At 38.0% G+C, this 138541-nt stretch overlaps 1 protein-coding gene across 4 annotated transcripts; it reads right to left on the reverse strand.

Annotated features, from left to right (window-relative positions):
* Nucleotides 1-28990: 28990 nt before the first annotated feature.
* Nucleotides 28991-103538, reverse strand: Tmem260 (transmembrane protein 260). 4 transcript variants are annotated; one of them, XR_002213715.2, is made up of 17 exons: nt 103247-103538; nt 98220-98251; nt 97360-97511; nt 71651-71828; nt 70010-70123; nt 66288-66467; nt 64108-64148; nt 61339-61422; nt 59584-59698; nt 58214-58383; nt 56149-56320; nt 52133-52281; nt 41058-41234; nt 39353-39406; nt 37633-37723; nt 33077-33446; nt 28991-30666 (listed from the first exon to the last, which is right to left on the reverse strand). XR_002213715.2 is itself a non-coding variant. In XM_020185958.2 (16 exons), exons 1-16 carry the CDS (start codon nt 103404-103406, stop codon nt 33192-33194), a joined length of 2124 nt encoding a protein of 707 aa, XP_020041547.1. In that variant the 5' UTR covers nt 103407-103538; the 3' UTR covers nt 28991-33191. The 4 variants fall into 4 exon arrangements, 2 of the variants coding, with proteins under 2 accessions (XP_020041547.1, XP_020041548.1); XR_012446160.1 differs by having other exon boundaries at nt 32662-33446; XM_020185958.2 differs by having other exon boundaries at nt 28991-33446.
* Between the last annotated feature and the right edge of the window lie 35003 nt (nt 103539-138541).

Here is a 138541-nt window from a genome sequence, read left to right on the forward strand (position 1 = left end):
GGTCTGACAAGTATTTAAGAAGTCTGAGAAGCCTTCATCCTTAACATAATTTCTGAGCCAATGCCACATTGCAAAGCAAGGCCACTACATATGTTTGAAACCTAAGACACATTTCCCCAGAAGGTGCGGCCAGTTTCTATAAAGATTGGTCACAATGAATAGCCTTCTCATTGCTCCACCAAACTTGGGTTTCATTGGAATTGAGTTACACCATTGCTGCTTTGAACATACAATACTCCTCAGCTGGAAACTCAGACACCACCACTGTGGCTGTAACTCTGCACTATAACAGAGTAACTGTCAGAACCACTAGGCATCAATTCCGACTCCTCTTTCCTTATTAGTGTTGGAAAATACCTTAGATGTATTTAGAACTAAATGCCCAAGTGTTTTATCCCAGAAAGTCAAACATAGTTTGGAATTTTCTAAGCAACCTGGAACCCCACACATTCAAGAGTGGTTTATGTTTTGCATGTACAAACCTATAGTTATAAAGACACACATATAAAATTACCAAACCAGAAGAGGTTAAAACAGAAAAAATTATGCACAGAAACAAACAAAAACAGAATTCCAAATCTCCAAAATCAGATGTATTGTTAATTAGAGCTATAATTTCTTGCATGCATACTGTGTGCCAGGCCCTGTACAAGATACAATTAACTAATTTAATCCTTATGACAGCATGAAGAAGTAGGTGTTAGTTTCTTCATTTTATAACCAGGGTAACTTGATCAAATAACTTGGTCCAAGATCACACAGTTTGAAGGGGAAGAGCCGAGCTCCAGAATCAGGTCTGACCCCAAAGTCCAGACTGGATAGTGAGTTGGAAAAAATGGTATTTATAAGCAAGAATAAAGATGACCCCCAGCTGAGCGTGGTGATATAGCCTGTAATCTCAGCACTTGGGAATCTGAGGATCATGAGTTAAGGCCAGCCTGGGTTACACAGTGAGACCCTATACCCACCATTCTCCTCCTCAAAAACAGAAGAACAAATGGTCCCCATGAAAACCAACACCTTCTCTCCGAAAGGATAAAAGCTGAGATGTTTCTAATAATTTATTTAACTGCTTGGTACTGTGGCCTTATAAGCAGAGATCTTACTTTCTCCTTCATTGACTACTGTCCTGTAAAGCCAGGCCACCCAAAACCACAGCCAGTTATTCTTACACTTTGAATTAGGCAGTTTTGGAGACTGAGGGAGGGATGGGTGCAGACAGCCATAATACATCTTTCCATAAATATTCCTTTCTGGGCTGTGGACCGTTGTTGGTTATCCAGACTGAGGAGGACATAGCAATGCCCCTGAGCCAGGAGGAGAGAGATTTTCCTTCTTTTTGTCTCTTAAAGATATTTGCATCCCATGGTGCTGAAAAGAGATGGATCTGGGTAGATCAATGAATGTGACCGTCCTCTCTGCTTAGGTAAAGCATGATTGATTTGCCTCCTTTTCTTACGGAGACTTCATCTTTCATACACATGGATGCCCACTGAACCCTCTGAGGCCACTTGTCAAATAAAACAAGGCACTTGAAAACAACAGAATGAACAACCTCCCTCACTTTAAAATTTTAATCGAGTTTTTCATTTTGCCATTGCTCTTGGTGGATGTCTTAGCATTGTAAATGTATACCTTTTCTCCATTATGTCCTCTTACCTGCACATGGTAGTTTTCACCTCCTCCTTGTGGAGTGCAATCAATATTATGCTGTTCTCTGTCATTTGGATGTTACTTTGTACAAACAACAGTTTTTGGTTTTTTAAAAAATAACATCAGGAGCTCTGCTGTCTACACAAATCAACAACAATGAGAAACAAGAAGTGGATTACTATCCAAATCCTTTTTGTTCTAAATTGTAATCAACTATATTGGATGTGCGGGTTGTCCATTTAAAAAATTTAATAATGGGTTTTGGTCCTCTTGGTTCTATAAAAAGGGCATTTATAAATATTAATATGAAATAGCAGGGAAAGAACAATACATAACAATAATGAGAATCACAAAATCCCATCACATTTGACACTGTCATGTCACCAGCTTAAGGATTAGCAGGTTAACCTTAGAGTTAAAAATATTGCTTTATGATTAAAAAAACTCAAAATAAAAAAAAAGCTCTGTGTTGCATTATATATCCCTTTTGGCTTCCTTAGTTTTCTTCATGTTAGGGGATCACTGCTTCAATTAACATTTTCGGGGAGAACAGGCTTAAAGCAAGGTGGTAAGTTGACTTATCTGCATTGTCTCTTGCCCAAATCGCTCTGAGCTTGGCTTTTGTCTGACTCTAACCCCTGACACTGCTTGAGTCAAAGGCCTGGCACTAATACCCCCATTTAAGCTGAGTTTTTTTTTTTTTTATCCATCCGAAGCTCCATTTTGAATGATAAAGTTACCCAAGGTGTCAGTTTTCACCAGTATTTCTAAATACATCTAGTAAAAATGCAGCAATTTCATAGCAAATCCAACTATTGAGATCTAATCACTGCTTAAGCTGTGGCTTTATTCAAATCTGGATCACCAATATGGCTTAAGATGTAAATGAAGTGCAGAGAGAAATAAAGCAAGAAAAATCTCCGATGGCCTTTCTCTGCTATTTGATGCCCAAGCCCTTATCAGTCAATTAATGCAGCTGAACTTCAGTGGCAGCCTCGCTGTAACAGCACCAATAGCTGCTGTCCTACTCCAGCCCCCGCCAAACAAAACACACTTTCAGTAGCCTTAATATGAAATGGAAAAAAAGGTCAAAATAGACAGGCTTTGCCAAATAAATCCTGAAGATCCATTCTAATTTCCACCCAAGGATCTTTTAAGTCGTCCTGGATGCTCTTTATGATACGTTGATCCACACTTACTTTCATTAAAACTTTGTGACTTGGTACTTTTCAACCTGATAGCTTCACTAAACTCGTTCTCAAAGTGTTCACTAAGCCGCTATGCATAAAACTACTTTGCTGTCATGGTGGCTTCTAATATCACCTAGACGCAGGCGGCGGCGATGCTGGAAATGAACCTGATCTACATGCATTCCATCTGAGCTTGGGAGTTACTTTGCTTTTACTTTGACTGGATGTCTTATGGGGAAGAGGTGCTGTCCTCTGCAGCCCCCACCCTAAGCCCTCCTGAAACCAAATGCTGAATTATCTACTGCTCTCTATTTGTTCTGGAAGCAATCTACACAGAACAGGACTTTATCTGCTAAGGTTTCCAACTGGGATTAACAGATGCTAAAACATTTGGGGAGGAGGAAGGGGCCCAAAGAAGAGAAAAGAATTAAAATGAAGGTCTCTTCCAACAATAGGATGACAAATACAGAGCCGATTCAGAGTAAGCCTTAAAGCAAGAGGTTTCTCAGAGGGGTGCAGGAAGAACCTTGCTTTATTGATATGAATTTTAAAATGGTAAAAGGAAAATAAGAAACCACTGTGGGCTCTTGGCTAGCCTGAAAATTGCTTCCGAGCTGGCTGGGTCTCTCTGGGTGATTAGTGCCATCCTGAGATCTGACAGAAGCCTTTATTTCTTTATCAATTGCTGTGGTCAGTATATATTGCTGCAGTCAACAGAACTATTGGCAAAGAGTTTCAAAAGAGGTAGAGATCATTTTTCTAGGGGAAAAGGGGATTAAATACAAAATAAATAATCAACAAAGCAGAATAACAGATTCCTAAACCCAGCTGAATTTCAGTTGTCATGTGTTCAATTAACATCATGTCCCCAAAAGTTCTACCTAACACAACAGGTGGACAGCCATGCCTGGTGCTCTCTTGCTGGGGTGCAGAGAAGGAAATAAATCCTCACTGTAGCTAACCCCATGAACTTCATCTCCAGGTGTGGAAAAAACAGCCTAAGATTTGACACCAGGCCTGCATTCACATTTATAGACTCTCTCAGGTCCTGTAATCAAATCAACATGACTGGAAACCTGACTGTCTGCAGCTAACAATGTGACCTTCAGTAACCTCTTGAGTCTTAGTCTTTCATTTGTAAGATGGAGAGTAATGATGCCTTCTGCTAGAGTAGATTACATGATTGACAGGAGCACCTAACCTGGTACCTGGCACACGTTTGGTGCTTAATGCGTGACAGTTAATAGTATATTTACTGCTGTTGTACTATGACTCTGTAAGTGCTGAGAGCTAGGTTGAGCATGCCTCTGTACTGGGTCTACTGAACACAACAAAACATGACCTGAAGCTTTAGTCTCCATCTTTAGTAGTGCTGCTGAAACCTCCACTGTGACCAAACTGCCTTCCCCCTACCAATCTCTTGGGATTCAACAATACTTAACTCTACTTCTCTATCCATTCCTCACTGCATCATCAAGACGACTGTTTTAGAAAAATAGGACAATGGGGTAGGCTTGAGTCCCCAGGAAAAAGTGAAAAGACCTCTAGGGAGAACTGTCAGAATAGATAGCCCTGTGAGTACTGTCACTCACGGTGCCTTACCTTATTGACTCTTGGTTCTTTCCAAGGCATTTCCAAGATGGTAGCAAGTGCTTGGCTTCCCTACCTCAGCTAACCAACAGTTAGGGATTATGCTCAATTCTGCTTTCCTCATTGAGAATTTGGGAACTTGGTTCATAAAAATGAAGTCTTGTGATGAGAAACTGATGTGTATGAAGGCCAGAGGGGTGAAGGAGGAGTCAGTCATAGAGCACGTTGCCAGTAGTCTGGAAACTTCCAGTTTGAAGGTGTGGTTTTCCATTACCAGATCATGTACTCATCACCTTTACTCATGCATGAGGAATGGGTTAGACACCTCGTTGGTGACTGTAACAAAGGTTCTGAGAACCTAGGCTGCCGGGAGAGGCCTCCTGTAAAGGGAAGGGAGTAGAAGACCCCTGGGCAAAGGAGTCAGAATTCCCTGCCCTTGTACCTTCACAGAATCACAGTTGGATTTACTTCTCTGAACCATAATATCCACATTTTTCAAGGTGGCACTATTTAACAGGCTTAATCTCTGAAGGGTAAAATTATAGGGAGAATTTTCAGTCTCCACTTTAAACACCTTTACTTGTTTAAAAAAAAAACACATTACTTTTACAATATAAACTTTGAATGGAAAAGGAAATTAAAGGGCTAGGACTAGATTTCCTGTAACATCCAGAGGAAATGGTGGGTAAGGATTTCACAGCTGGTCACAAAAAGACAATCTGGACAGCTGAGGAAGAAGTCTTTTAACTCTTGTCACATAGGACAGGACAAGACAAGACAGAACAAGAATATTAGCCCCATAATAATCAGATGCACTTGGGCCTATTAGAGCCAGACCTCACCAAGACTTACTTCTCACAAGCTAGAAAATCATCTGACCAACCAGGCCCCCCGGCCTGAGTCTGCTGGTCCCATGGAACACTTCCTAGTACCACAAGGGGGATCCTTAGGAGAAGAGGAGCAACGGGGTGGCAGACCCAGGAATGTCTTTTGGAGACATGGCCACCATAGCTCACACTAGGTCTTGAATTGACCTTCAAGTAAGAGTTCATGGGACAATGAGATGGTTCTGTCTTCAGCAGCTTTAGTTTATAGTTGGAGACCCTGGGTCTGACATGGAGTGACTGGACTTTTCTGTCCCAAGGTAACACCCTTGGGCGACCCCACCCCTCCACTTCATGCTCGTAACCTTTCACCCAAAAGTTACCAGTCGGTGATTGTCTCTATTGAGTGACTTAACACAGATTCCTGAGCTGGATCCCAGGAAGTGCTGGTCTGGGTGGGACTCAGAAATCTGCATCTATTATGAAGCACTCCAAGTGTTTCTGATGGCACAAGGTTGATACAGTGACATCCATTGTGACACAATTCCAGGTAATTTCTTTAGGGGTTCAGCTGTCCAAACCAAAAACAAAGTCACCCATGGACAAGCCATCGAGACAGGTGAATCTAAACCTAATCCCAACCTACCAATGCCCCACTCACAGGTGGGTGATCAGTGGTGGGAACTCTGCTCAGGGTCCTGGGTGCTTTGACAATATTCAGCACCTCTTCCTTTCCTCATCCACAGTGCACAGTTCCCCTTTGGCCTCCCCTGGACCTGATGGCACTGGATGGCAAGTTAACAAACAGTTAGAACAGACCTTGGGAAGCAAAGAAAGCTCTGCAAGAAGCATTCTTGGCTTTGGAAAAATTCAGTCCAATTTGCCACCAATATCAAGGCTTGGTTTTGATTATGTTGATGATAAAGACTGTAAACAAAACAGCCTTTCTCTACTAATTAATTCCCTTCCAAGAACTCTAAAGATCTTTAATTACACAGTTTGAAAAGCAGCGGTTACCCAATCCGGCTGATCAGCCTGTGTGCTCCTCTCTCTGCCCACCCGAACGAAATATTTTCTTGTTTTCCCTGCTTCACACACCTAGGATGGGCTTGCAGTAAATCCTGTCAACTAAATGCCTGACAAAAGTGCTCTGATGTCAGGTATAAAGAATGCCACCTACAGCTTAATGTCTGAAAAAAAATTCTGAGGGTTGCAAACAAGGAAGGTTTTTGTCTTCTTAATGCCTGGTATGCAATCGAGTGGAAATGCTACTTCCATCCGTAATCTACAAATGAAATTAAAGTTGTTGAAAGACACAAGGTAAACCAGAAGCCTTTGTTTCTTTGCAGAACAGGAAAAATTTAAACCACTAAATGTTTTAGCAGATTTACTAAATTTCCAATTAAATCATGAAGTCTATTATTGCAGAGCTCAGAGTCTCTCTCTCTCTCTCTCTGTCTCTCCCTCTGTCTCTCTGTCTCTCTCTCCCTAATCCTCTGTGAAGGAACACACACCACACTGATACAAGCAAAGCAAGCCAAACCCACAAGTCCCCAGCATAAGTAGCCTCACCCTGTTTGACCTCCAAATTGGGGTGCAGGTAATGGCTTGAAGGTGAGTGAGGCCGGCTCAGCAGCAGTTTGGAGAGAGCCTTTGGGAAAACCCCAGCCATTGACCCCTCCCACCTCCCAAGCCTAGAAGGTTCCAGGGCTCCCTGCGGGACCGGGCAGGGGCCTGGAGCATCGTGGGGAGAGAGTTGGATCCACTGTACCAGAGCATCCTCTGCCAGTTGGCACACACGGCTGGCTGGAGAGGCCTGTGGCCCAGAGGCAGGGGAAAGGGCACCGGATCCTGCGCACAAAGCCGCCTTGGGGCTGGAGGCCAGGCAGGAGCGATTCTATCTTCAAACATAGATGGGGCACTCACCTCGGAACAATAGCCACTGGGCAGGGGCGATGCTGATTTCCAAGGGCTCTCCACGTTAATCCTGCCCCCAAATCCAGCCCCTAGGAGCCTGAATGGTCCTCCAAACACCCATTCAGTAGAAAATGATGGGTGATTTTTGCCCTTGTCTCCCAAGATCTCCGGTGAACACCGCTGCTCTGGCTGACATGTGTTTGTACAGATAAAGCACCAGGCTACTTTGGGGGCCCTCCCAGACTATTACAAAGAACAAGTGGTGCCAGCTCTGGCTCTGTGTGGCTTTTTAGAATTGAGCTGTTAATTTTTTTTATATGCACCTCTTTCTGAAAAGGATTTGAAGCAACTTACAATAAAGGCAAACACAATAAGGTCATTCAACTAAAATTAGAAAAGTAAAGCCATGGAAAGGAGGAAAAAGCAAGCATTGATTATGAAGAGTAATAGAGTCACTGTGAGTTAGCATCAGATCAGGCTCTGAGCTTCCTGGCAGCCAGGGCAAAAAAGGATACTCAATTAGATGGTCCATACAACCTACTAGAAAGAAGCAGGACAATTCTCCAAAAGAGGTAGGTGGGGTTCCCCATCCCCCACATTGTTTCTTTTAGGAGACTTTGTGTGGGGAACTCTGAAAACATCATGCAGTATATTCAGCAAGTCTTTTTCTATAGCAAATGCAAAGGCTCTTCTGGTGCACCCATTTCTTAGCTATTCTTCAAAAGTGAACATAAATCACAACTCAGTAATGGCAAATCTTTTTTTTTTTTTTTTCAGTAATGGGGTTTGAACACAGGGCCTTCAAGACTATCTGTCTACTTGGCTTCTCAGAAAAAGAATATCCTAACTTGTTGCCTTATATCTAGAATAGGATTTACCTATTTTCCAAACCTTCAGCTGCTTTCTCAGTTTAGGCTTTTTTACTTCTGCTTGTGCATATTTTAAAAAATTATCCTACCAGGTCTTCCCACCTCCAATTGTACCTAAATCTAGTCCATTTTCTACATTGTTAGCAGAATAATCTTTTAAAAATAAATGTATTATCTTATTCTACTTTCTAACCTCTTTGACCTGCTATCCCTTATAATCTAAAGCTAAAAATATTTCACTAACATAAAAATGAAATGTTTAAGTATACATCTAATACAATATGCTGAAAAATTATATGAGTAAAACTAAAACACTTTGATGAAAAAAGCCAGAGAAGAGCTAAGTAAATGGAGAGATATCTCATATTCATGGATAGGATGATTTGATACTAAGGTGTCAGTTCTCCCCAACTCCATTCATAGACAATACAGTCCTAATCAAAATCCCAGCAAGTTATTTTGTGAATACTAAAAAACTGATTAGAAAGTTTACATGGAAAAGCAAGAGACTCCAGAACAGCCAGCACAATATGAAGAAGAGCCAAGTCAGAGAACTGACATTACCCAAGTTCAAGACTCAACATAAAACTACCTTAATGAAAACCATGTAATACTGACAAAAGAATGGACAAACAGAGCAATGGAACAGAATGGATTCATACAAGTGCAGGTAGAGCCACCTGATCTTTGACAAGGAAGTAAAGGCAACTCAACAAAGAGCAAACTTTTCAACAAATGGTGCTGGAACAACTGGACATCCATGTCAAACCTGACCTCTTTTACAAAAGTTAACTTAAAGTGGCCATAGACTTAAATATAAAATGCAAACCCATAACACTTCTAGATGGATGATACCAGGAGAAAATCTAGGAAACCTTGGGTTGGGAGATGATACAATACCAAAAGCATGAAAGAAAAAGTTGATAAATTGAACTTTATTAAACTTAAGAGTGTCTTCTCTGCAAATAAAACAAAACAAAAACTCCTGCTTTGCAAAGATATGGTTAAAAGAACAGAAAGACAAACTGGGCATGGTGATGTACACCTGTAATCTCAGCATTCAGGAGATGAAGGCGGGAGCATGGCAACTTGGAAGTCAACCTGTGCTGCTACATAGCTACATCCTGTCTCAAAAAGCCAAAAACAGAAAACAAAAATTAAAAGATGAAAAAAGAAATGAGCTTTGTCATTTCTTCTCTGAAAAAGTTATGTACTATCTGATTCCAACTATATGACATTCTGGGAAAGGCAAAAATATAGAGACAATAAAAAAGATGAGGAGCTCCAAGGAGGTGGGAAGAGATGAAGATGTGGGCACATAGAGTATTTTTAAGGCAGTGAAACTTTTTTTTGTATGCTCTGTATTGCAGACTGGTTAAAACCCATAAAATTCTATACCATGAAGAGTGACCCTAATGTAAACTATGTACTATAGTTATAACCGTGTATCACTATTGGTTCTCTCCTCCCCCCATATCTGTAACAAACGTGCTACACTAATGCACAATGTTAAGGGGGAACCTGGCGGGGGGGGTTGGGGGTGGGCATAAGAGAGGGTGCATGTAGGAACTCTGTACTTTCCATTCAATGTTTCTGTACACCTAAAATTGCTCTAAAAAAATAAAGTCTGTTGGTTTTTTGTTTGGTTTTGTTTCATTTTGAGACAGGGCCTTGCTATATTGCTCAGGTTGGTCTTGAACTCACTATTCCCTAAGTAGCCCAGGCTAACCTTGCACACAATCCTCTGGCCTTAGCTTCCAAGTACTGAAAGTCGGGCTGGAGGAATGGCTCAAGTGGTAAAGCATCTGCTTACCAAGTACTGAAAGTCTATTAATTTAAAAAGGAAATCTTTACCAGTTCTCACCATACATCCTATGCATTTTTGAGCTTCTTGTTCTTGAACATGCTGTAATATACATGTACATGTGTGTATGTACACTATATAGACACAGATTTATATATGGATCTAATCACTGCACTTTGCTTAGGATATTGCTTACTTCTATCCATTGAAGTAAGCATTACTTACATGCCTACTATGTGCCAGACCTACTCAAATCCCTACCTTAGAGAGAAAACTCAAACACTGTTTTTAGTATTTTACTCACGTACTCAGGTTCACTGAGTCTTGCTATTCATAGCCCACAGTGTCAGAATTACCTTCATAATTATACAATCACTTCTGAAAGCTTTCTTTTGTCTTCGGATAGTGACATTGCCATTGTCAGTGGTGAAAGGATGAAGTAGAGGCTGGATTGTCAACTGCTAGGCGTACTATTAGCACTGTGGAGGCCACATAGGTGGTGTGCCCATTCTACAGAGCAGCAGTGAGGCTGAGGGAGTTCAGGAACTTGGGGAAGTTGTTCAACTAGATGGTTGGGATTCAATCTCATGGCACCGGAGGATCAGAAGTTCTACCCTCTGCTTGGTGGTTTCATCCCAGACAGCCTAGAAAGTAGCCCTGGTAGGGAGTTCATTACAGACTGGAGCCTAGTCTGCCTGAAAAGCCAAGCTGAAACCTGGCTAAGTCTGTCAATGAATAGAAAAAAATCCCTAGCCCCATGAAGAAATGGAGTCGCTGGCCCCATCCTCTTCAAAGCCTCAATGTGGCTGAGGAGAGTTGTTGCTAACTTACACACTACTGTACCTCTGCTGGCCAGTGCTTGATGCATGCAAATGCACGCTGACTGACTGCTAAGCACAGATAAAATAATGGTCTCTGTGGTTATCAAGTGTCCTCTTTTAAGGAACTTCTACCTGTGGTTTCTTTGGTGTGCATATCAGCCTGAAAGACTACAGAGCACAGGATTCACAATTCTCCTCTGATGAAAAGAAGGAGTCAGGATCAGTGGCCAAGTCTTTTCATGCCCAGACCAAAGTACTGTCCTGGTGTCTCAGAGATGTCCACTGGAGCAAAGACTCAGTGATTAGAGAAGGTGAAAAGAAGGAGGCTGGAGGCTGACATCTAGTGAGTACTCACTATCGTATTAGCCAATTTAATGCTCTTGTGGGGTAGAAATTATTATTTCCATTTTAGAGACAAGGACAGGCTCACCAAAGTTGTCACTTGCTTTGTGTCACAAAGTTAATAGGTGTGAGAGCATGGATTCAAATCCAATTTCACGGGACTCCAAAACTGAAGAGTGTTCTTTCTATATGCTATGGTACCTCCCAGTTTTCTGGATTAGAAAACTTTGGAAGAGTTCTATGAAGTAAATCTGTAATTTTTTAGAATGAAAACTGGCTCCAACCTGCTATTTAAACAATAACAGAACAATGGTGATGCTTCCAGTTCAGTGAGGTCAGTTTACAGTTGGGGACCTGATGCCACAATCAGCAAAGGGAGGGGTAGACTCACAGCACACTCCTACCCTCTCCTGGCCCATGTACAACTGTGACGCTGGACCTGTTTCTGAGTTTGTTTGTTTGGTTTTGTGGTACTGGGGATCAAATTCAGGGCATTGAGCTTGCTAAGCAAATGCTCTGCCACTTGAGCCACATTCCCAGCCCAGGACCCCTTTCTGGACACCACCTTTCAGGAGGAAGGAACGTTGATCTTTGACATCATGGTCCTATAAAGTGACAGCAATGGTAATCAGACCCTGTAAACAACATTTTTTTTTCTTTTTGATGGTACTGGAGTTTGAACTCAGGGCCTCCTGATTGCTAAGCAGGTGCTCTATCACTTGAACCACCTTATTGCTTCAGCTATTTTTCAGATAGGGTCTTGAGCTTCTGCCTGGGGTTAGCCTCAGACTCTGATCCTCCTAGCTACACCTCCTTTATAGCTGGGATTATAGGCTTGTGCCACCTCGCCTGATTTGGTTGAGAGTTTTGCTCAGACTGTTCTCCAACCATGATCTTCCTGATGTCCACCTCTTGAGTAGATGGGATTATAGGTTTGTGACACCCAATACCACACCCAGCACTATGGAAACCACATTTTTTTAAATGAAGAAATAAGTTGAGTCCAACCTGGAGAAGACTAAGGGAGATCATGGTTTGGGATAAAATATGGAAAGCACTATTTGTTGAGCAGTTGAATCATGCCATATGTTTCAGGAAGCAAAACCACGAGCAAGGTGTAAGAATGCAAACCAGTTCACAGAGAAAAGCATGCTCAAATCTAATTGCAAACCCAGGCTGGCCATGACATGGTGTCATCCCTATGCTCTGCTCATTATTGCTCTTAGGTCTTTGCTTCAGGCTCAAGCCCACTTGCCAGGTATTCTAGGCAAGAATGTCTGTACATCTTGACCCAAGTCCTCTAAAAGGCAGTACTAAAGCCAAGAGTTTATATACCAATCCTCTGTTGGGGTGGATGGTGCAATGTCAAGGAAGCAGAGCAAGGAAAAGTGGAGTGAGGCAGAGTAGCAGGGAGGTAAATATGGGAGCTCATTACTGAGCAGGTCATAGCTGTGAAACAGTTGCTGCCGATTCCTTGATCTTGAGGGCTGTCTTCAGAGAGGCAGAATGAACTATGTGTCTTAGATGAGTTTACGCAGGAGAAAGGAGAAAAATGAACTCAAGAGTTCCCTCCTGTTCTCCCATTGGCCTGAGTCTGCCCCATAGAGAGTTCACTTTCTTATACTATGCTGCAGTCTTTGTTCAGCAATGGGGATTGCCAGAGCCCTGAGGGAACAATCTAGCCTGTGGACTCCTTCATATGCTATGGTGGTGGCAGCAGCAATGACCTGGCTCCACGACTCTGGGAGTGGTCAAGCTGTTGCTTGGGCCATGCTGGCTATAAAGTGGGGCAAACATATAGGTGACACATAATCTAAGTCTGCTCTGCTCTGAATCAGAGTTTGAGCCAGAAGGGGAAATAAATTGTCTAAAAATAAGGGAAGGAAGGAAGGTGCTATGGACTGAATGTTTGTGTCTACCCCCAAAACTCATGTTAGAATTCTAACCCCCAAGCTGATGGTATTTGGAGATGGGGTCTTCAGGAAGTGATTAGCTCTTGTGTGACAAGGACTAATGGCCTTATAAAAGGGATCCTACAGAACTCCTCTTCTGCTATGTGAAGGAGAACAGCAAGATGATGGCTGTCTATGAGCCAGGAAGTGGGGCCTCACTAGAAACTGAGTCTGCAGGCATCTTGACCTTGGGCTTCAACCTTCAGAGAAATAAGTACCTGTTGTTCATAAGCCACCCAGTCTGTGGTACTCTGCTCTAGCAGCCTGAATGAACTAAGTCCATTTGGGCTAACAGGAACAACATACCTAGTCCTGGTCTGTGGTCTATTAACAGCAATGGATTGTGAGTGAGCACTTAGTATGCTAGCTGGTATTCATTCATCATTTAACCCTCTCAAGTCCTTACAGAGTAAATATTAAGGCCCCCATTTTACAGATGAAATGCTGAGGCTCAGACAAACTAGGTAGCTGGTGCAAGGCCCCCCTCAGTGATTCCCTGTTTCAGAGATCACATCCTAACCACATGCCACACATCAGCTCCTCACCCAGGTCTTGTCCAGGAGACCAGGAGCAGTGTCCACAAATTTATAAGGCTGGAGTGGACAGGCCAAACTCCACCTTCCTAACTAGGGACACGTGTACCCATCTCAAGAAAGTTATGGGTTATGCCAGCGAAATGTAAAGGCTTGCTGAATAACAGACAGTGGGGATGTTTGAAGACTCAGTGATGCCCCAAGAAACACCTCCATTTACAATAAAAGGTACACATCTCATGCTGAATGTATAGGCACAGAGCAGTGAGAAGCTTTTTGCCAATCTCCAAAGGCACAGAAATAGAACTGTCACCACCAAGCTGTACAAGTATTAGATGGAGTATTCTAAAAGGGGACTTATGGAGCTTTAGGGTGCTGGGGGGTCCTGCTTAGGCAGCAGATGAGAGGCAATGTCCAATCTAGCAAACACAGTTCCAGGGCATGAAGAGTCTGGGGATAGTGGGGTTATGTTCTGAGCCACAGGCACCCTGCATTGGCTCTGAGCTATGGAAGGGAGAGCAACAGCATATGGACAAATTACCAATGGAACAGTGTCTCATTGGTGAAGTGTCCTGCTCTTCTCTGGTGTTTATTAAATACCATCTAGAACCCACACAATGATGCTGAGATTCCCTTGGGATTGGGACTGCCATTATGGCCAGCCTACGAACACACTGAATGCTCCAAAGGGATCATGTGGATTTCTCTGCCAAGTAAATCAGACTCTTGTGGATGGTGTTTGCAAGCACTTTGGAAAGATGAAGGAAGACAAACTCCCCTGCCCCCAGCTCAAACCCTATTCAAGGTCACAATGAAGACCAAGATGAAGATCAAGCTTTAGTTAACAGGGCCTAAAAGGTTGCTCTACTCCATGGCCACCATAGGTAGAAGTGAAGAGGGCCTTGAAGATCTTAACACCATACTACCCAGCACAGGGAGGTCACTATTCAGCACTGTGGAGTAGTTAGGAGAGGAAACCCAGGGGCTACTAAGTTATTTCAAAGATCACTCTTTCAGGCTTGAGAGAGATATCCTAATAGAAGAAGCTCTTGCACTGTAGAATGTTTACAATTTGGCTGCCATTTAGAAGCTAAATATCACCAGGGGTAACTCTGAATACAAACACCAAGACAGGAGAGGCCCCAACCCATATGCTTCTCTGGCCATCACCAGAGTGTGGCACACAAGGCTCAACTCACCACTCCACGCTCTGTCCCTGGTATTGCAGCTTTCATTCCTGTTTATGAGGCACACAGCCCATTTGCAACTCCCCAAACACACTGCTTTCTTCAGTCTCTATACCTTGGCTGGAGGGGTTCTTTTCTGCTTGGAACACCTTGTCCCTCTGGCTCACTTAATCCCTGACTATCCTGCAGATCTCAGCTCCAGATCCTCTAAATCTGGGATCATGCCTTCCTGCAGACTCTTGTGGCATCCATGTTTGGTACCAGAGTAGCACTTAACAATCCACCCATCTCTAGTTCTCAAGTGGAAACTCTTCAAGGGCAGGACACAATTAGATTGCCACTAAGTGTCCAGCCCCCACATAGGGCCTCATAACTTAGGTCATTATATGTAAGTTACATGTAATTAAGTTTTTTAAAGGTAGTGTAAATTCTATTGGCATTTCATTGTAGGACTTCTGAGGTAGGGGGCTTGAGAGGTTTGGGATGAATTCATGGAATCATGAAGAAACGTTAGGGAATTGCTGAAGTGGCTAAGGAAGGAAGAGTGGAGGAGCCAGCCGAGAGGGAAGGTGAGCAGAACTGGAGTGACCCAGGAGGAGAGTGCATCTTGGGGACTGGTAAGAGTACACTGTGCTAATTGGGTTGGAGCCCTTGGATACCTGAAATGGACTTTGGGCTTTATTGTATAGGCAAGGTTAGAAAGAGGACTAATGTGATCATAGCACATTAGCAAGGAGAGTTTGTTGTCATGCAGGATCAGTCAGAGGGGGAAAGGGGAAGTTACAGAAATTGTACCATAGCCAACCTAGATGAAGTAGCAATAAGAGAAATTATAGTAATAGTGTTCTATGCTAGATGACATCATCATGTCAGTTCTTCATCTACCTTCACCCCCATACTAAAATTACACATTCCCAGTCTTGCCTTGGTCTCCTGTGGACAAAGTACTTTCCCCACCTCTTGACTTTGAGCTGATCTAAGAGATACACTTTCATCATCAAGATGTTACCATGTGAAATATCAGCAGAGGCTAATGATGCATTTGCTTTGTTGGGTGCTCTCTGCTGGCGTCTACCATTGCAAGGAGAAGGACATATCTCGCTGGTTCCAGAAAAATGATACAACCTGAACAGTGAAGCCAGGTCCAGCTATATCCCACCTAGATCAGCCCAGCTCCAGTCCTATCACAGGAGTGTTACCAAGAAGTACATCTGGGATTGTTCATCTTTCTTTGACTCTTCTGCCACAAAAGGGACCATCTTTTTAAGATGGGGTCTCACTATGTTGTCCGGGCTGTTTTCAAACTTCTGGGTTACCAGATTCAAGGCATGGACTCTGGGGGCCAGAAGATTTTTGCTCTCATTGGAGAAGGAATTCAAAGATGGACACAAAGAAGACTTAAGCATGAGCAGGCTTATCAATGTAAAGAAAAGTGAAAGCAAAGCAAAGGTACACTCTTCAGATGAGAGAATAAGAAGTTGAGATCTCAGGACCTTCAGCTATTTTTGGGGTCTGGACATATAGGTAGTCTGTCCTGGAAAATTAGGTTTATTGTATCATTAACTTTTGGAGACTGGGCTATGTATCATCAACTCCTCCCACATGTTGGGTGGGGGAGTTCTTGGCCTAGGATGGTCAGACTATGGCTGTCATTTCAAAGACCCTGCTGTGTGACAGGAGTCATTCTGTTAATGTCAGTAGGACAGGATATGATTTCTTTTTAAATCAACACCCAAGCCATCATTCTCAGTTATCAGGTTTCCTAAATCCCTGCCTAATTCCTGTATCATTCCTGCCTCAGCCTTCTGAGTAATTGAGACTACTGGTGTGAGCCACAGAGTAGTGCTCCATCCCTTGCTTCAACCTGATTTATAGTTGATTCTCTTCATTGTGTCATGTTTTCTTTACTTGCTCCTCCCATCAGCATTTAAACTGCTCTTCTGTCTCCAATCATTAAATAAAATCTCCAAAGTGATCCCCAGTCCCCTTCAGTAATCACCCTTCTCTCCTTCTCAGTCTTATTTGTTGGAGAGTCACTCGAGCCGGTTGCTAAACCTCCTATCATCACAACCTTGCTTCCACTCGTTCTTGTGCAGTCTGAAATCAGACTGCCACCACTATCATCTCAGGAAACTTCCCTCATGCCTGTGGTGTGTGTGTTTTGTTGTTGTTGTTAGGGACCAAACCCAGGGTCTTGTATATGTTAGGTATATGTTAGGCTCACATCTGTGTTCTTAAATGGTTTCCTCTTGGTCATTTTTGAAGATGGATCACTCTCTCAGCCCTCCTAAAATGCTCTTCTCCCTTGGTCTTTGGATAGCACACAGACTGCTTCCTTGCTCCATTGGAGGACACCACTTGCCCTTCCCTTCTCTTACAGGCTGATGTTTCTCAGCTCTCTCCTTGGCCCTCCTTTTCTCCTCCTCTTTGTTCCTCCCTTGGAGATCACAGCCACTACAGAGGCGTCATGTGCCACCTTCCTGTCAATGGCCTCCAACCCTCACCTTTAGCCAAAAGCTCCCTCCACATTCCAGATGGAATCTCATTCATTTACTCAACAAGCATTTTATGGAGTGTCTCCTATTTACCAGTCACTACTGTGGGTGCTGGAATATATGGCAGTGAGTAGAACTGAAATCTCTGCCTCCACTACAGTAGGGGAGATCAGACAACAAAGAAGACATATATTAATAAATGTGAATGCCACCAGAGTGCTCGTGATGAGCAGAGATGGGATATCACCTATTCACATTTGTAAACAGCTCACTCTGGCTGTCATCTTGCCAGTAGACTGGAGATAGGGTGGGAGAGTGGGACAGAAAGGCAGAACCAGATTCTCTGCTCTCCAGTTGGTTGCAACACTATTGAAATCCCCACGGGCACCTCAGACACTAACTCCAGAACTAGACCCCTTCCTTACCTTTCCTCCCAAAGACTGGCCTTTCTCTCATGCTTTATAATTCAGTCTAAAGCACCCAAATCAACTCCCTTCTCCTCACACATAAGCAGTCACAAATCCTATCCACTCCAGCTTCTAAAAATCTCATTTACTCATATTTTACTCATTTGTCAAAGTTACTGAATACACTTACCATGTATAGAAAGGTAATCAAAAAGACACAATCCTTGTCCTCTTGAAGCTTAGAATTTAGTGTCTGAAATAGATAATAAAAACTTTAGTAAAGAAGTAAATCTATGATTTCCTCCCATGGCAAGGGCTGTAAAGAAAATGAGCTGGCTTTTAGAAAGGGGAGAAAGGACCTATTGAGGAAGAGACAGGCTGAGAAGAGAGGGACCATGGGAAGAATGTGTATTAATTTTCTCAGGTTACTATACCAAGCTGCCTCAAACAGGGTGACTTAAAACAAACAAGGGAAATTTATTCTCTGGAGGCTGGAAGTCAGGAAGCACTATCTCTGCAGGGCTCTATCCTCTGCAGGCTCCAGGGAGAATCCTTCCTTGCCTCTTCCCAGTGATCATCCTTGCCATGCCTTGGTTTATAGACATGCCACCTCCATTTTCACATGGTCTTTCTCCTTCTGTGTCCATAGCTGTCTCTCGGTATCCATGGGCCACTTGTTCTAGGGTCCCCCAAGGACATCAAGACCTGTGATGCTCAAACACCTCATATAAAATGGTGTAATATTTGCATATAGCCTACAGATATCCCCCCATATACTTCAAATCATCTTTAGCTTACTTATAATTCCTCATACATAAATAGTTGTCATACTGTACTGCTTAGGGAATAATGGCTGGGAAAAAGTGTACACGTTCAGTACAGGTGCAAATTTTTTTCAATAATTTTCCACATATATGAGGTGAATCCACAGGTGCAAAATGCACATACGTGGAGTGGCAACTGTGTATCTCTGTGGGACCTCTCCTCGTATTTTATTTTCTGAGATAGGGTCTCAGGCTGGCCTTGAACGTGAGATCTTCCTGCCTCAGCCTCCCAAATGCTAGTATTATTGGCATGAACTACCACACCTGGCCTGTAATTGCTTCTTCTCTCATTTTAGGCTCTTATAAAGCTATAACTCCCTAAAGAACCACAGCTATGTTTTCCTAATACCTAACACAGAGCAAATACTTACAAATAAATCAATGACAGGATGAAACAGCTCAGTTAAGTGTCTGTGCTGAACGTCATAAGGAGCTCAAAGCTTTAGCTCTCTCTCGAAGTATAGTGGGATCGCACTTTACCCAACTGACACAAAGGGAGCCACAGTTTGAAGGGCCCTGGGGACTCCACTTCATGTTGCATGCTTTAGCTTTTAGTTGAATTCAGACTGAAGTTGCATTAGGCTGTGTGAAGTTCTCACAGGACCCTCTCTCCTATTTCTGCCCCTGGGCACCTCCTGCCCTTTTTGCAGCCTGTGGTCTCAGTTATTCCATGATAGTAAATATTTTTCTTTACAAGTGATTCCCAGCTTCTGAAAGCCTTAGAACAGTGTGTCTTGTGGTTTCTTGGGTCATTTGATTTTGAATTCTCAGTTTTTTGGTTTTTTTTTTTTTTTTAAAGCTGCTCTTTCACTGTAGCACAAACGACTTTGGTCCAGTCCTGACACCTCCTACTCTGCCTCCAGCAGCATCCAGAGGAAATGCTCACACTCATCCCCAGGTGGTCCCAGGATGGTCCCAGTCTGGTGAAGAAGCAGAAGATGCTCTCGTTTTCTCTGTTTCTTCCCCATATGAAGGCCCTCTGATCTTTCCTGAGGCACATCCCACCTGCTCCTGCATGCAGACCCAATTCCTGCAACTGGCCATGACCACTCAGCATCTTTAATCCAGCCTGTGGATGATATGAGTTTCCTTTCTCAGTTCTAGTTGTCAGAGCAGGGGAGCCCTACCAGTTTTAGAAGGCAGCAGTGAGGCACAGCATGCATGTCTGTTCTTTTTACTGGCAAGCCTGGTCAGATATTCTGTTTCTCTGTACTAGATCATTAGCTAGGCATGTGGTGATAAGCAGCAGAAGTGCCACCATTTTGTTTGTGTGGATTCTGGTGGGCCTTGGGCTTGTTCTGGTTGTGGTAGTAATTACAGTGATTTCCAGACTGTGATAACTTCCTGGGGGTTGCAGTGGTGTTGTGGGTCTGGAGTTGGGGCAGGACCAGTAGCTTCCCATTTTGTCAGGGAGCTTCCTGGCTGCAGAAGGACACAGTTCTTTTGATGGCTGGGTCCTGCAGAGCTGTGTTGAAAGCCATCCTGCAAGATTACACCTACAGCTGGTAGGTCTCTTTAGCCCTCCCAGCAATTCTGTGAGCCATTTGGTACCTTATAATAAGTCCCCTTCTGCTTCAAGTAGCTGGACTGGTTCTGTTGTTTGTAGTGAAACCATGACCTCTATGCCACGGGAATAGTTATTTGCAGTATTAAATATTGCTTCTGGCTGGAATGATTTTAAGAGAAGCAGCTCCCGAAGAAGAGACTCACAGCTTAGACTTTTTCTTGGCAACTGCAGTTTTTAAGAGCCAAAGCACGACACTTGCCATTTTGGTTGTAAGTGCAACTTTCTATGTTAGTAATAGCAACAGGATTTTGAGGGGTGGATTGAGGCAGAGCTCTGGAGGCCCTAACTTGAACTTGAACTCATCCTAAGACCTATATGATGATCCTGAAGGCAGAATTCTCCTGCCACAACCTTTTAAATGATAATTAGCTTCTCCCCATTCTCTCTTACTCTTTTTCCTTCACCACCACCACCTATTCACTCCCTCACCCCCAAACACACACGAGGGTGCATGAAAATTCATTTGTAAAGAAACCGTGTAAAATAAACAACAAACTCAAGTTTCAAAGGAGGAAATGATAAGAAGATGTGTAGCAGCACATATTCCTGGAAGAAAGGCTAATTATTTCTAGATGAAAAGCATAAAGAGCTGCACATGGTGGCACATGCTGTAATCCCAGTACTTGGGAGACTGAAGCAGGATGATGAGTGAGTTCCACACCAGCCTAGAGCGCATAGTGAATCCGTCTCAAAGAAAGAAAAAAAGGAGAGGAGGAGGGAGGGAAGAAAGAAGGAAGGAAGGAAGGAAGAAATGAAGGGAGTCAGTAACAGCTTTCTATTTATTTAAGACTGGTAATTCTTGTTTATGACATGAAGTTCAAAATAAAAAGGGTGCAGAGTGACCAGTGGGTCTCCTGGCCCAGAAGCAGGCTCTGTGGTCAGTTTCTTCTCGTGATCATTTTCCCACAGGGGATTCTCTGATGCTGATATCCTGCAGAGGCATCCAAGCTGTGGGAAAGGGCTCCAGAGGGAGAGGCATCTGTGGTGGAGATGAGGGTGGTGACAACCAGGATTCCAGGCCCACCGGCCTGCCTAGGGTCTGATCAGACAGAGTGGACAGCACAGCCTGTGGTCACCTACCAGCCACCTGATACTCAGGAAACAGCCGAATTCCTGGAAGGAGGGAGGCCTATGTCTTTTTCTTTTTCTTCTGTTAGGTTTTATTATGTTGTGTTTCTCCCAGCTTTCCCTTCAGCAGCCAATTAGAGTGCTTATGGATGAATGTTTGTTTATATCGATCATGTTGCTGTCCCTTTGGGGACAAGTGTGTTGCATCTGAGACAGGAGACTGTGTTTGTTTTTTAAACTAAGTGGAACTTCCAAACACCCTCTCCCATGTTGTGGAAAGTAGCCCTATTAGGAGTGAACTCAAGAAAACTATGTGCCAATTGTAACAGAGAGAGAGAGAGAGAGAGAGAGAGAGAGGGGTGAATAATCCTTTAGTAATTCTGAGTGTGACACAAGCTTCGCTCCCTTCTTAGCAATTCCGAGCCTTGTTCCTGATAATTTTAGGGTCTGCTATGTCTTTTGCTATGAGAATTAGCATCAGCAGCTTTCAAAATGACTTACCAGTTAACCCCTCCAGAAATCTTAAGACATTATTCTTTTCTTCTCCAAATTTTCCATTTCTAAGCCTTTTAATTCTCCTTCAAATTTCCATCTGTAAAGTTAATACAATCCAATAAGAAAATAATGTGCTCTTGAGACACTGACATGCTCAGAGCCATTTTATCCTGCCCTAAAGCCTGGAAAGTTTGAATTTTCCTTAGTATAAAAAAAGTACAAAGTAATAGAATAATTCACTGTACTGTAACAATTAAATCCAGCAATTTAACATTGCGCATTGGTAAATAGAATACTTGCAACAACTAAAAGTCTCCCGTGTATCAACAGACAAAAACAAAGTTATAAATCTAAACCTTCTATTCCCAACCACATTCCTAAATGTAAATAAGCATCCAAGCATGCTGCTACATATCTTTACAGAAGCAATTACAAACAAGCCTTATCAGTCCCTGCTAAGTCACCAGTGCACACAATGCTTATCTGCTGTGCCCTCTACTGGATAGAGTATACAAAGCAAGTCACATTATTTCCAATTAATTTTTGGCATCATCACTGTGCATCTGCTTTAGGAATGCAAGGCGTGAAATTTATAGTAGCAGGTTTAATATTCCATCCAGCCAAAAATCATTTCATACAAGGACTTACCTTTGGTGGAATATTTTGGGTTGGCTTTTTTTTTTTTTAAGTACATGGATTGCTGCTTCTCTTCATGCAACCTACTCTCCAAACTCTCAAGCTATCACCCAACTAACTTGGTATGTGGCAGGAATAATTTCATGCTGAGTAAAATGTGTTCAATTTCACATCTTGTAAGAATAATTACTTAGTACAATGCCACTTAAAGTGTATTTTTATCTGCAAATGCTAATGAAGCTACAAAAACCTGAATCATCTTTTGAAAGAATTAGGGTATTAAGGGTACTTTGCCCCCACTCCATCTTCTCCCATAGTGGCTGCCTGAAGAAGAAACCAGGACCAGAGGAATAATCTGAGTCTAGATCCTGCTGTGTTTAAATTGGGGAAAGACTGGTGGCTCTGAAGGGAATTTAATAGCACAGCCCCCCCACTGGAGCCTTTCCAGGTGCTGGATATGGAGCTTCAGGGGCCCTGGAGATACCCACTCCTTACCCAGGTCCTCTGGATGGGGGATCAGGCCAGGGTCAATGCTGGCCATCTACCCTAATGGCCAGGCTGGTGGCAGGCCTGTGACCTTTGGCCTTAAGGATCTTGTCCCTTTGATCATTGGAGCACCCAAGTAATAAAGACCACTGTCCTATTGTTTGTTCATCTTGAGTCTTAAGGCAGTCAACAAAGGATAGCACAGAGTAAGGAGGGAAAGGAAGGCTTTTGTTTAAAAACATTTAAAAAATCCCTCCCCCTTTTTTGAATAATTTTAGAATTACAGAAATGTTGCAAAAATCATTCAGAAAGTTCCTATGTACTCTTCCCTCATTTGATACTTTACATAATTATAATAATTATAATTGGAGACAATGAAACTAACATTAGTACAATACTGGTAAGTACACTGGATTTTAAGTCAGATTGCACCAATGCTTTCTATTAATAGCTCTTTTCTGTTTGAGAATCAGGTGACGGATCCCACTCTGCATTTTGGTCTCTTCAGTCTCCTTAAATCTGTAATGCTTTCTCAGTTTTTCTTTGTCTTTCACAACTGTGACATGTTTGTAGAGTGCTGGTCAAGTATTTTGTAGGCTGTCTCTCAATTTGAGTTTGAGATGTTTTCTCAAGATTGAATTGAGCGTCCATTTTTGGCAAGAATACTACAGAAGCAGAGCCCGCTTCCCAGCACAGCTAAGCAGCCCAGGGCTGATTGAAGTCAGGTCCCTCAAGGAACTTGAACGGTGGCTCTAAGGAAAGCGAGCATAAACCTGTGGGCAGATAACATGCCTCTCTTCCCTGTCACCTGTTATTGTGGTGGCAGTTGGAGAAGTGGGAATATTTCTTTGTTGTAGGGAGACAGCCCTAGTTATTTTGTTTATTTAAAAAAATCTGGTGCTGTAGAGATCAGCAGAAGGGAGGGGCTAGCCAAGGAAGGCAAAATGTTCTGGGTGTGGATGTGGGGAGGGGGGTTGGGAAGCAATGCATCAAAGTGAGTGTGGGTAAAATAACCCTCTTTTGTGGTCTCAGGCTGCCCTTTCTGGATTCAGCAGATCTCCAGATAACCCAAGAACGAGGTGCAGACATTGCAAGTGGTGGGAGACTTAAGGAGTGTCAAGGGGGTGGTGGTAAACGTTTCTCAAGGAACATTTTTAAAAATGAGAAGGCAGGCTTGATTTTCTTGTTTGGGTAATATGTAGTAGTGGCTAAAAGGACCCTTGGACATTTTTCAGACTTGCATTTCAGCTTTCTCTCTCCCTAGAAAGGAAACACTGTAGGAGACATGGCTTTGTTTTTTCCTTTTTCTTTTTTTTGTGATACAAGTGCTCTACCTCTTGAGCCACACTTCCAGTTGGTAGTCAGGGCTCTTGTCTGATTCCCCTCTGAAAACCTGGTACCCAGCCTGGCACATTGTAGGAGTTCAAGAAATGCTCACTGATTAAATGATAAAAAAAGAAGTGAAAATGGAGTATTCATTTACAAAAAAGACTCATGGTACCCCAGTCATCCCACTCAAAAATCTTTCATTCCATTCCCTGGGTTCCTGCCCTCAAGATTCCAACCTTCCTGCCTCATGCCAGTCCTCTGAGTGCCCTGAGAAACTGTGTGGGAAGAGACCATACTTGGGAAGTCCCAAGTCTAACAGACTAAATTCTAATCTTAGATGGCAAAATCTAAGATTGGGAAGAGGTGGCAGAGAGCCATGATGTTGAAGCTTCCCTCTTGCACACATGTGCATGCAGGGGCAGATTGAGATGACTCTCATTTTTTTTTATTATATTCATATGTGCATACAATGTTTGGGTCATTTCTCCTCCCTTTCCCCAGCCCCCTCCCTCTCCCCCCCTCCCCCTCGCTACCAGGCAGAAACCATTTTGCCCTTATCTCTAATTTTGTTGAAGAGAGAGTATAAGCAATAATAGGAAGGACCAAGGGTTTTTACTAGTTGAGATAAGGATAGCTATACAGGGAGTTGACTCGCATTGATTTCCTGTGCATGTGTGTTACCTTCTAAGTTAATTCTTCTTGAACTAACCTTTTCTCTAGTTCCTGGTCCCCTTCTATTGGCCTCAGTTGCTTTAAAGTATCTGCTTTAGTTTCTCTGTGTTGGCCTCTCCCTTATTGATGGTACTGATTTAAAAATTTTTACTAGGATATATTCGTTGTACAGGGGGGATTCATTGTGACAGTTCTAAAAAAGCTTATATTGTACACTGATTAAATCACTCCCACCATCTCTCCCTTTTGGACCTTCTCCATCCTACTTCAAGCAATTTCAAGAGATTTCTTTGTTCTATTTTGTATATGTAGTCCATCAACCATATCCCCTCACCTTAATCCCCTTTGTTCACCTTTCCCCCTTCCATAAGTCCTCCCCTCCACACATTTCTTTACCTGCTCAGTGCTTTTTGGTTACTCTCTTGTAATTGACAGTTACCCATATTATTTATAATTATCTTTGTAGTTTAAATGGAACTATTCAAAATTTCCATATATATATTTAGTGAAGACACTTTTAAACATATAAGGGAGAAGCAAAGAAAATAACTAGGAAGGCTTTTATATACTTTTTCAATTTTTGAGACAGAGTCTCACTATGTAGTCCAGTTGTCCTCGAATCTGCAATTCTCCAGCCTCTATTTCCTGAGTGCTGGGATTACAGGCATGTACCACCACATGCAGATACTAGGAGGCTTTTAGGATTTCTTTTACTAAGGAGTGTAAAGTAAATAAGAGCTGTTTTTGCTAATGCTAATGAAAACAGACAATGCTTAGAGCAGTTGGTACATCCCAGTACTGTATAAATATCAACCTATTTCATCTTTAGTCTCACCATGAAGCAAGCCAATCATATCTTTGTTCTACATAGAAAGAAAATGAGGCACACCGAGTTTTAAAAATCTGCTTCAAGTTAGTAAGTGGCAGAGCTAGGGGTCTAGTTCTAACCACTATACCGTATAGTGCTTTGTCCGATTCCAGAAAAGGCCTGTGCTTTCTAGAACAACCTGCCACCTAGGAATGTGCACGGAAGAGTTGGAAGGACTAGGTTTCTGCACTTCACTTTTTAAAGGGCAATATGAACACACCAGGCACACATCCTTGCATGTGCTTTTTCCTTGTGGAGGGCAGTATATGAGTTGTGTCCTCTTCCTAGGAGGTCACAGCAACTGCCCACAGGGGATAGCACTTGGCTACTGGAACTTTAAGGGATGAGATGAAGGTGATTATGAAGTATTTATTCAGACCAGGTGTACTGTAAAGAAAGAGAATCTCTATTTTACCAAAATTCCAAGCAAATCACATTTCACATGATAACGTAACATCATTATTATAGGACCTCAGAAGATTGCTTTGAAATGAGGCTATAGTTTTGTTTGATTCTTGCATAGGTTCATACTTTCACTTCATAAAAATTAGCTCAGAATATTCATGGTTCAGGTTCTTTAAATCAAGTATTTACTTGCTCATGAGGGAATGAGCAAAAGAGAAGTGCTATTCTATTAAATGCTAGCCCTGTGAAGGAGGTCATCTTTATGTGGTATGGTTTGTGTGGTTATATCAGGAGGGGTCCTGGTTTCATCAGAGGCACCAAATCCACTTGTCTCCCAAAGATGAAGGGCTAAATTACTTCCAATTTTGAAAGTTAATAAAAAACACATAGGTGATTTAAAAATCACTGAAGAATTTAGTGGGTGACAAATGCCACCAAGATATGTTGTTCATGATTTTTACTATAATTATACATTTTTACAAATCACAGGTAGGACCCAGCCAAATATGGAATCATTATCACTGATCCACAAAATTGGTTTATAATTAAGAAACCAGATACTTAGGTCTTCAAATAGGTCTTTGCCTTCTGGACCCTCAGTATTTTAAATAAAAGTGGCTGAACCAAAGAGAACAATCATGAACCCCAGTTCAGGTAGTCAGTTACTGGGAGCAAGGTCAGTCTGGGCGGGGACAGTCTGTTCTGCAAAACATAAGAAATATGACTAATTTGAACTTGGCTTAGGAGGGAAATATAAACCAGCATTTTCCAAATGGGGCTTCCAGCAGCTGATTCAGTAGAATATAATTTATGCTAATAAGTTCCTGGATTTCAAAGTGACTTTTTCTTATCACACTAAAGCCCTTTAATTTGGGTATATATTCCTTAATCCAGAATAGGCGGGGAAATTCTCAGTCAAAAGCCAGAGATACAACTGGCCTTGTCCAAAAGAAGAGGGGGAAAAAAAAAGATTACATGATGGAGGGCTGGAGGAGGGGAGAGAAAGAAGTGCAGTGTATGGCTTTCAAACAATTTCCTATGACACAGCTCTTGACTGACCATACCACTTGCTTCTAGAAAAGTTTATCATAATTTAAACATGGCATATTATTTGCAAACTTTAATGTGACATAGAATGGATGGTAGGGTGCAGCTGGTGTCACTGAACTGTGAGGGAAGCAGGAAGCATACCCCAGACAGAGCCAAGAAACTCAAGTTCTGCTTCCGGATCCACCACTGTTCAGGTGTAGGATATTAATCAACTTACTTCTTTACAATAGGCCTCAGTTCCTCCATTTATCAAACAAGACTAGCTGTGATAGTTAATGCTGAATGATCCCTTACTATTCCTTTTAGCATTAACTTTTCCTAAGCAAATGGGTTTCGGATTTATTTATTTTTTTACTGTGACTCACAATAGAAAGTATATTTTATGTTGTGATTTAAGCCAAAAGTGGTAGCACACACCTGTAATCCCAGCACCAGGGAGGCTCAGGCAGAATAGGGTCTTCAAGGCCAGCCTGGGCTACACTGTGAAAACCTATCTCAAAAAACAAAATATAAATAAAATACATTATGACCCATTCCTCACATTTATGTATTTATATGTAAATGTTAACTATACACATAAACACATGACATGTTATCAATACACACATGCATACACACACGAAATTAAACAGAAATTACCCTTATTAGCTCAGATGCATTATGGTATTTTTTATTCTATTTCATTAAGAGAAAGCAGGTAAATTCTCACTAAATTGGCTTCATGACACATGTTTGGCAATCACTCTAGCTAGATGCAATTCTGTATACTGAGGAATTGCCTCCAAATGAATGTGGGAGCATAACTTCATGGCTAACATTTTGATCCCTGAAAGAAAGAAAAGCAGCTATATAGGTATCAGTCTGCATATCGAACAAATATGCTCTAGCTTTGGCAAAGTATGACATAGTACATAAAAACAACCACTAAGCACTCTCCATAGAGGATCAAGCTTTCATGCTCTGCATAACTGAACTTTGGTTTTTCATTTGTGTATATGCAAAGCTTTTTTTTTTTTTTTGTAAACTTCTTTTTATCTGTTTTGCTTTGAACTCTTCAATTAAAGCGACCTTAGTTTTTGTTTTGTTTTGGGGCAAGGTCTCACTATGTAGCCCAGGCTGGCCTCAAAGTCATGATCCTCCTACCTCAGCCTCCCTAGTGCTGGGATTATAGATGTCAACCACCATGCCCAGCTGGAACCTTAGTTCTACTTATAAACAACCCCTTTTAAACTTTCATAGTTTTTGCTAGAGTAATTGAAATGAACATTTGATTTTGAATATTAATTTTTAAAGGCATGGTCACTGATGCAATAATTTGTAATATTTTCCTTCTACTTCTATAGTGTGCTTCTACACTATAAGAATTTAGTTTGAAAATTTTTTATCCTCTTCTCAGAATCCTCAATGTATTCACTATTGCAGTTTTGGGTTCAAGGAACAGTACACCAGGTATCATAGGTAATTCTTGTCTTACATCATATTCAAGGTTCCGAGGCAGCGGATGATTCACTTGGGGATGGGAAACTGAGTCTGATTTCCCCAGCTGAGTTTCCCTTTTTGTTTTATGTACACATACTTTTGCATAGGAGCAACAATCACAAGTATTAAGGATATGATTCAACCACGTAAGGGATATTTCATTTTGCTAAGAGAAATTTCAAATACTTCTTTAAAAGCTTACATCACCAAATAATCCCCTTTAAGATATCGCTTCTAAGTAGAAGATGATTATGGTTTGTGTTTTTAAAAAGCAGGGCACAATCCTTAATGTCTATGTGTTAGTTTATTATAACATATAGTGAATTTGTCAACATAAAGAATGTAGGGGTAGTGGAGTGTCTCAAGTGGTAAAACACCAGCTTTGCAAGTGGGAAGCCCTGAGTTCAACCCCCAAACCCACAAAAAAAAAGAATGTATTCCATTTCTATCTATTGTACTTTACTTCCTCTAATACTACTTATACCAGACATATAACAAAAGCTAAATTATTAAGAAGATGTTAGATCTTAGCTTTGGATTATTTTTATTTCTCTTTTATGACATTATAATTTAACATTACCCTCACCTAACTGCAACTACATACGAAAGTCTTGTGACTACTTGATTGCTCTGTGAAGTTGGATCATGAGGATAGGAGTACGGTTTAGTTACTAACCCTTGTGCTCTTTTTATGTCAACCATAGCAACTCAATTTTAAAAATATCATCACAATATCTGTATTACTGGAAATTAACCTTTACCCGTAACACTTTGGATTTGCAGAAAAGAGCCAGAGAATTCCACTTAGAGGTCAATAATTGCCAACTTCACATTTACAGTTTTTGAATCTACCTTTTTTTTTCTTCAATATGACATTAACTAATCATCCAGTACATAGAATTTCTGCCAAATATATGTTGCACTGTTGAAGAGCTATCAGATTTCTTTTTTTCCTGGGGGGGGGGTTGTGTTCAACATTAAGTTTACTTTCCTATATCCAGGTAAGCACACTGTACTATTCCTGGGGCTTTAAAAATATCATCCATGCTGATCCAAATCAAACAGACCTTTAGAGGGTACTGACAATGACGTCTTCATTGAGTCCGATCACTTCTAAGCTTTCGTGCCTTGTTTGCTCTGTAATGCTGTGCCAACATCTCGGCCTTTAGATGGCCCCAGAATCCTTGGAAACATCTTATTTGTTTACAAATATAAGCTTGCATTCACAACAAAATTTGAGGATAAACAAAGTGTGCTCTGTTTTCCTTACTTAATCACAGCATTTGGAGTCAGAAGAGCAGAATTTTAAATAATACCCTTATGGTGGAGCATTTACAATATATACCAGAAGCAAACAGAATAAAAGGATTTTCTATAACAGGACACTTTTTTTTAACCTTTGGAGTTAATTTCTTTCTGAATATTAAAAGCATTCACATTTTTAACTTTTGAAGGATATTGATGGGAACTATGATGAATGACCCACAATGTTTAATTTTTAAAATACAGATTTAATAATCAGCTCTTCATATCCTAATCTCATGACTTCATATTATCAACCAAGTATCTTAACAATAACCTTTATACCCAAAATGGGCTTTATTAAATATCATAAAAGTTAAACATCATGGTTTCACTACCAGAAAGCACCAAGAATATGGGCAGAAATAATATTTTACAATTTCTATTGTAAGTTTTCAAAATAGTATACTAGTATTGGATTCCCTTCTGTTTTGGCTACATTTTGAGTAAAAGAACAAAAGCATTCTTGAAAATATGTGTCCTTTTAAAAAAAAGAAAAAGGAGAAAGGAGAGGCAACATCAAGCACCATTCATGCTCCCATCTGAAGGAGAAGGGGAGAGCTGAACAGCCTCAGTGGCTCGTTAGACAACACGAGTCCACAATGCCCTTCTCCATTTGCCTCCAGTACATGCCAGCCTCAGAGCCAGGGCAGCAGGGTTCTGCAGCGTGTGGAGAGGCAGACAGTTTTGCTGGCTCCCACTTGCTCTTCAGGCCATAGTCCAGGCAGAAGTTGGCCTTGTGGGGTTCCTGTCGACCTGCCAACCCATGGCACTCCTGGGACACTGTTCGTTAGATGCTGGCCAAATCCTACATGAGAAGTCATCTCCTTCACATCCTCTTCAGTGTCAGGGTGTTAAGACTACAGGACACCCCTTCTATCAGATTTTATGGTGTTGTGCACTAGCCAATGGAAGTAAGGGGGGATAAAAAAGCAACTTGTTTAGTTTCACATAGTAGAAGGAAAGAATTCTTCAAATAGTTGGTCTGGACTGAAGCCCAACATCTCTAAATCTCAGCTCCATTTTTTTTTTCAGTTGCCAATAGGGTTTTAGACAGTTAAATAATTATGACCTATCTACTTTGGGCTACCTATCATTGCTTTCTCAGAGAGAGCGATCTGCAGCCATTGCTGTGTAAATATCAATAATCGATGTGCTATTTGCCAATAATCAATCCACAAAGCATATTCAGACATATGTAGTTCCATAATAGACACAAATTAACAAAGTAGATATTCTCAAAAAGAGGCCTTCACTAACATTCTTAAGACTATTCATAGAAAATATTACTTTCAATAAGGTTCTTCAAACACCACATGTAAAGACAGACACTCAGAAAAATATTCACACAAGTAGCTATAGATGTTCAAAGACAAATATGGTGATCTCACAAATACATAATCTTTTCTGAACCAATAAAGACAATGTGTTTTTAAAGAATGTTTGTGTCTCATTGTATTTTTTCCTGGGAAAGTGAAAATCATAATCTTGCATACTTTGAGATGGATAAACTTAGACAATTTATCAACGCTTTCTTAAATTTTCACACCACACTGAACTCCAACAGGTTTTTGTTTTAAGGTAAACCAGGTTTCTGGTTCTTCCCTGTGGAGAAGTTACTTTCAAGTCAGTGAAAGTTCTTGGCCCATGATTAAAAGTCTTTGCCAATTAGTACTCAACAACTTCAATTCATTTTTTTTTGGTTCAAGATGAGTAGGAGCCTAATAAGGCTGTGATAAAAGGGCAAAAGGCACTGAGAGCCAAAAGCGGATTAATGAGCTCCTCCATTTATTTGTCTTCCTAACAGCTGAACTGTTACAACTATTGACACTCTTCAAAAGGTTCCGCTCTGAACCCTGTCCAGGCACTGCAGGCTCCAATGGACATCTTCAAATCCAGAGAATGGAGGGGCAAGAGCTTCCCCTGTGTGATGCCAAAACCAACAAAGCCCCACGGATCAGGTAATGAAACTTCAGCTTTTCCCCCTTTGAGATTTATTTACTGGCAGCTGACAAGGGGCAAATTCAGCTCGAATTGTGCAGTCAAGGCCCTGTCAAGCTTTTAGAGGCACCCTTGTCTTGAAGCACCTTCATGACTGGCATTTCGCTCAAAAGCCCTCGGCACTGGTCCTTAACAGCTTATGACATCACAAAGGACACTCCAGACAGATGCCTACATGGCATCCTGCAGCATTTTAAAAGAGAATTAGTGGTTTTAATTATGGTCGTAGTATGAAAGGGAACCATGCAAGCTCCACAGGAGACCTTTGATCAGACCCTTTTGCTAGTACAATGCCACGGAACTGTGACTGTTCCTGGTAAGGGGCCTTTTCTTGCTGAATGACTCACCAGTGATCTTTGAATGCAGACAAGCTTCTAGCCCTCCCTCTTCATTAGTGAGCATTTCTATACAGGGGCCTATATAGTGCTTGGAGTCTAGGAGCTATACAATTGGGGGGAAAAGAATCCCTACAGATTCTGGCCTCTACTTAGGAAGTGCTGAAGGACTCTGAGTGACTTTATTCATTAAAACAGGTTGCTATTAATTAACTGTCATAATAAAATAAAGAACTATTATTTGCATTTCTTACTATGTTCTCTTTAGTAATATGTATAAAAGATGCTTGTAACAGAAATGAATTTATTGAATAACTTCCCCATCCCTCCAATACCCACCCTCTTTTTGCATGTGGGCAGCAGAAGCCTACTAATTATTGGGCCTAGGTCTCTGAGTCCAAATAGAAGTAAAACATAAATATGAAATAAGTAAATTAAAACACTTTCATTTGCTATTCATTTCTGTAACTGAAATAAGCAAACATTAAATTAGCTTTCTTTTTTTAGTGATTGCAGGACACTAAGACAAAACTCAAATCATTTTTCAAAATACCACTTACTTGGGTATGCAGTTTCAAGTGTGAGATTTTGTAACAACCAGTTACTTTAAAAAAAGGAATTCTAATATGAAGTATAATGCTTAATTCTTTAAAAAAAAATTCCACTTTTAGTAAACAGAAAATGTCTTGAGTCTGGTAGGAATATTTTAAGAATTTAAACCTTTAAAATCTATCTGAATAAGCATGGCACTTAAAAGATTCATGGTCAATATTTTAAGTATATGAAAAGAGTTCATTTTCTTCTAGAACCTAATTGAGCACAGTCATTTGGTGAAAGACTGCAGAAGCAAGAAGATTTTTTGAAAGCATCTTATGGAAATGTTAATTTGGTAACAAGTGATGAACAGAATTTTGCATGAACAATATATCTCAGTCATTAAACATGCATTAAAGCAGTAAAGCTGTGCCGTGTTACCTATATCTGGGAGATGACTTAGTTTTCTATTTTTTATACTTTCTTGGAGGAAAAACTTTTGGACTTCAGAATTTTAGAAGCAGAATGATGAGCAGGTTTTTCACATTTTGCTGTCTCAGGCATTTTTCATATTTCTCAGACTTTGTAGTTCTTTTCTTAGGTGCTTCAGAGCAACTAAAATATCAGCAAACTGTGGATCATTCCGTGCTTTCTGAGCATAAAGACGAAAATGTTTGATAGTTTCAGATAACAGAACTTCAGGGTCTGTATCTCTCTCCAGAAGACGCAGCATCCGCTCACAGGCAATGGCATAGTTCTTATGCCAATTCACTGGGTGTTCCTTTTGTAAATAGACAAGCTCCTTATAAAGCTAGAAAACAGCAAAAATGTTGGTATTCCATTGTTATCATTTTACTTTTTTTCCCAAAAAAAACAAAACAGAGAAATTAACACAAAGAAAAAAAAATCCAAGCAGCCTATAGTAAAAATGATAGTTGCTAGGCCATGCAGAAAACACAAGGATATTACTGTAATTATTACAGTAGGAGGAGGCAAATATGCTTCACCTAAAACTGCTTTGGGTTGTCATATGTTTCAGGGGGAACCCGAGACACACTGTGTTAGGACAAAATGCTCTTCTTCCAGAAAGATGTTCTGCGAAAGGGATTTAGGTCTAACTGGTGGAAAGCTATTTACTCAACAGGCAGAGAGGGTGAAACTCTAAATTTAGCTGCTGGAGGAAAAAAAAATAGCTTTCTTTAGCAGACTGCATGGAAAAATAACTTGAAGGATTTAAATTTTGTTCTACATTATTTACATGAATTTCTCTCTACATTTAACATAACAATATTAGCAATAACAAAACAATCCAAACAATTCCATCACCAAGTACACTGGGCAGAACAGACTTTAAGAGACATCCTTAAAGTGGGATATGTAAAATCTTCACAGTAGTCTATATAATTTACAACCCTGATAGTTAAAATTTTGCCCACAAGAATTCAGACTTTTGATTTTCCAATATCAGAAACAGTATTAATTGGATATAGCTGGAATTTTTGATATTGAGTTTTTCAGAGAAAATGAATTAAAATTTAACAATTAAAAAAAAAAAGCAGATGTAAATCTACAAAATGGAATACTTCTGTAGGAATGTCAGCGTTTTCTTGGGGATTGTCAAGTAGAGGTGGATTCCCAGTTTTCCAGTAGACTCTCTGAGCACAGAATAGCAATAATGCTTTCTGTGGGACAAGCGCTTTTTGAATTAGAATTGTACTCACAATGTCATTTAGTCGAAAGGGATCAAATATGTTATCTATCTCCCCAACTCCTACTCCAGAGAAGACAGATATATACTTATTTTAAAATAGCATCCTTGTCAAATTCTACAACCCATGATCTATCATTTTGATATTTAATAACTGTCAATCTTCAAGCTGCCTTTTAATGCAATTTTTTCCTCTTAGTTCCCTTCATTTTATGTAACAGGAGAGGGTTACTAGGTACTTTCATATACACCAAAGGTATTGAAGTCAGATACCTACCCTCCTAGCCTCTTAGCAAAATACTCAACTGTTTCTCTACCCTTTCTTCACAATCTCTTTTTCTCTCTCAGTTGCTTTTCTCCCCAGCTTCCTTCTGAGGAGGAATGAATGTACGGTGTAGCACGCAACCGACACCAAGTAGGTGCAGTGGAACTGATTGGGCTTTCAAAATCCTAAGGGTTTGGTGTCTAAACAGAGGCAGTATTGCAAGGAGTGCCTGTTTCCCCTACTACTCCAGAAAATCAGAGGCTCAACAGAACCTACCTATTACAGTCCCCAGGCATTGGAATAACCACACCACTCCTCTAGAGCACTCTGGATGATGAATCACTAACTTATTTTGGATGACTGATCAGCCCAACTATGTTGAAACTTTTTTTTTTTTTTTTTTTTGTGGTACTGGGGCTTGAGCTCAGAGCCTACACTTTGAGCCACTCCACCAGCTTTTTTTTGTGATGGATTTTTTAGAGAACTATGCCCAGGCTGGCTCTGAAGCAAGATCCTCCTGATCTCTGCCTCCTGAGTAGCTAGGATTTCAGGAATGAGCCACCAGTGCCCCGCCAAGTATGTTGGATCTTAAGAGCCCAGTCATTTCTCAATATGTGGAATTATGTTTTCTTCTCTGTGTATGTTACTCAACATTAGTCTTGGTGGACTACAGACCCTTAATTGGGGACATCTTCAACTTATTGAATTTATTCCTAAAGTGCTGGCTACTCCTTGATCTCATATAATCCCTGAACTTGTAACTACCTAACGATGCTCTGTATAAGCTACTGTGTGGGATAATGCAAATAATAACAAAAACATTCTTTGTAACAAGAATATTTTTAGAAACCCAATATGGGGAGTGGATCTGTTGTTGGTCCATCAAATAATTGGCCTCATTTGTTCTATCAATGGTATCACACATCTGGAGAAATATATATATGGGGATAACCATATCTACATTCACTGAAAAGAATAAAACCCACTGTCCAAAGGAACAATGAATCCACAAATAAGCTTTAGCAGTAGCCTGACAACTGACCAAGGAAGACATCATTGATACATGAAAATCAGTAAGTCTCTGACTTCTCCCACATAAATATTGCTTGTTTTTTTGTAGTATAACAGGGCATTAGAGATTACCAGGACATGATATGACCAGGATATGAAAGCTGATCTGTTAAAAGTTTAAAGCCACATTTATATGTAAGTAATTATTTTTGGCAGCACTGGAGTTTGAACTCAGGGCCTTGCATTTGCCAGGCAGGAGTTCTACCACTTCAGTCATGCCCATAGACCCCACATTTTTTTCTATCCCCACATATTTTCATGTTTTTTAAAGGAAAAAATATCAAGGCCTGAAAAGGTTAACTGACTCATAGTTGACAGTTAATGACAGAGTAGGCCTAGAATTCAGACTTTCCAACTGCCAGACAGAACTCCAGTGTGCCGCCTCCTATAATTGATGACTCCTTGCTATCCCTGAGTGGGGTGCCCTGGAAGGTCCTGCCTTTGCCCTGGTGGTTTCCTCCTTATGGACTGACCTCCCCTCCCTTTTACTTCCTTGCTCCACCATCTGTTACGCTAGATCGTTCTAATCTTTATTATTATTGCTTTTTGGCAGTATTACAGTTTGAACTCAGGGCCTCATGCTTACAAGGCAGATGTTCTACCACTTGAGCCATTCCAACAGCCCGCTCCTCCTAATTTTTCAAGATGACATCCTAGTGACACTCTCTGTGTCCCACAGCACCTCTGCATACCTCTCCAGCACCTGCAAGACTGAATTGTGACTGAGCCCTGGATCCTCAGTCTTCCTCTCTAACTTGCTACCTTTTTTGACAACAGCAACAGGGCTAAATATCTCCAACACAATAGGCAAAGTGCAGTAGCTGTGAGTGAAGGAATAAATGAGTGAACAATAAACCAATGATCAAAATTTAGGAGTCCAATTAGTCATAATTATTAGATCCTGTGCAATTTGACTTAGCACCAAACAAATGGTCTGGCTGAGTAGATTCACAACAGTCTAGAGGGAGCAGAAACAACTCAGCTTCTCATACGTACAGGTCCTGGGCTCTGTGCTCATGGACCATTGCCAGAATATTTGTCTCCTATAAGGCAAAGTCTAAGACTATATTTTCAGGTATTGGAAGAACTCAGTGCTATAAATCACAGAAAAGCAGAGCATCTCATCTTTGCTCCAATTTCCTAGTAGAGAGGACTGATTTGTGCCACAGCTTTAGTGTGGCTGTGTCTTTGAAAGGTTTAATCAGCCATGGTCTTGTCATGTCAAATGTACTCAGGGTCAGGACATTTGCACAGAGGGTAACCCTGCCAGGACTTGTGTTTTACAAAGTCATTACATTAGTTGCCTATTGCTGTAACAAATTATCACAAACATAGTGGCTCAAAACAACATATGAGTTTATTATCTTGCACTTGTGGTGGTAAGAAGTTGTGAAATCAGCAGGGTTGTGTTCATTTTAGAGGTTCTAGAGAATTGGTTTCTTTACCCTTTCCAATTCCAGAGGCCATCCTGAGATCTTTAACTCACAGCCCCTTCTTCCATCTCCAGGGATAGTGGTGAAACATCTTCAAATATCTCCCTCTGTACCTCTACTTCTGCATCACATCTTCTCTGACCCTGACCTTCCTTCCTGCCTTCCTTCTACAACACTTGTGATAGCATTGGGCCCATATGGGTAATCCAGGGTAAGCTCCCATCTCAAGAACTTTAACTTAATCACATCCACAAAGTCTCCTTTGCCATGTAAGGTAATATAATCATAGGTTCTGGGGGTTAGGACTCAGACATCTGGAGGGGGCAGTGCATTATTCTCTCGACCACAGTCATTCACTTTAGACGTTATGATACAGTTGAGCACTTTTCCATAGACTCTGCTTTACAATGCCCAAGATAAGCTTGGAACAAAAGAATAAAAACTGTTGTGCACCCTCTCTCCATCCGAAGTACTACAACCTTCCCACCAAATATCCCTCTCTATGAAAATTATCACATACATCATATGCGTGAGCGTAGAGTTGAGCTTTCACATTTGAAGGCATATCCGGAGTTTCTGCCAGGCTAAAAATGAAGAATGGCGTTTTCATCCTGGGGGTGGGAGTGGGAACCTCCATTAAAATGCTGTTGTCAACTTTACAATCAGGGCTAAATCTTCCAGACTTCCCACTAGTATGAAATGCACAAAACTCTTTATTGTACTATTTTTCATTTTCTCTTGTTCATGGAAGTTTACTCTGAACCAACAGTGTCCCCACCTCCAAGACACTGCATTCACACTTAATGCTGAATCACTAGGAAAAAGTTAACATCATTATCACTATTATATGGTGGTGTCCTTCAAATGTACATTATTGCTATGCAACAGCAGCCAGGAAGGGGAGACTTTCTGGGTTTGCCAGCATGTCCCTGAAGGTGCCCGTCATAGCAACTCATGCCATGTGTGACTAGCTCTTCAAAGGTGGCTAGACTCTTTGACCACATGAACTCATCCAAATTGTATTCAGCACACCAATTAAATCAATACCTGCCCGAATAATGGCCTATTTTCTTCTTTTATGTGATTTCTCCCCTGCTTTCCTGCATTCAATCACAATGAAGAACTGTGCAAGCATATGCACATATATGATCAGGTTTTCAAAGCAAATATTTGTCCCTATAACTAGACTGACAACTTTATGTCATTTTCTGGCTTTTAAAAAAATGACGGCATAATCTATAGTATATCAATTTTTTAAATCATTACATTGCAGCTGTTATTTATTGACAAGTCATTATAAACATCTTTAAACATATGTAAGCTCTTTAGACCATCACTTGATTGTCAGTGCACAGTCCCTGGCACAGACTGGCATCAATACATTTTTGCAGATGGAAGTATTCCATATATATGAGGCATCCTTCTCTGTATTAGTTAGGACCTTTACATTAATATTTAGGTCAAAGTCTGTTAATGTTGATTGTTTTGATTATTTAAGAATAATCAAGGGACCAAGAAAAACAGCGTCAGTATGAAATGTTCCATATGGAGCAATGTGACCTCTCTCTGAACAAGAAAGTACAGCATCTGTCATATTAATGTCAAATCTCTTCTAATATATCTCTGTCAGACTGTAAGCTCAATGAAGGTAGGGACTATATTATTTTCCTATGTGGATGTTTGAGGCCTGATAAATTATCTGGTCTCTAGTAAGTATTCATTTAGTACTTTCAAAATTAACTGGCACATTACAAAGGGAGGCAGGGTTGTAACAAAGAGTTTTAACCACTCCCACTTTGGTTTAGCTGAAAGAGGAGCAAAGAAGTAAAGAGTATCCCAGACTCAGGTATGAGCTTTGGATTCCATCACCAGTAGTTAAGTGGCATTGGAAACCCTCTGTACCTCCAATTTGTTTGTTTACAAAATGGGGATATTAAAACTTCTTCATAAGTTATTAAGAGGATGAAATGAGATTCTTCATATACAATGATTAGTACAATGCCTCAAACAAAATAGTTGCTCTTAACTCTTTTTATTACCACTCATACCTACTCCCCAAATGAAAAGTGCCATAGGCTACTTCTTTGCCATATTAAAAACAGCCTGAAAGGCTGGGAGAATAGCTCAAGTGGTAGAGCATTTGCTTAGAGAAAGTGAGGCCCTGGGTTCAGTCTTCAGTACTGATAGACAGCTAGATAGATAGACAGATAACCACAAACACAAAAATGTAGATTAGTTACCTTGCTTGCCACATCTCTTCATTGGCCACAGACTCCCAAGAAGATGGATCAAACCTATAATTATAAGAAAAACAGTATCTTCTCTTCAGCTTCATTTATTGCTATGGACATGTAATGCTTGTTTTATAATCTTTTAAGGCCACTAAAACAGGATGGATGTTGAAGTAGTGATAGTGACCAAACAGATGTGTTCTGCATCATGAGCCCAGTGCCTCACAGGAGCAAACAAAGGACTGAGGACTGGAGGCATTTGTATTGTGTGTGTAAGTGTATAGAGTGTGTCAGCTTTTCCTAAGAGCTATTAGATGGCATCTTGTGGCAGAGGTAAGACATAAGCCATTATGATACTTTGTGGGAAGCAAATAATTACTAACAATAAAAAACAAAAATTTAAAAGACATGTCAAAATGTAGGATAAGCATGGACAGGGCCATGCCTGACTTTGAGAAGCCATTGCTGGGGGTATAATACTGCTCAAAGAATGCTGGCCAAATAATTTGCTGAATTTTCTTAATTGAAATTTTAAAAACCATGTACCTGTTTTGATAGAATGGAGATAATGAGTGATGCTGTATATATACACTATTCATCAGCTCTCTGAAGAATATGTTATATTCTAAGTTGTCTTTATGAATCAAAGCATTCAGGCCTAGTTATCCAGCTCTGGCATTATAAGCATTAGGGTGCATAATCTTTAAGTAACTGGCAATGGAGGTAAATTCTTTAGATGATGACTCATTTTCCATGTGGGAGAGAGTAAACCCTATGTAGAAATGTTTAAAGGATGACCAATAATATCTCAAACAACATAATCAGGTTGATGTCAGACAACTGTGGAAAAAAAATACTCAATTTGGTCTTTCCTACAGAAAAATTATCTGCCAGTCCTTTCTCTTTTTCTCCTCCTCCTCTGTCCCGCTCCCTTCCTCCTCCTTGATGCTGGGGATCAAACCCAAGGTCCTGCACATGCTAGGCAAGCACTCTAACTGTGAGCTACAAACCGAGCCCCATATTTGCCATCTTTGAAAAAAGAAGAATGTGACAAGTTCATGCATGTGTCAACTATCTAGGCCAACAGACAGCCTCTTAAAGACCAACTGTAGTAAATGAGTTCCTTCTACTTTTAGGGCAATGAGATGTGGAGTGATGAACACTATAGCATCAAAAGGCCTGGAAGGTGGGCATGGTGGAGAACACCTGTAATCCCAACACTCAGAAGGTGGAGGCAAGATTATTGTGAGTTTGAAGTTAGGCCAGCCTGGGCTACACAGGACTGTCTTAAGAAACAAAAACCAAAAACTAACAAACCCAAAAAACCTAGAAGATGCCATATGTCTACCTATTGGGCTATTCACTCAACTGCAGTCTTCCTTTTCCTCTGTCTCCTCATTGTTCTATAAACATGAGAACAAAAGAGATGTTTTCTCTTTCTGTTTATTTTTTTATGGTACTTTGTGGGCAGCAAATAATACAAAAAACAAAACAAAAAAGTAAAAGGCTTCTCCAGAGCCAGGCGTGGTGGTACATGCCTGTAATCCCAGCACTTGGGAGGCTGAGGCAGGAAGATCTTGTGTTTGAGGCCAGCCTGAGCTACATTGTGAAACTCTGTGTCAAAAAGTCAAAACCAAAACCAGCCAACCAAACAAAAAGGCACCAAAATTCTATCTTTTATTCTTCTACTTAAAAATAAAACAGCTGTTCATACCTTCCATATTCTTCAGTCCAGTTATAGATATTTCTGGTGAGTTCAATCCATTCCTCAGGTTTGAATACAATCCCTGAAGGAACTAGTTTGTCACAAGACCCCCATGGCCAAAGTGAATAGTTCTTTTTCCAGGTTGGGTCACCTTCATGAATTCCAATGCAAACAAATGTTTCTTTTCTATTGGAGACAAAAAAGCATATGAGCACTTGTAACTTAAAAATTCAAAATGTTAAGTATAATTCATGAATAGTCATTTTTGACCCCTTAAACCTTAGTTTCCAATAAACCATTTGTGAACATGTTGGTTTATTTAAATCTTTCTCAAGTAGACTGTTTGAAATTTATCTTAGTGTAAAAATGTTGTTTTTAAAGGGGGAGGGAAGCAAATAAGAGAAACAGATGGACAATGTTCTTGTCTACTATTATAAGAAATCACTTGGGAACAAGTATTGTTATCATGAAAATTATTGTGGTATTGTCTAACATATAAACATGTTTTCTTTGATACCTTTTTATTTTGTAGGTGGCAGTATCAATCCTCCTTTGTATCCCTACTCCTAAGTTATTCCTGTGTTTCATTCTTCTCATCCCCATTGTCCTTTACCAATTCCTGTGTCACTATCGTATGGTACCTATTGTTTGCATTTGTATGTTCCCTAAGAAGTCTAGAATCATCCTGAGAATAGGCCGTCTATCCCTGAATTAGCTGAATTCCACATAGCATGATGCATACCTAACACACAATAGAAACTTGCTGGATAAAATTAATTAGATTAGAACAAACTATTAGGAGTCTCAAATCCTACAAAAATTAGTAATAGAAATAAATAAGCTTGGTTCAGAAATAAATGATAGTTAAATAGTTCTTTTCCAACCTGTGATTTATGACTTTATTGCTATTACTACTAAATAGGAAAGAAAAAAAAATAGGAGCAAATTAGGAAAAATTAGTTGAAACTAAAAAACTGTAAGTTTGAAGGAAGACACTTTTAGCTTAGCTTTTTTTTTACCATTTATTGCCTCTATAATTTAGAGAAAGTTACTTAACTAACCTTGTCTAGTCTCCTCATCTGTCAAATAGGTCTGGTAACTATCTTGCAGAACTGTTTAAGAGTGAATATGATATTTGATAAAAACCAACAGAGTTTGGTTCTTTCTCTCCCACTGCACTAAGCTATGGCCCCTAAGCAGAAGACACAGCTGGCTGAGAACTCAGAAAAGGAAATGGTAGAAAGAAGACTGAGGAGAGGCCCAAATTCAAAGTTCTATTAAGTTAGCACTGAATTTATCATTTGTTGCCTGCAAGTATTGCCTGGTCTGCACTCAGAGGACAAGAAACCCAGAGGTCACATCAAATGTACACTAAGTATTCCAAAACCAGCTCCTTTTTCTCAAATCCTGAGAGTAAGAAAACAGACTCCAAAGGTTTGGAGAGAGGGGAGGAAATCAACTGGATCTCTTTTCCTCCTCCTACTCCATGCCATGCAATGACATAGCATAGCATAGTGGAGTTAGCAGCACAAGGATGGCTGTGGAAGTCAGGCAGGAACCTAAAACTCTCAGGAGGGGAACCCTTCGCTGTAGCCAGGGGAGTTGGGGTTCCAGGAGTGGGGACAAATCCCCATTGTTTTTTGTCTCTGGATTCCTACAGCCTGACTTCAGATGTGGAAACAGTCATAGGAAGTACATGGCAGAAGATGGAAGTTTAAATCCCAGCTTAACCAGCAATGAAATCTGAGGGAGCTAGAAAGAACTGGGGGTAACCAGGAAGGACAGAGGTCAAAGAGCATTCCCATGAAGCTGTGTATAAAATTCTGGCTTATCTCTGAGACATGAGTTCACTCTATTATGCACAGACTGACCCTGAACAGGGTTTGCAAAATTGGCAACAGGGTGACTAACACTCAGGTTTTGGACCAGGCACTCAGTAGCACACTTGGGTTTGATACAAATATCACTGCAAATGTTTTGAAGACAGAACTGGCATTGGAACCATAGTTCACAAGATGGCAAGCCAAAACCTGCAACCTTAGAAGAACCTGACCAATGATTTGCTAAACAAAAATACATCCTTCTTAAGATATAAATAAGTCTGGAATATTCAAAATGTCCCAGATACAATGTCAAATCACTGCATATGAAGAACCAGAAAAATTTCAACTCCTAAGGAAAAAGATGACAGATGTCAAGTCCAAATGACACAGCTGCTAGAATTGTCCAAAACTTTAAAACAGCCATTATAACTGTACACAAAAAAGTAAGGGCACGTACTTCTGAAATTAATGGGAAGACAGAGAATTTAACAAAGAAGTACAAGATATAAAAAAGAATCAAGTGAAAATTATGGGCCTGAAAACCACAATGACCGAAAGTCACGGGTGGGCTTAATGTAAGTTTGTATAGAGAGTATGTTGAGGAAGTTGAAGAGAGATCAAGAAAAATTATACAATTTAACAAAAAGAAAAAGATATTAAAAAATATAGAGAGTTTCAGGTGTGCTACAATACACTGAGTTCTAAATTTCTGTCATTAACGTCCCAGAAAGAGAAGAGAAATAATATAAACAGAAAAAATATTTAAAGAAATAATATCTGAAAAGCCCACATTTTGTGAAATACATCATTTTATAGATTTAAAAGTCAAAGAAATCCACACCAGATCCATTATAATGAAACTGTTGAAAAGTAAAGACAATCCAAGGCTTTGAAAGGAGCCAGAGAAAACTGTACATTTCAGCTAGAGGACGACACTTTGAAGGACTGGATTTCTCATCAGGAAACACACAGATCAAAAGAACGTAAAGTCACATTTTTAAAGTCCTGGGGAAAAATAATTATCCACCCAGAATCCTGTATCTAAAAATAACCCTAAAAAATAATGGTGAAATAAAAACATTTTCAGATAATGGGAAACTTAAAGACACTCCATTACTAACAGTCCTGCTCTGAAAGAAACACGAATGTGCTGTTTTCAGAAGGAAGGGAAATGATGCAATAGGGAAACTTGGAATATTAGGATTAAGGGAACAACAGCAGATCTGGAAAATATCTGGATAAATAATAGAGAACACTTTTTCTCTTAAATTCTGTTAATACCTATATAAATATTGAAGGAGAAAATTATCACATTATAACGTGTGTGACAACACAATCCACAGTGGGAAGATTAAAAGGAGACTTGCATAACAGTAAGGTTCCTATGTTCCACCTGAAGTGGTAAAACACTGATCCAAAATAGACTGCAAAAAGTTAGCAAGTATACAGTAATCAGTAGAAAAAATGAACTGGTATCAAGATATATGGTAAAAATTGCAACAAAAAGTACAATAATAAAAAAATCAAATAAGCCAAAAGGCAGCAGAAGAGGGGAAATAGCAAAATAAAACCAGAGAACAAACGAAAAGCAAATAATAAAATGATAGGCTTACATCTGAACAGATCAATATTAACATTAAACGCAAATGATCTAAATACACCAACTAAAAGACAGAGATAGTCAGAATAGGTAGCAAAATAGGACCCAAATATATGTTGTCTACAAGAAACTCATTTAAAGGCTAGAAGCATGGCTCAAATGGTAGAGCTCCTGCCTAGCAAGTGTGAGTTCCTACGTTCAAACCTTAGTAGCACCAAAAAATATTTTTTAAAAATACAAGTTGGTTAAGAGAAAGAAGATAAAAAACACACCACGAAAACACTTACTAAATTAAACCAAGCCAAAACCACAAAACCAAAAACAAACAAGCGAAACAAATCCAGAAGTAGATATAGAGAAAGATGCAAATACAATTTAGTGAAGAAAGGATAATCTTTTCAACAAATGGTATGAGGACGATTTGACATCCCACAAAACTATAAAACTCATGGAAGAAAATAGGAGAAATTCTTTGTGACTTGCATATGATACCAAAAGTATGATCCATAAAAGAAAAAAATTGGATTTCATTGAAATAAAAAAACTTAGGCTGGTGGAATGCTTCAAGTGGCAGAGTGTCTCCTAGCAAGCAAGAGGCTCTGAGTTCAAACTCAAGTACCAAAGGGGGGGAAAACCCAAAGACTTTAGCTCTGCATAAGACATTTGTAGGAAAACAAAAAGACAAAGAGAGTAAATACTTACAAATCACATATGTGAGAGGATTTATATGTAGCATATATAAATGATTTTCAAAACTCAACAGTTAAAAAACTGAACAGCTCAATCCCATTCCTGGGTATATTATAGTAGTTCTACTCATAATGTCCCAAGGTGGAACCAACCCAAGTGTTCTTAAAGGGATGAATGAATAAACAAATTGTAGCATATCCACACAACGGAATACTACTCAGCAACAAAACAGGAATGAACTTCTTATACATGCAACAACTTGGATGGTTTTCAAAGGCATTATGCTGAGCCAAGTATCCAAAAGTTACATACCTATGACTTCATTTATAGGACATTCTGGAAAAGGCAACTCTATAGCAAGAAGAATAGAGCAGTGGTTGGCAGGGTAAGGGCCAAGAGGACAGTATGGCTACACAAGAGTAGCACAAGGAAGTTTGGGGGCCACAGACTGCTCTGAATTCTAATTGTTGTGATCATTACATAAATGCATACATGGGTCAAAGTTCACAGAACTGTATTATAAAAAAGTAAATTTTATTGTATGTTAAAAATAAAATAAGGTAATAGCTGCTCAATAATTGTTAGCTTCTTCTAAAAACTACCCATCTAGTAAGGCACCTGTAATTCTAGCTACTTGGGAGGCAGAGATCAGGAGGGTCTGGAGATCCCATCTTCAAAGTAACCAGATTGAATGGACCGGAAGTATGTTTCAAGCAGTAGAGCCCTCAATTTAAACCCAAATTTCACCAAAAACTGTAACTAATAAAAGTAAAATAAAAATTACCTATTTAGAAACTATTTGGGAAAAGCAAAAAGAGGACTAGCAAGAGAGGGAAAGAGGGGACAAACTAGGGTTAACGGGGAATGAGTATGATCAAAGAACAGTATGTACACGCGTGAAATTGTCATAACACATTTTTTTGATGATTAACAAGTGAAAGTAAAAAAAAAGTACCTACTTAGAGAGTTTTCATTGGATGATGATCGAACACTCTTGGGGGGAAAAAAATCCTTATCACGTACCTTTAAATAACTCATGCCTTTAAATTTAGTAATTTCACTTCTGAGTAAGATATTTTTGTTCTATCCTAATAACTTAAAATCTACACTTCCACAAAAACTACATACACAAAGGTATTTGTTGTAGCTCATAATTTTATTTTATTTATTGTTTTTGGTAGTACTGAGGTTTGAACTCAAGACCTTGAGCTTGCTAAGCAGGCACTCTACCACTTGAGCCACTCCGCCAGCCCTCGTAGTTTTATTGTAGTTAGAAAACCAGATACCACTTAAAGTATCAATAGTTCTATCAGCCTATTACTACAGTGCATGTAGCTACTAAAATATTTATAGTTTATAAAACTATAAGAAAATAGTTTCATGATAGTGAATGAAAAAACAGAACTCCATTTTACATTATGCTTTCACCTTTATAAAAAAATATTTTTAATGTAGTTCTTTAAATGAGACATTCTTCTAGTTTTTAAAAAATGATTTCTTACTCTGTAATGAATACATATTACTTTTTAAATTAAAAACTTTAAAAACAAAACAAACAAGAAAAAGAAAAAAAAACTTTGAAAACAGACACTCGTAAGTAATATTTAACTTCAGACTTTTGTTAGGCAAAAATATTAATAAAACTTGTATGGGCCATGGTGTTTCTCAGCTACTGTTACAACAGCAAAGGTCTAGAAACAAGAAAATGTTCTAAAAACACAGTATCTGTTGATGTATCATACATCCTATGAACTGTTACACACAAAAAACATGGTAACAATGACATTTAATCGATTGCATAGGAAATACTCATATGATATGAAATGAGGTGAGAAAAACTGCACAGGAAATCAAACTTTTTCCTAGCTATGTAAGATACAGTATGTCTATACTTGTGTAAGTGTTTATAAATAAATAATCTGTGTTTAAAAAAAGCTTATGACAATGTTAACAGTGGCTGTTCTTAGCTGGAAACTAAATAACTCATTACTTAATGAAGAATGGATCATCGATGCAATAAAAGAGGAAATTAAAAAGTTCCTAGAAGTCAATGAAAATGAAAACACAACCTACCGGAACCTATGGGACACAGCTAAGGCAGTCTTGAGAGGAAAGTTTATAGCCATGAGTGCATATATTAAAAAGATTGAAAGATCCCAAATCAATGACCTAATGATACATCTCAAACTCCTAGAAAAACAAGAACAAGCAAATCCCAAAACAAATAGAAGGAGAGAAATAATAAAAATAAGAGCTGAAATCAACGAAATAGAAACCAAAAAAACCATACAAAGAATTAATGAAACAAAAAGTTGGTTCTTTGAAAAAATAAACAAGATCGATAGACCCCTGGCAAACCTGACTAAAATGAGGAGAGAAAAAACCCAAATTAGTAGAATCAGGAATGCAAAAGGGGAGATAACAACAAACACCATGGAAGTCCAGGAAATCATCAGAGACTACTTTGAGAACCTATATTCAAATAAATTTGAAAATCTAAAAGAAATGGACAGATTTCTAGATACATATGATCATCCAAAACTGAACCAAGAGGAAATTAATCACCTGAATAGACCTATAACACAAAATGAAATTGAAGCAGCAATCAAGAGTCTCCCCAAAAAGAAAAGTCCAGGACCTGATGGATTCTCTGCTGAATTCTATCAGACCTTTAAAGAAGAACTGATACCAACCCTCCTTAAACTGTTCCATGAAATAGAAAGGGAAGGAAAACTGCCAAACACATTTTATGAAGCCACTATTACACTTATCCCAAAACCAGGCAAAGACACCTCCAAAAAGGAGAACTATAGGCCAATCTCCTTAATGAACATTGATGCAAAAATCCTCAACAAAATAATGGCAAATCGAATTCAGCAACACATCAAAAAGATTATCCACCACGACCAGGTAGGCTTCATCCCAGGGATGCAGGGGTGGTTCAACATACGAAAATCAATAAACGTAATAAACCACATTAACAGAAGCAAAGACAAAAACCACTTGATCATCTCAATAGATGCAGAAAAAGCCTTTGATAAGATCCAACATCATTTCATGATAAAAGCTCTAAGAAAACTAGGAATAGAAGGAAAGTTCCTCAACATTATAAAAGCTATATATGACAAACCTACAGCCAGCATTATACTTAACGGAGAAAAATTAAAACCGTTCCCTCTAAAATCAGGAACCAGACAAGGATGCCCACTATCTCCACTCCTATTCAACATAGTACTGGAATTCCTAGCCAGAGCAATTAGGCAAGAAGTTTCTTTACCTATTTGTATAGAAGTATACAAAGAAGGCAAGAAGTATATAGTATATTAGGCAAGAAGTATATTTACCTATTTGTAAAGAAGTTTCTTTACCTATTTGTATAGGTAAAGAAACTGTCAAATAGGTAAAGAAACTGTCAAATAGGTAAAGAAACTGTCAAAATATCCCTATTTGCAGATGACATGATCCTGTACCTTAAAGACCCAAAAAACTCTACTCAGAAGCTTCTAGACATCATCAATAGCTATAGCAAAGTAGCAGGATATAAAATCAACATAGAAAAATCATTAGCATTTCTATACACTAACAATGAGCAAACGGAAAAAGAATGTATGAAAACAATTCCATTTACAATAGCCTCAAAAAAAATCAAATACCTAGGTGTAAACCTAACAAAAGATGTGAAAGACCTCTACAAGGAAAACTATACACTTCTGAAGAAAGAGATTGAGGAAGACTATAGAAAGTGGAGAGATCTCCCATGCTCATGGATTGGTAGAATCAACATAGTAAAAATGTCGATACTCCCCAAAGTAATCTACATGTTTAATGCAATTCCCATCAAAATTCCAATGACATTCATTAAAGAGATTGAAAAATCTACTGTGAAATTTATATGGAAACACAAGAGGCCACGAATAGCCAAGGCAATACTCAGTCAAAAGAACAATGCAGGAGGTATCACAATACCTGACTTCAAACTATATTACAAAGCAATAACAATAAAAACAGCATGGTACTGGCACAAAAACAGACATGAAGACCAGTGGAACAGAATAGAGGATCCAGATATGAAGCCACACAACTATGAGCAACTTATCTTTGACAAAGGAGCTAAAAATATACGATGGAGAAATAGCAGCCTCTTCAACAAAAACTGCTGGGAAAACTGGTTAGCAGTCTGCAAAAAACTGAAACTAGATCCATGTATATCACCCTATACCAAGATTAACTCAAAATGGATCAAGGATCTTAGTATCAGACCCCAAACTCTTAAGTTGATACAAGAAAGAGTAGGAAATACTCTGGAGTTAGTAGGTATAGGTAAGAACTTTCTCAATGAAACCCCAGCAGCACAGCAACTAAGAGATAGCATAGATAAATGGGACCTCATAAAACTAAAAAGCTTCTGTTCATCAAAAGAAATGGTCTCTAAACTGAAGAGAACACCCACAGAGTGGGAGAAAATATTTGCCAATTATACATCAGACAAAGGACTGATAACCAGAATATACAGGGAACTTAAAAAACTAAATTCTCCCAAAACTAATGAACCAATAAAGAAATGGGCATGTGAACTAAACAGAACTTTCTCAAAAGAAGAAATTCAAATGGCCAGAAAACACATGAAAAAATGCTCACCATCTCTAGCAATAAAGGAAATGCAAATTAAAACCACACTAAGATTCCACCTCACCCCTGTTAGAATAGCCATCATCAGCAACACCACCAACAACAGGTGTTGGCGAGGATGCGGGGAAAAAGGAACACTTTTACACTGTTGGTGGGAATGTAGACTAGTACAACCACTCTGAAAAAAAATTTGGAGGCTACTTAAAAAGATGGACATCGATCTACCATTTGATCCAGCAATACCACTCTTGGGGATATACCCAAAAGACTGTTACTCCACAGGCACCTGCACATCCATGTTTATTGCGGCACTATTCACAATAGCCAAGTTATGGAAACAGCCAAGATGTCCCAGCACTGACGAATGGATTAAGAAAATGTGGTATCTATACACAATGGAATTTTATGCAGCCATGAAGAAGAACGAAATGTTATCATTCGCTGGTAAATGGATGGAATTGGAGAACATCATTCTGAGTGAGGTTAGCCTGGCTCAAAAGACCAAAAATCGTATGTTCTCCCTCATATGTGGACATTAGATCAAGGGCAAACACAACAAGGGGATTGGACTATGAGCACATGATAAAAGCGAGAGCACACAAGGGAGGGGTGAGGATAGGTAAGACACCTAAAAAACTAGCTAGCATTTGTTGCCCTTAATGCAGAGAAACTAAAGCAGATACCTTAAAGCAACTGAGGCCAATAGGAAAAGGGGACCAGGAACTAGAGAAAAGGTTAGATCAAAAAGAATTAACCTAGAAGGTAACACCCACGCACAGGAAATCAATGTGAGTCAATGCCCTGTATAGCTATCCTTATCTCAACCAGCAAAACCCCTTGTTCCTTCCTATTATTGCTTATACTCTCTCTACAACAAAATTAGAGATAAGGGCAAAATAGTTTCTGCTGGGTATTGAGGGGGGGAGCGGGAGGGGGTGGAGTGGGTGGTAAGGGAGGGGGTGGGGGCAGGGGGGAGAAATGAACCAAGCCTTGTATGCACATATGAATAATAAAAGAAAAATGAAAAAAAAAAAAAAAAAAAAAAAAAAAAAAACAGTGGCTGTTCTTGTCCATGACTTCATGCTTTTCCAAATACTATCTAGAGTTTCCTCAAAGAGAATATGGTATCCTCATAGCATTGTTCTTAGAACATTCTGGACTCTTAGCATTTATTAATAAATGCTGAGTGAATGCTTCCAGGCAGAATTAATGGCTTCTTTGCTTATGCTTCTTTGCTTAGTTTATATAGTCAGTTAAATGGTCTGTTTAGTAGACATATATCGAGTTTACTCTGAAACTTTACAAGGCACTGCTAGCAGAACTTATTATATCCTGGCTGGTTATATTCACATCTATTTATGTATCCAATTAGATTGTGGTCTAGTTGGATGTGGAACTGAGTCTCATTTATTTTATATATTGCCATGGGCTAATATGAGTTGTGATGACATAGCAGATAGTAAGAACATTTTGTGGAGTTGAATTTAAAAAATTCACAAAAATGCCAATTTGGGAACATTAATGGTTCTTTATATTTCATTCCAGAATGTAATAATTAAATCTTACTCTCAGCACATTTATACCCATAGCCTTCAGTTACTCCATGAGTCATATAAACACAGTCTCTGCACCAGAAATACCACATGACTGTGTTCTTAGCAAGGGATAATTCAACTTTAGATTTTTTTCAAGTCCTCTTTATAAGAAAAAACAAACCATGAGGTAAGTGTTTCTTCTTTAAGCTCTGGACCGTCTCAAGCATTTTGTGAACAGGTGGAATGTTCAACACTATACCACTGAAGAAGTTATTTATTCTTGACCTTTACTACAAATAATTTTATGTTTTCAAGTACAGAAGTCACCATTCTCTTATTTTTTTGTCAGATGGCATAAACCAGACGTATTTTTTATTTATAAAAAGTCTTATCCTCTATAAAAAATTCTTAAGCTATTTTTATATACTGATTATTCCTGAAGACAAAATTGCTTTACACTTAAAAGGGAGCCTCAGTGTTGATCAGGAGGAAAGTGTAATTGCTTGCGATCCACCTGCAATGATTTCAAGTAGGTAGGCACGTCTCCAATTTCTCAGAATTGTGCTAAGATCTTATTTGCTATTCTTGCTAATCTGTCTTTATTTGCTGTTACCCAGAACAATAACATTTATTTCTGTCTGGTCTCATTTATGCACAGATATTCAATTTAATTACAAAGATAATCTTACCGGTGACAGGGAAATAGGTGTAGAAAATTGGTCTTTTGGATGAGGCACAGCTGCTATAGAAACAATTTTAAAAAAGCTTAAGATTTTAGAAAAGCTATTATATGAAAAGAATGCTTACTGTTTATTTACTTCAAGAAAGTGATAAAGATTAAATGTGACCATTCCACTAGATAGTACTCCTTCCACAGGATTCCACTGGTTCCCAGGAAAGTGGACTCCTGGTAAATGCCTTGCCATCTTGGGTAAATACCACTCATAAGTCATCATCTGCCAGAGAAATCATATAGGAAACTTTCAATGTATGCACATATGAATAAATGAATAAAAAAAAAAAGAAAGAGTCAAGCTTACAAGTACTATGAAAAGGTTCTCATTAAATGAATGAAAAATGCATTCAAGCACAACTGAGGAATGAGGCACTGGCTACTCTTTTAAGAGTGACTTACACCTTGGATTTTATGTCTCAAGATACGATACCATCCTAGACATCAATACCCAATTTCATTTAGCCTTCATGCATCTGACCAACTGCCTAGATGTCTTTTCCCCATTCTTACGTCTGGAGAATGTATACTCAACTTTCAGAACCACCACAAATATCACCTCTTCTGAAACACCCTCCCAGTGTCTACAGCGAGCATGATGTGCTCCTATAGCACTTTGTACCTACCTCTAGTATAGCTCTAGGCCTACTCCTCACTAGACTGTGAGCTCCTAGAGGGAAGGGATTGTATCTTTTCATCTTTGTGCACCAAGCACATTGTCTGGCACAATTATTTTTGTTGAAGTTGAAATTTCTTTGATGGCCAGACTAGATAACCTAGACAAAATACAGAAATGTATCATTACTCCATTCTCATTCATTTAAAAAGCAAGTATTGCTCACCTAGAATGAGTAAGATATAATCTCTGCCCTTCAGAAGCTCAATCATAATAACTTAGAACTCAAAGGAAAAAACCCTTTTGGTTAAATTATCTGAATTTATTAATAGCCCTTATTTAATTACATATTCTTCTTTTCTTCTTTGCTTGTTTGGTTTTTGTTTTTTGTACATTAATAATACAAGTGTGGTATACCTTAAGCAAACATTGTATTTCCATTTTCCCCCTTTCTCCTTCTACCCTCCTTTTTCAAACAGTGAGTTTGAAAAGAGTCAGGGTCTTGCTACATAGTCCAGGCTGGCCTTGAACTTGCCATCTTCCTACCTCTGCCTCCAGACTTCTGTGGCTCAGGAGTACAATACCACACCAGGCCTTATATGTTATTTTAATTAAAAACATCATTAAAAAATAATTTTCTTAATTCTATACTTTTATATCTACAGAGTCTCCCTTTTCAAAGAAAAGATTCCTACTTATACTTTGAAAGCTGTTAGTTTGGGTATCACCATTTGAGCAAATGCACTTGAATTTTACTTACCTTATTTAAGTCTTTTAACTAGCAAATGACAAATTAATTTGAACCTAAGTATACATTGTAAAACTTAAAAATACTTATTGAAATGAATTTTACTGCCCAATAGTTTTAGCTCTTGGGGATACTGACATTAGTTAAACACCCACTGTATGTTAGCACTAATATTCCTCAGTTGATTTCCGTAATAATCTTATGATTCATGAGGATGATTCTATCAGACACTGTTGGCTGCCCATGTCTTTTTCACTAACACAATCCTGACTTCAATCAGGTAGCTCAGGGCATCAGTGTGCTCAGGTCTAGTCATTCGCCTTTGCTAGTGAGTCTTTTAGGAGTGGCATGTGAAGAATACTGTGGGAGGTCTCCTGGGACTTCTGAGAAACATGTTACTCCCCATAGAAAGATGTGTGTTGAGGGGGAGACAAGAAGTACCTTGCTTTGTTTTAGGCATCCATTTGTAACTATGGAGGAAAGTAAAGAAAAAGCACAGAAAGAGTTGTCCTAGATCACTGACAACATTGAATTACTTGCATCATCAATCCTAAAATCGCTGTCTCCACACTACTTGTTATGTGAGATTAAAAACTCCACAGTTTAATCCACTCTCAGTTGGATATTCTGTTCCTTGCATTCAAAAGCATCCTTCCATTTCATGAATAAGGAAACAGAAGCTCTGAAGGAAAATCATCAGTTCCCATCCTGTGTCAGACCCAGGAAATAACAGGATAAATACCTGAATTTAGGTCTCATTCTCTCTGAAGTCCATGCTTTCTAATGATAACAGTTGCTATCCCAAACAGGGTATAAAATCATAGTGCACTATCATGTTACCAACAAATAACCAAGCTTTGTCAGAAGCTAGATTGAAGATCAAATCCATTAATCTACATAGATAATATAGATGCAAACTGCTTAGAAGTATGTTTGTAGTTTGCAAAATTTCCATATGGGATGTTTGCAAATCTGTTTATACAGTTTTCTCCCAAAATTTTCATTATTTTTCTAATCAGCACAATTTATTAAATAAGTATTGTGCCTAATAATCTGTTCAACTGAATGAATAATATTTTTTCAAGACTAAGAATTTGTTTCCCTCCTTTCTTCCTTCTTTCCTTTATTTTTTCTCTCTCTCTTTCTCCTGCAAAACAATAGCAAAACTTTATTCAAAGAAAAGGAAAGAATAAGAAAGCTAGAAAGAGAAGTGGTAGGCTAAGACAGGTGGCAGGGAAGCCTCTGTTTTCTTAATGACCACTCTATAAACACTAGACATAGATTTGTTCTTTTTGGTATTTATAGTTAAAATAATAAATCTCATGGTTTAAGTATAATTTTCTAGGTCCAAAAATCATTTTAATGTCATCAAAATTTTCACAAATCTCCTCCTAACATATTTTGTCAGAGGACCAATAAAGTTTATAAAAAAATTCTATAGCAGAACTGTGGTTAATAATGGGTAAGGCCGGGCAGGAGTGACTCACACCTCAGGAGGCAGAGATTAGGAGGACTGCAGTTCGAAGCCAACTCCAGCAAATAGTTCACAAGACCCTATCCCGAAAAAACTCATCACAAGACAGGGGCTGGTGGCATGGCTCAAGGTATAGGCCCTGAGTCCAAATCCCAGTACCAAGAAAAAAAAATGGTGAAATGTTTACTTAACTGCTAGTTAATTTATGATATATTCAGCCTAATTTATTTTAATCCTTAAGCTAGTGGGTAGTGCTAATTTCAGTAGCTGAACCAGATAAATGTGAGAAGAGCTTTTTATTTTGAACCAGGTAAGTGTAAAATAACACAATTTAACAACAAATTTACAATATAATACACATGTTCAGATTTTGTCATGTCAATGAAAGACCTAACATGTTACTTGAATATTACTTGACTCTAACAATTTTTTTTTATGTTGTGCTGGGTGGGGGTACATTGTGGAATTTACAAAAGTTCTTACAATGGATCAAATATATCATACTTAAATTCACCCCCTCCACCGCTCTCCTTTATTACCTTTCTCCCTCCATTCCTGGAATAGTATCTACAGGTATCATTTTTGCATTTACATATATGTACACATTTAAAACATTCAGTTTAAATGAGAAAGAAGCAACACATAATTTATACTTAGTTAAAATAAACAGAAGAATGTGATATATTTTCTACCTAACAATGATTACCATCAGATGTGGTATACACCTGTAATCCCAGCATTCCTCAAGAAGGTGAGGCAATTCAAGAGTTTGAGGCCAGCCTGGAATACATAGCAAGACCCTGTTTCAAAACAACAATAATCAGAATGATTATGCTAGGTACTGGTGGCTCACGCTTGTAATCCTAAAATACTCAGGAGGCAGAGATGAGGAGGATTGTAGTTCAAAGCCAGCTTGGGCAGTTTGCAAGACCCTACCTTGAAAAAATCCATCACAGAAAGGGCTGGTGGAATGGCTCAAGGTGTAGGCCTTGAGTTCTAGCCTTAGTACTGCAAAAAAAGGGGAAAGATTATGAAAATTTACCCAACCACAGCTCAAAAAATGAAAAGAGTTTTATTTATTTGTTTTGGGTCTATGTTGCCCAAGTTGGTCCAAAATCCTGGACTCATCTGGTCCTCCTGAGTAGCTGGGACCACAGGCATGCACTACCACCATGCCTGGCTAAAAGAGAACTTTTAAAAAACATGTTTTAAAATGACTGCTATATTTTAACTATGTTTTTCATATGCTTACTTCTTGATCCACTAATGAAATATCTGGCCTCAATCCCTCGCAGTAATGCATGTAACGGAGAGAATTCCCTGGCAAATCTCCTCTGAGTAAGATGATTGCATCATGAGGCATAGAGTCTAGAAGATTCTTTGCAAATTTATCAATCACATTGTTGGTCTTTTGGTCACAAACACTAAATAAAAAGATTTTAAAAGTTAAGATAGCAACCCTTTGTTACAGTTTTAATAACACTGAACATATTTTCCATGCTACTCCTTTTCCATTGTGCAACCTACATTCAGTGTTTTAAAGTATCCTAATTGTATCCTTTAAGCAGATGATGTATTTGAAAGAAATGCTACTATCTGATAAAAAAGGAGGAGCTAACTGCAAATGAAAAAAAAAAAACCAGCTTACTGTGCTGTTTTATATATTGAATTTATAATCATTTCTATAAAGAAAGGGAATCAGTGTTTTCCCTAAAAGTAATCCAATTTCATTTAACAAAAGTAAGGTCTCTGATTCCACATAGAATTTAAGATAATTTCATGCTAATTCTATTTGCTCCAAAGGAATTTTCAGAAAGCAAAAGGAAATCTGCTAATTTCTAACATAAATTTGTATTACATTTGTATGACTCTCCTGATCCTTCCCATCATTTCCTGTACCCCAAACTACCTGGGTTCCCTGCTCTCATAGAGGCCAAGGAATCTTTAAGGAATGGGAAGGAAGGCAAGGAACAGTTTGAGTCATCTGATTCTCTCTAGACATTACTTGCTATTGGTAACAACAGCACTACAGCTCTTTTCAAGAATGAAGTGGATGTTCTAACTTCAAGGAAAAAAGTGCATGAATTATGACAACTTTCTATGAAAAAAAGAAGAGGAGTATAAGAGAGAACAAGCATTAAAAAAATGGACAAGCAATGTCCTCCTTCTTATTATCAGGTTCGTTAACTAACAGAGCTGTGGAACACTGCCTGAAGTTGAAACACTAGGTTAGCATCACAAAGCAAACAAGTATTTCTAGGAACAGAATATTATCTCCCTTTGCAATGCAACAATGACTGCTTCCTACTATGTATGATTCCCTACTTTGCCATTGATGACTCACATTTTGCCACCAGAAAAACTGCTATCTGTTCCATTTCCCTGCAAATTAAAAAATCCAAACAAGATAAACCACCTAGCCTGTGTAAATATCACTGTGCTGAGCCTGGACTGCCTTAATGACTCGAGCTAAAAGAAGATGGATTGGGATTAAAAAAGGCTGAACACACTGTCATCCCTTCTTGAGCCATTTATGGAGCTGTGTCTGGACACGTACCCCATCCTACAAGATGTCCTGGTGATGAAACCTTTCTAACACAGCCTCTACCCTGGGATTGTAAAGAATAATAATTTTTTGAAGTTAAGTTAAAAGAGAAAAATTTAATCTTTTAAAAACAAATCAAGCCAAATCTTACTATAAAAAAATGCCAAGGAACTCTTCCACTTTTGTAGGATGTACTGAACGCTGCTGGGATAAATGAACTATGATTTAAGACTTGGCCATTTTTTATGTTACACTCTGACTTTAGTGGTTATTTAAAAGATTTTGAAAAATACATACAATACTAATAGCATAATAAGAGCTAAACTTCTAGAACTTAATTTTAAAATAATTAATATTCTCTACTACAACTGGAAAAGGACTAGGTTATTATCCCAAAGATGAAAACTTTGAAGCAGAAAGTGAGTTATATTAGGGTACAGAAAAAGCCCCAAATCTTTTTAATTTTCTACATAAGTGTAACTTTACATATACTCCAGTATCTCTAGGCTTTTTTGGAGGAAAATATACAAATAGTCCTCATACACTGCCTGAACCCTTGCTTGCAATGGCCTGAAATCACACACACTTATGCTGAGATTCTGGATCAGGAAGCTTAACAATCCCTAAAGCTTAAAAACCACAGTATGCAGACCAACCTGCCTCCCTTCAAGTCTTACGAACCAACAGAAGTTGAAATGAAATAAAATCCTAGAATCTAATCAAATATCTCTGGCTTGAGTGCTATTTTTCAAAAATAATTGTATACTATTACCTATAATTAGAATATATTTGGTAAACTACAAAAAGAGCTGCTGAGAGCCACTCCAGACACTGAAGTCCATTGCTGTGCAGCACCCGGTTCATCTCAGACACAAGTGCAGCCAAACCAATGCCAGCAAGGACAGCCACCACTGCGTTGCTTTGCATCCAGAATCGTTCCACCTGGTAAAGAGACATGCAAACAGTATGCTCATTTGACAAGTTTTTGCCACCAACCAGGTACTTAAATATTTTAAAAATACAGTATTTCCACCTACTTGCTTATGCCTGCTGCCATTTAGACCTTACTAACTAACTTCCCCAGTCTAGCTGCAGGTCATTTTATTTTCCAATTTTCAAGTGTTCTTTCCCAGCTTGACATGTGCATCTCCCTTTTTGGATCCACACATTCATCTCAGTACTGCAGTCTTCATCAGTATGTAGGGTGGAGGAAGAAGAGAAATGTGGAGAAGCTTTGCCCATCTCTACCCCTCACCCTTTACTTCTTTCGCTGAGATGGTAGGGACTGACTTCCTAAGGAGTCAGCAGCTGTGCACAGTCCTTCCTTTTCCTCTCCCTTTCCCTCCAAAGTGAGCTGTCTCCAGGAAACAGTTGTCTATGGCAGACTCTGTCCCTGTGGCACCAGTAGGTGGAGGTGAGGTGGGGTGAGGCCTGCCCTGTGAAGCACTGCCCACAGGTCTGTCCATTCTGGAAGACAGCATGAGGAAGTCCCCCTGCCCACTGACAGACGCCACATTCTCCAGTCTCAGTGTTATCAGTAACAAAGGTGATTCTCCCACCCATCTGCGCTGGTTCATCGTGTTTCTCAATTGATTCACAATGCAGATGAGCAAGTAGGGTATTATTTATTTGGGATCCTAAACATATACACAAAACCACCAGCTGGTTTCAGCTGTCAAAAAAAAGAGCTATCTACATTTATAGAGTTTCTATTATATGGAGAAGAAATGGCTTCCAGGGAAGACGGAAACACAGATTCTCTTTTTGCACAGGACTGGGATTGGTGAGGTAGTAAGAGAATATGTTGGCAAAAGCCATCCCTCCTACCTTCCTGAATAATAACTCATATTTCTTCTGCTATCCTAAAAAATATCCAAGTGAAATGCATTTATATCTATATTTTCAAGGACACATACACAAATTAGTCTATTGAATCACTCTGCTAACTAAATATTGCATGTTTTTCCTCTAAAAAGGTCTTAACCTTAATGACTCAATAATTTAACTTTTGATTTATAAAAATATATATACAATATTAACTATTTCTGATATAATTTGCTCTTTCTACAAGGTTCATGAAAGACAAATTTGTGTAATTTTCACAAACTTTCAAGTTAAAAGACATATCTAAGTAAAACTTACCACACCCATAAAAAGCGGTTTTGAAATATCTAAGTTTGCCCTCCAAGCAAAGAAAAATGAATAAATGCAGAACATTCCAGTAAAAAGCCATACTAGCGATGGATTCTGCCTGTTCCTACAAAAGAATAAAAATATGCCCCAAATTACCTATATGTGTATCAATAATAACACTACATAGCTTTAAGCTATAGGGGATATTTTTAAGTGTAAAATTTCCATTTTTAAGAAAAAAGAAAGATCTGAGTTTTAAAAATCTACATTGGAAATAGCTAACACTAATAGTGACACACTTGAATTACAAATTGTAAACAATTTAACTTGAAATTAAGCAGCAAAGAATATAAAGTTGAAATTCACAGAAAAAAATACAAAATCTTGCTAAATTTGAAAAGTAATCAAGCATGTGCAAAGTAAAAGTGTATTTTCATGTTCAACATAATAAAGGTTTAAAATAAAAAATCTCAACGCTGGTGAGAATTCAGTAGAATGAGAAAACATGTCAGTATAATTCCTGAAACAGTTAATTAGATAATGTATCAAAAGCCATAAAAATACTCACAATTTGATATGCAGGCATAAATCTTTAAGTAATAACTAGAAATGTGAATAAACATTAATCCGTGAAAGTATTTTAGTATTAGTACCACTTATAACAGTAGAGAAAGTAGAAGCAGTGTAACAGGAGAACATCTACAGTAATGCCCAGGGATAGCTGGATATATATGGCTCAGCTGTAGACTAGCTGAGGGTCTAGTGTGCATAAGGCCCTGGGGGTTCAAGCCCCAGCCCCAAAAATAAATTGAAAAAAATTTAAATATAAATAGTTTCTTCTATGGTCATAGAATAAAATACATTATACAGATATTTAAATGATCTTAAGTATTTTTTTGGTATGGGAAAATGTTAACAATATAATGATAATTGTTAGCAAGCAAAACTATAGCTATATGTACATTTATATACAAATACATACTTTCAACAGACCAGAAAGTAAATGAACAAAAAATATTAATGGAGGCTAATGGTGCTACATTTTTAAGGCTTTTTAAAAAAATTATTATCAGAGAAACCTAAGTAGTTGTTTGCTTCTTTTGTAAATCAACAAAAATAATTAGCTATGGGCAAGGGACCAAATCAGAGGTTATAGGTCATCAAATGACTTGTTTGCTTTGTCATAATCTGATCAATTTTTCTTTTTTTTCTTTTTTTTTTTTTTTTTAGTGGGAATGAAGTTTGAACTCAGGGGTTCACGAGTGCAAAGCAGGTGCTACCTCTTGAGCCACACCTCCAGTCCATTGTGCTCTGGTTATTTTGGAGAGGGGGGTCTCCTGAAGTATTTGCCAGGGCTGGCCTTGAACCTCGATCCTCCCCATCTCTTGATTAATTTTTTGAAATCACTTATTTATAATCAGAAGATAAAATAAATGCTGGGTGCTGGTGACTCAGGCCTGTAATTCCAGCTACTAAGTAGGCAGAGATCAGGAGCATCGAGATTCAAAGGTAAAAAGTTCACAAAACCCTATCTTGAAAAATCCTTCACAAAAATAGGGCTGGTAGGGTAGCTCAAGGTGAAGGCCCTGAGTTCAAGCCCCAGTACCATAGGAAAAAAAAAAAAAAGAAAGATAAAATAAGACACCAAGAAAAGAATACATAATTGCCTTTAAATATGAAATACGGGCAATGTTCTATATTTAAAATATGAATTCAATTCATGAACATGGGTAAAGCAGCAGGAGAAGGAATTATAATACTCACTTTCTTAACAAACACATATTTGCCCAAACTGCGAGGGCTTGGGTATTGAATGAGAGTTCAGTCTTCATATTGGTTACCTGAGAGCTGTAAAAGACAACCTTATTGTTTGTAGAAAACAAATTTGTAATTTCCAAGGAAAATATTCTTTCTAGGAAACATTTGATTATGCACTGAACCATTGTAAGGACTGGGCTGGAACTGTAAATTATTTTGTCTTCTTTTAAATCCAGGAGAAAAAGTACCATAGAAACAATTAAACAATTCTAAGATGTTTTCCAATTATACTATTTGGTTACCAACCTATATAAATCAAGATAGGAGAAGGATAAATAATTTTTCACATTGCTATACTGTATAGAATATTTACAATCAGTTTGGTAAGAATTTGTTTGAAAGGGTTTTTGAATTTTTCAGTTGGCAATTAAAATCAAAATTAATTCAAATAGTTTTCTGGAAATTGAATCATGAAGGAAAAACCAAAGACCAAGAAAATGGATTTCCAACCATTCTTTTCTAGATTATACTCTTCATTAGGAGGCTTCCTTATTTTCTACATTATTTGGTTTGGAAAATGTTTAAGCAATCTCAGAGAAATGTACTCTTTTTTCCTAAACTAAATTCTTCCATTAACTAATAAGCATTCTTCGAGTGTTATCTTAGTCCTAAGATAGTCACTGCCGTAGCAGTCTTTTATTTCTCAAAAAGACATGGCTCTATATACCATCTCAAGAAACTTTCTTCTCCCTACTGGCAATTTTACTGGAGAAAACGTGATGCCGTAATTATGGAAACCACACAATGTGTAATGAGTCTTACTAATGAAGACTCATCTACTATGAGAAGCTATCCTAACTCATTTGCAAACACACTTGAAAAATTGACTCCAGCATGACGCCCATTTCTTCAAAAGAAATGAAGCTGATCTCAAAATTAATTCTTAGAGATCTGTTGCTTAAATGTAAGCTTTAAAAGATACTCACTGCCTAAGGTTAGATTCAATAATTTCCTTGTACAGGATTGCAATTTAGAGATATACATGGGGAAAGAATTTAATTTGCTCAACTGAAAAAGGGTAAATGATTAAGTTCCATCATTTTGAAGGATTTTCTTTAAGTTAATTATGAATTGCCTTATTCAACACTCCTGTCCACCTCAAACAATTAAAGACTAGAAATTTACTCAGACACTGCTAGGATTATGCCTCCATTCTGCTTGATGATTTGGTTCCAACAAACAGTTGTGGGTGTGAGTGGTCATCACTTCTGTCTTGTCATTTTTGGGGGGATATAAAATCTAACAACAATTATTTTCATGTAAGTTCTCCCATTAGATAACTATTAAGTGAAACTAATACAAGTTGGATATATCGTCTAGGATTACTCCTGAGAGTTTTTTGGGCTCATGTGGGATTTGCCAAGGAAAAATAGAACAGTAATCCTGAGTGGTTTAACAATCTTGGGATGGTAGGAAGAAAAGAACAGGCAGTGACTCTTTCATGGAGTAAAGCAGAGCACAGTGAAAACCTACAGCTGCTGATGGAGATGTCTTTACCTTTAAAAGAAAACTGAGTTTCTGCTATCTTCTTCCCGACAAAAAAGAAAAAGAGCCATAAAAAGTTTCAGTTAGACATTCAGAGAGATATCTAAAATCAATTGTGGGAACCATACATAAGGTTACATAGGAATACTGATGGCAGGGAAGTATTTCCAAGACACACTGTAAGTGAAAGATAGTAGGCTAATAAAAGTCTACACATTATAAATCCAATTTTTAAAACACAAAATATAAAAAGATTAGAAGAAGATAGAGAAAAATGTTAAAGAGGAATAATAGTGGCTATCTCTATATGTTGGAATTATAGGTTACTTTAATTTTCTAATTTGCTTACTTACATTTCCCAAATTTTCTATAATTATGTATCTTTTTTGGAGTAGGGAAAAAGTCATTTAAAAAGAAAGAAAGGAAAAATGGAAGGAAGCAAGATGGAAATTGTGAAAACCTATAACTTGCCTCACATTATCAAGTTGAAATACTCTCCCCACTTTCTTTAGATAGCCCTAAGAGTTCCAAACTGGTAGAACTGATGCTACAGATATCTATTTTATTCCAAAATTTTATATATTTAAAGTGTTATAATTGGTATTGATATTTCAAAAGTTGATATAGATTTTTTTCAAGTTGTTTTAATTTGTGTGGGTTTGAAAGTAAATATTAACTCCCTTTTAAAAAAAATATAGCTGGAATATATTTGCATAAACTGGCTCTAATAAATTGGATGTTAAAAATATTTAAGTCAAAAATAGGGCCTACAGGACAGCCAGAATGAAGTCATAAGAAATATTAAATAAATTAAGCTCTGAGAAGTTAAATAAGCATATTTTAAACCAAAATAACACGAAAATTGTTCAAATCATGCTAAATACAATGTTATACAATGTCTTTAAAAGAAAGACATTATTAAAAACTAGAACAGCAGAATAATTTTTTATAAAGAAACACTACATTAGGTAATTTTCTATCCAGTTAAAAGTTGAAACATTTCAGTTTTATAGTCTTTTCATTGTTGTATTCACTGCTTACTTTAAGCTTTACCTTACTAAGTGAAATGCTAAAATATCTGACAACACAGTATATGTAAACAACATTAGTTATTGAGGTGAAACTACTTCTGAGATATACTTCTTCAGAGAGGCACTCAAATCTCTAAAAATCATTTAAAAGAGACAACAGAATTCATTTTAAAAATAGCTTCAAATATTTCATACTCACAGTAGTATTTTAGACATACTGGATCCTATTTCAGATTTTGCCTAAACATAAAAGAGAAAAGTTTATTTGCACAATCATTAAACTGAAGCTTTGCTAGGCTGTTGTGTGTGGGTTTTTTTTTTTTTTTTTTGGTGGTACTGGGGTTTGAATTCAGGGCCTCACACTTGCTAGGTAGGCATGCTACCACTTGAGTTACTCTACTAGCCCTTTTTGGGTTGTGTGCTTTTGAGATAGGGTCTTGAGAACTTTTGCCTGGGCTGGTCTTGAACTGTAATCCTGATCTCTGCCTCCTCAGCAGCTAGTATTACAGGTGTGAGCCACCAGCACCTGGCTGTTTTAATGTTCTTGATTTAAAAAACACGTTTTTAAATAAACAATGCAATATCTCTCTTTATTCCATCTTTGGAGCCTGTTGATTTTTTAAAATCAGTTAACTAAATCAGGAAGAATTTTAGAAATAATTGGCTAAGTCGGTTGTAAACTATGTCAGCAGAAGTGATTAACACATTAATGAATTACATTTTTTACAATTCTGTTATAGACTCTCTTTATGTTATTTTTTGGTAATATTATTAGAGTTATTATGACCTAAAGTCCATAATTTCACAATGATGTGTCAATATAAAATTCAAGTCAGGAAGGGTCCATAACATATAGTCTTTATTTCCAACCAATATAAGTAAATGAGAGCATAAATTAAAAGTATCAAACACTCTAATTCAAAACCAAAATTAGTAAGTATTCTTTTATTAATCTATTTTAATATGAAATATTTTCTGGATGTTATATTCATATGGATATATACAATGATATTTAAGGGATAAAGAACTTTAAATAAAATCTATAGACTCATCATTCATTAAAAAAAAACAAAACCTCATCAACCATAAAGTATCTCACAAGATCCTTGCAGGCCTCTGCTTCTTTACCTCCTCCCCTCCCCATCCCCCCAAGAGACAACTACTGCTTTGAATTTGGGATTCTTTATTCCCCTAATTTTTTTTTTTTTTTTTTTTTGCAGTACTAGGGTTTGAATTCAGGGCCTTGTGCTTACAAGGCAAGTGCTCTACCACCTGAGCCACACCTCTTTTTCATTTAGGCTATTTTTTAGCCTTGGACCATGATCCTTCTACTTAGGCCTCCTGAGTAGCTATGATGATAAGCATGTGCCACCAGGCCTGGCTTATTTGTTGAGATGGAGTCTAACTTTTTGCCCTGGCTACAGTCCTTCCAATTTTTGCCTCCCAAGTGGCTGGGATTACAGGCACGAATCTCTATGCACAGGCCCTCCCCTATTTTTTAGAAATACAGGTTTACTGTTTAAAACAGTAGATTATTTAGTTTTGGGGAGGTTTAGAATTCTGCATAAATAGTATCATATACTATGTACTCTTCTGAGATTTATCTTCTTAAGCAAGACAGTACAAATCATGAAAGAAAAACCCAACATAATTGTCTATATTAAAATATCTTCTGTTTGTTCTTTCTTTTTCTGGGTAATCTTTATTGCAACTACATTTAATGTGTCCCCCTAATGTGTCCTAGGGAAAGCAAGGCCTTCTGCAGTTTTTTAGAGCATACTGTTTCCATTTAGCAAACTCATCATTTATGAGGAATTTTTAGATAGGTCTTCAGTTTCAAACTAAATGGTAATATAAACACAATGTATAAAATAGACTTTTTAAAAAGGAAAAGTTAAGCCAGGTATACTGTGGTGCATAGCTGGAATCCCAGCACTTAGGAGGCTAAGGCAGGAAGAATATGAGTTCGACGCCAGCCTGGGCTACACAGGAAGACCCTGTCTCAAAACACCGAAGAAATGTTTTGGTTATGGCAAATTAAAAATTTTGAGGTTTTTTTCTTCAATTTTTTCCAAATATTTTTATTCACAGATCAAGTGCCCACGTGGCACCCAAGGCTAAGAAGACTAAAACGCTTCAAAAACAGAGAACAGGCTCCTTTTAATGGTTATCATCCTGAAAAGTGTTTTTGGGATATACAACAGCAAGAGGTTGGATCAAGTGATTCTGACTTCTTTTTAAAGTATGTTAAGGGCCACATTCCAAGGGACAAGTTTGTTACATAAACAACTAAATGAAAATCCTATCCACTGTCATTGATAAAAAAACACTAAAGTTTTACCACTTATTTCCTTAGAAGAGCTTTACATATAAGTTTACCAGGCTGAATGTTCCATATTCTTCCCTGAGAAAATGTGTCAGAAATCCTCGCAGTGTTGTCTGGTCCCCCCAGGTCCAGCGGGCATGGTTGAGGTAAGATGAGATAGGAAGGTAGATATAGGGCAGCAAACCAGCAGAGAAGGACAGACTCAACTTCAGCAAAGAGCCCAGGGAGAGTTCCTGCATCAGAACACATTGTGTTGAAGAACAATATTTATTTTAGTCCATTCATCCTGAAACTTCAAGAACACATCAGGGAAAACATCAAATACGTTTGCTCAGAGCTGATCTCTCAATTTATATTAAGTCACTACAGAATACAATGTTAAACCCTTTGATTGCTGTGGATTACTAGAAAATTGAGTCAGTCTGAACTCCTTTCCATGGCAGGTGAAATATGAGTGAAGTAAATAATATTAGCAAAGACTCATAAGTATTAGGTTTATTGCATCTTTTACATTTAAAACCATGTCATGACATGCAGCATTGCATAGCTGAGCTAACCCACTTGGAAGTGATTAGGTGGTGTTTGGCTGATTTTGAGTATGCCCCAAATACTATTCTAATACCAATGCACTTCATCACTATTAGGACTAGGCTTTAACTCTGTACTTTATTACAATTATACATGGCAATATAACTTTTTCAGTAAGGACTTTGGACATTTCATGGAAATGTTTGATACAAATCAAACTAGCTTTTATATAACCCCCAAGCTCAAGCTCATCCAATTTCCCCTCCTCAATTTACATTTCAGATAGAATACTAAAGGACATTTTGTTATCTGTAACAATGTTGTCTCACATACCTTATTGTATACTTCTCATATGAACATTTCTAAAATAAAGGACAATACTGACAATGCTTTATAAAGACTAAGTCCAAAAGAATGTGGATTCTGGTATACTAGAGAGAGTCAAATATCGGTTGCTTTAATAACTGGGAAAGAGGATCTCTTGAAACGTAATTGGAAATTGCCAATTTTTCCTTTACGAAAGAGAATTTATCTGTGAGAAAGAATGTAAGAACCAAGATTTGTATTTATGAGAAGTAGAACAAGCAGCTGATTTGTATTAACATCTTCAAATAAACATTCTTAATCGAAAATGAAGAGTTTTTATTACAGTACTAATTTCAGGTGAGATTTCTATTGCAGCATGAGATGCATAAATCATGGCATGCATAGAGTGTAGAAATATCTAATCTAACAACATGCCTTTGCTATTCTTAAAGTTGTTCATGGTTTTAAGGAAAAGAAATGCTTATATTTTGGTAGTTTCTGTGCATTATAAAGTTGATTTTAGAATGGTAAGATGTGGTTGCTGCAGAATTTTCCTTTTGTGTGAGAAATAAGCAGGACAATTACATGAGAGCCATTATTGAGACTGAGCAGTGGTTCTCTTAGTCCTAGCTGCACACTGGAATCTCCTGGAGAGTTTTTGTTTTTGTTTTTTTAAACAGATGTCTGAGACTCGCATCTGATCAATTACACCAGAATGATTTGAGGGTGACATTAGTTTTCAGCATAAATTCACATATTTACCTATGTATGTATGTATATAGAAGCATACATATACATATGTATACATGTACCTATTATTACTAGGCATGTGCACACATGTGTGCAAGCACACACACACACACATCTTTAAAAACTTTCCAAATAATTAAGTGAGCAGCCAGGGTTGAACTCAACTGACTCAGGACTCCTTTCTCTGTCTCAAATCACCTCACAGCATGATCCAACACTCCTGGCACTTCATTGATATAACCTATTTTCTAGCCTCTGCTTGCTATTTAAATAATGGAAATGCAAGAGGTATGCTGAAGAGTCGTGGTTCTCAAAGTTTCTCCATTAGTCAGTAGCTTACCTCAGTACAGGGCAAACAGGCAAATAAGCCAGGTACAAGTAGCTCAGACCTATATTCCTAGCGACTCGGGAGGCAGAGATCAGGAGGATTGGGGTTCAAAGCCAGCCTGGGTAAACAGTTCTCAAGACCCTATCTTGAAAAAACCCAACACAAAACAGGGTTGGCAGAGTGGCTGAAGTGGCAGAGCATCTGCCTAGCAAGCATGACGTCCTGAGTTCAAACTCCAGTATCACCAAAAAAAAAAAAGGCAAATAGACTCAGTCTAAGTTCCTAATTTCTCAACTATGAGTCATGCATGTTTTATACAAAGTACATGGCTCTCTTTTGAATCAACACATCAAAATACTAGCAATTTAGGTTCTTCCCAGAGGATGTGTCTTTATTATATCTGTTCAGATCAGAAGCCTGATATTAGACTCAGGTATGTTGTCCATCCACTCGATCTGTGGATCCACTGGTTCTGGAGAAAAATAGTTGGGCTTCCTTAGTTTCGTATTTCATAAAAAAATCTTTGCTGAGTTGTGCTTTTTTTTATGCTATCTCTCCTTCTGGTGACCCTCTCCCCTTCTTTTGAGATAGCGTCTTACTCAGGCTCGTCTCAAACTCTCAATTCTCTTGCCTCGCCTCCCAAATGCTGGAATTATAGGGATACACTACCAAATCCATTTATATCTCCTTTTCTTTATTTTATAAAAGATCATATAAACAACTTCGTGTATACTCTACCAAGCCTTTCTTAAAGACACTGCCCATTAGGCTGTTTAATATCCCCTATGTAAGGTTTGCATGATTGACTTCACAGAATTCAATTCCAAGAAAAAGTTGCTTTCCTGTCAATTATTATTTCCCTTTTATTTACTTTTTAATCACATAATAAGAATTTTTATAATCTCCATGTTACCTACCCTTTTTTGCTTTGTTGCCAAGATTCTAAGAAAAAAAATGTGTTAAAAGTACAGTAAACACAATTATCCAAAGCTTTGGATAATTATTTCCTTATTTCTACATAATAATTTTATTAGGTTTTATGTGTTTTCTGTTACAATTCTGATTACAGCTGGGTATAATTAGCAAATAATAAAATAACAAATATAGCTAAGTTTGTTCACAAACAAACAACAAAGTAAAATGGCCTCAGTACTAGCTTTGTAGCCAGACTATTTTACCCTCTAGGAGGAAGCTGATAGAATAAAGGACATTATCCTCCCAAGGGTTTATGTCTAACTCAACTCTCAGACATTTCCTTACCTAATCTTCCAATGCCTAACAAAGTAAATTTTCCCAATGCCTAACAAAGTAAATTTTCCTGTATTGCTCTCTACTGCCATTTTAATAAACTATAAGTTTTGTCTTTCAGAGAAAGACAAGAGGAAAATAAACAATTTTTTTAGTTTTAAGGAAACATGTTCTGAGAAACGGGGGCTGTTATTTATCAGATTTCCATGCACTCCCAATGTTGTCTATTACGTGTTAAACCTCCAGCACTTGGGGCAGGCACTCAACAAACAGTTAACAGAATGAATACAGCATTATTAGCATACCATTCTGTGCCTTAAAATGTGTACTCAAATTATTAAACAGATTTGATATTGTTGTTTTAAGTCTTTTTTTTGTATTTTCATTGAGAGGCTGTTCAGAATCATGCAGGAAATTATGAAAGAGGCCAGATGCCTCTATAATCAGTACTGCAGAATTTTGTGAATCCTCTTTTTTCAGTCAATATTGTTAGAGCTTAAGGTCATTTATGCTTAACACAAAACTCAAGAAAAATTAAAGCCCCAAATTTTCTGATGATACAATGTTTACTTGAAATATTAAGAATTTTAATTTTTACAAAATTTTAAAACCTACCTTCTCTTTTAAAAGCCGAAAGAGAATCCAAGGTATTATGCACAAAATATAGAGTATTATTGTGTGCTGATTACATAAGCTAAGGCCACAACAGAAAGCACCAATTTTTGCTACCTGAAAATAAATAATATAAAACTAAGTTAAAAATTTACCTAAAACTCTAAACATAATGGTAAAAAGCTACTTTTAACATAAAAACCAAGCATTTGTATGATAGAGCAGGTTAAAGTCAACCTCCTAAATGTAAATGATTATACTTTATGTTTATCACCATTATTTTTGTTAATGCTTTCCTTCTTATTGAGCAATTGTCACCTTATGGTGGCTAGGTAAGTCCACCTAGGTAAGTAATAGGATATTGTGTAATTCTTACTCAAGTAAAATCTATAACTGAAGTTGAGCAATTCTATTTTACTTTTTCTTCTACAAAATAAATCTGGTTTATCTCTGTTTTGCTTTCTTTGAACATGCAATTTGTTTCATAATTCATAAAAGGTTCTCTCCTTAATCAATCTCTAGTCAAGATCCTCTGAACTTTCTTCTCAAGCAGGCCCATATTTTTGACCTTCCCTGTTCACCTGGGTATTGTCCAATTTTAGCAAGAATCCTGCTATGGCAGTTTAGCCAAAATCCTCTACCCCCGATATTTATCAGGGTCCTCATCCTCTGCCTTCCCCAGGTAATGTCTGATCACCCTGGCCTATCTTCAGCATTAATCCTGTTATTTTGGTTTAGACAGAATTGTCCTTTTTGCCTGATGTTTTCTCTCAGTAATTTTCTATCCACTGATAGCCTACTCCTTGGCCATAAATTCCTACTTTTCCTTTTTGTATTTCAAGTTGAGCCTGGTTTCTCTCCTCTACTACAAGATCCTAACACCTGAACCTGAATAAAGTCTGCTTATACCTTAACAAAGGTAATGCATAATTTTTTCTTTAATATCAGAAGAAAAAAAGGTTATTTTGAATAAAACAAAAATTTCTAAGAGCATCACAGATTTATTTATGGGAACCAGAAATAAGTTATGATATCCTTTTGTTTCTGTATCTTTGGTAACAAGGCTGCCTATACTAAGATGGCATGGCATCTTCCAATGTAAACACTCTTAAACTCCTAGAAGGCAGGGTTCTTTCATGCTTCTAATGATTCTCATAAACATGTCTGCCTTACAATCATTGCAATCTCTTCTGAACTTTGTTTTTTAATTTGATGCTCTTCTAGTTAAAAAAATTTTTTACAAATTAATCTTCTTTATTATTAGGGAGTAAGTCAATGTACCACAGTGGTATATAATTTAAGGTGATTAATAGAGAACTTGGCACCTTACCATGACACACACAAACAAGTGATAGTGAATGAACCAAAAAAACCTATCTCTGCCTCAGAACTCATAGGGGCTTTCATAATCTCCTTATTCTCCAAAAACCCTTCTAAACTCTGAGGGAAAAAAAGTCCCATGTTTCATGAGGGCTATTGTGGTTCCATTCACTATAGAAGGACTGAGGACATTCTCTCTCAACATGTCTGGATTACCTTGACAGTGATCAGAATAAACAGTGTCTAAACCAAAGTTAAAAGAAACACAGTATTTGTATAAAACTCAAAACAAAAAATGATTTCACTTTGATCAAAACAGGTTACCTTTGATCTCTCCTTTGCAGTTGCTGCCTCCTCAAAATGTACAGTAAGAGCCATAAGCAGCCCCACAAACAGATTGTTTAAGCTAAAAACCTCTGCTGCAATGGACCACTGCCATGTTAGACGAGAAAATGAAAACACCCCCGCAGCAAGGATTCCTCCAGCATATGAGCCAGAAAGTCTGCAAATATAGATAACATGAAATCTTCTTTCACAATAAAAAGAACTGACTTTATTTTCCTATTCACAAACTGTACCAGCAGAAATTATGACAGTCACTCAGCACTCTTCCAACACATTATATGGTTAATATATTAATTCATGTAATAATTTCTTCTTTCACTGGGTATTAATTAAGAAGTCCACATATTAACATACTGATGAATGAAGGAGCAAACCTCTGGACAGAATGAGGTTTAAGTTCTCAGATGTTAAACTCTAGAACTCAAGCCAGTTTGGAAAACATGAAGAGATAATAGCTAGAGATAACAAACCTTGGTCATTTTCTTGCTACATCCATGAAGGAGGAGAATGGTCTTAGTTAAGACTGAAATAGTTTAACTATGAAAATCAATGAAATGGTAAAATGTCTATTCAGAAACACTAATTATCATGTCTCATGGAATGTTTGGATCCAGGTGCTTTCTATCTTTACCTCCCAGCATAACACAAAGAATGCTTGGTCACAATATCTGACAATCTTAAGAACTTATACAGCTAAATTCTCACTATTTTTTTTGTGCTTTAGACAAATTTTATTACAAATGACATATTTTTAAGGTGGGGGATGGGAATATGAATTTCATTTCCTTTTGCTTTTTTTTGGGTGGTTCTCTTTTTATTGTTGTACTGGAGATACATTGTGACATTTACAAAAGTTCTTACAATCTATCATGGTTGAATTCATCCCTCCATCATTTTCCTTTATCTCCCCTCCCCTCATTCCTGGAATAGTTTCAACAGATTTCGTTTTTCATTTTCACACATGGGTACATAATATTTCCATCATATTTATCCTCTCACACAGTTTCCTTTCCTCCCCCCACCCCACACTGCTAACAACCCCACAGACAGGACCTGTTTTGCCTTCCTGTTGTGTTTTTGAAAAAACATGACGTTGTTTATGATAGCTATACAGGGTGTTTCATTGTGACATTTTCATGTATGTATGTATTATACCTGAATTGGATCAACCCTTCTTCTTCTTCTTGTTTTTTTTTTTTGGTGGTACTGGGGTTTGAACTCAAGGCCTCACCCTTACTAGGCAGGTGCTCTACCACTTGAGCCGTGCCCCAATTTGGGAATAAGAATATAATATGAATTTCAATCATACCAAAAATATCAAATATTATACTTCGAAACAAATATCTCATACCAAAATGCCAAGAAGAGCCATTAATTTCAAAGCCAAATTAGAAATCTGGATCTCAACTCAGATTTGATTTGAGAGTTGGTAATGTGGCTAATATACTAGAGATACTAACCTCAAACAATTCCAACTTTACTGTAAATCTGTAAATACAAAAATCAAAACAATTACTGAATATTCCTAACAGTGTTAAGAACTTCAGCATTATTGTGCCTAATAATTATGATGCTGACTGGCTTTAAGTCATTAATTTTCACTGAATTGTTTTGTATAAAAATATGACATAATTATCTGGATTTTATTCAACCATTACAGAAATGGCTGACTCAAGAGTATACATAACTGAAGTACAGAATGAGTTTGAAATATCTTGTCAAAACACGTAGTAAAAAAAAAAATTAACAAGTCCCTTTTTTCAAATAAGGAAACTGAGGCCCAGAGAGGTCATGTAACTTTTCTTAGGTCCTGTGGCAATTAAATGACAGAGCCAGGACTCAAATTGTTAGCATAACTTAACACCACCACATTGTGTGTCAAAAGATGGGTGTTTTAGTTTTAATGTCAAATAACTTGTTCTAGATTAATGATCAATTGTACTTTGATTAAATATGTACCTCCTCTAGTAAACAGTAAGCTAGAATAAAGATTTGTTAATTAATAAAATTGCATTTATTTCTATGCAATATCAAACCAACATACTACAAGCTTCAGTTGTATTCAAAAGTCAGATTTTAATTTACATTTTTTGAAAGGACAACTTGTCAAAGCTTAAAACCATCAAATAGTTAATTAAAGGGAACCAAGAAGGAAGTCCTGATATAAATGAATCCTCAGGAAGAAAATTCAAGACTCACTAATCTATGGTGTTTTTAAAACACATTACTGCTCTCAGAAAGACATCCCAAAGTATTTGAAGTGTTGACATTAATTATTGGAATTATGCTAACTGCCTTTTCAAATATCTCATGATGTTTCAAAAATTAAATAGAGTAAGGTAAAATTATCAATTTCAGTGATGAAATTTATCCAGTCACCTTAGACTTAGCTATAGTTAGGAACATTGGCATTTTATTGAGGATTAATCCCACATCTGCAAAATGTGAATACCGTCCGCACCCCATGTCAGGATGGTTTTGCAGTAGGTAATCTTATACTCTTTCATCTGATTTTCCTACGTCAGAGAAGTAATTTGTAACACCATTGAGTAAAGTTACAGAAAGTAACTGATTATAAAAACAATAATGGAAATCAAGTCTATAATCTCAGCCTTTTTTTGCATCAAATAATTTTTCTAGGAATTCAAACTCAGTCTATAGAAATTTGGAAAGTTCTAATGTAAGTTGAAGACAAAAGACTTTAGTGGGTCTTTTAATATGTTTGTTCTTAACACCAGCATATGAGGGGCTGATTTGTCTACATCCAACTGAGTTCTGCAATCCTCTTTTTATTCCAGTCATCCTACTAGGTATAAAGTGGTATTTCCTTAGGTCTGGATTTGCATTTCCCTAATGGTTAATGATGCATCTTCTGTGTTTACTGACCATTTTATACATTCCTTGGAGAAACGTTTACTCAGATTCCTTGTCCAATTTTTAAATTGGATCATGTGTCTTTTACAATTGAATTGTAGCATTCTTCCCAACTTCCTTTTAATACATTTCTTTTTGGCTAAACACAGCCAGTCAATTGCTTGCAAACAAGAATCCTAACAGAAACACACAGCCTTTCCTCTTCATTATAATTTCTATTCAGTTGTCAAGGAAACCATGTGAGAAAATTCTGAAGTTCTCTTAGTGTTGTGGAAAACAGAAGAGAGGGAAGATGTCTCCAAGAGCAGAAACTTTTATGGGCCCCATATGCAGAAAATGAAACATTTTGGAAGCCCCATGATTTACTACTTTTCATAAAAAAATCAATATAGGCTGAAACCTGTATGCATTTCTTCAATTTCAACTGTCTAAGTCAAACTGAATTTCCCTTAAAATTCCTGTATTTTAACACAATGCCTTTAAAAGTTTGCTTTGTGCTAAGATTCAAAAATCAACGTTTACTGAATGTGTAAACTTCTAACATGCATGAATTAGTGGATTAAGAAAAGTAGAAGTAATTGGAAATATTTGTTGTGAAAAAACTTGAGCTCAGGAGGGATACACACAAGGCTTTGTAGGTAGTGATAAATGCTTAGCTGAGGCTGGAGATGGTAGAGACTGTGGGTGTGAGTGATAGCATTGGTCCATGAGGCTCTGCAAAGGTCTACAGCAGCTTAAGCCAGGCCTGCTGCAGAAGCTTCACAGAGACAGCCTTAGGGAGGAGGGACAGGTGGACAAGAAGAGAGGTCAGGTAATGAACTGCCACTGGTTCTAAATTGGACAGGGAAAGAAACAAAGCCACTGGGGAGCTGATGGAGAAGGCAAAGACAAACAGAGGGTTGTAGCTCTCAAACTGAAGACAGTGTAGAGCACAAGGAAATGAATAAATTGAAATCTCATCATGCAAGAGAATGAAAAATGAATTGGGGAAGGAGACATCAAATTTTTAGAGCCTAGAATAGGCTGGTTAAGCAAAACTACTCTATTGTTGAAAGCAGCTAAGAAGCGGGGAAAAACTCATAAAACTGTTCTCAAATTTGCAAGATTTTCATTAAAGAATTTGTACTAAAAGCTAAGGGGCCAGCTGGATCTGATTTGCACCGATAAGTCAGTAATCATAAGGATGACAATTTTCTGAAGATACTGAGGTCTTCACTTCCTTCATTGATTCTGTAGGAAGACAGTTTCATTATATTGCTCAAGTCATATTTCTTGAACTTCTCATGGTTCATTTCACCTTTTAAAGACAGGGATAAATGACTAAAAAGCAAGCTGACATCAAGGATGAGTTCATGAAGCCAAGTTTCAGGGTTATGGCTATGCTCGGTATCAGCCTCGCATGTTCACATGTGCAGCCTCTAACCTCTTTCTCAGTCTAGCACACTACCGCAATTGCTCTAAGTTATCAATGACAATAGGTTTTCTGTATCTCTCTGCTGAGTTGTTCACTGTTGATGATTATTTTTCCATACACACTCTACTGAGCTGATGTCTGACACCCCACAATCCCCTCATTTTCCTTATATGGCTCTGGATCTTCCTTCTATATTTTCTCTGAATATTTCCTTTTTTCCCCAATAACTCCTTTAATGCTAGTATTCCCCAAGATTTCATTCATTTTCAGGCAATTGATATTCTCACTCTACATATTTTGGCTATTTTTATCTACTACCTTGATTTCAACTGGAAAGTATAAACTGGAAAAATAATCTGCCCCTAGAACTACTTGTTCCCTTAGTTTGACTCACGTATCCCCAATTGATTGCTATATATATACCCCAATACCACTCTAACTCTGGATGTCAACATGCACTAAATTAACTTCTCAACCTCTTTGCTAACAATGATTCCTAATCCTGTATTTTCTTTCTTCATGATTTTCATTATCTACCTTAGTCATTCAAGAGACATGGGAATCATTTTCGATACTTCCTCTCCCAATTTTACTTCATAATTATCTTTTGACATTTTATTAGCATATATTTATTGTACAAAGTGGTCTCATGTGGTATTTCCATACATTCATATAACATACTTTGATCAAATCCTCCCTCCCCCCTTTAAAACAATTTTTACCAGGTTTCATTATTCTATTTTCATACATGCATATAAAGTACTTCTATCATATTCACTTCCCCTTTATCCCTCTCCTTCTGGGTTCCCTCCCACTCCCATTGGTTCCCACCCTCAAACAGTTCCCCATTTTACACTCCTGTCATTCACTGTTAAAAGATCTAGATTACACATAGGAGAGAGAATATATGATATTTGTCTTTCCCAGTCTGGCTTATTTCACTATCATCTCTAGTTCCATCCATTTTCCTGCAAACAATACAATTTCATTTTTCTCTATGGCTCAATGATACTAATTGTGTGTGTGTGCATGTATGTGTATATGTATATATATGTGTGTGTGTATATATATATCTATATATCACATTTTCTTTATCCATTCATTAGTTGATGGGCAACTGAGCTGATTCCATACATTGGCTATTATGAATACTGCTGCTATGAACAAGACAGTGCAATTATCTAAAGTGTATGTTGACTTACATTCCTTCAGATATATACCCAGGAGTGGTATAGCACGGTCATATGTTTTTAGTTTTTTAAGAAACCTTTAGTTTTCCATAGTGGCTGAACTAATATACATTCCCACTAACAGTATATAAGGGTTCCTTTTTTTTCCCTGCATCCTCATCATCATTTGCTGTCTTTTGTCTTTTGAAGATAGTCATTCTGACTGGGGTGATATGGAATCTCAGTTTTTTTTTTTTACATTTCCTTAATGGCTATGGATGTTGAAGATGTCTTCATATATATTCATTAGCCATTTGTACTTCTTTTGATAACTGTCTGTTCATTTGTGCATTTATTAATTGCATTATTTGTTGTTCTGGTGTTTAATTTTTGCAAATTAAAACTAAATATTACTTCTCTTCCTAGGCTGCCCACCCATATTGGCAAATCCTCCAAGTCCTTTTCAACCATTCCTCACATCATGCAGAGCTGTGGACCTTCATGGCAGGCTGCCTGCCCACCTTGGTGAATCCTCCCTGAGTCCTTTCCGACCCTTCCTCTCATTGCGTGGAGATGCAGACCTGAGTGGTGGGGAAGGATGTTTTTGCGATAGTTGAGAGACCAGGTAAGAAGCACTACATACAAGAAATCCAAGATGGTGACTAGAGGGAGGAAGCAGACAGGTGAGCTCTGCAAATCAAAAATTTTGCTGAGACACTGGAGCCACACTTGGCAGACAAAAACCACCAACAAGAAGCAAAACTCTGACATCCTGAACTCCTAGCCCATACAAAGCTTCTCCACGCCACATTACACTGAGAAAACAGGACTCCCACACCACCAGATACCAGCTCCAAACCTGCTTGGGAGACACAGACCAAAAGTATTTGTTTGTCTTGTTCACTGTTTGGTTGTCCACCACCTCTCCCTATTGATTTCTTTGGTTCTCTATTTTTTCTTTTTCTTCTTTTTCTTTCTTTCTTGGTTTCATTAGTTTTACTCTTGTAAGTTAGCTAATACCAAATTACACACAGACCAGGGACAGAAGCAGCACCAAGTGGAATGATGGGAAGATGAAAAAGGGATGGAAACCATTCTCCCCCCAAAAATAAATTAGTACAGGATTCAGAGGGAAATGAAGAAGACGGACACCCAATTCCAGACTCCAATGAAACAAAGATAAATTATCCCAAGGAACCCAACGAAGCCCACAAGAACACCCTGAAAGAAGAAATCCTGCATGAAATGACTGAGAATTTCATGGAGATGTTACTAGACAAGGTCAACCAAAATGTACCGGAGGCACTCAAGAAATTCCAAGACAACAAAAACAAAGAATATGAGAAGACACCAAAACAAATAAATGAACTCATAGGAGCCCTAAATAAATACCAAAGTGAAACAGAGAACACCATAAATAGAGAGATAAATGACTTAAGGATGAAAATTGACAATATTCTAAAGAAGTCACCCATGATATGGAAAACCTCAGAAAAAAGAATGAAAAAGAAATACAAAACACAATGGAAGGCCACTCTAGCAGACTAGAACAAGCAGAAGACAGAATCTCAGAACTTGAAGATGAAATGGAAATTAAAGGAAAAACTGAAGAGCTATTACTCAAACAGCTCAAGACCTGTGAAAGGAATATGCAAGAACTCACCGACTCCATCAAAAGACCAAATGTGAGAATCATGGGCATTGAAGAAGGTGTAAGCAAAAGGAATTTGTAATATAGTCAACAAAATAATAACAGAAAATTTCCCAAATCTAGAGAAAACTATGCCCATTCAGGTACAGGAAGCCTCCAGGACATCAAACAGATTTGACCAAAATAGAACTACCCCATGACATATTATCATTAAAACAACACGCACAGAAAATAGAGAAATATTGAAGTCTGTAAGAGAGAAAAAACAAAATAACATACGAAAGTAAACCCATCAAAATCACAGATTTCTCAAAGGAAACCTTAAAAGCAAGAAGAGCATGGAGTGAGGTATTCTGGGCACTGAATGAAAATAACTTTAACCCTAGGATACTCTACCCAGCAAAACTATCATTCAAAATAGATGGAGCAATAAAAGTCTGCCATGATAAGTGAAACTAAAACAATATATGACCACCAAGCCACCACTACAAAAGATTCTTCAAGGAATTCTGCACATAGAAAATGAAAGCAAACCAAACCATGAAAGGACAGACAGTACCAAACCACAGTAGAAGAAAAGGCAAGAAAGTAGAGAGTAACATTGATTCAGCTGCACACAATCAAACCCTTGAACAACAAAAACAACTGGATGACAGGAATCACCACATACCTATCAATGCTAACACTGAATGTTAACAGACTTATTTCCTATCAAAAGACAAAGTTTGGCAAACTGGATTAAAAAGGAAGATCCAACAATCTGTTGCTTACAGGAGACCCATCTCATCAACAGAAACAAGCACTGGCTTAGGGTAAAAGGCTGGAAGATTTACCAAGCCAATGGCCCCCCAAAACAGGCAGGAATAGCAATACTTATCTCGGACAAAGTAGATTTCAAACCTACATTGATCAAATGAGATAAAGAAGGACATTCCAAATTAATAAAAGGGGAAATACACCAAAAGGAGATAACAATTATAAACTTATATGCACCCAACGTCAATGCACCCAATTTCATGAAACATACTCTGAAAGACCTAAAAACATATTTAAACTCCAACATAGTGGTAGTGGGAGACTTTAACACTCCCCCATCACCAATAGATAGGCCATCCAAACAAAAGAGTCAATAAAGAAATCCTAGATCTAAATCATACCATAGATCAAATGGACCTAGCTGATGGCTACAGAATATTTCATCCAACTTCTGCACCATATACATTCTCAGCAGCCCATGGAACCTTCTCTAAAATTGATCATATCTTAGGGCACAAAGCAAGTCTCAGCAAATATAAGAAAACAGAAATAACCCTCTGCATAATATCTGATCACAATGCATTAAATCTAGAACTCAACAACAAAACAACAGAAGAAAACACACAAATAATTGGAGGCCTAATAACACATTGCTTAATGGTCAGTGGGTCATAGTAGAAATAAGAGAGGAAACCAAAGGTTCCTGTAAGCTAATGTAAATGAAAACACAATGTACCAGAACCTATGGGACACAGCAAAGGCAGTTCTAAGAGGGAAGTTTATAGCCATGAGTACATATATTTAAAAGGACAGAAAAATCTCAAATAAACGAAGTAATGCTACATCTCAAACTCCTGGAAAAATAAGAACAAGCAAAACCCAAAACAAGCAGAAGGAGAGAAATAATAAAATTAAGGGCAAAAATTAATGAAATACAGACCAAAAAACAAAAACAAAAAAAATCAATGAAACAAAAAGCTGGTTCTTTGAAAAAATAAACAAGATTGACAAGTCCCTGGAAAATCTGACTAAGATGAGGAGGGAAAAAACCCAAATTAGTAAAATCAGAAATGAAAATGGGGAGAAAACAACAAACACCAAAGAAATCCAGAGACTCATCAGAGACTACTTTGAGAACCTATATTCCAACAAACAGGAGAATCTTGAAGAAATGAACAGATTTCTAGATACTTATGACCATCCAAAATTGAACCGAGAGGGTATTAACCACCTAAACAGATCTATAATACGTAATGAAATTGAAGCAGCAATAAGGAGTTCCCCAAAAAAGAAAAGTCCAGGACCTAATGGATTCTCTGCTGAATTCTAGCAGACCTTTAAAGAAGAACTAATACCAACCCTCCTTAAACTGTTCTATGAAACAGAAAGGGAACGAACACTACCTAGCTCATTTTATTATGCCAGTATTACACTCATCCCAAAACCAGACAAATACACCTCCAAAAAAGGAGAACTATATAGGCCAATCTCCTTAATGAACATTGATGCAAAAATCCTCAATAAAATAATGGCAAACCAAATCCAGTAACATATCAGAACGATCATTTACCACGAAAAAGTCAGCTTCATCCCAGGGATGCAGGGGTGGTTCAGCATATGCAAATCTATAAATTTAATACAGCACATTAATAGAAGCAAAGACAAAAACCACTTGATCATCTCAATAGATGCAGAAAAAGCCTTTGACAAGATCCAACACCACTTCATGATAAAAGCTTTAAGAAAACTAGGAATAGAAGGAAAGTACCTCAACATTGTAAAGGCTATATATGAAAAACCTACAGCCAACATCATACTTATTGGTGAAAAACTGAAACCATTTCCCCTAAAATCAGGAATGAGACAAGGGTGCCCACTATACCCACTCTTATTCAACATAGTACTGGAATTCCTAGCCAGAGCAATTAGGCAAGAAGAAGCAATAAAAGGAATACAAATAGGTAAAGAAACTGTCAAACTATCCCTATCTGCAGACTATATGATCCTATACCTTAAAGACCCAAAAAACTCTACCCAAAAACTCCTAGACACCATCAACAGCTACAGCAAGCTGGCAGGATACAAAATCACCTCACAAAAATCATTAGCTTTTCTATACACCAATAACAAACAAACTAAGAAAGAATATAGGAAAACAATTCCATTTACAATAGCCTCAAAAAAAAAATCAAACACCTAGGAGTAAACTTAAAATGGATGTGAAAGACCTCTACAAGGAGAACTACGCACCCCTGAAGAAAGAGATCGAGGAAGACTACAGAAGGTGGAGAGATCTCCCGTGCTCATGGATTGGTAGAATCAACATAGAAAAAATGGCTACACTACCAAAAGCAATCTACTCGTTTACTTCAATTCCCATCAAAATCCCAATGACATTCATCACAGAGATTGAAAAATCTACCCTAAAGTTCATTTGGAAACACAAGAGACTGCAAATAGCCAAGGCAATACTCAGCAAGAACAATGCTGGAAGTATCACAATATCTGACTTCAAATGACATTACAAAGCAATAGCAATAAAAACAGCATGGTACTGGCACAAAAACAGACATGAAGACCAGTGGAACAGAATAGAGGACCCAGATATGAAGCCACACAGCTATGCCCACGTTATTTTTGACAAAGGTGCCAAAAATATATGATGGAGAAAATATAGTCTCTTCAACAAATATTGTTGGGAAAAGTGGTTATCTGTCTGCAAAAAACTGAAACTAGATCCATGTTTATCACCCTGTAATAGTATCAACTCAAAATGGATCAAGGACCTTAATATCAGACCTGAAACTCTGACATTAGTACTGGAAAGAGCAGGAAACACTCTGGAAGTAATAGGTATAGGCAAGGACTTCCTCAATAGAACGCCAGCAGCTCAGCAGCTAAGAGAAAGGATGGACAAATGGGACTTCATAAAATTAAAAAGCTTCTGCACAACAAAAGAAATGGTCTCTAAACTGAAGAGGCCACCCACAGAGTGGGAGAAATATTTACCAGCTATACATCAGACAAAGGACTGATAACCAGACATACAGGGAACTTAAAACACTAAACTCTCCCAAAATCAATGAACCAATAAAGAAATGGGCAAGTGAACTAAACAGAACTTTCTCAAAAGAAGAAATTCAAATGGCCAAAAAACACATGAGAAAATGCTCACCATCTCTAGCCATAAAGGAAATGCAAGTCAAAACCACACTAAGATTCTACCTCACCCCCGTTAGAATAGCTATCATCAAAAACACCACCACCAACAGGTGTTGGTGAGGATGTGGGGAAAAAGGAACCCTCGTACACTGCTGGTGGGAATGCAAGCTAGTGCAACCACTCTGGAAAAAAAATTTGGAGGCTTCTTAAAAATCTAAACACAGATCTGCCATATGATCCAGCAATGCTACTCCTGGGGATATACCCAAAGGAATGCAACACAGGCTACTCCATAGGCACCTGTACACCCATGTTTATTGCAGCGCTATTCGCAATAGCCAAGTTATGGAAACATCCAAGATGCCCCACTACTGACGAATGGATCAAGAAAATGTGGTATTTATACACAATGGAATTTTATTCAGCCATGGAGAAGAATGAAAAATTATCATTCACAAGTAAATGGAACTGGAGGACATCATTCTGAGCGAGGTTAGCCAGGCTCAGAAAATCAAAAATCGTATGTTCTCCCTCATATGTGGACTTTAGATCTAGGGCAAATACAGCAATGTGGCTGGACTTGGATCACATGACAAGGGGAGAGCACATACGGGAGGTGTGGGGATAGTTGAGAAACCCAAAACATGAACATGTTTGATGTCCCTACTGCAGAGGAACTAATACAGAAACCTTAAAGTGACAGAGGTCCATATGATAAGGGAATCAGAAATTAGTGAAAAGGTCAGTTAGAGGTGAACCAACTTGGGCTGTAACACATTTGTACGTGGAAGCCATGCTAGGAGTCTCTCTGTATAGCTATCCTTATCTCAACTAGCAAAAACACTTTGTCTTTCTTATTATTGCTTATGTTTCTCTTCAACAAGTTTAGAGATAAGGGCAGAATAGGTTCTGCCTGGATGTGAGGGGGGTGAGGGGGAGAGGGATGGGGTGGGGGGGGTAGGAGGGAGAAATGGCCCAAATAATGTATGCACATGTGAATAGGTGAATTAAAAAGAACCTGGATATTAATCCTTTATCCAATGAATAGCTGGCAAAGATTTTCTCCCATTCTCTAGGGTTTCTTTTGATTCCCTATGGAAACAAGAAAGGAATGTTTCCTTTCATGTGCAGAAGCTTTTAAATTTGATGTAATCCCATTTGTCAATTCTTGCTCTTATTTCCTGAACAACTAGAATCCTATTCAGAAATGTGTTATATATGCCTCTTCAATGTATTTATTTACCCTATGTTCTCCTCTTCAAGGATTTACCCTATGTTTTCCGGCAACAGTTTCAAAGTTTCAAAGTTTCAGGTCCTCCATTAAGATTTTTGATCTGTTTTGAACTAACTTTTGTAAATGGTGAGAGAGAGGGGTCCAGTTGTAATCTTCTATATGTGGATATCCAGTTTTACCAACACCATTTGTTGATAAAGCTGTCAATTTTCTCTAATGTATGTCTTTGGCACCTTTATTGAAAATCAAATGATGTAACTGCGTGAGGTTATTTCTGGATTTTCTATTTTATTTCACTGATCTATGCATCTGTTTTTGCACCAGTACTAGGCTGTTTTTGTTACTATGGCTCTATAGCATAATTTGAAGTCAGGTATTGTGATACCACTAACATTGTTCTTTTTGCTTAGGATTGCTTTGGCTATTTAGAGTCTTTTGTGCTTCCAAATGAATTTTAGGATTGATTTTTCTATTTCTGCAGAGAATGACATTGGATTTTGATGGGGATTGCATTGAATCTATAGATTGCTTTCAGTAGTACAGCCATTTTCACAATATAAATTTTGCTGACTGATGAACACAGGTGATACTTCCATCTTCTAGTGTCTTCTTCAATTTCTTTCTTCAAAGTTTTGGTTTTCATTGTAGAAATCTTTCACTTCCTTATTTAGCTTTATTCCTAGATATTTAATTTTTTTGAGGCTCTTGTGAATGGGATGGTTTTCCTGATTTCTCTCTCAGCATGTTCATTATTGGTATATAGAAAAGCTATTGATTTTTATATGGTGATTTTATATCTTGCTACTTTGCCAACAGTGTTTATCAGATCTAAGAGGTTTTTGATGCATAATTATTTTTAAACTCATCATTTTCCCATTATCTATATCACCACTGCCCTATTTCAGTTATTATCATTATTGTGGGCTCAAACTAACTCCAAATCATCCTAAGCTATCTGGCTTCAAGGCCAATGTCCACCATTGCCACCAGAGTGAAGAATCAAAAACACACATAATCTTGCACTTTTCTTCACCTAACTTTTTAATGACTCCCCTCTAATCATAAACCTCATGACCATAGTCAAATCAATGATTTGATCTCATTCCACATTACCTTCCTTTCTTAATATAACTGACCTCAAACTTCTGGTTACAGCAACAGTACATAACATGTAAGTCCCTGCACTTATAGTTGGGTTAGTCATACTTTTTATTGCTATGAAAAATACCCAAGAGAAACAGTTTAAAGGAGGATTTATTTTGGCTCTTGGTTTCAGTCAGTGGTCACCAGGCCTCATTGATTCTGGGCCAAAGAAAGGTTGAACATCATGGCAGACGAGCAAGGTAAAGAAAAGCTAAACATGACAGCCAGGAAACAGAAAGATCAGATGGGGCCATCTGGTAGTTTCCATCACCTCCCAAGACACCTGCTAGTTTCCATCACTTCCCAAAACACCACAAATTATGAATCCATCAAGGGACTAATCCATTGAGTCCTCATAAGCCAATCACTACCCCAAAGCCCCATTACCTGGCAAGCAAGTCAACATTTCAGGGAACATTTCAGATTCAAACCCTAACAAAAGTTGTTTCTCCACTTCTGGGTTTCTTTGCAAATGAGATGGTAACTGAAGTACTGTTTTGCCTTCACTTAAAGCTAATTCCCACTTATTGTTTACAATTCAATGTAGCTATCTCTTTTTCTAAGGAATTTTCACTAAAGTACTTTCACTATGACCAGGGTAGCTGCACTATTCACCAGCACTATTCACAACAGCCAAGCTTTGGAAACCCAGATGTCCTACAACTAATGAACGGATCAAGAAATTGTGGTATATATACACAAGGGAGTATTACACAGCCGTAAAGAAAAATGACATGTGGTTTGAAAGTAAATGGATGCAATTGGAGGATATATGTTAACTGAAGTAAGCCAGGCTCAGAAACACAAGAGCTGCAAGTTTTCTCTCATACATGGATCAAAAGATAAACATATACACAAAAACAAGCATGATCATATACAAACTCATATCTAGAGCACGTTTGTAACAGTGGAACTACTCTATGAAACTTGGGGAAAGAGGGAAAAGGAAAAGAAAATGAAAGAGCACCAGTAATATCACATAACATAAGAAGGTAGAGGATATAAGGATGTGTACTGAAAGCTGTTGAAAATGGGGGATGGGAGGTAAAGGGGTAAGGGAGAGTAATGGAAGGGGTTGAAGTGACCAAAGTAAAGTACACCCTTAGTGGGCATATGTTGAGACAACCCTTTGAACATGAACGGAAATATTAATAACAAAAACCAGGACTGTAAAATAGGTACAGTGTGTATGTGTGTGGGGGGGTAACTAGTGGAAGGGGGGTGGGTGAAGGAAGGAGATTAAGGTGATGGTATATGACAGATGAACTTCATTTATCTATATGAAACAGAACAAAGAAACCTCTTGCAATTGCTTTAAGTGGGGTGGCGAGAGGGTTAAGTGAGGGGCAATGTAAATAATGTACAATATAAGTCTAATTGGAATTGTCACTATGAATTCCCCCTGTATAATGAATATATCCTAAAATAATTTATTATAAAAAAATAATTATTTTTGGATTACTGATGCCATTGGACAACCATGTCAGCAAGTTAGTGTATTTCTAGAAGGCAATTTAACTTCTTGGAAATTAATCACACACACACATGCACATACACACACGCACACACATTTCAGACATACTTAATCTCAAGTACAACAATTTTCAAATAATACTTATAAAATTACTTATGATATTATTTAGAAAGAAATCTTTTTTTAACAGCAAAAAGAAAAAAGATATCTTGGTATTGAGGTAAATTTTGTTTCTTTTACAAACCATGTCCTTTATTGTTTTGTCCTTATAAAAATGGTGCCTTGGCAAAAAATGAAATTAAGGGGAAAATTAAATGATTCTCTTTGGATTGGTTACACCAACTTTTAAAAATAATGATAAAGCACATATGGATATATCTTCCAAAAAATAAGGCATATTCATTTAATCATTCCATACACATTCAAATATTCTTTTGGGAAGAGTACTGAAATGCTAATTTACTTTAGGAGAACTTTTTATTTTCATATTACTTGAGTTATTCCTTACTTATAAAATAAATAAAAATTATTTCCAAAGGAATAATAAAATATAGAAGGTTCACAATTACTCATATTGTTTTTCACACACTACCGTGTAAAAGGAAGTACCTTATGTTTCCCAAATTTTTATCTAAGTTCAAACAAAATACCTAAGAATTCCTATTGTTATGTTTTATCGAGCCGAACATCAAAGAACCCTCTATGTCAATAAGGCACTGCAAATGAGATAAAGAAAAAAACCATTATGTAGAATACTCAGGTGATGCACTGAAACTGTTTGACGTGGAGTCTTTTCTCAAACTTACTAAGCAAGAAAAGTGACTGAGAAGCACTTTTACCACTGCCTATGAGTGTAAAAGAAAGGTGTTATTCTGTGAGTTTACAGAATTCCTCAAGTCTCCAATGAATCTATGTCCTTTTTGATTATTGGAGTCTTTGTTATAGCCTGGCAATTATCATTCCTATCAATGAATGGGTGTCCTGTGAGAGATTAGAACACACCGGCATTCCTTGACCCCCACCCCAAAGGTTATAACATGTATTTTAAAAATTTGATACAGTTAAATTATACAAGTGAAATAAAACATTATTTGTAAATCTTCCTGCATGCAATTCACTTAATGTGATTATGTCTTTAATTCTGATTATGTCTTTTCTTTTAAAAATAAATGGAGAACGTGAGGGCGATCTGGCTGCGACATCTGCACTCCATTGATCGCCAGAGTTGATGTGGCTGGTCTGCCTGGTTAGGCGGGTGTCCCCTTCCTCCCTCACTGCTCAATGTGCATCCCTTACGAGCTGTGCACTTGGTGGAAGAAGATGACCATCCCCAATAGAGGAGGACAATTCTTCGGTCAAGGGTATATGAGTAGCTGCGCTCCTCTGCTAGAACCTCCAAGACTTCAAGAATAAATGGAACAGATGTCCAATTTGATGTTAATATTTAAATTTGAGTTTTAAATGAAATTATTGATCTGAGCCCACAAAACAAGTTATCCTACATTAGCAATAAAGTCTAAAATGCACATGAGCTATAAATGTAAGTACCCCTCCCAAAATAAGGTAAACAGACAGATTGGTGATTTAAAAAATAAATAAATAAAAAGAGCATAATGAAAAACACCACTGTGTTGGCCAGGAGCCAGTGGCTCATGCCTGTGATCCTAGCTACATGGGAGGCTGAATCAGGAAGATCACAGTTCAAAGTCAGTCCAGCCAAAAAAAAAAAAAAAAAAAAAAAGGAAGGGAAGGGAAGGGGAAGGAAAGAGAGGAAAGAGGAAGGGAGGGAAGGAAGAAAGGGAAGGAAGGAAGGAAAAAGTGAGACCCTATCTTAAAAATAACTACAGAAAAAAGGGCTAGAAGCATAGCTAAAGAGGTAGAGCACCTGCCTAGCGAGCACAAAGCCAAGTTCAAACCCCAGTTGCACATTAAAAAAAAAAAATTGTGTTTTCATCCAGGAGCCCTATTTCAATTTCCATTTTATTCTCTTGAACATATAATACCCAAAGTGGAATCTTAAATATAGCTCATTACGAGACACACATTTTTCTTCTGAAATTGATTAAATTACTTCAACCAAACTAACAGTAAACCAGAGAAAAAGAAATTTATTATGAAGGTGTGAATAAAATGAAAACGCTTCACTATAACTCACTAATATTATTGTAAATAGTCTAAACTATTTTCTATCTTAACTTAATAACACTTTATGATGACTTAGCTACAATATGAGAAAAATGTTTTCTATTCTTAATCCAATTCTCCTGCAACAAGGTCAAAGGACATATTGCTTCAAATGAAATACATATTTTTGTTTTTAATCTTATTTTTTTGGCAGTACTAGGGTTTGAACTCAGAGACTCATGCTTGCTAGTCAGGTGCTCTTACTGTTTTAGTCACTCTGCCAGCCCTTTTCTATGATGGTTTTTTGAAGATAGGGTCAGGTGAACTATTTGCCTGGGGCTGGCTTCAAACCATGATCCTCCTCATCTCTCCCACCTGAGTAGCTAGGATTACAGGCATGAGCCACTGGGGCCTCGCTGAAATACGTATTTTTAAAATCTAACCAGACTTACAGAAAGATAAAAGCTTACAAAGAAAAGATCACACACTTGGAACACCACTGCTGTAATTTTAATAACACTAGCCATTATATCATAAAGGACAGTCACATATCAATACCAACAGTCAAAACTTAAGCTTTTATACTATTATTCTAAGGTCTCACACTAACAGAGAAAAGCAATGATACCAATGATGCAAAATATCAAATCCAAGTCATACATTCTATTTTATATCAACATTTAATATTTCACATATAAAATATATGGAACATTTTCAGTAAATAAATCTTCCCAATTGCTTTTTACTTGGGTTAGCACTAAAATCACATAGTTCACATTCCAGGAGAGCACAGGATACCTGAACAAAGAAGAAAGACATACCAAGAAAATGATAAGACAATATGGGAAAGATAGTCAAGTATTTTAAATTTCACCTACATAATGCAAATTACAGAAATTCTGCACTGAGGAAAGGAAAATGTGATGCTATTAATAGCATCCTGCAGGGCACCTGTGGCTCACACCTATAATACTAGCTACTTAGGAGACTGAGATTGGAAGGATCACAGTTCAAGACCAGCCTGGACAAAAAGCTAGTGAGACTCCATCTTAACCAACAGCTGGACATGATGCCATGTGCCTGTCATTCCAACCTACTTGAAAGACTGAGATCAGGAGGATAGAAGTCTAGGCTAGCCAAGACAAAAAAAAAAGTTGTTTGTAAGACCCATTCTCAATGGAAAAAAGCTGAGCATGGTGTCTGTCATACCAGCAATGGAGGGAAGGTTAGAATAGGATTGCGGTCCAGGCCAGCCCAGGCAAAAAATCAAGAGCTATCTCCAAAATAACCAGAGTAAGAAGGGCTGAACATGTGGTTCATGTGGAAGGGTGCCTGCCTCGCAAATGTGAATCCGAGTTCAAACTCCAATGCCACCAAAATAAATAAATAAATAAATAAAAAGTAATAAAAAAAGAGCATCCTAACAAGTGTGAGTGACAGAATTCTTTGGTTAAAACGTAACTGCTGGGCTGGGGATGCAGGCAAGTGAAACAGTGTTTCTCTAGCATGCTTAATGCCTTGAGTTCAATCCACAATACTGCCAAAAGACACAAAACCAAAAAAATTTAACTGCCTTCTTTTTGGTTCATAAAATCCATGAAATCTAAAGAAGATTCCCAAGAAAGCTACTACTGATTGTGTAACAGTTGTCTCACTGATGGACTAGTATTCATCTGTTGACACAATGGATAAATCAGGAGGTTACAATTTATAGCACTGACACAGGTTTGCTATCGATGATAAGGTACATTTTTCTTTCCACTATGCAGTATTTGATTTTCATGTGCAATCACATGTTTGTCTAACCCTCAATCAAAAGGCACATAAAAGAAATTCTTTCCAAACACACACTTGATGTGCTTCATGAAATTCATGAATGTATTTGTCTTCAGCGTTACCTCCATGTAAAGAACACTACAGGGAGACCACACTACCCTTATCTATAAACTCCTACTTGAAGTAAGTGGAACTGGAGTAGGCAGACAACAATGCAGCATGTGGATATTAATGTTTAATAAATTACTACTAGAGTCAATTCATACTGGTAACTACAAAGGTGCAATGGATTAAAGGAAGGACGTATGGTAAAATAGGATACAATCAATTGCAAATCTATCATCTTTATCCTTCCATGTTCTTATCTTTCTGGGTCTTGTTCATGAAAATGATACAAATGCTCCCCTCTGGCTCATTCAGCTAATCAATGCCATATTTTTATCTCTCTAGTCTACATAGAGAATGTTCAAAATGGGGCCCCAAGCTAGGAAAAACTAAGCACGGCTAAACCTTTTTCTTTTTGTGTCAGTTTACTCAACATCCTTACAGCAAGTATGCACTGGGCATCTAACATGTGTCAAGTGCTCAGTGGGAATATTATAGTCAGCAGTCAGAGATCAGTAGGATCTAAATCTTTTCAAGTTTAGACCTAATGAACATAAATCAATAATTGGATACATGCTATGTTAAAGGTGTATCTCTGTAGCTACCACTATAACCAGGACAATCAGTCAAAAGGAAAACTGCTTCTAACTTGAATTTTCAGCTATATAGATATTAACTACTGTACTCTGATAGGAAAAGTACCAAGTATTATTCCTGATTCAAAACCGCTATATAAAATTGGGGGGGGGGGAATTAAAAAGCCTTCAAAAAGGAAAAAGCAAAACTGAAATGGAAGGAAGGAGATTATGAACAGCTTCCATAAACAAAATGTAATCAAACAACTTTCATTAGAATTAAGATTTACATATTAACTAAAATAGCAAAGTTACTCAAAGTTTAAAACAATTCATTTTATAGTATCTCAACAACTTATATCTGAATTATCTAAAAGAAAACACTACACTGGTCTTTATAGGAATAACTATTACTTAGATGAGTTTCCATGGTATGCCAACTAACTTGCACAATGGGAGATCAAACCTTCTTGAGGTCCAGCCTTGTTTAAAATAATGTCAAATTATACATTGCAGTCAATTTTGTTTGAAATGTATAAAAACACAAAGATCTCATGATTACTTGTTACTCAATCTTGATAATATAATTTGCATTCAGTAGCAAAACTGAAATTGGTTAAGAGTATATTCCATCAGTTATCCTCAAAGGCACTGGCCAAGGTATCCACTTCATCATACTACATTCTTTTAAACTGGAAACTTAGAAGATACTGCATAATTTTACAATGTTAAGATACTAAAAGCATGTGAAATAAAAGCAAAACACCCCAATAACTAAAATCAACAGAATGAGGATGTTAAGCTATTTTCATCAGCAACGCTAACCAATGTAATAAACAAAAAGATTTATTGCACAAACTTATGAGGTATATCTAAATATCTCAACTCATTAAGATTGTTTTCTACTCTTATGGCTCTGAAAATCAGCAAGTCTATATATGAGTTATGACTTATCATTTTATTTGCAGTTTTAAGAAATATATGCATTTATTAGTATAGCCATAATAACTGATGACTAGTTCCAATGGCAAAATCTCGGCAGGAAACAGATTTAGCAATTTAAATGTTTTATAAGTTTTTGTAATTGAGGAAACTTTCCATAATCTGACATTTGTTAAAACCACTTATTAGAAATTATGCAGCACAGTAGCTGTGGAAATATGAGCTAGCTTCACAATTATAAAGTCAGCCTATGTAGCCCTTTCCTATTGTATATGGTGGCATAAACCCCACGGCGGCCTATCAGCTAACTGGCAGGCAGGGGGCTGCTCTATTCAAAGTGAGAGATACAAGCTGCAGGGCAAAAACCTGGCAGCTCCCATCTGACCCCACAATCCCCTACTGGTGACAGCTCCAAGCTCCATGGCAAATTAGGCCTTCTCATATTACAATTGGAGAAGACAGATTCCATTAGCAGTATCTGAAATTGAGTGGAGAGCTGCACTGTTATCAGACTTGACTCATAAGCACTGCTATTAATCAGAGCTATGATAGCATTTATATATTTCAAGCTATCTGCTGCCGCTGTGATATTCTGCTACAAAGGGTTGATGGGACTTAGGAAAGTGAACAATAGAGCTTTCTGGGAAAAGCAGAGTAAATCAAGAAAGTCTATGACTTCCGCACATTCTGAAGGGATTGCGGTTTACATAAATTTTCTCCCAATTGGAGATTGAGCTCTTCCTCATCTTACACATGGGATTTAGTTGTCACTCAATGGTAACAGCTGTGAAAAGGTGAAGCGGCCCACCGCTCAGAATATTGCCTTCGCTTTTAAAGCAATTAACCCATGAACAGGAGGATACCTGGTGATATCAAAGGGATTAGGCCAGGCAGTGCATTATTAACATTTCCTTGAACTAATTCTAACTCTGACTAGCTGTCAGAAAAGACTCTACAGTCTTAAAAGAGTTTCTGCCCTGCTTTTTTCCCTTCAAAATGAAGTGCTATTTGAGCCTAATATGTCCCTGTACTTATAAGAAAATGCAAATGAACCAGGCTCTTAATATGCTTAACCAGTCGAGTCAATGCAATTTTAATACAAGTATGAGAGAAATATATGATCAATTAACCAGGGATCAAGAAAGATAGTCTCTTGAATGGAAATTAATGCTCCAGTACTTTCCATTCTTCTCCAACTACAAAAACTTGGTGACTATTTGTTACTTATGCATAGTTACTTCTGAAATTAGAAAGCACTTCACATTATTCTCTATGGCAATAATCTAAAATACTCTTTGAGCTGGAAAATCCAAATGTCCCTTAAGCAGGAGATTCTGCATTCTCTAAGGTATGGCTTTTTAATTTTCTATTCTTTATTGAATGGAACCTTAACAGAAGCTGTAAGAATAGCAGAGACAGTGCTCAGAATCAAGCATTCACTTTTAAAAACTACGACCAAATTAATTCTTATCAGCAACATAATGTTTAGAAATACGTAACTTATAAATATGACAAAATCCCATGCATAAAATGTGTAAAATAACCTGCCAGAAAATACTTAAGTATTACTGAAATTGATCATAAGTTATTGTAGTAAGCAAGCGTAATTTCAATGTATCTTTAATTATTATTAATATTCATTTATTCGAAGTAACCTACTTGACGTTATGAGATCTGATTTCCTACTGGACAATGTTAATGGTATTAAGTGTTTTCATTCAAGTTTCTTAAAACTGTGCTTTTAGAAAATATATCTGAAAACTTGCTTTTTTAACGGTTAGTGACTTATCTTACTTTCTTTAAAATAAGCACTTAATTTCAATTATGAGTTTTACTTTCAATTCACATGAGTGCTATACAAACAGAGTTGAATGGATTTTTCTATAGTTCTATTTAGCTACTAAATAGTTTGAAATAATAGTAATAATAATAGTTTGTTGATTCAAGCCTGTTAAGAATATATTCCCTGTCCTATAGTTACCAAAATAAATGCTGTAAGATATGTCCTCATCTGAGATCATGTGCAAGTTAGATCTTCCCTGAGGCAGCATTTTTATACAACACACTTCCTTCTCCTTTCTAGCACATACAAAATGTGTTTGATACACATGTTTGACAATCATGACTTTAGCATTCCTCCTTACTCACTACATAGTACCTACTTCAATTTTACTAGGAAATAATTTTGAAATTCAAAGATTATAAGCAGAGTTAAATGTTGTTTATATTTGTGATTTATAGTAACCCATAACTTTTAAAATTTTTAAATAATAGGATTTGTGAACTACAGATAGGACCTATCATACTACCTAACTTAAAAATCATTTACTTCAATGGCCTTAAAAAGAAAAATCTCAGTTCCTATAAAATACTAACTTTATTACATAGCTTTAATGAATATACAGATGTACAGATGAATTAAATGAGTATTATTTCATATAAATGAAATGTATTAGATTAAACTCCTCTAACATAAGTCATACTTAAAAGTATCCCTTAAAGGGAAAATACATAAATAAATACAGAAGCTGCCACAATCTTACTATTTTTAATTCAATAAACTACAGTGACACATACGGCTTTCAAAGCCCTGCTTTACTCACGTACTTTCCACATTAGAGCACAGCAAATACAAATGAGTTCTTGCCAACCATTAGGAAAGATTGACAAAAAATGCAGTGTTAATGACATCTTACGGCTTTTAAAAGCAAGAGAAAGATGCAAGAAAAGCAAAAATTACACAGTAATTGAAACAACGAATAAATTGTTCTTTCAATCTAAGTCATGTTTACTGAAAAAAATGGAGCTTTTTACATCAACACATTTAAACAGAAATTTGCTTTTGAAATACAATCTTTGTTTAAAAGGTACAGAAGGTCTTTATGTCCACCCTAAGAGCTAAATATAGTGAATGCTATGTGAACAATTACCTGAAAAAAAAAAAACCCTAAACCTGTTAAAAGAATTAATTTGCTGCACACCAGTCAGCACTAATCCCACATGTACAGTAATGTTCTCTTAAGTGATGGGGGAAAGAAAGAATAAAACTGCTTCCTGGATCAAAACCCTTCGATATTCAACAACAAAATGGAATGATGATTTGGGCTGTAAATGAATAAAGTAGTGAAATGTCTCCTAAACAAATTCTGAGAAAGGAGGCAACCTGTAAAGGAATATATTTACTGTATGCTAGGGCTGGAAAAAAGCCATCACTGTAATGGCTGTACAAAAACTGTCCTGCTGTTGGGTTTATATTCACAGAAGAAAGGTTTTAGAGGTTAAGTTTAGGTCATACAACAAATGAAATTGTAACAAGCCAGCTTACATTGTATAATGTCTTCTTCCACTCAATCAATAGGCTACTGTTAGTCCTATTACCATAGAGATGGCTTCTCCTTTCTGAAGGGTGTCCATTGTTTGACAAAACAGATTTGCCACTTGAGCTAGGTTGTTCCCAAAGGACATGTACCTTGTCAGTTATTTATATTCAAAATAATAAAGTATTTTCATATTAAAATGTATGTGAGAGATAATATTGTTAGTTCCTTTTGTTTGGAAAGAACACAACTTTTCTGAAGTACCTATATTACTAACTAAAACCACTCAAATAGCCAGTTTAGTGGTATTAGAATTTTAATTTAGAACATGTCAGCAAGCACAAAATTTATCATCAACACTGTATATTAAAAGAAAAGGGTCACAGTCTAGTATGTTTATCTAAAACCCATATAATCAAGGATAATAATTAATAAAGGATATTTTTCATTGTGGCCAACTGAAGAGAAAATTATTGTCTAAAGTTATCTGGATTCTGAAAAGGTTTTTACATATGATTTTTATAGTGGAATGACACCCACAATAAACGTGGAAGTTTTAGAAAATGAATCACTTTATTTGCCTAAGAGTATTTATATGCATGTTACATAAAAATCTTTTAAAATACAGATGAACTACACAATAAATATATTAGTTTCTTTAAATGTGTGCCTGAAAATGTCTTGTGAAAATTAGTAACTCACATATTCAATACAGGACATGTTAAGTTCCAAATTTCAACCTAGTTATCTAAAAATACAAATATCAGTTTTTCCTCTCAGTGAAAACACTGGCAGATTAATTATAAAAGACACAGAAGAAATAATGCTAATCAAAACCATTCTAGTCATTTAGAAAAAAAAAGTATTCATAATACTAATCATCAGGCAGAGATGTTATTTTAAACATTTCGTACCTAAAGATTTGGCTATCACCAAAAACATGCAAGATTCAATAGAAGCAAATTAACTGGTATAGATAAAGTTTAGCAAATAATCAACAGCTACAATATTTGAATCTAAAACCTTTCTAAAGATAGATTTAAAATATTATTTTAGACTTATGTTAACTTTTACCTTCCTATAAATAGTTCAAAGGAAATTTCAGAAAGAATTTACGTAAAGAGAAATACTATGACTATTACAAAGTATTAATTTAAAAAAAATCTGAAACTATGTCTACTCAATTATAGTACATTAATGTTCAAAAATTATTTTTTATAAAAACTTGCAAAACTTTTTGGAAGAAGTGTTTTAATTTGGTTTTTCCCTTTATCAGCAAATTTAATTTGTATTTTTCATTGTCACTCTCTTAGGCTTAGGTTAGAATAAGTTAAGAATGGAGACAGAAATATCAAAGACAAACGAATTTACCAATATCCTAAAGTAATGACCAATTTAAAAACAGGATAGCTTCCAAACTAAGAAAGCTTCCATTAGTGAAATAAATGGGGTCTAACTTGCCTCCCTTCCCTATGGCTATAAAGGAACAAATTGAAACCTTACTAAAACCATATCCCAAATGTGATTTTCTTGGTTAAAAACTCATTTAAAAAAAGTATACAATATGGTCATATTTAGAATACAATATTAGGCCTGATACGCAGCTGCCCATCAGTGAGACTATGAGTAATTAAATGGTATTTACCATTTGCCAAAAGACAAGCTTCATACTATTGAATTAAACTGGTCCATCTGCATTTTCATAAAATGACAAACCTCATTAGTTCTGCCTAACCAGTGAACTGGGATAATAACCAGAGACACCTTCACTCCATTGTATGAAGCAGAACCAACTGTGTAAGTGTTTGAAGGGTCAAATGCATATGAAATTACTGCAAATTAAGCAAGTAAAATTACATGAGTTAGGGAAGCCACTCAAGCAACAAAAGGTTTTTTCAATGTATGTATTTGGCCATAAGAGACCCACATCTCTAATTATGCCAAATGAATTTTAACTAATCAACTACTTTACCTGAAAACGGTGAGAAAAAGTAATGATGCAGCTACTGCTCCAAACAAGCCACAGAGAAGATTGACTCGGTAGGCAACGGAACCAAAAGGAAACAGTATAATTGCCAGTTTAGCCACCAGTGTGAACAAAGGATAGCCAGGAGGATGAGCAACCTATAGAAATAAGCAAGTAAGAAGGTTTTCATCCAGGAAAGAAGAATCACACTGGCTTTAATTGAAAAGTAGCCTTTCTTACAGGCAAATACAAAGATTAAGTGCCGATGACTAAATGTTTGAATAGTGGTTTCCTATTGTAATTCCCTTGTGCCAATATAAATCAATATTTTCTTTACTGGACTTGGCAGTGTCTATCACAGGGTACATCACCTAGAGAAAGGGCAACATATTTCATTGTCAGTTCTTAAGCAGTTTGTTCTCTAGGTTCACGGTCATTTAAAAGGCTACTGAAATAGAACAAGTTCTGAAATAACATCTTGGTTAGAAAGTTGAAAGACCACACTGCTATCGGATTACCACCATGCTGACAGTCATAAGGTCTTGACTAAAGGGATCATACGCCATAATAAAGTTTATTAAATAATAAACTTATTAAAACTGTTAACCCGATTTATTCTCCACAGCTTATACAAAATTTGGGGTGATAATAAGCCAGTTACTGTATATATAGTAAAGGCTTTGCTTTATAATTTAGTTTAATTGGATTTAAAACTTAAAGTAAATTGTCACGTACTGTACTTATAAGTTACTAAAAACTAGGGTTTGAGAATAAATTAATCTACTTTACTCCATGCTTAATTAAACTTTCTTAATTCCTAAAACTGTTAATGAGAGCATTGATTAAACAATAAAATTAATACTTACTCCAAGCTCATGTGCGGCTGTGATCAGTTCCCCTGTGAAAAAATAATGTAAAACCAATAATTACTGTTAGAGAATGACACTCCTCCAAAGTTTTCAAAATCCAAATGCTTGCATTGGGGTTTTGCATTAATTTGACCAGATAAAACTGTAAATCTGTAGAGATTTAACAGCGTGAAATAGTCTAAGAATACTTTTTCCCTTAGGTCATAACTATCTTTGATAGTTTTCAATAACTGGTCAGTGAAAATACACATGAATTCTCAGTTTTTAAAAAAATGCTAATTTTTTTCCTCCTGAGAGTCATATTCACTTGCAAATATATAAATACTTTTTCATAGCATTAGTATAATGTGCTATATTCTCTCAAGAAGTTAGCCATCCAGGGCTGGAGATGTGGCCCAAGTGGTAGAGCATCTGCTTTGCAAGCACAAAGCCCTGAGTTTAAAGCCCAGTCCCACCAAAAAAAAAAAATAATAATAATAAAATGTATCACACTATCCTAACACTGGCATTTGGATACCTTGCCTACATTACTTAGGTTAGACTTAGGTATCTTTAATTTTCTTCTAGGTTCTTTTAATAAGATCTACATGTTTTTAAACCAGTAGATTATTCTCTTTATATTGTTAGTGGCTATTTCGAAAACTGTGATACAATAATTCAATGTGTATTTGTTAATATTTTAAGTAAATAGAACATAGATGCTATTCTTACTCATCTCTATACACTGTAGGACAGTGCAATGTAAGAAATCAGTAGTAACTTGTGAAAGACTGTTACCTATTAGTAAAGGGATTAACATATATTGTCTATCATTCAATAGATGCCAACTTTCTGTTTTTAATTTCTACTGCCCTCACCATGATCTAGAGCTTTACCTTCTCTGGCCTGGACCACAGCAACAGACATGACCAACCTACTTTAGTTCATTTTCATACTGAAATTACTTATGTCTCCTACTCCCTACCCCACAGGCATATACACAAAACAAATAGGCTGGGGATCCTACTCCCCTCCTCTAAATTCTCCTTGGCTGCTCTGTGAGTGAGTGAGGTTCAGATTCCTCAGTAAGGCACTGAAGTCATGTATGGCTTCAAGGTTACTTTGGTAGGGCTTATCTCCATGTAACTGATGTTCACTGTGTGAAATCTGCATACAGTGTTCCTCTCAGACTTCTGTACCCTTTATCATTCACTTTCTCACCCTGGAATATTTCTCCTAGCACTCTTCCCTAAGTCCTTCAAAGCCTAGTTCAATTGCCACCATTCCAATGGCACCTTACACACCTATCTCCAGCCTCTCCACCGAATTAATCACTTCTTTCTCCTCTTTAGAAGCTGCCCGAGTCTAATTTAGCTTACTTAGATTGCCTTATATTCTGGCTAATTTTTATTTCTCTCTCCCACCAAGTTTAAAAACATTATCTTATCCATTTCAGGATTCTGCCAAGACATCACCACCTGTCCCTCCGCCGGCTGCACACAAAGAGTCTAACTCAAGCCTTGCACATGGAGGTTTACAAAAAAACTTATCACATAGTTATCGTGCAGGTCAGAAATCTTACTCTTAGGCAAGTGACTGCTCCCTAAGGCCCACTTAGGTATTCCTAAAGATATATTCTAAGACTTCTGGAGATAGTCACAAGCACCTTAGAAACTGAGGTTCTTTTTGTATCCTGTATACTTTTTAAAGAAATTTTTTATAGCCACCACTATAAAAGATTCTTCAAGGGATTCTGCACACAGAAAGTGAAACCCAACATAAGCAGAAAAGGCAGGCAGTACCAAACTACAGGAAAAGAAAAGAAACTGTTTATGGTCTAAAACTGTTTCGAATTATTCCTGATTACTCCATTCTCTAATGCCCTAATGAAACAGTACTCTTATTTGTTCTGTAAGATCTGAAAAAGGAAAATTTTATATGATTTTATAGTTTTACCCCATGCGATAGCTCTTCTATTCTCTATCTCAAATTATTTTGATAAGCTTTTGTTCTTTTATCTTTGTGACAAAGCATGTAAATTCAAAATTTCAAAGTCACTATTCATTCTCTTCCACTTAAAATGTATTTGAACTACACTTAACACTAAGAAAATAGACTATTCTATTAAAAATACTATTTTCCTCCCTGGAGTTCTGTTGCTGTAAAAACAAATCTGAAGGTAAAACTTATGTCAAATTGTCTAAATAGAAAAGATGCCACTATTAACCTATAATCTACCTTTTATAGAGAGATACTGCTCTTAAATTGAATGTGATAAAAAGAAAAGAACTGAGCAGTAATAAAACAAAACTCAGGGCCTCCTGAGTTCTTGCTTTCTCCCAACTCTTTACATTGGCGTTTCCTTAGAGTTAAGTCCTGTGACTACCTGCATCAGAACTACCTTTTTGTTGTTTTAAATGGAAGATTCATTGACTATACCCCAAAACTTCCAATGTGAGAAGACCCTCTGGCTTCAAGACTCCAAGCTCACATCTTTGTTGTCTAGGATACAAATTGGAAGCAAGCTCAGAGTTATCGGCAGATGCTTAAAGTTTACAAAACCCAGCTCCCTTTTATGTTAATTATACTATTATACTGTCATATATCAAGCCTGTTAAAGTCACTATCTGTAAAATATATAAATCCAAATACAAGTAAATAGCAAAGGCTAGACTCCCACCCCTTCCCCCAAAGGACCATGAGCACTCCTACCCATGAGTGAACTATGCATGTCAGGTAGTGCAAAAAATAATCTTGGCAAAGCCACATAATTATCAGGAAGAATAATACATGCTTTATTTTGGTTTTGAGATGTGGTCTGTTTATTGATAGAAAATATATTTCATAAATACTCAAGAACAGTACATTCAACATATAAACAAAATGGTCAAAGATATGATTAAACAAATTTTCCATATTGGCATATAGATAGAAAAGTTAATTGATCACTCCCAAAAATGAACATAAAAAATTAGATCAATCACTATTTAGCATGAAACTAAAACAAATTAGACCTCCTAAAAGCTTTGGTACCTCAAGGTGAATACATAAGTTCATTCTTTTGGAGAAAAAAACACAGTATTAATAAAAACAAGATAACAACCAGAGATCTTAAACAAATTTCAGATGTCACTATATGTGATGGCGGACTTAACAAAGAATTTCCCTGTCAAATTCTTCAACAAGGACTAGGCATTAAGAAAGTGTGTTCTAAAGTCAATCTAGTTGACTTACTCACTAGCTGTCTGTCACTTTGGACATAGCTTACTTAGTTTTCTCATCTACAAAGGAAGATAATAATTATTACCTACCTCACAGGGAAGCTGGGAGGGCTAAATCAATCCATAAAAAGCACTTAGGACAGTGCCTGGCACCATGTTAAATTATTATTCATCCCACTCTCATGTTTCAGGCTTGAAAAACCCTAAGTAGTTGTAAAATTGCAGTACTGGGGTTTGAATTCAGGGCCTTGCACTTGCTAGGCAGGCACTCTACCACTTGAGCCACACCCCCAGCCTTTTGTTTGCTTTAGTCATTTTTCAGATAGGGTTTGTATTTTTGCCAGGGAGCAGCCTCACACCAAGATCTTCCTAACTATGCCTCCCACATAGCTAGGATTACAGGGCACTACCACTGATTTGTGGAGATGGGTCTTGATAATTTTTGCCCAGGCTGGCCTGGAACCACTATTCTGATCTCCACTTCCTAAACAGCTGGGATTACAGACATAAGCCACCATGCCTGGCTCAAATTTTTTTTAATAGGTTAAGAGTAGCCTAACCTCTGAGTAATGCTCTCCAATGTCCAAACTCTTTAGAATTATAAAGCAATTCCAGCTACTGAATATTAATCTTGGAAATCCGGTAATTCCATTTCCTGCTACATTAAACTCTACCCGTATTTGTTTTGTAGTATGTGAACGAAAGAGGAAAAGTAATGACCAAAATATGGAACATCAAAGATCCTCAACGTGGTAGGCAGCCTTGAAGACAGCTCCCAATAATCCCCAACTCCTAGTATTCTTACCTGTGTAATCCTTTCTCCCTTGACAACGGGCTGGATTCACTGACTCCCACAAATAAATAGGGCAGTGGCATATCACTACCAAGATTAAGTTACAAAATGGCAGAGGTGTCAGACAGCTGTGCCCTATCTCTTTCTCTTGACAGAGTCAGCTATCTTATGGCGAGATCCACAGAGCAAAGGACTAGATTGAGTTTAGAGGTAGATGCTCCCCAAGTTGAGCCTTGTAGGAACTGCAGGTCCAGCCTACACCATGGACAGCAACCTCTAAATGCACCCAATTAAACTACATCCAGATTCCTGATTTACAGACATGGGGAGATGATAAACGTTTGCGGCTTCAGCCATTAAATTTGGGTTAGCTTTTCACGCAGCTAAAGAGAGCACACTGTTTCTTTAGGACATACACACTCACTACTTTAAGCGGCAGCACCATTCTGACGAAATTACTGGTCATTGTATGCATGACCAGTGGCCGGATGGTCACAACAGGGAACTTGTTTGTAGTCTCAATTTTTCACACACAAGCTGCATGCTTTAAGTCGCCTCTCTCTGGCTTCCACTTTTTAAAGAGTTCTCCAAATACCCTGCATGGCGGGATCCTTCTCAATATTCAGGTTTCAGCGAAAACATTACTGCCCGGGAAACCTGTCCTGACCTTCTGAATCACGTGGTCCTCTTAAGCTCTCCAGCACTTAAAATGTAGATGTTTACTAGGGGACTTGTGTGTCTAGGATAATCCATGACATTTCCTCAACACTACTGCTACTACACTAAAGGAGCTCGGTAAGTAGTATTGTGGACTAAAAGCCAATGGGAACCTGAAGCTCAGGATCAGAAGCATGACTTGGGGGAGTGGAGAGTTCGGTAAACCACGAACCATAGAAGCAGAGTTACAGGGATGGGGAAAAGAATGGCTTCTGGAAGGCGGAACCCTACGCAGACCCAGGGCGCGAGGGGACTCGGCCCTTCCCGTACCAGGACAGAGAGGTGACAGGAGGGGCGCCCTTAGAGTACTTTACCCGAGTCTCCCCCCGGCACCGAGGGGGGCAGCGTGAGAGTGAACACTGTCGCCACAGCGGCGAACACGGCGACGCTGCCGCGGAGGCCCCCAGAGCGACGCGACCCCACTCTGGCTGCGGGTCCCCGGGCCCGGCCCCTGCTGTCGCCATGGAGACCCATGGGCCAGGACAGGCTGAAGAAGGAGGACCCAGCGGGCCCAACAACTCTGTAAAGAACAGAGCTTCCCAGCCGAGAGACGAGCGCAGCGAGCGCGGCGGCTTCCGGGTCGAACCTCGCAGGGCGGACCGCACCTTTCGCCGCTCGAGCAGGGAAAACGAAGATGCTGGGCACGCGAAGCCGGCCCCTAGGAGTTTCTGGTAGTCACTACTCATGGGCATTTACACATATATAGTGTATTTTAAGTAACTAGTCACTTGGGACCGGGGAAGAATTCCTTAAGAAAGCAAGTCTGGATACACCACACGGAAGTTTCCCCCCCTTTCCACTGACTTGGTCGATTCCAACAGAGACGAAAGAAATGTCGAAAAACCGAGAGCGAGGAAAGGCTGCTCTGCCACCTGTGGTGTGGGGTGGAACTGCCCAAAAGAGCCCTTGGCGCTTGTCAGGAGCCCCGTTCTTGTTAAAATAAGGGGTAGTGCAGTTACAATCTTGTAAGGTAAGCCATAAATACTTTGGTTACACTTATATATTGCAAGAAATACATTAATGGCAATTAGAACGATTTACATTACTACGATTAACACTAAGCCCATGTGCTAATTATTAAATCATAGTAATTTTTAAGAAATTAAATTTTTTTCTTACAGCATGAGCAAAGCTCAGTAAATGAGTTGAGAAACTTGAGTTTCTGTAGTAATAAAAAGAACTTATATCATGTTAAAGGTGTCTTCTACTTAAAGAAGAGGTTTTTTAGGTAGAGCCTTGACCCAAAAGTGGGAAATGAAATGTAGACACTATAGAAGTAACTGCAATGCAAACAAAATGGGAGCTACTGGGCAAACATATAGCGGGGCTCTCAGGAAACATTTTAAGCCTCCATTTTACATTATTATGACAATTATTCTGGAGGGGGAGGAAGGCAACCTTCATGTAATGTGTTTCCACAATACATTGAAAAATCAGTGACAATCTCAAATGTGTTATATACAATCTGACAGGAACACAGTGTCTTAACGGTAGAGTCACATACACCTACACTGATTGGCAGTCACTGTGCCAGCTTATCTTTGTCTTTTCTGGATATTTATATAATACTTTCTCAGCTATACAGTAAGTTCCTGGAGGGCAGGGACTGTGTTGGTAGGCTGCTTGAAAAATGGCTGCCACTGATCTCTGTATTCTGATGTTCACTTCCTTTTCCCCGTGTGGGCCACACCTAAAGACTTCAATCAGTAGAATAAGGCAAAAGTAATGGATGTTACTTTACCAGAGTAGGTTGTGATTTTCAACCTCTTCAGGCTCCTGTTCTCTTCTCTCTTGTTCTCTTTGATGAAACCACCTTCCATGCTGTGAGTTGCCCTATGGAAAGGTCCACATGGCAAACAGCTGAGTGCAACCTCCAGCCAACACCCAGAAAGAAACTGCGACTTTTGGTCCATTAAACTTCAAGGAAGTGAATCCAGCCAACACCATGTGAGAGAGCTAGGAAGAGGATCTTTCCCCCATTTTAGCCTAGAGGCAGTAACTCCTGTTGAGATCTTGACTGAGGCCTATGAAAGCCCTGGGAGCAGGGACCCAACTCAGCCTCATCCATGCTGCTGTCCTGTGGAAGCTGTGAGGTAGTAAGTGTTGGTACTTTAAGCCAATCAACTTGGGGTAATTTGTTAATCAGCAAGAGAGAACTAAGAAAGACTTCTCTTTATTTTCTGAAAGAACATGCCAATGAATCATATTAATGGAGCCATTCATGGACTTCTTTCCTTTTTATCCACTTCATCTTTTGTTATGAGTTTTATAAAAAGATAAAATTTTATTTCATAAACTCACACAATTACAGTCATCTGACTTTTGACAAAGGAGCCAAAAACATATATTGTAGAAACTATAGCCTCTTCAACAAATGGTGCTGGGAAAACTGGTTTTGTACATGCTGAAGGCTGAAACTAGACCCCCTATCTCTCACCCTATACAAAAATCAACTGTAAATGGATCAAAGGTTATAAGACTTGAAACTACTATGGGAAAACACTGGAAGATACAGGCATAGGTAATTATTTTCTGAATAGGACTCCAGTTGCTCAGGAAATAAGAGCAAGAATTGATAGATGGGACTGCATCAAATTTAAAAGTTTCTGTACATCAAAGGAAACAACTACCAGAATAAAGAGACAATGCACAGAATGGGAGAAAATATTCAATTGATAAAGGATTAATATCCAGAATATACAAAGAGCTCAAAATTAAATAGCAAAAGAACAAATAATCAGGTTACAAATGGGCAAATAAGGAAGGGAATATGAGGGAGAATGATGGAGTGGGTAAATCTAACCAAGGTACATTGTAAACATATATGGAAATGTCACAATACTCCTCCCACCATACAACTAATATATGCTAATAAAAATGTTCTTAAAAATAAATGGGCAAATGAATTGAACACACAATTCAGAAGAAGTACAAGTGGATAATAAATACATGAAGATGTTCAATATCCTTAGTCAAGGGAATGCAAATCAAAAATACACTAAGATTCTATCTCATTCCAGATTGGCCATCATCAAGAAAACAAACAACAAAAAATGCTGGCAAGGATGTGGGGAAAATGGAACCCCAGAATCAAGTTCAACCGTCTTGAGTTACCTAAAGGTCTCTCTCTGCTTCTGATATTTTCTCCTTTCAACCTTTCTCTTCTGTTCTCCTTGGTCCAAACCCATCTAGTCTCCTGAATATCTTTATTTCATCATTTACTTTTCAAATACTCCCTTAGATGACAAGAGAAAATAAGACAAAGCAAAACAAACCTCATTTGACAGTTCAATCCCTGTGATTTTTAAAACTACTCTTTTCCTTCAGACTTCTCACAAATGTATTCTATTTTCGTTTCTTCCATTTCCTCACTTCTTACCCACTGGTACTGGTTTCCATATCTACTACTCTACTGAAATTGAACTTTTGACCCACCAATGTTCAAATACCTCCAGGTCACCAGATCCAACTAAGAGAGGCCTGCTACTGTCATGTGATCTTGTGTAACACATGATGGTTGGACTTGATTCTGGAGGAGACCAATAAGATATATAAGGAGTATTATTGTTTATGCTATATTTCATTCCATAGTGACTTAGCGATAGTTACTTTAGTACAAATTATAAAGTAGAAAAATATGTAAATCACTTAAGATTGTCTTCTGTGATTGTGGGAGGTGGCTAAACAAATTTGAAATTCATAGGACAGATCATCAGGAAATGCAGGCTTGAACTCAGATATGGACTAAAGTTGCTGTCCACAGGTAGGATTTCTTCATCAAGGAAGCCTTAGCTCTGCACTTAAGGCCTTTCAAACTGCTTGAATCACTTATCTCAGATTATCTAGAATAATCTTCCTGTTTTAGTATGAGTGATTATAAATCTTAATCATATCTACAAAATGCCTTCATAGGAACACCAGATTAGATTGAAAAGTTAAGGAAAAGGCTAAAGAATTGTCTTAGTGGTAGAGTGCTTACCTAGTATATGCAAGGCCCTGGATTTAAACCCCAGCACCACAAGAAAACAAAACCTTCTTGCCTAACACAAACAAGATCATTTATGTGGTCTCTCAGTTCTGCAGAGAAGTACTTTTCTTTCTTTGAACTTATGGTCAACATCTACCTCTATTGAAGCCCACAGGGATGGCTCCTCATTCCTTCTGGGCAGAGGTAAGCATTCCAGCCACCCACTGGGCATCCACTGTACCCTCCCTAGTTGGAAAAGGTAATTAAGCCTCATTGCGGTTCCCCTTGTGGCACCACATTATGGGTGGGGTCAAGGGAGATAATATGGTGGTGAAAGTCTTGGCACCATTAGGCCTTTCTGATATCAAGAGAGAGCACTTCATTGTTGCTGAGTGGAGGTGGAAGTCTAGAAGTAGTCTCCACTGGCACCATGGAAAAGAGAGGCCTAATTTCTACCAAACCAGATTATCCTGTCTCCTGTAGCCTTCTTTGAGATGGTAAGAGTCTAAGCTTCCCACCAGTCTTTGTCACAGTTTTTGCTTTGATTTTAGCTACAGTAGAGAGGTTACTTTCTAATTTATCTGTTTTTCCCCTTCTTGGTCATTTGACCAGAGTAGGTAGCCTTTTGTTAGGTTTTCTTTCTTTCTTTCTTTCTTTCTTTCTTTTTTTGATCTGTGTCCAGTGGGATCTCTGTGTTGTGCCAAATTCTTTAATAACCAATATGGGATACATGAAGAAAAAAAAATCCCAGAAACCTCACCACTGTGTCTTTTTTTAGATGTCAATACTCCTATCTGGTCTTCCTTCTTCTCTCCACCTGTCAAAGTCCTGGTATTCTTGTCTTATATTTTAAAGTCAAGTATATTTTAAGTAAGTTTTGCTTAAAAATTAGATATCTGGAATGCTACTGAATAAACTATCTGCAATAGAACAATACAAGAGATACAAACATACCTGCCAGTGCTTTAGAAAAACATTTTAAGCATCTGAATGTACTGTAGTATAACTAAAGGAATTTGAAATAAAAATAAAGAAAGCTTATTTTCACCTTTCTAATTGTCAAAGTTATTTAATATTTAGAGAGTATTGGTGTTAAGGAATTTGGTGTAACATTTTAGAGATCAATTTAGCATTGTGCATCAAAAAATCTGTAAAGATATTAATATAATTTCACCTAGAATAGTCAGGAAGCATACAAAAGTTGCATTCAACTTTATTGGTATTAAGAGAAATGAAAATTAAAAATAAGAATGGGATACTACACACCTATCAAGTTTGCAAGCACAAAACTCTATATAATATTGGTAAGTGTGTGAAACAACAGGAATAGTTACCAGAAGTATAAATTGGCACAACTACTTTAGAAAACATTTTTCTAATGTGGACAAAGATATACAGAACCTACAACTGAGAAGCACCACTCAAATCATATAACTAGAGAAGATAGGAGATACAAATGTTTGTAGTAGTGTTGCTCATAATAACCTTCACATAGGAGCAATCCCAAACATCTATTAACAATTGAATAAACACATCCTCACATATTTATACAATTCCATCAAGAGAATGAACACACTATAGCTAGACACAATGGATTATTATGTATGATGCTCACAAACAGAATATTGAAAGAAAGGAGAAAGCTATGAAAACTATATGGAATTATTTTAGTCTTTAAAATGAAATTTTAAACTAAACTGTATTATTTACAGGTACATCTATAAGATTTAAAACTACAAAGAAAACAAGAAAATAATGATAATAGATGGTGGGAAAATGGCAGTTCCCTCTGGGAGCAAGTGGGGCTGTGGATGGGAAAGGTACATGTGGGCTTAGGATGCTATCAATATTTCTGTCCCATACCGGCTCCCAGCCTATTGGATGGTCCTGCCCACACCAGGTGGGTTCTCCCACTCAGTTGCTGTGCCACATGCCAATCATCTGGAAACACCTTCATAGACACACCTAGAGGTATACTTTACTAATCTCCTGGGTGTCTCAATTCAGTCAAGTTGACAGTCAAGATTTACCACCAATTGTAGTGGACACTTTTTAAATGAACACCAGAGTGTTACCTGAGTTGATGTGAGGTAACTCACAAATTTTTCAGCATCTTTTCAGTGCTATGTAATGTAAGCGATTATATGGAGGTGTTTTACCCTCAAGGAGAGTAGATTTCAGCACGGAAATGAATTTTCTTTCCAAATCCTTTGTGGTGATCTAATATAATAAGAGTACTGAACTCTATTCTAAAACCAATTTACTTTTTGAACATAAAGTTTACATCCTCCAATAAGACCCTATTGATACAGAAATAAAGAAAATATATGAGATAAATATTATCTTCTGCCAGAGGTGGGAAAGAAAACATATTTGAGTCAAAATGGTTGGAAAATTCAAACCATTAGCTCAATATGCAGTTTGGAAAAGAAATATCATCTGGCTCCAACACAGAAGATTATAACAAGTTTTAAGACACTACTGTTTCAAAATCTGATTAGCTTATTCTCAAATAACTAAGAGTTTTAAATACTTGTGGTATTTTCAAAATCTTGTTCAGTATTCAGATAGACAGAATGAAGTATTTTACATTCAATAAGACGATAATTATAGGATGATCTATCAGATATAAAATGAATATTGAACACTAGGACTGTGAATATATCCCAGTGCCTAGGACAGAACCTAGAACATAATAAGTGCTGAAAAATTATTTGGTGATTGACTATAAAAAGGACATGGAGGGGATATCTAGCCTTGTTTTCAGAAAAGATCTAAACAACCAGCCCTAAGGAAGGTATCTCCTAACTTAGATGTGAGATATAAGCCAAATGACAAAAGAAATGAAAAAAGGCATATCATTATACAAGGTACTACGGAAGGTGATTATGGAACTTACATGATAATAAACATTTTCATAGTAGCTCAAACGCTAACTTTACACATTATTCTGTGTTCAAATTCTGACTTTACACATTATTTCTGTGATATTTAATAAAATTTACTTCTTTCTTTCTTTCTTTTCCTTCCTTCCTCCTTCCTTCCTTCCTTTCGTTCTTTCTTTCTTTTGTTCTTCCATGGTACTACGGATCAAACACAGGGTTTCACACATGTTAGACAATTGTTCTGCCGCTGAAGTTTTATCTCTAGACCATGAACGAGTTTCTTAAGATGTCTTATCCTTATATTGCTCATCTGAAAAATGAGAATAGCAATAGTGCCATCCATATAAATTGGGACTGAAGATTAAGTACAATAATAAAAAGAACAGAACCTGACTTCTTGTGAGCCACTATAAAAATTAGCTATGATTATTATTATTTATAGATAATTAAAAATTATCTAGATATAATTTTTAAATAGAGCAAATAAAACTTATTTTCTGGTTCTGTTTTAAAGGTACTTAGCTATAGCTGAACATATATGAGTGAAACAAACCATCCATTTGCAACCTAAATGTGATTTGGAAAGCTCCTACTTAGAAACTTAGTCAGACTTGAACAAAATCTTCAATTTCATGGTCTGTGAAAGTTCAAACCCCATCCCAATATTCCCAGGGTGGGAAATCTTGCTTCATGTTCCACTCATCACTGCATCAACCCAACCTCAGCACTTTCTTCAGTTTCTTAAAAAACCCACCGGAGCCAAACAAGCTGACATCTGATGGAATGGAAGGAAGAATATTCAACCAACATCTGCCTCCCCACATTCCTGGTCATTCTCCTCCTCATCCATTTCTCCCCCCAAACCTGCCTCTGTGAAGTCTACATTCTTCTCCCTCTTATGCACAGAATCCTAGCTTTCCTGAGGACCTTCTCCTAAACTAGCAGTCCAAAGTCATCAATGACTTCAGGTATTTAGCTATAGAATATAGGACCTTCCATGTAATAGGATTGCACACTCTGGTACTTGACTCTTAATCTAGTATGTTTTTTCCTATCTCAGGTTTCTTGCATTGATGCTATCAAGATGTGAAGAAAAATAACCAAGAGATAGATATCTAGCATCTTGATGAGTTCAAAGTAGTTAATAAAATGAATTAAATATTTTCATACATATGCATACAAGTAGCAATTTCACATATAATTAAATTCTGCCTACTGTAGGTTATGCAGTGGCCTCTCTGCATGTGGGCAATAGAGTCCCCAAATCGTGCTCTGTATTATGTCCACTCGTTGTTGTTACAGCCATCGCTTTCTCTTTCTCACTGACTTGAAATTATTATTAGAGTCACTCAGCTACATTGAGCACCAAAGTTGGGGATGTCATCTCCAGAAGTATCAATTTTCTTGTGGAATTGAGAAGAAAAAAATTGAAATAGGCCTCACATTATATTTTAAGGATTTTCTGAGACTATTCTTTCCTTCACCTTTAGCAAATAGCCACACTAATAGTTGGGGTTTGGAAGGGGGCAAATATTGGCTCAAAAATGTTTTAAGAGTCAAAAGACAACTTGGTGTTTTCATGACCCTTGAAAAGTATATCATAGTTATACCTGTCTTCTTAAGATAGATTGTCTTTCTTCTGCTGGGCCTTAGGAGTGAATAGTATGAGTGAGGGAGATCTCCTTACTTGCCTTGTAACAAAGACCTGTGGGAAACTTACTTTTGTCTGAAGGATGGGACCATCCATTGATTAGGATGGGAGCTGGAATAGAGTAGGGAGTTGGCCTGAGCCCCACATACATCAAAGTTTTCAGGACTGGTAGTAATCTTGTTAGACAATGCCCTAGATAAATCTGTCCTCTCTGTTCATCTCTCCCCAGTTGGGAAAGGTGAGTCCTCATCTTATAAGTATGTTAAGAAGAAGTCTATGGTAAGCCAAAGATGCTGAGATGAAGAATGCCTGAATGCACAAGACTCCATCAGATACTAGGAGTATGGCAAGATGGGTAGGTAGTGCCATTCCTGGTGTTTGGTTTTTCCATAAACCCAATTAAAGGGCTTTGTTTTCCTTATGGGAATGTGCTATGTTGAGTGTGTCATTTGGTTGAACCATGAGCTTGGGGGCAAGACATTTGGAATAAACTGACTATAAATAGATGAAGTTAGTTCAGGGGCCATTCTGCAAATGTTTATTATTAAGATTCAAATATATTACCTAAGGACAAATGAGGCATTTCTCCCTTATGAATAAAGATGGATTTGGTAGGTTTTAGAGTCTTCACCTTTGAAGGTGATGACTTAGACATGAGAGTAGTGCATAAAATAAACATGTTTATAGAAATAGAAGAAGGTTGCAAGAGCAACAGTTGTGGGAGCAGATAGTGGACAGATTGCATAAATTGTAGGAAGCAGTAATGAACCATGAGATAGGACCCCCAGTAGAATGATGGTCTTAGAAAGTCCAGGAACAAGGTAGCCTGGCCTACCAGGAATGCCCTCCTTTAGGAGGACTATAGGGTAGTGGTTCAGGCTTTGATTCAGACTTACTGAGTTCAAATCTCAGCTCCATCACTTACTAGCTGAGCAAATTGCTTAAGTTCTTATAACTCATTTTTGCAATCTATTGAGTGGGGGTATTGTGAAAAATTTTTTAAAAATCTAGAATAAGTCCCTATCATGCAGCCTGGCACAGAGTAAGTACTGAATACATGTTGGCTATTATTATTATTCATTTCATGTCAGTCAAATTGTCTTTAACTATTTTGCCTTTTCTCTCTGACAGCTTTAAGGCTTTTTTCTTTTGCTTTGTGGTTTTAAAATTTTCTGTCATGTATCTGGGTATAGATATTTTCTTATTTATTCTGCTTCAATGTGAAGACTCAGGTCTTCAATCTGAAAGACTCAGGTTTATCTTTTAGTTTTGAAAAATGATTAGTCATTATCTTTTCAAAGGTTGCTTCTCTATCATGCTATCCTTCCTTTTCTTCTGGAACTCTGATTAGGTCTCCTCTTGTTTGTATATATCTCACATATTTTGTGTTTCTTACCTCTCCAAGCTACATCTTGAGAGATTTGCATAGTTCTTTGTTCCAATTAACTATCTTTTCAGTTATAAGCAGGCTACTACTTAGCCTATCTAATGAATTTTGTGATGGTATATATAATCAACTGCATTTTTCACTTTTAAGATTTCTAATTGCTTCTCTTTTTTTCCAGTGCTGGGATCAAATTGAACATACTAGACGAGTGCTGTACCATGGAGATATACTGAGCCTGATTGCTTTTTATTTGTAACTATCCTAATTCTTACTCCATTCTTGCACTTTATGTTCATGCAATTGCACACTTTTTCTTCTAACTTAGTTTCTGTTTTATGGTTGCTATTTCCCTCTTTAATGTCTGAGGATTGCTGTAGTACACTTTTTCCCTTGGGTGTGGGTTCTTTCATTGATTAGATCTGTTGACTCTATTTTACGCCATTAGACCTTCATCAGTCTTGAGATTATTGCTTATATGCACGTTTCTCCCATATATACTCTGAAGCTATATCATGGTTGTTTTCACCTCAACACTAAACAACACACAGGTTCAAATGAGGCCTGAACAGCTCAGCACTGAGTTCTCAGCATAAGGGACTGTGCACAGCAAGTCCCGAGATCTGATCCCTGTTTGTATCTCATCCTTATCTGATCTCTGTTTGTGACTCATCCTTTATCCCTGGAATTTTTTTCCATTTCTTCATTTCCCTTCCATATTACTTTTTATTATGGAAATTATAAAATGTACAGGAAGCTAGAGAGAAGAGTAGTATAGTGAACCTTGGGTACCTGTCACCCATCTCTTCAACACCCAAGCTTATTTCATTCACACCCTCCTTCCCCTTTCTGCCTTACTGGCTTATCTTAAAGAAAATCCCTCATCATGTCACTTCATCTGTAAAAACATAACTACGTTATTCTTATAATACCTAAAAATTAATAATAATTTTTAACATTACTGGCCTGATAGCACTGAATCTCCCTGATTCTTCATAAATATTTTTATAGCAGGATTTTTAAAAATTAAAGTTCATAAGATATAGACATTGCCTTTGGCTTAGATTTTTTTTAATGTCTGTCCTTATAACATTTTTCTTCCTCCAGAATATAGAGAATTCTATAGGCCAAGAGAAATTGGATTATTTCTTCTGAAAGATTTCCCATATTTTGGCTATTGTTGATTGCATCCACATGATATCACTTAACATTTATGTGTGTAATAATCATCTATTGCTTCAAGAATGTTGTATAATAAAACCTCAGCAGCATACAACAATAAGGGTTTATGATTATGCATTTATTTAGAGCAATTAGCAAGGTGACTCGGCTGATTTTGACTTAAACTTGCTAACCTGTCTGGGTCAGCTGGCTACCAGCTTTTCTAGTGTGGCCATGGGGTGACTTAATTCTCTTCCATGTGTCTTTCATCTCCCATCAGGCCTAACCTAAGCATGTCCTTCTCATGGTGATGGTAGAAGTCATAGCAAAGAGACTGGCAGGGTTAATGACAGGGGCAGGAAAGGCAGGCTTCATATGAGGGAGCTCTTACCCAGGGGCAGAGACAAGAGGAAGTGAGACAGTCCTGGGCAGAAATAGGTAAGTAGACAAGGCTGAGACAGAGCAGTGGCTGACACCATGGGTTCTGAGCCTTCCTACCTGCCTGTTTGGGACCTGCCTCCATCAGTGAATTGGATTAATGTACATGCAAGGCTTAGAACACTACTTGCTGTATAATATGCACTCAAAAATCTTAGTTGTTACACATGACCTCATTTTACATTCTCAGCAACTCTACGAGTTAGGAACAATATTTATTTCCATTTTACAAACAAGGAAAGGGAGCAATAGCAAGGTTGGGTACCTTGTCCAAGTCACAGAGCTAGTGAGTGGCACAGCAGGAAGTCAAAGTCCAAATTTCGTTTCAGGATTCACACATTAACCATGATAAGATACAATCTCATCTGCAATCCTTGATGTGGTCCTGAGTGCCTGAGTTCATCTTTTAAATACCATTGTCTTGGACTAGGGTTGGCTCTGAGAGTGCCTGTGTGAGGTAATGGGTGGGACTGAGGAGAGGTTTCTGAGAAGTGACTTTTATATATGTAATATAATGTACTTTGATCATATTTACCCATTACCCTCTATTGTCTCCCCTCCCCCTTCCTGCTAGTCCCCTTTCTCTTCCTGAATAGTACCCTTCTACTTTCATGTCTTGTTACTTTTAATCTAGATTCCACTTATGAGAGAAAACATGGGATATTTGTCTTTCTAAGTGAGGCTTATTTTGCTTAACATGTTGATCTCCAGTTCCATCCATTTCCTTGCAAGCAACATGATTTCTGAACCATATATATTTTTCATTTTTATATCTAATTTCTGTAGTGCATTTAATAATAACAATCATAACTGTAATGACTAAAAAGCCTATATGTCATATGTTTAGTGTTGAAATTTCAATAATGTGGTAGAAAAATATTTGTTATTGTTCAAGTCTCAGAATTCTTTTTTCTTTTCAATGGCACTGGAGGTTGAACCCAGGGCCTGGGGTATGCTAGGCAAGTGCTCTACCACTTGAGCCATCCCCTAAACCTCTTTTTCTTTCGAAGTCTATGAAACCTTTGTTGCTTTGAAATTACTGCTTATTTCATAAATAACATAAGCCTATGAAGAAATAATGCACTACTTTTTAAAGGTGGTTTTGACAAATATGATTGAGTAAATCATCTTTAGGATGAATTATCAGTTAATACACCTAGCTTGACTCTGAAATGGAGTGGCAGTATGTTTAGTGTCATCTCCTATGACCTCTACTTTACAGAGAGAGAGGACAGAGAGACAGAGAGGGAGAGAGGCAGAGAGAGAGAGAGAGAGAGAGAGAGAGAGAGAGAGAGAGAGAGAGAGAGAGAACTGAAGTTCAGAAAGTTTGAGTAGCTGGCAGAGTGATTCAAGTGGTAGAGTGCCTGTTTAGCAAGTGTGAGGCCCTGGGTTCAAACCCCAGTACCACAAAAAATAAATACATAAAATATAAATTCCAGGAAGTTTGAGTAATCCTCGATCACACAACTAGCAAGCTAAAGAATTTGAACCCTGGGCACTTTCCTTATATAGTTTTATGTTCTCCTCAAGTGCAGAAAAGTAGATCGCTGGACTTGTATTAGTTTTTCCTGCCCAAAGAATGTCTGCAAACTACACAGAGGCGGGGGAACTTAAAGACAGTAGTAAGAGGAGAACAAGGTCGGCTTGGGGTTTGCTTATCGCACAAATCATCTTCATGGGTATTATTGAAGCTCTGAGGTTCATAAAACCTGGTATTTTGGGTCCTCCTGATCATGATACAATATCAGGATCAGGAGTAGGACAGATTGTGCTCATTTGTCCACTGGAGACTTAGGGAACTAGTTTCCAGAAAGGGATTCTGAAGGACTCATCAAGAACCTTGGTAAGGTCTTCACCATTCCAAAAAGAGTGATGGCTCAAAGGTGATATATGTATGGGGAGTTCTGATTAGATACAGGAAGCAACACTCATGTCATGATTAGGCCTAAAGCTGTACTTTCATAGCAAGTCTACTTCTTTTATTTAGATTATTCTTTTATTTGGGGTGTCTTTTAAAGGGACTAATAGAGATTTTTGAAGGGAGAGTTTGTCTAAATCTCCTAGGCTACCTCTTTGTGTCCCCATTGTGCAAGAGAAACCTTCAACTAAAGAACATTCACCACCATCACCATTACCACCATCCCTAGCTGAAAAGGGGGTGGAGTGCTGTCTATTCTAAATCTAACTTTGATTCATAGGAATAGGGGAGCATCAAGTATCACAAATATATTAGGACCTATTTGGGGGTCACTCCAAGCACATCCAGGGGCAAAAGAAGCCTGGCACATGGGGCCACTTCCGATGGCTGTCTGGGCCATAGGTTCTCCTGTGCCAATCTGTGCCAGGGTAGCCCACAGAGCTGGTCCCCAAGTTAGACCTTCATTGTCCAGCAGAACCAGCTACATACTTTCATGAAAGTGGTCTTGGGCAACCTTCTGGTCAGCAGGACAATGTGGTGATCACTCACTTCTAAGCAGAAAGACTTAGGCATCTATGGAGACAAATGGTCCCAGCTATCAGGACCTTGTTTCAGAATTTTCTGGAGCAAGTATCACTAACACTCCTTGGGGAAGTTATTTGGGTTCTGAAGCTATTTACAGGCTCAGGAGCAGAAGGAGTTTAAGTCCCTGAACACATAGGAGAACTGAAGGGTCACGGTGCCTGGAGAGTCTCAGTGACCTGCTTTCTTCTGGGGAAGAATAAAGATGGAAGTGATGATCTGTTCTCGTAGAGGGATGCAGGGGATGGTGCTAAGTTATGCTCAAATCACACAGATGAGAAAGGTGCTGTGTCCCACCAATGAACATGCTGGGACTCTGCTCTTACCACTTTCTGGGCATCCAAGACTGAATGAAAGATCTTCTGCCAGGGACTCAAGACAAAGGAGCCAATGCTGAAGCCAAACCTTTTCTTTCCAAGTAGTTTATTAACATCGACAAAGGTCAGCACTGAGACGGTGGTTGAGATTTGAAAAGAAAAAAGATGGTGAAGATAAAAAATGATAGTTATATCCTTGCTTGCAGACTCCTCCCTCTCCTCATAGGAGTGAATTCTGCCCACGTAACCCCACTATACATCCATGTACTGGAATCACAGTGGTTTTTTTTTTTTTTAATTTTATAAATAAAATGAAAGACTTATTGCCTGAAATACAGCTTATGAGTGAATGGGAACTAGTACTTCTCATTGCAGTACTGGAGCTAAATGAAGCTAATTTAAAGACAAAAAAATGAATTCAGAATATTGTCATGCATGAATTTTTTCCCCATTTTTATTAGGATATATTCATGGTATAGGGGGGATTCATTGTGGCAATTCTGAATAGCCTTACATGGTATATTGGTTAGATCGTCTCCACCATCTCCCCCTCACCCTGCAACCCCCTTTCTGCCCCACTTAAAGCAATTGCAAGAGGTTTCATCATTCTATTTCGTATATGTATATGAGGTTCATCAACAATATTCCCTCACTTTCATCTCCTTCATTCACTCTCCCCCCTCCCACAAGTAACTCCCCACACAATGTACCTATTTTACAGTCCTGTCTTATTATTAATTCCAAAGTCAATGTTCAAAGGGGTTTCTCAGAGTATCCCCACTGTGGGTTTACTTTGGTCAGTTCAACCCCTTCCTTTGCTCTCCCTTACCCCTTCGCTCCACCCCCTCTAATTCAACAGCTTTCAATACATATCATTATGAATATTGAAGCTAAAGTCTTTGGTTCCACCTTAATCAAATTGGTGAACATAATCCAGCCTTATCAAGAACTTTAAAGGACACATGTGTCCTTAGGGGAGGAGATCTTTTCCTAGGCATTTCATCCACCCACTTTGCCTACTAGCTAAAGAAAAACATTCTGGATCTTGTGGCCCTAGAGCATACTCTAGTGGTAGTGAAGAAAAGCACATACTTCAAAACTGCTAGATTTATCTACTGCTGGGGAGTATTAGATAAATACTCCTTGTTTGGGCAAAAGGTTAGATAGGCTTGCCTGGTAAGAGAGCAAAGGAAATTAATAGGACATATGTGACAACTCTAAGCCCTAGAGATTATGGCAACTCCAACCCTGATAATTCTCCTTTAAGAATAAGGCTCAATGCCAAGGCCAAACAAACATGAATTATTAAAAATCTGAAAATAATCTAAAATAATATCCTATCTAGTACGGTTTTAGAAAAGCTTTTTCTGCTTCTTTTCTTCCTAAATCTGAGTCACATTCATATTTTCTCCTTGGAAATTCTGTTTAAAGAAGGGAGAGGGAGCAGAGATGTAATACCTAAAGCAAACTCCCGTCAGCCATGACAGTGTTATTACAAACTTGAGTGAGTACCATTATCTCAGATAAATAAAAACAATGGACCAGAGCCAATTTTACATAAGGAAATATTGTTCAATTTGTCGCCTGCATTGCTGAAGTCTCCTCTGGTCTATGAAGTGATAGTTAATTATAAATAAGAGTGTTTGTCTTTGCTTAATGATAGTGTTCTCCTAAAAGCACACTCAAACACTTCACCAGTTGACAACATTGCCATCTTTTGTATGTGTCTCCAAACTGAAAAAAATGCTCCTTTGGTTTTAAATGTAAATTATACTCTTAAAATCAAACTCATACAAACTATAATAAAAAAAAAACCACCACAGACATAAAAAATAAAAAACTTTTTCTTAAGCCACAACCTTTGTGTTCTATTGTGTTTAGACTTAAAATATGGAACTGTTTAGAAAGAATTAAAGAGATTATGTTTATTTGATTTCAAGTTATCTCAGCAAGAAACACATTTTTCATACCTCTTTGGAAGAACAGCAGGTCAAATGACACATTTGTGAGTGACTCTTTGAAATATTTCAGCCACACCACAGGGTCCACCTGACCTGAGCACCATAGATTGAGGGAACAAAAGCTTATGTTTTAAATGTTCCCTTAAGAGCCTTTCTGGGGGTGGGGACACTAGGGAAGCTGTCACAGTCCTTGCTTTTTATTTTTGTCCTATGACACTAATCAGTTTAATTGTATTTCTAACCCATGACTTAGGATAATAATTAATTTTTTCTAAATGCAAACATTATATAGCATAATTCTGCAATTTTGCAAGAATAAGTGTAATTTGCTTCAAACTCACCCACATCCTTTAAACCCCAAAGAGTTCCCCAGTATGTGCAAATTGCTGTTCAATAGCAAAGACAGGTCTTTAGTCTTAATGCTAAAACAAGGAGGAGAACAGGTTTGTTAAAAAGGAGATTTAAAGACCTGAGAAAGTGATTTGCTTTATCACTTGATGAAATGAAAAGCACACATTGATGTAAGGTTAACTGGGACTGTGCTTTCCTTATTAAATGGAACAATTAATATTACAAGTGTCTGAACATCATGGTTGAGAGGACTTCACCAAACATTTCTGAAAGTAATTATTCCAGAGAGAAAACAATCCCTTTTTGGAGTGTAACTCAATATAAGAACTTGTGAGTCATATTGTTGAGCTCTAGAACTACCAACCTTTGATTGTGGCCTTATTAAAGAAATTCTCTCATCTCCACCTAAAGGAAGAGACTGCCAAGGCTGAAATAAAATGCCATAACCTAAAACAAAATGGGTTCTGACCTCCCTGCTACACCTGATTCTTCCAATACCGATTTCCTTCAACCACTGGTTTCTTTCACCTTCTTTGCCTCAGGCTTTCATAATCCAGAGAGAAGAAAATGAATTTCACTTCCCAAATGCTAGAATTGCTGGTGCAGAACGTAACTAAATATCAGCAGCTGTGCCAGAGCACCTGGGGCCATAGAAGAAACCTTACAAAAGACTTAGTTATGAACAAGATCCCCGTTCTCTGCTTGTCTTGGTTTCCTGTACTTTAAGAAGGGCAGGAAAAATAGCAACCATGCTCTTTAAAAAGAAAAAAAGGATGTGCATGGAGGGAATTCTCAGGAAAAATAAAGGACAAAACAGATGTTTCTAAAGCAGCAAAATGAAACCATAGTGATACTGTATTGCTCATGACTACTGCTTCTCAAATATATATGTATATATATACATATATGCAGAAATATCACATCAGGACTATTTCAGATGTAGATGATTCTGTAGGTGGGGCCTAAGATTCTGCATTTTCTTTTTTTTTATAAGTTACAAATATGATCTACCTATAATTAATTAAGAGCCTGGACTCCTGGGAGTCAGATTGCCTGCTTTTATATTCTGGGACCATCATTCACTAACTGTGTGATGTTGGTCAAAATACTTAACCTGTGGGTACCTTAGTTTCTTCTTAGTAAAATGGAGCTAATGATAGTGTCTGCCTTATAAGAGCTATTTAAGGATGGAAAGAATTAACGCAGATAAAGCCCTAGAAGGAGGCAGTTAGCACAACAAAAGATGTCGTTAGCTCTATAAAAAGTCAGCTGTTGTATTTTTCCTTTTAGAATTTGAGCCTCTAGTAGTCAAGAATCTAGACATCCCTAAAATGTGACAAAGGTGCCAAGTTAATTGCATGGAGACCTGGTAAGAGTGAGATCTTGCTGTGGTCAGGCATCCCTGGGTTACAGCTGGGAGGTATTCTCAGGAACTGTCCTTCCTGAGGGGAATCTGTAGGTCACTGCTGTCAAGCCAGAACCTGCTCCCTCCTCCCACCTGTACCCTGACTCTCCTCCCTGCCTTTCTTTAAGAAACAGAAATTCCAGGTGTGACCTAAGATAAAATGTGTACCATTTTTAACAACCTTTAGAAAGCACTTTGAAAAAGAAGTATTAAAACACCACCCAAAGGTTCCACAACTATCTCTCAGAACACCATGTTATCCACTAGCTCGTTTAGCAAATGGATAATTACTGTATGCGAAGTACCTTCCACAACCTGTGTGGGCCACACTGAGGCACATATCATTCCTGGTACCTCCTCTAATCTAGAACAAAACCAGATTACCACACCCACCTGCAGTACCTCAACTGTCCTAAAAGAAAACAACCAACAGTACCACAGACCACACGGTACCTTCCCCACCTCAGACCCCCACCTTTGTCAGCTGCCGCAATAACCAGTTTTCATCCATGCTAGACAAGATAATCATCTTCAGAAGGTTTAAGAAATATGATGCCAGATCTCATTTTACACTGCACATTAAGGCTAGAATTCAGTGCAACAGTAGTAAAGCAACTCCAAAAATATAAGGCAATATAGTAAAATCAATAGGGATTATTAGGAGCAAAGTGTTCTATCTCAGGCAGTAAAGCCTTGGAAATTCAAGAAAACAATGTTCTGGTAAAACTATAACAAATGACTATGACTTAATCGCTTGGTAAATAACTCCGTGTTTCGATGAGTTTTATAGTTTCGTGGTATTTTTAAAAAGGCACATTAGGGATTCATCTAAGATGTTTCTTATAAAAACATATATCCAAGAGTAGTATCATCTTGACAATTTGTGCTTTTAAATAATAGTATATTATTTTCTCCATGGATCTACTTTTTTTTTTTTTTTCATTTTTCTTTTATTATTCATATGTGCATACAAGGCTTGGTTTATTTCTCCCCCCTGCCCCCACCCCCTCCCTTACCACCCACTTCACCCCCTCCCGCTCCCCCCCTCAATACCCAGCAGAAACTATTTTGCCCTTATCTCTAATTTTGTTGTAGAGAGAGTATAAGCAATAATAGGAAGGAACAAGGGGTTTTGCTGGTTGAGATAAGGATAGCTATACAGGGCATTGACTCACATTGATTTCCTGTGCGTGGGTGTTACCTTCTAGGTTAATTCTTTTTAATCTAACCTTTTCTCTAGTTCCTGGTCTCCTTTTCCTATTGGCCTCAGTTGCTTTAAGGTATCTGCTTTAGTTTCTCTGCATTAAGGGCAACAAATGCTAGCTAGTTTTTTAGGTGTCTTACCTATCCTCACCCCTCCCTTGTGTGCTCTCGCTTTTATCATGTGCTCATAGTCCAATCCCCTTGTTGTGTTTGCCCTTGATCTAATGTCCACATATGAGGGAGAACATACGATTTTTGGTCTTTTGAGCCAGGCTAACCTCACTCAGAATGATGTTCTCCAATTCCATCCATTTACCAGCGAATGATAACATTTCGTTCTTCTTCATGGCTGCATAGAATTCCATTGTGTATAGATACCACATTTTCTTAATCCATTCGTCAGTGCTGGAGCATCTTGGCTGTTTCCATAACTTGGCTATTGTGAATAGTGCTGCAATAAACATGGATGTGCAGGTGCCTCTGGAGTAACAGTCTTTTGGGTGTATCCCCAAGAGTGGTATTGCTGGATTCTGCATTTTCAATAAGCTTGGACACATGTGGGTACAGGTGACCTCCTTTTAAATAAGGGGCTTTCCATTAATTTGCCCCTGCCCCTATTTTACTATTCCAAAGTATTTTCATTTAATACTTGCTACTTACCCAACAAGAGATTTTCTTGGACGCAAGAACTGTGCATTCTGTCTCCTTGCTGCTTCCTATTGCACTGAGTGCGGTGCCACGATAAGAAGGAACAAGAAAGCGCCAACAATTACAGAGGCAAACCTTTCTCAGAGGAATGAACAGCATAACTGTGAGGATGAAGACAGGTTCAAGGACAATTACACAGTATTGGTGGAAAAGGTATCCTCGAGCTCCTCTTTCTGTCTTTATGATCTTTTGTGCTTTGAGAAGACAAAAGAGAATTTGAGAAGATAGTCCCTGGTCTCCTACCTCTCCATCCCTTTGCAATGCCACTGCTGTCTTGGAAGAGGCAGCAGGTGTGGCAGGACAGTATTGGATTTGGGGAGCTACAATGGGATGGATACTCTGTGACCTTGATTCCGTCTTAAGATGTATATACCTACCTGCAAGTCAATTTAAGGAGTAGATAGGAGCCATATAAAGCATAGTAGTCGCTCAGTGAATTGTAGGCACGCTCACTTTCCATCAGGCCTTGCTCTAAGCTGGGCATTTCCAACCTGGGCCGTTATCCATTAGAATCCCCTGGGGGACCTTTGCAGCATCATGTGCCCCCAGCACGTACTCTAGACCAATTAAATAATGTCTCTGATGGGGGGAGTGGGGCCATTTTTAAAGCCTCCAGGTGGCTCCAACGCCTGCAGCTCAGACTGAGAGCCAAAGGTCTAGGAGTAAGTAAGGAGCACTTCTTTGGACTTAGTAATAGGCACTGGTTAATTAGCCCCCTCACCAGGGGTCGCAGGCAGGGAGAGGGAAGAGCAGAGACTTGTTTTCCCTCTTCTTGCCAGGCAGGGGACAGAAATCCTCCAGCAATGGTGCTAATCAATTTTTGCCTAGTTACAGAGCCTCCCTGGGGACATCAGGGCTAGAGGCATCCCTCTAGATATTTGAGTGGGGGTTACTTTATTTGTGATTTGTTTACCTACATATTCCTTAACTTGGTATGATTATTTTATTATTCTTATCCACATACAATTAAATAGAGTTAAATGAATAAAATAACCTGGAGAAGAAAAAAAAAATCACTGGAAAAACTCACAGATGTCCAGTTTCCTGGACAGCTCACTTCCTGATGTTCCCTAGCATGTGTCTCACATGTTTGTTGTTATTGTGGGTTTTTTTCCCTTCCTTCCTTCCTTCCTTCCTTCCCTTCCTTCCCTTCCTCCTTCCCTCCCTTCCTTTCTTCCTTCCCCTCTTCCTTCCTTCCTTTTTTGAAATAGGGTCTTGCTATATACCCCAGGCTAGTCTCAAACTCTTCATCCTCCTGTCTCAGCTAGAGGCAGGGCAATTGCAAGTGCTGGATTACAGGCGTGTGCCACAATGCCTTGTTTCTACAATGTACATCTAGTCTTCTTCCATTGCATCTGTGAAATCATATTACCTCGTTGGATGGCAAATAGTAAATAAAATAAAGCACACGAAGTACATTAGCATAATGTTTGGAAAAAGGTATGTTTTCATGGATGTTAGGGCTTTATGATTAGGAGCTGCCCCCTGCTGGGTCTAGCCACCCTTGCTAGGTGCTACCTTTGCCCTTCTTGATGCTGCTGTTCCCCCCACTCCCCATCACATTGCTTTGCCAGAGTACTACTGTGGTTGTCTGGGGACCATGCTGGGGGTGCTGCACATATTTGTGGCAAGGGTGGGTGGAGTCTCAGCCTTTTGTGAGACATATTCTAGGATGGAGTTCTCAGAACCATTATTTCTAAAATGTTGCTCCCAGACCAAGCTTGCTCATTCCTCCTTTCTCACTTTCCAGGAGACTCCAGATGGGCCATCAGCACTGGATCACTAAACATTGCTGGCCTTCAGTGGATCCTCAGGGGGTACAACTTATGTCCAAGCTGAGACACAGATGCATGGACCTATCACAAGAGGAACAAGGCTTTTTATGGGTGCTGATTTGCACATGCTGTCTACACAGTGTCCCACTACTAATGATAACCAAATACTGCCATTTGGTAGGTGATATATGTGGGACCCAGTCCTTCCTTCATCCTGTTTGAGGAGATACACAAATGGTAGGAAATGGGAATGAACACATTTAACTTGCCATTTAAATAAGGGTTAATTCAGAGGTACAGGGCTATAAAATATCATAGAAGAAACTGATAATAGAAGTATCTTATGGGCTGGTCAGAAAAGACTTTATATGTGATATAGATCTAAAAAAAAATTTGAAAGAAAGACAGTGGCATGCCAAGAGTAGGGAACTCAGCAGTGTCAGATCAAGATGTCAGTAAATGGGGGTATGTTGTCTGGAGAGAATTTTAAACCAATGAAACTGACTAAAAGTCAGTCCACTTTTATTATCACCATGTCCAGCAATTCTGGATCTTAAAAGATTGTCCTAGTAGTAGTGTAGTTGTTTATTGCCTTTGTAATTCTTAGCAAACCCTATGAGCTAGGCAATTTATATTCACACTCAGAGAAATTCATAATCTTTTGTCTTACATATTTAACCTTTTCATTGCTTCTGTCAAATAAATTAAGATTTGTATGTATAATTAATTTCCTACCTCATACCATTCCCAAATGAGTTAGCTTTTTCATCACTGTGACAAAATACCTGACATAAATAACTTAAAGAAGGATGGGTTTATTTTGGCTCACAGTTTCAGAAGTTTCAGTCCACAGTCCTTGGTTCCATTGATTTTGGGTCCATAGTGAGATAGAACTTCATAATAGCAGAAGAATGTGGCACAAGGTACTCACTTCATGATGGAGAGGAAGGAGAGAGAGAGAGAGAGAGAGAGAGAGAGAGAGAGAGAGAGAGAAGGAGTCAAAGACAAGATATCCCCAAGAACCTGCCTCTAGTGACCTACTTCCTCCAGCTAGGCCCTACCTCCTAAAGTTTCCAGAACCTTCCAAAGTAGCACCACCAGCTAGAGACCAAGTCTTCAACACATGAGTCTTTGGTAAAGTCCAGGTCGCTATTCTAATTTAGAATGAATATGGGAAGTCAGAAAGAAGATTATGGATATAAGCAATATTTTGGGAATGAATCTAGAATTATAGAATCCTAGAGTTCTGCCTTCAGCCTCCCCTTTTATGGCCTCTCTCTATAAACTTGCTTCCCAATCAAATCCAGGCAACATGTGATCTCATGGATGGCTGGAACATAGATCCTAAGAGGCCAGGGGATTTTTCTTTGTTCTGTTCACTGACACAGCCAAAGACTAGTACTTGGCCAGAAGAGATGGTCAATAAATATTTGTGGTGTCAGGGAAAAGTGAATAGTTCAAATGATTCAAGTAGAGTTTCAAGGCTTTGTTCACCTGATGCGAATCTGGAGCTGAAGACCCGGAACTCCCCAAGATGGAGCAGTATTGGGGTTTGGTCCAAGTTGCAGTTCAACTCTAAATGCTGTTAACTTTGCCTGTGGAACAGCTGTAAATTGCTCTCTTTTTTTATGCCTCCTACTTGAGCTTGCTGGAGGAGTCTTATCCTGGCAACTGTCAGAACAGTCCATTCAAGAGCTGCTTTTGTAAGCTTGGGAGTTGCCTGTTAATCAAGGATCATGGGAAGGGAGGAGCAAAGGCAGGGAAAGAGAGAGAAAAGAAAAGGGAAAAAGAAAGCCAGGGTTGAAACAAGAAAGACAAAGGCCTGTTTTATAATCCTTCTGTAGGTGAATGAATGAATGAATAAGTGAGTGAGTAAGTGAGTGGACAACTTACCTTCTGCCTTCTTAGAAATGGACTTGCACCTGGAAAACTGCTAGAAATATTTAAGTCACATTCAGCTTTTTGGATACACACATATATCCGAAGCTGCTGCCACTGCTGAATGTCCCCCTAAGAGCTCTGATCTCAGGCAGGAGATTTGCTCCTGCCTTAGCTTCCAAAGCCTCTGTTTTAGCAGCCATAGTGAATTAAAGTCAGATTCACCAGAGGCATTTTAACGTTTCTTGAGTGGTGAGATCAAGGCTTGGGGTCCCCACTGAACACTTCAAACATATAGCCAAGAGAGCAAATCAGCCAAATTCTACCAAGTTTTAAATCCAATCTCATTCTGTTCCTGTGTGTAACTTTGATCTGTTCTGGAGGCACATCCTGCACTTCTAACCTGAGTCCATCATCTTGGAAATGTGTGTTCTGCTCCTAAGAGATGCTGAGAAAAAAGAGGAAAATAGACTAATGTGAGACCACGGCCACCTCTAGGGAGAAGCATCTCAAAGCATTGTTGCTGCTAGATCAGCATAGTTTTCAAAGGAAGTTGATTTTTAATTGGGACCATGCTTGAATTTGGGAAGAGGAGAGGCAAAATGGTGTTTTAGCTCTTAGGAGGACTTAAAACCACACCATCTTTTCTTTTTTCAGAACACTTTAAGAGGCTGAGTGTCTAGCACTTGCCAGTTTCCTGTTCCCTGGTGGTGTAGTTGGTGCGGGGTGGCTCATGAGAGCAGTTGTGAGCATCTTTCCCATGTCACCCATCAGGATGTTAGGTTGGTAGTTTTATATAAGCCAGGGAGGGAATATTTATGGAAATCAACAAATGCGACCGATCAGGCTTTCCAATCCCAAGAGCTGGTTTACCAGCACGCATTCCTCTTATTTATCTTTCATGAACCAGCTTCATGCTCATTTTCTCATAAAACTTCAGCTGGGTACATCCATCCAGCAATGATCCCCTGCCTGATGCAAGTGGAGAGCACTTTATACAACCAGTTCCATTTATTTGACACTTTAGCAGTATATTGTGGCTTAAATCATTGACTTGGTGCTATTTTCTTAACATGCCACATAGATCATAAGCTTCATGAAGGCAGATGCCAGGTACTAGTACATATGTACATACCCATGGGGTTGTCAGAATGAAAACAGATGGCAGGTGCTCAAAATGAGATGTTAAAGAAACAAGTCACCAAGGATTAGGTACTGGAAAAACTGAATGAAACAGGATATGGATGCATTTTTAAATAAGTAAAATTATATTTTAAAAATAATTAAAATGATATAAACTATATATAGTCTGTACCCTGTATCCATAAGTTCCACATCCTCAGATTCAATAGACCATGAATTAAAAATATTTTTAAAAAATTCCATCTGTATTGAACATGTATGGATTTTCTTATCATTATACCCTAAACAACACAACTGTTTACATGGCCTTTACATTGTATTATGTATTACATGTAATCTCCTCGATTTATTTAAGGTATATGGAAGGATGTGAGTTGGTCATGCAAACACTAGGTCATTTTATGAGCATAGCATCTGAAGATTTTGATATCCGAGGGAGGAGTTCTAGAACCAATTCCCAGGGCATAGTGAGGACTGCTGTAACTGCATGCCACATCACTTTCAACTTGATGATAATTGAACTGATTTTCAGTTTTGAGAAGCCATGATGGGCTAGTTACCCTGTTGCTCAGTTGTGCAATCTGAGCATTGAGTGTGGCTTGCTCACAGCAGATGCCCTTTAAACCCAGTTCCCAGGCACAAGCAACAAGTGTCCTTCAAGGCCCCTTGTTTTAACATGCTTTCACTAATCAGCTCTTAAATGGCCCTTGTCTTTCCTCTGCTATTCATTGAAATAGTGACCTAAGTCACAATCTGCCTTCCCTTCCTAACATCATACATAGTGATGCTTTCTGCAGAACGGTTTGGGGATCAAGAGCTAAAGCCCCTTCCAACAATGTGCCAGTAATGGATACACATATTTTAAAAATATTTGTTTTAATACTAATGTCAGATTATTTAGGGTCTAATCCATTCTGTTGATTGGACCTAGTATACATGGAAGGATAAAGATTTCTATCCCTACATTAATATATTTTATGGGTTGCAAAGCCATTTTTTTCCCACTAAAACACAAGGTCATGAACTAATAGAATCCTCACTTTCTGAGGGTTTCATTTGGCTTAAAAAGGAGTCTTAGAAAAAAAAATAATCTGCAGAATAGGCTTGGAGAAATGCTGGGTAAATAAGTCATCTGAATTGTATGAAATGTTGCACTCAAACTAATATCTGTTCCTCAAAACATTCGTGTTAAATGGAAAAGAAGTAAATGTTAAGAAGCTCTCTGCTCAAAGCTATTTACATAACTGTGCAGTTGCAGATTAAAATTAAGTGATTTGAGATAATTCCCACCACTCAAAAAAGAAAAAAAGACTAACAGGAACCAACTTGTGGATTTCTTCGTATCTTTTTCCCCCCAAATGACTAAAAGTTAAAAAAAATTTTTTTTTGTTGGGACTGGGGTTTGAATTCAGGGCTTCATACTTATAAAGCAGGCATTCTACCACTTGAGCCTCACCTCCAATCCACTTTGCTCTGGTTATTTTGGAGATGGGATCTTGAGCGTATTTAAATGTGATATTCCCAACTGAATGTGAACCAGGTTCATAGGAAAGGAGCAGACAATGTCCCTCCATGACCAGGCCTTCAACAAATACTCTGCAGCTACAGAAATGACTAAGATACCCCCCTCTCCAAAAGCCCTGCTTTCACTCTTTCACCTCCTCGATATAATTAACAGATACCCAAGTGCTGAATCGCTCCTGTTTTCCATGGAATTCAATCCAGAATGGACCTGTCCTTTCTCAAACTGTCCTGTAGCCATCCAGGCAAAGCCCAAATCCTGCCTCCCAACTCCCTGCTACTGAGTCACTGTGTGCACCTTTTGCCATTTTCTCTTGCAAGGACACGCTAAATACATTTGCTTTTTCAGCTTAGCAGTAGGTTATCAATGGTTTTGGTCCATTTACTTTAGTATTTTCTCCCCTCTACAATGTATGCTGTAGTCATAGCAAAACCATGTGCAGTTCCTCAAACGTGTCTTTCAGCACACCAACTACCATTGTCTTGCAGGACCTGTCTCCTCTTTTGTTCCCATAGACAACTCTAATTTTTCAAATTCCAGTTCACATGTCCAGTCATATGTGAATACTCCCAAGAACCTACACATTGTCTTGGGTGCAATTCCCCCATGTCTTGTGTTAACTCTGAGCTAGAGTACAGAGGCTCAAGATCTATTAACACTGAAATCAGAGACGACCAAGTTCAAGTTCTGGCCTTGGCAATACCTGGTCTTGAGAAGCTACTTGTTACTCACATCAGACTGAACTGATATTTCCTCCACCAATTCTGCTTAATCATTGTTACCCACTAGCACTTAAGAAATGACTCTGAAACCTACTGCAGACACCTTAGCAGTACCAGTACTAAGAAGAGCATGAATTTTCTTTATTGGAGCTTAACAAGACAATGCCTAAGATTGCTAAATAAATCATGTTGAAAGCAGAGAAACTAAAACAGATACTTTAAAGCAACTGAGGCCAATAGGAGAAGGGGACCAGGAATTAGAGAAAAGGTTAGTTCAAGAAGAATTAACTTAGAAGGTAACACACATGCACAGGAAATCAATGCGAGTCAACTCCCTGTATAGCTATCCTTATCTCAACCAGCAAAAACCCTTGTTCCTTCCTATTATTGCTTATACTCTCTCTTCAACAAAATTAGAGATAAGGGCAGAATAGTTTCTGCCTGGTAGTAAGGGGTAAAGGGGAGTAAGGGAGGAAGTGGGGGGGATAAGGGAGGGGGCAGTGGTAAGAGGGAGAAATGACCCAAACATTGTATGCACATATGAATAAAATAAAAATTAAAAAAAAATCATGTTGAAGCAAAGCTTCTTTGCTTCTCTAGTTCGTGTACTGGGAGTTATCTTGATTTATTCTAGAGTACAGTGTGAAATATTTGTGAAGAATTGGCTATTATGAGAGAGAGACAGCAAGAGGGTCTGAGGACTTAGATTCTGTCCTGACTTCTAGAACAATCCAGAGGGTTTCCATCTGGAAAGCTTTGCTAGTCTTGTCTTCCTCCAAAACTGATAGGGTGAGATGGATAGAATTTCTAAATCAGTGTTTTTTCAACCTAAGATGTACACTAGCATCACCTAAACAGTTTAAAAACATATTCCTGCCTGTGTCCCTCCCCTCTAAGTTCCACTTAGACACTGGCACTTTAAAAATGTTTTGTAGGTGGTTCTAATGCATAGTCAAGGATGAATATTGCTGATCTAAAAAGGCAAGAATGTTGGTCTAAAAACATGAATTATTTCCTAGCGCTAGAGAATGGGTAACAGAAGGAACATGCAAAGCTACTTCCAATAAATAATGATTGATAAATGATCAAATTTCATGAAGGCCCCACGCGTATCTATACAAGGGCGAGTCTCCCAAATGAAAAGGAAATAAACAACATCCAGATTCACAATGAAATTCAGGCTGTAGAAATTTAAAACGTTAACAAATTTTGAAATACATACTGTTGCATAGATCAGGGAATATTGCAATGAGATGGGGCCAGAAGCTAATTATATGGAAAAATTTCTATTTGCACATTTCTCCAGAAGGCAAAGTAGAGAATGTAACCAATGTATCTATACAAGTGACAAGAATATTAAGTTTTCCATCATTCCCTTAGTATGCTGACATTCTCAGCATGTATTCTGTCCTAGTTCTTGCAAAGGTGAGAATAATATCAAACTCATTAATTGTCTACATTTTAGATATGATAAGACTTTAGTGGATAGTGTTAATTAAACTACAAAACAACTCCTCTTGCAGTGGCATGCATTCCAAGTTAGAGCAATTAATTCACTCACTTAAACTGATCAAGATTTAATTACCATCACTCTGTGCAATTACTCCATAATTAAAGTAATTTGGTTCATTCCACTTGCTGACAGTGTTATTGAACAGCCATTCACAGAACCAAAAGAAGTGATAATTAACTTAAAGAATAGCTCAGGGCAGTTTTACACAGACAAGTTCACTGTTAGTTATTCCTAAAATAACTAGAATGAGATAAAGTGTAGAGAGGAAATCCTAAAAGAATTTTAAAACAAAAATAAACAACACTTTAAGGATGTTTTTTCCTCCCCAAAAATAAGGTCTCTAAAGGCTTATGAATTTCTTAGCAATTTAAATGATTATGTCTGCCATCATTATAACCTAACCATAAATTAGTGTCATGGGCAAAACAAACAGAACTTGAAAAAAATTAAGCACTTAAATATTGGTTAGGGCTAATTACTGAGAGAGATTAGAGCCTACTTGGGGTTTGGTAGGAGAGGTACAAAATATACTGGTACAAAGAGAGCACTCAGAATCTTTGGAGAAGAACTGAAAGATATTTAAAATTTGCAAAATTTGAAAGAATTTTGCACAGGCATGGAAGTGAACAACTGTTATTTACAGTGGAATCATTGTTTTAGACAGTAGTTAACTGACTAGTTCTCCAAAGAGAAGAAGATGGGAGAGTTGCTTAAAGATTCTGGGATTGTGAAAGAGTTTTAGTGAGAAGTGCTAGATCACAGGCTTTGACCCAAAGTGCATGAGTGACTTCCACCAACATCCTACCTAGGCCTAAAGAGTGGGAGTGCTGGGCTGGAACTTGACATTCTCAGAAGGTACATTCAGGGGTGAATTACATTGAACAGAACAGGCTGGGTTAAGTGGAATTCTGGGGAAAGACCCAGATGACACTTAAAGAGGACTCCATACTAAGGGACTAAAAGAATCAAAATGTGCAGGTTCTGGCATTTGGCAGAGATTTGGGAATAATCGGGAGCAGTGCCTGCAAGTTCTGCTTTAAGGGACACATTCACAGAGGCCATAGTCTTCCAAGCATGGAGGAAAGGTGTTCTTTTTGTGTCTGTCTCCTGGGCCCCCTACCTGGGGCAGCATCTCCTGGATCCTGTGCTGAAAGCTGGAAGAAAGAAAGGGACATCACACCCTCTTCCTTTTCCTGAAAATAATTTAGATGCAACTTTGAATCCCCCATCTCCCCATAGTGCTGGAGTTTGAAACCAGGACCTTGTGCATGCTAGGCCAGTGATGTACTTCTGAGCTACAGCCCTACTCCTGAAATTTCTACCTTTACCAATATATCTCATGGAGCTCTGAAATATCCTAAAAGTCAGGCCTGCCATCCAGTGCAATCACCTCGGGCAGTGCACAGTGAGAAATTGCCCTGGGAACAGCCCTTTCTAGGAGGTGCTCACATCTTCATCATTGTATTGGTAAGAAAATTAGATGATCAAAATAGCTTCCTTCAAATTCTGAGAACAAGCAGGTGACATCACAGGTCTCATTGGTACCAGAGCTGAGTCTGGAGCTCCTGTCTCAGGTCTGCCGAGACATGTAGTTTTTCTTGGACAATTTCTAACACAAACTATAGCGTGAGTGGCTCTCTGTTAATCAAAGCATTATATGTTTCCCATTTGTGATAATTCTGGGAATATATGCCATTCATATTCAAGGATTCCATAGATTCAACCATAGATCAAATATATTCAAAGAAAAGAGAAGTTGCATCTTTATTGAACACCTATAGACATTTTTCTTGTCATTTCCTAAATTGAAAACTCCTCCATATAACAACCGTAAGATATGCATAGATTATGTGCAAATACTGTACCATTGTATATAAGGGACTTAAGCATTCAAAGAGTTTAATAACCATGTGGGGGAGAAGTATTCTAGAACCAATGCCCAGGACACTGAGGAATGCTAAGCATGCTGGATGAAAAGCTTTCTATATCTGTCAGGGTTTTGTAGAGAAACAGATGTGTGTGTATGCATATAGATACAGAATTAGCTTATGCAACTACAGAGGCTGACAAGTCCCAAGGTCTGCAGGTGTATGGATAAGATGGACACCCAGAGATAGCTAGCTGAGGCTGCTGTTCCAGTCTGAAGACTTAGCAGGCCCCAAACTCAGGAAGAACCGATGTTTTAGTTTGAGTCCAAAGACAGGGAAAAAAGCTCATGTTTCAGTTCAAGGGCATTTAGTCAGGGAGAATTCTTTTTCTAGAGACAGGTCAGCCTTTTTGTTCCAGTTAGGCATTTAACTGATCAGGTGAGTCCTATAAGTGAGGGACAGAAATCTGCCTTACTCAGTCTACTGATTTAAATGTTAATCTTATCCAAAAACTCACTCACAGAAACACTCAGAATAATGTTTGACCAAATATCTGGGTATCCAGTGGCCCACTCAAGTTGATACAAAAAATTACCCATCACACCTTCTGAGACCCCTTCCAATTTAACCCCTCAGGCACAAAATCCTATTTATCATGAGTACACAGTTAAAGTCCCTCTGTAAGTGGAAGTGGTGCGGTATCCTTTGCCATTCCTAGGAACGGGAAGCCTAACAATTGCTGTAAGGTGGTACATAGAAAATGTAGAGTAGCAGAAAAGGAGGAGCCCAGAGCTCTGATTGCTGCTGTCTTCCCAGATGTGTACATAGCTCAAAGAGGGAAATATTTTCTTCATTTTGCAGTAGGAAAAATGATTATTTTGCTTTAACAAGCATAATAACTGCTTGTTAAATGGAAAGATATCAAATGAGTGAGAATTTGGTAAGGTGGAGAAGACAGACATCATGAAACACTGAGTGTGATATGCAATTAGCCATTTAGGCTGAAAAGTTACACTGGGAGAAAGTTAGAAAGGTTGGCCATTGTAATTGAGATATTCTGTCAGTATAATTATATCCTGGGACAAAGGCTTCATAATAACAATAAGGTAAAATACTTCAATCATTTCTACACAGTGATTATATGTTGAAATGAAATCATATCGGACATTACTTTTGTTTGGATACAGTTGAGTTATGTGTTAGAAATTTGGTTCCCAGCATGGCAATGTAAGAGGTGGTGGAACCTTTAAGAAGTGGGACCTGGAATAGGTCACTGGGGGCACTGCCCTCAGAAGAAGGGACCCTGATTAGTTCTGCGAGAGGGTTGTCATCAAAGCAAAGCTGGTTCCTCCTCAGCTGCTCTGGCTTCCTGTCTCCCCTGCCAGGTGATTTCTCCCTCTCACTTGCATTCCTACCATGAAACCATCCTGCATTAGCTCCTCACCAGAGCAATGCAATACAAATTGGATTATCAACCTCCAAAACTGTAAGCTCAATAAACGCTCTTTCTTTATAAAGTATCCAGCCTTTTTTTTTTTTTTTTGGTGGTACTGGAGTTTGCTCTTGCTAGGCAGACTCTCTACTGCTTGAGCCACCTCTTCAGCCCTTTTTGCCCTGGTTATTTTGGAGATAGGGTCTCGCTTTTTGCCCAGGCTGTCCTGAATCACCTATTTTATGCTTTCTGCCATAGTTGGGATGATAGGTGTACACAATCACATCCAGTTTTTTGCCATTAAGATGCAGTCTCGCAATTTTTTTTGCCCCTGCTGCCCTGGAACTGTGATCTTCCCTATCTCAGCCTCCCTAGCAGCTAGGATTAAAAGCATGAGCCACAGTTGGGTGCCAATGGCTCACTCCTGTAATCCTAGCTACTCAGGAGGCAGAGATCAGGAGGATCACGGTTTAAAGCCAGCCCAGGGAAACAGTTTGTGAGAACCTATCTCAAAAAAAAAAAAAAAATCACAAAAAAGGGTTGGTGGAGTGGCTCAAGGTGTGAAGATGTGGGCCCTAAGTTCAAACCCAAATACCGCAAAAAAAAAAAAAAAAAAAAAAGAAAGAAAGAAAAAAAGAAATGAAGAAGCATGAGCCACAGTGCCTGGCTCAGCCTCAAGTACGGTATTTTATTGTAGCAATGGCAAATGGGTCTTAGACACTGTGGCATACCCTGCTTGTTGTGTGTGTCAACTATTACCTTTATTGCCTGCTTTAAAAACTCAGATTTTGTTCAGGAATAAGGATAAGGTGACTTGATTTTTAAGGAAGGTAGGCTGCTACCCCCAGGTCTGTGTGATAATCTTATTATTGCATGCTATAATTTTGTCCAGTGAGATGTAAGGAGAAGGGTGAAAATTTTGAACACAGTGTTAAGCAAAATGCCTAGTTCCCAATAACTTGCATGAATGAGGTATGTACAATCTGTATGTTTGCATCTTAAAATTAATAATTAAAAATATTATTCAGAAAAAAACCCTGTGTTTATTCATTTGATCATCTTGTCCACTGAAAGGTCAACTACAGACTAGTCTTTCTGGCATAGGACTCTAATAATCAGCATTTCATTTAGAGTTGTCAGGAAAAATATTGAGTCCAGATGGAAAAATATACACATAAGCGTATGGTCCTTTCATCCTTCCTTCCTTTCCTTTCCTCTCTTTCTCTCTCAGAAAATGGATATATATTAGCTTTCTTTTATTGGCAGGGAGAAAGGAGAGTGGGCAGGCTAAGTCTCTTTAGAAAGACAGAACTTTCTTGGATGGCATATACATAGAATTACATTATTAAGAGTTGACAATTAAACCACCACAAAGTTATGTCTTACTCTGGCAGGTGAATTATGTATGTCATTTCAATATGGACAAAGTACAGATTTATATCAAAAAATACTTCTCCCTAGGTGTATTGGCACATCTTTGTAAGCCTTCTAAGAAGCATTTTAGAAAATCAAGAGGATTCCACAGAATTGTTTCAGTAAGCTCTCTTGCACACGAATGAGGCCCATTTAGTAATAGGTGGATATGGGCATAATTCATACTAACCTTGCACATGTAATACCATTAATTTGTCAAAACTAATAATATTAATTCGTTCAGAAATGAGATTAAACCAGGGCACCCCTTGCAGCCATAATCCGTGACTGATGGCTCAGTGTCATTGGCAGTACAGCGCCACTAGCAGAGTGAGCAGGGCACGTGTGGCCAATTGCAATAGGAGCCATCGGGTGGTATCTCTTGTCTTTGGTTAAAGCATCTTGGAGAAAAAAAAAGAAAGATAAAAGACTGATTGTCTCTCTGCACACCTTGAATGTTACATTTTAGCAGCTAAACCAATGATTTATGTTGAACGCCAACAGAGCCAAGTCACACAATTATTTTTCTAAGTGGCATTTAATGGAAACCAGCAGGTATGAAGAGCCCAACCATGCTTACAAAATGATGGTGGCTGCAGTGGACTTCATTCTGACCATGTAAATCAGGTGTGGGCATAAGCGGTGTGTGGTGTCATTCTGAGTAATGAAGGACACCCACTTGTCCTGGCGTCCTTTGCCTCTCTTGTACAGCTTGTAATATAGTGATGCCCATCCTAACCCTTCCCCAGCCTTTCCTCACTGTTCTGCAAAGCTGAGCTATAAGCTAAGACCACGAGATCCTAAAAATATTAACAAAATAAGGAAACAAGTTGCCAACAGAGCTGTAACTCTGTTTTGAAAGTGTAAATGTAAAAATACTAAGAGATGAGTTCAAATTCTTCCAGATAGTTTTGAAAAATTGATTTTCTTTAAAAGTATAGACCTAGGTAGGGGCATGAGGCCCTGAGTTCAAGGCCCAGTACCACCAAAAAAAAAATCTGTACAGACCCTTGTTGCTCTTTGCCTCCTCTTCACATCTAGAGAGGGCTGAGTACAGGACACTAAACAGATGAGATTGATGGCAGTTTGCTAGTCCCACAGGTTCACATATATACACTGGGGTGGAGGACACCACACACCATGCAGAAATGTACAGTGGTGACACTCAGAGGCAGCAGAGTGACCTGGCAGAGGCTGTGGCAGGCTGGCTTCATAGAGCAAGAGGATGGGATGGCTCCTGGTTCTTGCAGGAGAGGGTGGTTAGTTTTTCTGAATCATCCTACAGGCTGGCAGAGAAGCCATGCATTAGGTTGTGAACCAGGTGGGGAGTGGATGGTCAGCAGCCTGAGGAGCTGGGTGAGAAGCCTTTCCTGCTGGGAGTAGGGGACTCACAGTGAGGCTTTGGGAACCTCATGAAGTGCAAAAATGTCAAGGTAGCCTGTGATTTTGAGGCTTTATGGTACAACTGTGTATACATTAGCTGCTAGTCACCTGTGGCTATTCAACACCTGAAACGTGACTAGTCTATTGAGAAATGCTGTTAGTTGGAGGTATGGCTCAAGCAGTAGAATGCCTGCTTTGCAAATCCCAGTCCCACAAAAGAAGGAGGAGGAGGAGGAGGAGGAAAAGGAACAGGAGGAGGAAGAGGATGAGGAGAAGAGGAGGATGAGGAAGAAGAAGAGGAAGGGGGGAGGAAGAGGTGGAGGAGGAGGAGGAGGAGGAAGAAGAAGAAGGAGAAATGCTGTTAGTATTAAATGCACAGCAGATTTTAAGTACTTATTATGAAAAGAGGATGTAAAGATATTTCATTTTTTTAATTGCTCGTTGGAATGATAATATTTTGGATATATTTTTAGGATAAGCAAAACCTACCATTGAAATTAATTTTACCTGTATCTTCTTAATGTTTTTTAAAAAGTCACTAAAATCAAATATAGAATTACACATATGGCTCACATTTATGGTTCACACTATATCTCTATTGGATAACACTGAACTAGGCCTTCCTCTAGAAAACTGGGGAACTCAAAATCTCCAGGAAGACTTGGTTGAAATTGTTGCAGCATGGAAAACCTCTTCTTAGACTAAGAAGTTCACTGGAGTCATTTATTCTGTTTCTCGCTCCACACAGGGCCCTAAGTGACAGGGAGGTTTTTCTGACCTTGACTGAAGCTCAGTTTTCATTTTTTAACATCACAAATTGGCTTAGCTGAAGTTCAGAAAAAGAAATTTCACTGTCACTTTCTTATTATCATCATTTTAACATATTATTAGGTTTATCCTGGATTCCATTTTTTAAAATTAATACATAATAATTATACATATTTGTGGAGAAACTGTTTGATGTTTTGATACATGTACATATGTACCATGATCAAATCAGGTTGATTAGGACATCCATCACCTCAAACG

Source organism: Castor canadensis, chromosome 3, assembly GCF_047511655.1.
Source record: "Castor canadensis chromosome 3, mCasCan1.hap1v2, whole genome shotgun sequence".
In the NCBI taxonomy this organism is placed as follows: Eukaryota; Metazoa; Chordata; class Mammalia; order Rodentia; family Castoridae; genus Castor; species Castor canadensis.

Bases quoted from the DNA above. Each gene is read 5' to 3' on its own strand.
- Tmem260 (XM_020185958.2), bottom strand. From the start codon at position 103,406: ATGGGTCTCCATGGCGACAGCAGGGGCCGGGCCCGGGGACCCGCAGCC. The intron at 98,252-103,246 runs GTAAAGTACTCT...ATTTTTTCACAG, and splicing joins GGTGCCGGGGGGAGACTCGG to GGGAACTGATCACAGCCGCA. The intron at 66,468-70,009 runs GTAGGTTTTAAA...GTTCTGATGCAG, and splicing joins TTCGGCTTTTAAAAGAGAAG to GAACTCTCCCTGGGCTCTTT.